This window comes from Perognathus longimembris, chromosome 18, assembly GCF_023159225.1.
Source record: "Perognathus longimembris pacificus isolate PPM17 chromosome 18, ASM2315922v1, whole genome shotgun sequence".
In the NCBI taxonomy this organism is placed as follows: domain Eukaryota; kingdom Metazoa; phylum Chordata; class Mammalia; order Rodentia; family Heteromyidae; genus Perognathus; species Perognathus longimembris.
The window spans coordinates 42,695-154,191 of NC_063178.1; the positions used below are offsets into that span (position 1 = coordinate 42,695).

The window sequence follows — 111,497 nt, forward strand, 5'->3', positions numbered from 1 at the left end:
GCGAGGGGAGGGCAGATCTCCCCGGGTCCGGGTGGCGATGGGGGCGGGGGTCGCCCCTTCCAGACCCGGGTCCCCGCGCCCCGCCCGGCGGCGCCCGCAGTGCAAAAGAAGCCAGGCCGGCGAGGCTGCCGGTGAACACCCGTGGACTCCGCGGGAGAAGCCGCGGCGGCTCCGTGTGGGCTTCCCACCTGGAGTCCAGAGCCTCTGGTTAAACTAAGTGTACTCCACCTCCCCCAGACACGAACCGCCCGGAAGTTCCAAAACCTCTAAGGAGGATGAGAACCTCCGCATTCGCTCACGGTGCATTCGTTACCTGATGGCTGCTGGGTGTGTGGAGCGGAGCAGGGAGCCGGGAAAGGAGGACGCCACGCGGTCTCGGGCAGGAGAGGAGAGCTCGTTCTGCTGACCGGCGCCCACGCTCACAGCGCACGGCGAGCCAGAGAGCGAGCCGCCCCCGGGCCAGGCCTTCTGTAGGGCCCGGATGGGGAGGTGGGGCCCGGATGTGACCTCAGGGGCGGGGAGGCAACCGCCCCCAGGTGTGCGGGTCACCTAGGTAACCGGGCGGAGACAGCCAGGTGGGGCAACTATCAGCACGTAGCCCTCTGGAGGAAGACCTAACGACTGTGAACTGTGCTTTGATTACCCCATAGTACTTTGTCCTACCTTTTATGCAAAACAGGTGAAAACAAATATTAATGCCCGTGGTGAAGAAGATGGGTTTGTAAAAGAGAAAAAAATAAGAATCCCCGTGGAGAGCCAAGTCTCTTTCCATGTTCAGTGCCAGCCGAGAAAGCGTGGGGCAGGCATTGCTCTTCCAACTATAGGAAGGCTTGGCCTTCAGAAGACATTTCAAGTTTAGAAACACATCCACAGCGTCTCTCCATGCTTCTCAGTACATTTGTGGTGGGAAATCGTAGGGGGAGGGGTGTGCGTGTTAGTTCTGAACTATTAATGGCTTCAAATGATCTTTTCAAGTCTTTCCACAAAACCATCTGAGCTGTAGAAATCCTTTTTCATTGGTAATGTGTATAAGAAGGAAAGACAATTAGGTCACTTCTGTTTAAGAGCTGTCAGCTGAACCTTGCCGTTTTCTACAGTTGTTTACCCAACTCCAGACCCTTCAAGACAGCTGCTACCACATAAAATAACATATCACCAGGCACACAACTACATTCCCAAGGACAATCCTCTTGCACTGAGAGATTCTGTTTCAGGAAAATTCCAAGAAGCAGTACTAGAAATTCATTCACAGAACAACTGTGGTAAAGCTGGGAAGGATCTTTCCTTTAAATTATCAAGACCCTACTGCAACAATTTATTCGTATTTTTAATTTTTTAAATGTCTAATGTCAAAAATATTCAAACTTGATAGGCAGTACAGGTTTCAGAACCAAAACATAAACCTATCGGAATAAACCAGTGCAAAAGAATGCTTACACTGAGAGGACACTTAGTATTACAATGAAAAGCTACAAATAACTACTCCCTTATGCTATATGTACCAATGGAAACTGTATTGTTATTATAAAAGTGATGTGTAGAGGGGTTCCATTTGCATAAGTCATGTAAAGAGTACATTAAGTGATTTCTTTTTAACAGTACACACAACTCTTTTTGTTTGGGCATTGCATTGTTTTGCGTTACTGACTTTATTGTTTAATATTTTCAAAAACACTTCTTTAAAACTTGACTCGGCTTTTATGAAACTCTTATCTACAATTAACTATTAGAAAACTGGAAGTAGTGATATGGCTCATGTGGTAGAACACTAGCCTTAAGTGAAAAAGCTCAGGGACAGTGCCAAGGCCCTGAGTTCAAGACCCATGACCACCACCAACAACAATAAAAAGTCATGTTTGTCTCTCTGTACCTGACTTATTTAACTTACCATAATTTTTCTAGGTCTATCTGTTTCCCTGCAAATGATATAACATTTTTCTTTCTAGCAGATGAGTAAAATTTGTATCGATGTATCTATCTATCTATATCCAAATATCTTATTTTCTTGACTCATTGCTCCATTGTAGGGCATCTGGCCTAGTTTCATGCCTTGGCTGTCATGAATAGTGCCATAAGGACTATGCATGTTCAAGTGTCTTTACCATATCCTGACTTGCAATGTTCTAGGTATATGCCCCAAAGTGCTATCATTAGGTCATAGGGAAGTTCTATAGTTAGTGTTTTGAGGAATCTTCAAAGTGCCTTCCAGTGTGATTTCACTAGTTTATATTCCCTCCAACAGTGCACCAGGGTTCCTTTTCCCCCCAGAATCCACACCAAGATTTTTTAGTGCTCGTTTTCTCTATACTGCCCAATCTAAGTAGGGTGAGATGAAATCTAAATATAGTTTTTTTGTTTAATTAAATTTTATTGTAAAGGTGATTACAGAGGGGTTACAGTTACACAAGGTAATGATTACATTTCTTGTCAAACAGTGCTACTCCCTCTTCATTTTTTCCCACTAAATACAGTTTTGATTTGCATTTTCTTTATGGATAGGAATGTTGAACATTTTCTCATGTATTAAGAGGCCATTCTTACTTTTTCTTCTGGTAAGTCTCTATTTAGCCCTTTTTCCCATTATTCTTGGGTAATTAATGGGGGGACTAGATCCTTGTATATTCTGGATATTAGGCTCTTATCAAAAGGTAAAGATCTCCCATGCTGTAGGCTGCCTTTTTAGCTTAGTAACTATGTCTTTTGCTGCACAGAAACTTTTTAGTTTGATGCAATCTCATTTTCATGTTTCATTGCCAATTTGTTGAGCCCCAAAACTCTGCCCATGAAAGTTCCTGTCGTGTGTGTGTGTGTGTGTGTGTGTGTGTGTGTGTGTGTGCCAGTCCTGAGGCTTATACTCAGGTCCTAGGCACTGTCTTTGAGCTTCTCTGCTCAAGGCTAGCACTCTACCAGTTGAGCCGCAGCTCCCTCCCCACCTTTTGGTAATTAATTGGAGCTAAGATTCTCATTGGCTTTCCTGCTGGGGCTGGCTTTGAACCACAATCCTCAGATCCCAGTCTCCTGAGTAGCTAGGATTAAAGGCCCCTCCCTCATCAGGGCACCAGCTCTGTCATGGCTTACTTTTAAAATTGTTTTCCAAAACTTTCATACTTTCCTTGTAAAACATGCCTTGTAAGTTATCCACAAGTTTTTGGCAATTGCATTAAAGACACCAGTGGCCTTGGACTATAGAAAATTAATAGAAAAAATGAGAATTCTATTTTATTTTTACATTTTTAAAGGGTAACTTTTCTGGATATCCATTCTTAATTACATATGTATATATATTCTTTGTTGCAAATATGTTTTTAACTTTGTAAAGCATTAAATTTCTGTACTTTTGAAAGAGATCCTTCAGTCAAAATGAAGTTGGTGTACAGTTACAAATATTTCTGTATATACATTTTAACTTTAAAATGTTAATACTAAAATGACACTTTATCAGCAAAAGCAAAAAACAGACAAAAAAGTGCTGAGGTCTGTTTCAGGCCAAAATTTTCTGTATTGCATTTCTAAGTTGCTTTTTCTTAAACACTTTTGTGTCATTTTAATTATAAAAAGTAATCATTATAGCAAAACTATCTTAGAACCTGATGCACGCAGTTACTGCAATGTCACCCTTCCCTCTGAATCTTGTAGTACATGACTCTTATGACTCAGAAACATTTTTAACTTCTGTACATTTCCCTATGCTTTTTTTATATGATAATACAGATCTCACATAGTAGGAATTCCAGTGTTTGATGACATAGAAGTGTTTTTATATAAACTACAGTTTTGTTAACTATAAGTAATTATGTTAACAATCCTGTACTAAAACTACATACACTATGATAGTGAGCCTAAGAAATGCTGAGAAGACTCAGTTGAGTGATTTTGTTGAAGGCCTGCTGGGTAATAAAAAGCCCTGGTCTGGGACAAAGTGCTAATTACTTTTTGACACCTACATTTAATTCCAGTTTGCTAAAAGAAATTCCCTGAAAATGTTTGAGGATATAAATTTCATACTCTTCCCCACAGTAAAATTTAACATATTCCAGTACTTCAAATATTATCTAGAACTTTCAGCAAAAGTATACCAGATTAAGTAACAATATGATTAATGGGAGTATAAAATAGCTCTTTAAACTCTAAAAGTACAAATAAATCAAAACAAAAACATTTTGATAATATAGCATGAAGCATACACCCCCCACCCCCTCCAGGTCCTTGGGCTTTGTTTTTTGTTAGTTGTGGGGCTCAAACTCAGGGTCTGGTCACAGTCCCTGAGCCTCTTTGTGCTCAAGGCTAGCCTTCTACACTTGAGCCACAGCACTGGATTTTTCTGAGTAGTTTATTGGAGATAAGAATATCAGGGGCGGGGCTGGGGATATGGCCTAGTGGCAAGAGTGCTTGCCTTGTATACATGAGGCCCTGGGTTCAATTCCCCAGCACCACATATATGGAAAACGGCCAGAAGGGGCGCTGTGGCTCAAGTGGCAGAGTGCTAGCCTTGAGTGGGAAGAAGCCAGGGACAGTGCTCAGGCCCTGAGTCCAAGGCCCAGGACTGGCAAAAAAAAAAAAAAAAAGAATATCAGGGTCTATTCTTCACCAAGCTGGCTTCTAACCAGGATCCTCAGATCTGAGCCTATTGAGTAACTAAGATTACAGGAATGAGCCACCAGCACTAGACTTACACTGGAAGTGCAGTGTAAGGCATTACATACAAGAGTAATTGCATTTCAGCAGCCCTGTACAGTGAGCAGAGAGATTATTATTTCTGTTTTCAGCTGAGGAAACTAGCTCACTGTTAAATGAGACATTAGTCACTCTGATCCTCTTTCTGGGGAATTCATTGCTCTTATGGATTATCTATCAGGCACTGTAACTATTATTGTCAAATTATTATTTGATTTGACAGTGATTCCAATTTTTCTTTTTCTTTTCCTTTTCTTTTTCTTTTTGGTCACTGCACTTGAACACTTGCCTTGGGTGCTGTCCCTAAACTCTTCAACTCAAGGCTAGTGCTCTACCACTTAAGCCACAGCGACACTTACGGCTATCTGGTGGTTAATTGGAGATAACGGTCTCCAGGACTTTCCGACCAGAGCTGGCTTTGAACTGTGAAGTGTGGTCCTCAGATCTCAGCTTCCTGAATAGCTAGGATTACAGGTGGGAACCACCAGCCACAGCTCCAGTTTTTCTTAATCCTTTTGTTTACACTTTGTTCCCCACTATTCCTCCTCCTCCTGCTCCTCCTCCTCCTCCTCCAAGCCTGTCCTTTGGCTTGAACTCAAGGCTTGGATTCTGTCCCTGAGATTCTTTAGCTCAAGGCTATTGACCACTTGAACCACAGCTCCACATCTGGAGTTTTGTGAGTAGTTTATTGGAGAAGAGACTCATGGGCTTTCCTGACCTGGCTGGCCTCAAACCACAATCCTCGGATCTCATTTTCCTGAGTAGCTACGATTACAGGTGAGTCACCAGCCCCCCCAGCTTCTACTTGCCTCTTTATCAGCAGAGTATGAGCCATCAACAACAGTTTGAGGTTGTTATTGTTACGGGGTTGGAGGAAGAAGATTCCACGTCTCCCCAAGAGTTTGTCTAATCAAGATGGAGTCAGCTACTCCCTACAACAGTTATCTCTTGCTTTAAGGGAATATCTTTCCTCCCAACAACTAATGTCAGTAGAATGAGTCACTGAATTTGTTATAATATGAAAATGAAGAACTACAATGAAAACTGTAGGCTACTTACATGTGTGTCCATTTCTGGATCTTCATCTATAGTCCACTACTGTTCAAATGTAGATTTCATGGTGTTATAATAGTTAAGTCCCCTACATTTTAACAAGTGATTCCATATTTGTATACAAATATTAGAATTTTAGGGCACAATTTAGCTATATAAATTTATGACTATACTAAATTAGAAACAAATCTACATTATAAAGTTGTAGGTTTGGGGGCTGGGAATATGGCCTAGTGGCAAGAGTGCTTGCCTCGTATACATGAAGCCCTGGGCTCAATTACTCAGCACCACATATACATAGAAAATGGCCAGAAGTGGTTCTGTGGATCAAGACGCAGAGAGCTAGCCTTGAGCAAAAAGAAGCAGAAGACAGTGCTCAAACCCTGAGTCAAAGGCACAGGACTAGCAATAAATAAAATATAAAGTCGCAGGTTTTGTGTGTGTGTGTGTGTGTGTGTGTGTGTGTGTGTGTGTGTGTGTTACCAGTTCTGGGACTTGATCCCAGGCCCTGATCAACTATCCTTGACCTTTTGTGCTAAAGGCTAGCACTCTACCACCTGAATCACAGCTCTACATCCAGTTTTTTGGTAGTTTATTGGAGATAAAAGTCTCACAGACTTTCCTGTTCTGGCTGACTTTGAACCAGGATACTCAGATCTCAGCTTCCTAGGAAGGTAGGATCACAGGCATAAGGCACTGGCACCTGGCTTAAAATTGTAGTTTTAAAAAGATATTTTGCTGTTTTACAAAGTCATTTATTCGGGCTGGGAATATGGCCTAGTGGCAAGATTGCTTGCCTCTTATACATGAAGCCCTGGGTTCAATTCCCCAGCACCACATATACAGAAAACGGCCAGAAGTGGCACTGTGGCTCAAGTGGCAGAGTGCTAGCCTTGAGCAAGAAGAAGCCAGGGACAGTGCTCAGGCCCTGAGTCCAAGGCCCAGGACTGGCAAAAAAAAAAAAAAATCTCTAACAAAATCATTTATTCACAATTTTTTTTAATTGTAGTTGTCATACTACATAGTTCATAAAGTACTAGTTCTGTGTTTATAGTTAAAGCACTGTTAACTAGAGTCTAATGAAACTGGATTTTATGAAGTTTTTGCCATGTGGGTTAAAGCTTTAAATGAACACAACTTCCTGTGGCACAGTTTATTGCTCATCCCTGGCTTCTGTTGCTACTAAAGAGCTCTTGAATCTGCTATAGATGGTTAATATTTATGTCTTATCTCTGGTATATTTTATGTCCGAATTCTATTGTTTCCCTGAGATTACAATCTATGGAAGTGAGGACCTTATGTCTCTTTTGAGCTAAGTGAAACATATAGACTTCAGAAAGATGGTGGTGGCTCATGTGTGTAGTGAAAAATAGAAAATAAGACTATATCCCAGTCTAAATATTTTAAGTCTTAACGTAATTACTAGTTAAGAAATGGAGTATTTTATAAAGGCTCTAAGGGTCTCTGCTTCCCCTAGAACTGTTGAACCCACTGGCACAAGCAGGCCTGGAGCTTCACGGACCCTTGTTAGGGAAGGCGACTAGAGGCATCACATGGCTACTTCCATGCATCCGGATTACTGTCACTGTCAGGCTTGGCAGATGAAGGGGCGAGGGGAGGGAGAACAGGGAGGAGGACAGACAAGATCAGAGAGCAAAACAAAACAAGAATAAACAGGCTGGGTTTTATTGATGCTTATTCATTATTCCGTTTTTCAGGTAGAAGGGGGAAATACCTTTGTTATCACATGGGTCTCTGTTAGACCTTTATAGCAACCTAGTTGATGAAAGATGAATTTAAATTAAAACATCTAATCTTCTCCTGACTTCATCAACCAATATTTCTTTCAAAAATTTAAAACGGGGAGGCAGGCAAACAGCCATGGAATATAATGGCCAGGAATTCATAGACAACAAGTGCTATCTTCACAAAAAGCTTCCATCCAAGATTAGTTTATTTGCACCTTCATGCTCCCTCATACACTGCAAAAATGAATGAAAAACCTGTACTTTCCCTCTCCCTCCCTGCCTCCTTCCTTCCCTCACTCTGACCTCATTCCTGCTAGCCCAAATAATACTCTAAAAACAGAGTAAGGAGATCTTAAGAGATTAAATTCATGCTGGAAAACACGGAGACAAAATACAAAATACACACACACACACACTTGGACAAAATGAAGCCAGAAGACGGGCTGTGGCTCAAGCAGTGCAGCACAATCTTAAGTAGAAAAGCTAAAGAACAGCACCCAAGTCCTAAATTCAATCCCTATCAACAGCACCCACACACAGAATTAAGAAAGAAAAAAAACAAAAAACAAACACAGTTCCACACAGGTTCACATGTCACACCTGTCATTTCCTAAGAAAACGACAGAGGGCGCACTAGCACTTGGGACAGCACCATAGAGCCCCACTATATGTATGGACAATTTCCACAGGTTCCTACTGATATTCTCTTGGGTGCCTTCTCATTGAAACACTGAAGGAGTCACTGAGCACAGGGCAGAGTCCAACTATTGAGGAAATACCTAAAGATAGAGTGAATGGGTCACAGCATAATACATCTGTTTTAACTCTACAATGGCTTCCCAAATTTTAGACTGAGAAGGTAGAAATGAACTAAATGTAAAAGTCATTCAAGAAGACTTGGCTAGCATGTGTGAGTGGCCAGGATTCACTAGCCAACCCTAAAATGTAGTTTAGAATGTAGAAATGGTGGATGAACTCAGAACTACTCTGCACTTTCCTTACTAATATATAGAATAAACTATGGAGCTTCAACAAGTAGTTACATTTCTTTCCTTGTTCACATCTTTGGACTGTGTGTCTCTTAGGTCATTCAGTGGTTTATTATAAACTTATTGAATCTCCATTCTTAGGAATTAATGAGCGCTTTGTCTCTGGAGAGTTTGGCAGCCTATCTTGGGTGCTTTTTCTCTGGAGAATTTGGCAGCTTATATTGGAAATCTTAGGAGATTTGTATTGATTTCCTTTGAAGCAGTTCAATTTACTGAACTCTTCTTTGATGGCTAGTGGATTTTTCTGTCACCCACCATAGCACCTACTAATCTCCAGGCTTCAGCTTTGTCCAGCCCATACATCACAGTGACCTTTCCTGACCTCTTCTGTTTAGCCTCTGAAGCTTCAGTGCTCGGTGAGTACCGGAAGAGGCTAGACACTCATGGGTGCCCTTGCACCGGCGGACCAGCGGGAAACAACACAAAACCAAACCAGAGAAGCCACCCACAGATCCCCAGATGCGCAAATCACAAAGAAATATAACACAGCTCATCAAAGAGCAAGCCAACTCGCCAGTTCCAAAAAGCAGCACTGAAGAGGAGATGGAGAATAAAAAAGCAAATGAGGCCATGTTAACAGAAATAAGGGAAATCGTCAGAATCGAAATCAGAAAACAATTCCAGGAGTTTAGAGGGGAAGTCTTGAAGGACATCCAGGAAGCCAAGAAAGAAATGGAAGCAAAAATGGATACAATGCAAGCCTCCTTTAAAGAAGACCTTAACATCCTGAGAAGTGAAATGCATGAAAAAATAGATTTAAAATACAACTCTTTAAAGGAAGAAAATTCCACGATCAGAGCTGATCTGACAACCATAAATAGCTCTCTGACATCCATAAACTCCACAATTGAATCCACAGCAAAAAGAATCAACCATATGGAATCCAGAATCTCTCACTTGGACAATGAAGCAGCTGACAACAACCAGAAAATTACCACACTCCAAGAAACGGTGAAGCTTCATGGAAGACTAATCCAGGAACTAATGAACAAAGACAAGAGATATAATCTGCGCATAATTGGAATAGAAGAAGGAGCCGAATACCAGAGCAGAGGGCTTCATCATATGTTCAATAAAGTTATTACAGAAAACTTCCCCAATATCACAAGGGACCCCATCCAGGTAACCGAAGCCTATAGGACACCTGGCAGGCCAGACCCCAGAAAAGCCACCCCAAGGCACATAATATTCAAGACTTCAGATCTCAAGAATAAAGAGGAAATTCTGAATTCAGACAAAGCGAAGAAAGAAATTTTCTACAATGGGAACAGGATTCGAATAACAGCAAACCTCTCCACACAAACCTACCAAGCGCGAAGTGAGTGGGAGAACACCATCCAAGTACTACAGGCTAACAATATGCAACCTTGGATCAAATATCCAGTGAAATTGGAGTTCACATTCGAAGGGAAAACCAGATCTTTCCATACCAAAGAGGATCTAAAGGAGTATGTGAATAAAAACCCAGCCATACAGCGAATTCTAAGAGGGGAAACCCACCTAACAGAGATCGTACAAGAGCCACAGACAGAAACAGAAAGAAACTACAATAGCCAAAGCCCAACAGAAAGAACAACTCACTAAAGACAAGGGGGAAAAAAAAGAGGAAAAAGAGTGCAACAAAAAAATGGAAGGAGAAAAAACACTCTTATTCTTGATCTCTTTGAATATAAATGGTTTGAACTCTCCGATAAAGAGGAGCAGACTGGCAGAATGGATTCGCAAACAAAAAGTTGACATCTGTTGTCTACAAGAGACACACCTTACAGCAACGGACAAAAACAGGCTCCGAATGAAAGGATGGAGCAAGATCTTCCAAGCAAACGCACCCACCAAAACGGCAGGTGTAGCCATTCTGATCTCAGACAAGCTGGAATTTCATTAAAATCAACACAAAAAGACAAAGAAGGACACTACATTTTAATACAAGGAAAAATCCAGAATCAAGACATCACAGTGATAAATGTATACTCACCAAACAAAAGAGGCCCTACATATGTCAAGCAAATTCTCACAGAATTACAGAACAAGATAGACACAAACACAATTATACTGGGTGACTTTAATACCCCACTCTCTCCAAGAGACAGATCCAACACCCAGAGGATCAGCAAGGGAGCTGAGGACCTAAGTAACACAATATCCCAAATGGATATGACAGACCTATACAGAATCTTCCACCCTACAGAGACCCAATACACCTTCTTCTCAGCAGCCCATGGATCATACTCCAAAATAGACCATGTCATAGCCCACACAAAGAACCTCAGCAAATACAAAAGTACTGACATCATCCCATGTATTATATCTGATCACAGTGGAGTAAAGGTAACCCTCAATAACAACAGTTACCACAGAGGCTATACACATTCTTGGAGGCTGAACCCCACACTGTTATCCAACACTTGGGCCACAGACCAAATTAAAGATGAAACCAACGAATTCATAAGCCACAATGACAATGAAAATACATCACAAAGAAACCTATGGGACTCAGCTAAGGCAGTACTGAGGGGCAAGATCATTGCCCTCGGCACTCATATTAAAAAAATGGAAGCAGAGCAGGTGAATAACCTCACGATGAAACTAAAACAACTGGAGAAACAAGAAATGACTGAATCTAAATCGACTAGGAGGAGAGAGATCACAAAGATTAAAGAAGAGATAAATCTGATTGAAAATAGAAAGACCATTCAACAAATAAATAAGACTAAAAGCTGGTTCTTTGAGAAAATAAATAAAATTGACAGACCCCTCGCAAGACTTACAAAAAAAAAGAAGAGAAGAGACTCATATACTTAAAATCAGGGGCTCCACCAGAAAAATTACAACAAGTACACACGATATTCAAACAATCATAAGGAGCTATTTCCAGAACCTCTACTCAGTAAAAAACAATAATTTTACAGAAATGGATCAATTCTTAGAGAAGTATAAACAGTCCAAACTGAACCAAGAAGAAATAAATCAACTAAATAAACCAATAACTTACGGTGAGATACAGGAGGTAATCAAGAACCTCCCAACAGGGCTGGGGATATAGCCTAGTGGCAAGAGTGCCTGCCTCGGATACACGAGGCCCTAGGTTCGATTCCCCAGCACCACATATACAGAAAATGGCCAGAAGCGGCGCTGTGGCTCAAGTGGCAGAGTGCTAGCCTTGAGCGGGAAGAAGCCAGGGACAGTGCTCAGGCCCTGAGTCCAAGGCCCAGGACTGGCCAAAAAAAAAAAAAAAAAAAGAACCTCCCAACAAAGAAAAGCCCAGGCCCAGATGGATTCACCAAGGAATTCTACAAAACCTTTAGTGAGGAGCTAATACCAACACTCCTCAAACTCTTCCGCGAAATAGAAACAGAGGGAGAAATCCCAAACTCATTCTATGAAGCTAATATCATACTCATTCCCAAACCAGGCAAAGACCCAACAAAAATAGAGAACTACAGACCAATATCACTAATGAACACAGACGCAAAGCTCCTCAATAAAATATTAGCTAACAGGATCCAGAAACTGATCAAGAAAATCATACATCATGACCAAGTAGGCTTCATCCCACAGTCATAAGGATGGTTCAACATCCGTAAATCAATCAACGTAATTCACCACATAAACAGAACTAAAATCAAGAATCACATGGTTATCTCAGTTGATGCCAAAAAAGCCTTTGACAAAAATACAACATCCATACTTATTAAAAGCTTTGGAGAGGGCTGGGGATATGGCCTAGTGGCAAGAGCGCTTGCCTCGTATACTTGAAGCCCTGGGTTCGATTCCCCAGCACCACATATACAGAAAATGGCCAGAGGGCTGGGGATATAGCCTAGTGGCAAGAGTGCCTGCCTCGGATACACAAGGCCCTAGGTTCGAGTCCCCAGCACCACATATACAGAAAACAGCCAGAAGCGGCACTGTGGCTCAAGTGGCAGAGTGCTAGCCTTGAGCGGGAAGAAGCCAGTGACAGTGCTCAGGCCCTGAGTCCAAGGCCCAGGACTGGCCAAAAAAAAAAAAAATGGCCAGAAGTGGCGCTGTGACTCAAGTGGCAGAGTGCTAGCCTTGAGCAAAAAGAAGACAGGGACAGTGCTCAGGCCCGAGTCCAAGGCCCAGGACTGGCAAAAAAAAAGCTTTGGAGAGAACAGGAATAGATGGAACATTCCTCAAAACAATAAAAGCCATATACAACAGACCAACTGCTAATATCATATTAAATGGAGAGAAACTTAAATCATTCCCCCTAAATTCAGGAACAAGACAAGGATGCCCACTCTCCCCACTTCTTTTCAACATAGTGCTGGAATCCCTAGCCATAGCAATAAGGCAAGAGGAGGACATCAAAGGGATCCACATCAGCAAGGAAGAACTCAAGTTATCCCTATTCGCAGACGACATGATCTTATATCTGAAGAACCCAAAAAACTCAGTCCCCAAACTCCTACACCTAATAAACCATTTTGGCAAAGTAGCAGGATACAAAATCAGTCCACAAAAGTCAGCAGCTTTTCTGTACACCACCAATATACAAACAGAAAAGGAAATAATGCAAACAATTCCATTTACAGTAGCCAAAAAAAGAATAAAGTACCTAGGGATCAACTTAACCAAGGACGTGACGGACCTATTTAATGAAAACTATAAAAATCTAATAAGGGAAATCAAAGAAGGCACAAGGAGATGGAAAGACCTCCCATGCTCATGAGTAGGCAGAATTAATATAGTGAAAATGGCCATATTGCCCAAATTGTTATACAAATTCAATGCAATCCCTATCCACAATCCCAGCCACATTCTTCACTGAAATAGAGAAAGCAATCCATAAATTCATATGGAACAGCAAAAGACCTAGAATAGCCAAAGCAATTCTAGGCAAAAAAAGCATGGCAGGGGGTATCACAATACCAGACTTCAAGCTCTACTACAGGGCCATCATAACAAAAACAGCCTGGTATTGGTATAAAAACAGATCGGAAGACCAATGGATTAGAATTGAAGATCCAGAAATAAAACCGCACTCTTACAGTCAACTAATATTCGACATACAATGGAATAAGCATAGCCTCTTCAACTACTGGTGCTGGGAGAACTGGGCAGCCATATGCAGAAAACTCAAAGTAGACCCAAGCCTATCACCATGCACCAAGAGCAACTCAAAATGGATCAAGGACCTCAATATCAGACCTGAAACCCTGAAACTACTGAAGAACAGAATAGGAAAGACGCTAGAACTTAAAGGCACAGGAAGGAACTTCCTGAATAGAGTCCCAGGGGCACAACAAATAGGGGAAAAACTCGACACATGGGACTACTACAAATTAAAAAGTTTCTGCACAGCTAAGGACATAGCCACCAAAACAGAAAGACAGCCAACGATGTGGGAAAGTACATTTACCAGCACAGCAACAAAGGCCTAATATCTGTCATCTACAGAGAACTCAAAAAACTAAGCCCCTCCAAGCCCAATAAACCAATTAGGAAATGGGCAAAGGAGCTACAGAGAGACTTCACAGGAGAAGAAATAAAAATGGCAAAGAAACATATGAGGAAATGTTCAACATCCCTGGTAGTAAAGGAAATGCAAATAAAAACAACCCTGAGATACCACCTCACCCCAGTTAGAATGGCCTATACTCTGAACTCAGGCAACAACAAATGCTGGAGGGGGTGCGGGGAAAGAGGAACCCTTCTCCATTGTTGGTAGGAGTGCAAATTAGTACAACCACTTTGGAGAACAATATGGAAGTTACTCAAAAAGCTCAATATAGACCTACCCTATGACCCAGCCATACCACTCCTAGGCATCTATCCTAAACAGCAAACCCCAAGATATCAAAAAGACATTTGTACTTCCATGTTTATCGCGGCACAATTCACAATAGCCAAAATTTGGAAACAACCCAGATGCCCCTCCACAGACGAATGGATCCAAAAAATATGGTACCAATACACAATGGAATACTAAATAGCGATTAGGAATGGTGAAATACTGTTATTCGCAGGGAAATGGTCAGAACTCGAACAAATAATGCGGAGCGATACAAGCCTAGAACACAGAAAACAAAGGTGCATGATCTCCCTGATATATGACTGTTAAGAAAGGGAGATGGAGAGACAGTAGAGACCAAGTCTGTGAAACCAAAAACTGCTTGTCAAATAGTATTTCACACAGGATTGGGGCAGCGACCCAACAGTATGTAACTAAACCCAAACAATTACTCAACACATAAAGGTCAAAAATTGACCTCTCAGTGGAATACAATAGCTCAAAATCTATGTATGTGCGTTCATATAAGACTACTGTCGACATACTGTCTAATATCGACTGTGCATTCAAAGCCCTAGGCGAATTTTCTTGGGCGCGGCCACGTGGCTACTGTATATGTTCTTGATACATTGTATATTGTATATATGCCTACCTGACCTAGAGAAGGGAAAGAAAAACAGGGCGTAAGATATCACAAAAAATGTACACACTGCCCTACTATGTAACTGTTCCCTTTCTGCACAACACCCTGTCCAAAAAATTTGTGTTCAATTAATTAATAAATTAAATTAAAAAAAGAAAGAAGTCATTTGCCTGGTGACACCATGGTCCCTCCTCAGCATAGCTTACAAGTCCCTCCACAGCCCAGTGCTACCTGGAGCATGGCCAGCCAGAGTCGGCATTTTTGTGTCCCAGAGACCTTGTTTACTCAGCTCCTAACATAAACCCAGTGACCATCTTTTCATATCAGGTCTTGCCACCTTCTCCCTGATGCCTACTCAGATGACTATGATTACAGTGCTCAGTGTCCCTGACCTACAGTATTGCCAACTTCAGAATGGTTTCTGATGGTTGTCATCTCGCAATAAATGGAAATGGTTGTTCTCTCAGCACCAACCATGGGCAAATGTCCTCCTCAAAAAAGTGAAAACCTCACAACAACCCGCTATGTGCGTTTAATCGCACGTGTAGAAGGGAAGATGAAGTCCAGGTGAAGTGATCCCTGATCCTGTCATTTCATAGCCTCTTAGTGCTTCACACTCAGATTCCCACGCAGGGTCAGAACCCAAAGAACTACTCAGGGCATCTAACAGTCCAGTGAACATAAGCCCAGGCCACCTGAGGGGTGGACACTCCAGGTGTGGGGGGTCACGTGTGTCTGCCCCTGAAGTGGCACAAAATTTGTGTGAAGCATCAGGAGCCTCACTAGCCAGAGGCTCCCAGAGGCTGGGCCCTGGAAGTGGATCCAGACTGGTGTCTTACACTTAGTTACACATGAGGATGCCTGCTCCTCTCTTCTGCCCATACTCTCCCACTCTGGATGCTAAAGACATATTCTGGGTATGCCTTGCTCCCACTGACCAGGATCTGGCCACCGAGGTTTACCAGGAAACTCTGTTGTCTCTGCAGATCACAAGAGCAATGCCTACCTTATCTAGGGAAGGCTTTGGCCTTAGGGAGCCTGTAGCTGCAACTACTTTCTGCCCACGTCACAGAGAAACTTGAAGCCCCAATGAGGTATTCCAATGTCTCAGTGTCCAGAGACAGACTAGGATCTGTCTGATCCTGCTCCAAACTTTAGTGTCCCCAGAAGTTACAATTCCGTAATTCAGGTTATGAGTACAATGATTCTTGGACAATGTCATCCCTTCCTTCATTATCTCCCATTCTCCCTGCCCCCCACGCATACCCACAGATCACATAGTTCATTTTTACAGGGTGTACACTGAATACACTTGCTCACCCTACCTCCCCCCATTCCTGTGACCCTCCTTTGTCTTCCCACACGATAAAAACAAAAATAAATAAAACATGTTTCCACTTCCTGTTATTCGTTTTGAGAAGCAGTACTGTACCTGTTCCGAGGAGTTGAGCCTTTGGATTCTTCCCCATGCACACCCTCCCTTAGTCGGTCTGTTCCTGCGAGAATGTACTGAACCCTGTATCTGTAGTAATATGGAGATCAGATCTGGCCGGCGAAAGAGGGCAGAAGCTCTTTCTCCACTATCTCCCCAGCACCCCTGCTCAGAGGCCCGGGAAGATTCCCTCACCTTTTAAACAATAGTGCACACCCCACCCCACCCCAATCCGCGTGCCAGCTCTTGATGGGTGTGCCTGGATTCCCAGAGGAAGGGAAGCCCCATTCCCAGGTAATGGGAGTTCCTGAAACCCGAGAGACAGGGGTGGGCACGTGGCCTACAGGGTACCGAACCTGTCAAGTGCTTGGGACTGGGAGCTTCCTGTGACCCTGCCCCCTGACCTGACCCTATTTAGGGGTAGGCCAACTCAGGCGCCATGACGCCATGCCCCATGTTCAAGTCTTGTGTCTGTCGTCCCAATTCAGCTCTCGTTTGGAGCTGAATTGGTTTGCTGGTACTTGGAAATCCTTGGGAAGTAAGTCTCTGTGCCACTGTCCTGTCTGTATTACATGTTTTCTGACACCTGGGACCGGCCCATCCGAAACTTCCCCAATAAATTCCTCTTTTTGCTTGGGACTGTCTGACTGGTAGACTCCTGGAGCGATGGGGACCCGCCCCCCCCCCATGCCATTACACTGTCATGCCTGGTTTTTATAATACTAGACTGATAGAAGGCCGTAAGATGTGATTTTAATGCAAGTCAGAGCAGGCAGTCAGGGCTCGGTGTCCCAGCCGTAGTTCCTGCTCTTTGGCCCGGTCAGTAGGGAGAGGGGGAGCGGAGCAGAGCTCAGCCTGGTCCCGGGCACACGGTCACATGACTGCAGTGGTAGCCAACACAAGAAATGTCGTCAGCCCTACTAAGAACACCCGCGGGTGGGCGGGCGGGCGGCCCGGGCTGAGGCTCGGGGAGTGGTCACTCGGACGGCCAGGGCATGCGGCAGGCAGGGGACGCGGTGGCCCGGCTGAGAGGCCTCCCAGCCCGAGGGCAGAGCGCAAACTGGAGTCTCCAGGAAGGACTGGGGTTCCGGGCACCCGGCGGCTGCTGATGCTATGGCGACAACTGAGCTACCCGCAGGTAAGGGGGTGGGGATCGCCTGGATCCTCAGGGTATGCGGGACAGGGGAAGGAGGAGTGAAGCTCCTAGGGGTCCACGAACCAAGGAATGAGGAGAGCTGGCTTGTAAGAGACCACCACCACCCAGCTGGACCTGAGAGGCTGGGGAGGAGTGGGGCAGTTGGGACTGTTTGCTCTCCTAACAGCCTGTGGACTCAGGCTGAGCCCAGGAACACAGGCCCACAGGAACTGTCTGTTCTTTGCCCAGGGCAGTAGCATGGAGACCAAGAGCAGCCCGCTGACCACACATGTGCTAGACACAGCCTCTGGGGCTCCTGGCTCAGGGCCTCTGCCTCACCCAGCAGTGGACAGAATTGAGGAAGAGGTAAAAGGCAGGCCCTGGCGTCATAGGAGGTATCTGGAGAAGTGACCCTCAGTGCAGGACCCTACCTTACAGCCAGGAGCACAGATGCTAAGGGCTGGAGGGCAGAGCTGGCTGCTGTACCCCACTGTCCTCTTAGCCATGGAAGCACATTGCCTGGGCTCAAGGTCTGGCTTCACAGCCTAGGCCTAATGACTTTCTGAGCCTCTGTTTTTTCATCTGAGATAAGGCAGATAGTAACAAAAGCTATAGTGTGCAATGAGGATGCTATGAAGTGCCTGAGAAATCTTCTCTGTTCAGCAGTCTCACAGGCCCTTGGGCCTACTAAGCAGGAAGCCAGGTGTGTGCACCTCTTTCAAGAGCTGTTGGAGAGAACTGCTGAGTTGCAGGCAGAGGTGGCATTTGAACACTAATTACATAGCCATGATTAACATCTTCCCCACCCGACCCCACACCAGTCCTGAGGCTTGGACTCAGGGCCTGAACACTGTCCCTGGCTTCTTTTTGCTCAAGGCTAGCACTCTGCCATTTGAGCCACAGCGCCACTTCTGGCCATTTCTACATATATGGTGCTTAGGAATCAAACCCTGGGCTTCATGAGGCAAGCACTTTGCCAAAAGGCCATATTCCCAGCCCCGCCAGATAACATCTGAGCAGTTAAACTGAGCCAAGAAGTCCCACAGGGTCATTTACAACTCCCTCATCCCATGTACTACTCTGTTCTTTCTTTCTTTTCTTTGTCAGTTCTGGGGCTTGAACTCAGGGCCTGGGTACTGTCCCTGAGCTTCTGCTTTTTTTTTTTTTTTTTTTTTTGGACAGTCCTGGGGCTTGGAATCAGGGCCTGAGTGCTGTCCCTGGCTTCTTTTTGTTCAAGGCTAGCACTCTACCACTTGAGCCACAGTGCCACTTCTGGCTTTTTCTGTATATGTGGTGCTGAGGAACCGAACGCAGGGCTTCATGCATACAAGGCAAGCACTCGAACACTAAGCCACATTCCCACCCCCAATCTCCGCATTTTTAATGTGTGTTATTTAGGTTATTTTTGAAGTAATTAGTTGCATATAGGTTGAGGTTTGTGTGTATCATCAAGGCACTTATTTTCTAGTAGCTATGTCTGGCCCTGGCCCTGGCCCTCACCCTAACCAAACCCTCGTCCTTGCCCTCCCAGACTGTCTCTATGGAAGGATGAAAGAATGAGGCAAGATGGGAAATCCATCAATCCAGCAGCAAGCCTAAAACTCTTCAGTTCTCTATGATATGACACTAAACATACCTATGGTTTCTAATAATAGACTATAGAAATGAATATCATTCATAACAGGTGGAAATAAGCAGAATACATTGAACTATATGGTAGGAAGAGAGTTAGTATCCTGGTCACACTTAAGACAAACAGTGGCTTATTAGTTACCTCTACTCATAACCAAAAGGTGAGGGCTGGGAATATGGCCTAGTGGCAAGAGTGCTTGCCTCATATACATGAAGCCCTGGGTTCGATTCCCCAGCACCACATATATAGAAAATGGCCAGAAGTGGCGCTGTGGCTCAAGTGGCAGAGTGCTAGCCTTAAACGAGGCCAGGGACAGTGCTCAGGCCCTGAGACCAAGGCCCAGGACTGGCAAAAAAAAATTTTAATTAATTAATTTAAAAAAATAATCAAAAGGTGAAAGGTATTGTAAACTATGTAAGTCTGCACTGAGATTTCTCTTTACACCAATGGGAGCATGTGACAGGTATGTTCAAATAATTCTGTCAGCTAGCAGTGAACTGAAATAAATTAAATAATATTACAGATTGACAAGTCTGTGCTATTGTAATTATGTAAATTTAATTACATAAATATAAACCAGTTATATAGAGCATATGCTTATACACAAACCATGCTATATACTACATATTAAATATATGTGCTTGTATTAGACACGCACACAACACCATTATATACACTAGATAATACATGCTATAAGGTATAAAAACCTTTTGAGCACAGTTCAAGCACAGTACTGCCAAAAAAAAATCCCTTTAATACATACACAAAGAGCCTCACAATATTAGAAAAGCAAATGTAGAAATTCTTATACGTCATATCAGAAGAGGTGGTACATATAAAAGCCATGTTTTCATATTTGAAAGGTAATACATTTTAGAAAAAGAAAGATCATCCCAAGAGAAAATCATTTAAGAAATCTCAACACCAGTTCATGCTCTTTCATGCACTTGAAGTGAACCGTGGTCTCGGAAGGCTTTAGTGAACTGTTTACATTCATAGGACTTTTCTCCAGTATAAGTATTTGTCTTCAAGGCAAACTGTGGCCTCTGAAGGCCTTCACATATTGCTTACATTCATAGAACTCTTCTCCAGTATAAGTTCTTTCCTCTCATTGAAGGGAACAGTGAGGACTAAAGGCTTTACCATAGTTTATAAGCATAGAATTTTATTCTAGGCATATATTTTCTCATGTCTTCAAAATGACTTGGATGGGCTAAGAACTTTACCACATCATTTGCTCACATGTTATTTCTTCAATGAGTTCCTTTATGTAATTGTAATTCAAGGTTCTAGTACTAAGAGCTTTACCATGTTATGTATATACGTATGTATATACATACATACATTTCCTTCACTACACGTTCACGTACTCACAGGTAATAGATTTCTGAAGGCTTTTCCATGCTGTTTACAGTGATATTTGGTTTTACTCCTGTATGAGTTCTTTCATGTACCTGAAGGTAGTTGAGATATCGGAAGGCTTTTCCACACTGTTTACATTTGTAGGGTTTTTCTCCAGTATGAATTCTTTCATGTACTTGAAGGGAGCTGTGGTATCTGAAGGCTTTACCACAGTATTTACATTCATAAGGTTTTTCTCCAGTATGAGTTCTTTCATGTCTTCGAACAGATAGGTGATATTTGAAGACTTTAAAACATTGTTTACATTGGTAGGGTTTTTCTCCAGTATGAGTGTTTTCATGTACTCGAAGGTAGCCAAGACACATGAAAGCTTTGCCACACTGTTTACATTCATAGGGTTTTTCTCCAGTATGAGTTCTTTCATGTACTTGAAGGTAGTTGAGATATCGGAAGGCTTTTCCACACTGTTTACATTCATAGGGTTTTTCTCCAGTATGAACCCTTTCATGTACTTGAAGGGAGCTGTGGTCTCTGAAGGCTTTACCACACTCTTTGCATTCATATGGTTTTTCTCCAGTATGAGTTCTTTCATGTCTTCGAAGGGAAAGGTGGTATTTGAAGACTTTAAAACATTGCTCACATTGGTAGGGTTTTTCTACAGTATGTGTTTTTTCATGTCTTCGGAAACAACTATGATCACTGAAGGCTTTGCCACATTGTTTACATACATAGGGTTTTTCTCCAGTATGACGTCTTTGATGTACTCGAAAGTGACCAAGATATCTAAAATGTTTTCCACACTGTTTACATTCATAGGGTTTTTCTCCAGTATGAATTCTTTCATGCACTTGAAGGGAGCTATGGTCTCTGAAGGCTTTATGGCATTGTTTACATTCATGGGGTCTATCCCTAGTATGAATTTTTTCATGTCTCTGAAGGGACTTGGAAGAACTAAGAATTTTACCACACTGTTTACACTCACATGGTTTTTCTCTGGTATGAGTTCTTTCATGTAATTTAAGAGAACTGGTACTACTGAGCATTTTACCACATTGTTTACATTCATAAGGTTTTCCTTCAGTGTGCATTCGTTCGTGTATTTGAAGGTAGCTAAGATGTTTAATGGCCTTTCCACATTGCTTACATTCATAGAATTTTTCTCCAGTGTGACGTCTTTGATGTGCTTGAAAGTGACCAACAAATCTAAAGTTTTTTCCACACTGTTTACATTCATAGGGTTTTTCTCCACTATGACTTCTTTCATGTACATGAAGAGAACTGTGATCTTTGAAGGCTTTACGACACTGCTTACATTTGTAGGGCTTTTCCTCATTATGGGTTCTTTTATGTACTTGAAGGTAGCTGAAGTGTCTGAAGGCTTTTCCACATTGTTTACATTCATAAGATTTTTCTACAGTGTAAATTCTTCCGTGTATTTGAAAAGAACTACAACAAACAAAGGTCTCTGCACTTTGCTTGCAGTCATAGGGATTTTTTATACTGTGAAACTTCGCACTGTGAGTCTGCTGATGTACTCTAAACGGTCTGAGAAAATCGAAGGCTTTGAAACATACTTTACACTCATATGGTCCGTTTACATTGTGAGATGCCTCAAGCCCTTGTACACTTGTGAGAGACATGAGGGTTTTCTCACATTTTTCACACTTATACAGCTTCTCTCCATATTCTTCATGCACATATGGTTTGTATCCAGAGTGAGAGATGGTGTGGCTATTAAAGAATGAATGACACATGAAAACCTTTCCACACACATTGCATATTTTTATTCTAGTACAACTGTTCTTGCTCACATTAAGACTGGAATCTGAATGCAGATATCTGCACTGATTACCTTCTTTACTTTCACTGAGTCTTTCTACCATGTAACTTGAGAAAAAAATAACACAACATTAGGAAGAGGTACTTTACTAATGAAAATTTATTAGTAGGGCTTGAACTTATACTACTTGACAAAAGCTGTGTATATTCTGCCATGGATGAATAATTTGAAAATAAATGGGTATTGATTACTCTGCAAAATAGACATACTATCAAAACAACAACTTTCATGTGTGTGATTTCTTAGTGCTGTTTCCAAAATGAAGTACTTTACAAACACTGAATAGCTTTGTGACAAGCATATATTTTTGGTGAAATTTTTCTAATAATATTTAAAAGTGCTTTTTATTTTTACATGTTTTTAAACTTTCATGACATGCAAGATATACTCAAGAGATGCTGCTTCCTCTTGTGCATGCAAATTACCTTAGACTTCTCCCAGGGTTTTTGGGCTGATCGCTAATGTTCTGCACTCTCCATTTGTTCCCTAAAATGCAGACCCAGAAAAAAATTATGAACTGTTAGAAATTATAGAAAAAATATTTCCTAGGCTAAACAAACCTTGTATCCATGCATGCCTAAATTTTTCCTTAAATTCTTCCCTTTCCACATTCCAAATCATAGAACAATTTGTTCTCTAATTGACCGAGTAAAGGAGTGTCATTCATACCTACAGAAGCAAGATTGCTGAAGGTTTCCAGCATTACATCTCTGTAGAAATTCTTCTGGGAGGGATCCAGCAAAGCCCATTCCTCCTGGGTAAAGTTCACAGCCACATCCTCAAAGGTCACAGAGTCCTAGAACAATCCACATATGTGGACAGAAGAATGGGTGAAACTGACAGCTCTGTGACTCTACAAAGATGTTCTCATGTTTCTGTTGTCACCCAGCATGTATTCTATAACTTGGTCATGATCCATAATCTTGCCTATAGAGTTCTAATGCTATAATTGAGCTATTCCAAAAGGAAAACAGTAGAATAAGAATTCTCTCACTAGGGAACCAAGGAACTAAGATATGTTGATGAGACACTCTGTGTACAGTGTATATCCAGAATGGTCATAACAAATTTTTGCCACCTGATATGCAGAAGACAGTTCACATTAGCAGTCTTGAAACAGCGTTTCCTTAGAAACTCCAGCTGACCAAACTGACCCTCATTCTTATCAAGGAATTTAAGGTTTTGAGCAATCTCACAAGCATATAAAACAGCGGGTCACTCTTCCTTGAATTTATGCAAATAAATTTGCTCTCTCTCTCTCTCTCTTTCTCTCTCTCTCTCTCTCTCTCTCTCTCTCTCTCTCTGTGCTGGGCCTGGGTCTTGATCTCAGGGCATGGGTACTGTTGTAACTTTCTTACTCAAGCCCAGCACTCTACCACTTGAGCCACAGCTCCACTGTGAGCTTTTCTTGGTGTTTAATTGGAGATAAGAGTATCACGGACTTTCCTGCCCAGGCTGGCTTTGAAACATGATCCTCAGATATCTGCATCCTGACCAAGTAGGATTATGGGTGTGAGCCACTGAACCCAGCTTTCCCCCCCCCCCCCTTTTGGTGGTACTAGACTTTGAACTCGGGGCTTCACATTGATTTGACTTCATTAATTGGCTGGCACTCTACCACCTAAGACATGCCTCCAACCCTGCTTTTTCCTGGTTATTTTGGAGACAGAGTCTCATAGACATTTCTGTACAGGCTGGCTTGGAACACTGCAATACTCAGATCTCAGACTTCTGAGTAGTAGGGTTAAGTATGAGCAAACACCACCTGGTTCAGTATAGCATTTTCTGAGCTGTCCTTCTGAAAGTCTATTAATTTGTTTCATGCTCACAGTAATGCTAGAGGATCAATCTGCCTCCACCTTATCCCTAACCCTACTACACGGTTTGTTTTTTTTTAAGAAAAAGACTACTCGGCACAAAATCTCTAATTAATTCATGGGGCACACTTGTTATTTGTGAAATTAAGCCTATCCTGTGGGAATACATAAAGAGAGAACATATTTAGAGGCCACGAACAACTGATTCCAGGCCAAATTTAATCAAGTAGTAATTATGATACATGATCAGTGTTTAATTATCATAACAGAAATAAAATTAAATTCCCATTGAGTAATATCAAAGGAGAACAGGGGCTAGAAAAAGTGACTCATACTTGTTAATCCCAACTACTCAGGAGGGGGAGATCTACAGAACCCCAGTTCAAGGCCAACCCAGGCAAAAAATTGGAAACACCCCATTACAATAAGCTAGGCATAGTTTGACACACCTGTGATCCCAGCTATACGGGAAGCTGTAAGCAAGACAGGCAAAGTCTGAGGCCAGCCCCCACCAAAAACATGAGACCCTACCTGAAAAATAAAGTAAAAAAGGACTAGAGGCATGACTCAAGTGGTAAAGTGTCTACCTAGCAAGGATGAGGCCCTGAGTTCAAACCCAAGTACCACCATCACATATACAAAGAAAAGAAAAAAAAAAGATGACACATGTCCTTAGAAAAATTAAATGTAGCCAGGTACAGTGGCAAGCTACTTAAAAGAAACTAAGGCAGAAGATTCATTTGAACCCATGAGTTCAAGGTAGCCTTTCTGTGTTGAGGCCCTAGCTCAAAACAAAATGGCAACAAAGAAAAACTCAGGCCAGGCACCAGTGGCTCACACCTCTAATCCATGAAATCACTGGTGGCTCATACCTGTAATCCTAGCCACTCACAAGAGGCTGAGATTTGAGAATCCTAGTTTGAAGCCAGCCAAGGAAGGAAAGTCTGTACAACTCTTATCACCAATAAACTACCAAAAAGCTGAAAGCAGAGCTATGGCTCAAGTGATAGAACACTAGCCTTGAGCAGAGAAGCTCAAGGACAGCACCCAGGCCCTGAGTTCAAGACATAGAACAGGCACACAAATGCATACACACACACACACACACACACACACACACACACACACACTCCATGAATCTGCAAAACAAACTTTTATTAGTCCTAGGAATAGCAATTGTGTAAAAAGTGAACTTTATTACACAATGAAGCACAGGATAACTGCTTGCCTTCTTTTGAATTCAAGGATTGTCTAATTATATTATACAGAGCAACCTAGTATTAGTGGAGAAATAAACACACAAAAGGAAAAGAAAAGAGTACTCAATGAGCTGGTATTTGTACAGAAAGTTGATTATTAATATGCCATGTACTATAGAGTACTGGAAGAAATCACACGCACATTAAGCCATGGGATAAGAGCCAATCATGATGATACATGCCTTCATTCCAAGATCTCCAGATAAGGAGGATCATGAGTTTCAAGATAACCTGGGCTACATATTGAGTTCAAAACCTCCTTCTTAAAAAGGGGGAAAAACACATTAGTCTCTAAAAATGTACTGTATTTTTCCCTTTTCATGGACAAAATTAGAGTGAAATGTAAAAGATAAACCTGAAATATTTTCTGAAGTCACAGGCAATATTTTCATTTCTATAGAGAAAGTCATAAAGAATGGAACTGGTAAATTCAAATATTAAAATTAAGAGAATTAAAAGACAAAAAAAGAATGGAAGAAAAGGAAACTCTGCAAAAGAATGGAGAGTCAAATGAATAAACTAGCCAGAGGGGGTGATGGGTACTTGTAATCCAAACATGTGGAGACAGGAAGAGTCATAAATTTAAAGGCAGCCTGGACGAAGTTAATGAGACCTTGTCTCACAACAAAATTTTAAAAATGAATGACATCAGGTACCAGTAACTCAAGCCTGAAATCCTAGCTACCCAGGAGGATAAGATCAAAGCTAGCTAGGGCAGAAAAGTCCAAGAGACTCTTTATATTCAATAAATCAACAAAAAGCTGGAGGGGGGGGCAGAGTGAGCACCTTATTTTTTGGGCTTGAACTAAGGGCCTGTGCACTGTCCCTAAGCTTTCTTGCTCAAGACTAAGGTTCTGCCACTTGAGCCACAGCTCCACTTCCAGCTTTTTAGTGGTTTAACTAGTGATAGTCTCACAGAATTTCCTGCCTGGGCTAGCCTGAACCACAGTCCTCAGACCTGAGCCTCCTAAGTAGCTAAGATTACAGGCATGAGCCACTTACACATTTTTTATAATAGGAAAGTAACAAAAACATTTCAATGGAAAATCTATATGAAAACAGATCTATCTTATTGGTAATGCAGAAATAGCCTAGTATTTGTCAAGTACATGATTTCTGATATTGATTAGATAGGCAAAAATTAGTCAGGAAATCCCAAATGTCAGTGGCTATAGGAAACAAAAAAAACATTGTGAGCCCTGTCATACACTTACTCCCCTATTATTTCCTGTAATTGGAACTTTAAAAGTCACCATCAGGCTAACTAAGTGTGGTGGCACAGACATGCAATCCCAGCACCTGAGAGACTGAAGCAGAATCTAGCTTGGGCTAGATAGCAGGACCCAGCCTCAAATGAGATATCCACATAGGACTCACATTCATTTGATTTCCACAGAGTGAAAAGAAAAAAAAAATTGAGTGCCAGTCCTGGAGCTTGTGGGCACTGTCCGTGAGCTTCTTTTGCTCAAGGCTAGCACTCTACCACTTGAGCCACAACATCACTTCTGGCTTTTTTTTTTTTTGAATAGTTTATTGGAGGTACAAGTCTCAGGACTTTCCTGCCCTGCCTGGCTTTGAACTGAGATCCTCAAATCTCAGCATTCCTGAGTAGCTAGGATTACTGGCGTGAGCCACCAGTGCCCTGTCACAAGCTGATTCTACACAAATGAGTTAAAAATGTAGGCCCCAAAAAAACTACCATACAAACATTATTAATATTAATGCTTAATGTATACATAATTTTAAAGGCTTAAAAGCACACAGGAAAGATAAAGATGTTCAATTCTTAAATGGCCATATATCTCAGTACCCCAAAAATGTACATTTAAACTAGCAACAAAATAAATACACAGAGCAGGGAGCTGGTGGCTTACACCAGTAATCCTAGCTACTCAGGAAGCTGAGATCTGAGGATGGCAGTTTGAAGCCAGCACAAGCAGAAAAGTCCGTGAGACTCTTATCTCCAATAAACCACTCAGCAAAAGCCAGAAGTGGTACTGTGGCTCAAGTGATAGAGTGCCAGCCTTGAGCACTGTCGGTGACAGTGCCCAGGCCATGAGTTCAAACCCCAGGACTAGCACCAAAAACTAACTACAAAAAATCACAGGAATAAATCTGACCAAAAATACAAAATACTCTGAAAATAATGTAAAGCAAATAATGTTTTTTTAAACTAAAGCCATGTTGAAGGCTTGTCTCAAGTAGTAGAGCCTAAGAAGTGTGAAGCCCTGCATTCAAACACTAATGCTACCATTTTTTTTTCCAAAATGGTGAATGAAGAGGATTCAGAATGCTCCAATACAAAGAAATGACAAATATGTGACTTAACAGATACACCAATCTCCCAAATCCACCAAATTACACATTGCATACATGTATTAAAGTATCACAGCCAGGAGTAATAGTACATACTCTAGGGACTAAGACAGAAGGATCTAGACTTCCGGGACCATCTGAATAAATAATAAGACCTTATGTCAAAAAAACAACAAAAAAAACAAAACAAATAAAAAGACATATTTTCCATATTCAACAAATATATACAATTACTTCATATCATTTAGCATCTAATTTTTCAAAAAAAATACAATGAATGCTGACTCTTCTATATCCTCTACCATTTAAAACTGTTAAAGAATTCCTGTCAATAAAAGTGATAAAGACTTAGCATGAAGAAAAACTAAAGCAAAAAGTATAGGACTCTTCAAACCTCAGTACAGAGGAAGAGAGAAAGGAAGGAGGGAAGGAGGGAGGGAGGGAGGGAGGAAGGGAGGGAGGGAGGAAGGGAGGGAGGGAGGGAGGAAGGAGGGAGGAAGAGAGGAAGGAGGGAGGGAGGGAGGGAGGAAGGAAGGAAGGAAAGAATGGAGGGAGGGAGGGAGGGAGGGAGGGAGGGAATGTCTTTAAAAAGGTAAAATTCATGTACACAGTTAAATAATTCAGCTGGGCACTGGTAGCTCATATATAATAAAATGTAATACAATATAATATATACTAGTTATTCAAGATGCTCGTATCTTTTGGATCACAACCTGAAGCCAGTACAGGCTTTTGTACCTTTACACCCTTAAAATTGCTTAAGTCCCAAACCATTCAGGTCTGTGCTATGTCGGGCCCCTTTCCTCCTTTGAAAGGTAAACACTGTCTTTGCTTTCCACAGCAGCCCATGTAAAATTCGTCATGCCCAGCACACTAGTTCACAAAAGTAGACTTGACACAACTTCACAGCGCTAACACGAAATGGGTCATCTACCTAGCTGTAAAATGCAGAGCTCAGAACTCCCAGAGAAGGCACAGGGGGAACGGGTTTGCCGTGAGATTTCGGAGCGCTCACCCTAAACGTGGCCGGCGCAGGACGCGACAGACCACAGGCACCAAGCTTTCCAGGCCGTCAGAGCCTGCGCCTCGGCAGCCCTCCGGGCCGTCGGAGCCCCGCCTCCGGGAACCCTCCGGGCAGTCAGAGCCATCGCCCGCCAGGGCCCCGGGGAGCCCTTCGGGCCTTCAGAGCTCGCTTCCCGGGAACCCTCCTTCGGAGCCAGTGCCCCGGGAGCCCTCCGGGCAGTCAGAGCCTGCTTCCCGGGAACCCTCCGGGCCCTTGGAGCCAACGCCCTCGGGAGCCCTCCGGGCGGTCAGAGCCAGCGCTCGGGTCCTCACCACAGGCGGGGGCAGCGCGCCGACTCCCCGGGCGGACCCGGGGGAGTAGGGCCCGCTTGCGCCGCGGCAAGGCCCGGGCCGGCCAAGGCCAAGGATGGAGGGTTCCACCAACCTCGTCCTCCCCGCACGGGGCACCCGGACACTCACCATTCCCGGCTTCCGGGGTCCCCCGAATTCTCCTCACACACCTGTTCTCACCGCGGGTCACAGTGCAACAAAGGCTGGCCGCTACGCAGCCCCCTCCCCCGGCCTCGGCCGGCCACTCCCGCCCCGACCGAGCTCCGCGGAACCCGGAAGGAAGCTCTGCAGAGAGCATCTCCCGCCCCCTCCTTCGCGGCCGAAGATTGGCTAGAGGTGCACTCGCCCCACCCCACCCCACCCCTTTCTCATGAATGATAGGACCAGCTATCTCTCCGCCCCCTCCTTCCGTGGAGGATGATTGGATAGCGGTACGCGCCGTCTCCTGAGTGACAGGACCAGCCAATCCTTTGGTGCGGGAGTGGAACCGAAATCAGACCTTCCGGGTCGTTCAAATGCTGGTACTGGATCTAGGCCTCCGGCTTCGGCTTAGCAGGACTGGGAAGATGTGTCTCAGTGATAGAATCTTTCCTTAATTTGCATGAGGCAAGTTTCCAAGTCGCTCATTTGCTCACTGAGTAAAGATGTTTTCTGCTATCTGATTAATAAATCTTTTAAGTCGTAGACGCCAAAGAAATGTGCTCAGAAAAAGTAAGCTTATTGAAGAAAGCCTTCTTGCTAGGTGAAAATGATGTTGGGATGAAATTGTCAGTTTGGAGAAATAAGCCAGGCTGTCCACTAGAGGGCAGAACTGTCCCATGCAACAAACATTTATACAGATGGCATTTTTATCTAGGAAAAACCCTTTAAATTTTTGTCTTTATTCTAAAAATGTGAAAGCTGGTGTCAGAATTCTCGGAAGCTTTCACAAAATGGAAGTTGGCACCAGCCACTCGAATCTAGGATGGCCATTTTGTTTAAGCAACATAATATTCTTGCCATGTGCCAGGCATGGTCTGAGCACCTTGAAATTCCTTCATTCTAAATGCTGCCATTACCATCGCCAGTAAACTCTCTGACAAAAGGAAGTCTTTGAGATGGCCTCACTACAAGTAGTTTTCTAGCCAGGCACAGTTGTACCTGCCTGTAATCCCAGAAATTAGAAGTCTGAGGAAGGGGGATCATGAATTCAAGTCAGCCTGAGCTATATAATATCACAAAATCAAAAGCTGGAGTAGACCACCTTCTTAGCATATGCAAGGCCCTTGTCTCAGTCCCAAGCAATAGAAAAGGAAAAGAAGTAGCAAGACAAGTTTAGAGACAAACTTGATGTCATCTATAGCTCCAGAAGAGGTCCAATCACCAGCCTCTATTATCCCCTCTTCCATTGGCTCTGTTCTCAATGCAGACTGACCAACTCCTTCCAAGAATCATCTGGCCACACTAAGGGATATAGAAAGTCAACACAAAATGGCAAAACAAGTCCATAGATGTTTGTATGAACTGTGGAAGACCAGAAATGGGATCGGTGACTGCCTGGAGGGCTCAGGACACATTGTTTGGGAATCTGAAGGGCAGAGGCATGAGGAGGCTGACCTGGGATGGTAGATGGAGACCACCAGGGAGGCAGAACGGTGCAATATTGTGCTTGCTGTGACATTCTGGTCTAAGACAGCCCTCAACCTTGTTATAACTCTGAGCCCTTCCTAACTCCCTTCAAGTTTGACTACACTGTGGAAAATCAACCCACATTTTCACTTGCAATATGTGATGCTTTCTTCATTGATCCTTGCTTTCTTCTTTCATTCCTTTCCTTCTTTTCTTTCTTTCCTTTCTATATATTGTCTCCTTCCACCTTTATAATGTAATCTTCATGAGACCATGGATTATATTTCATGTTTGTTGTTGCTTATCAGTGGATCCCCAAGGATCCAGAGCTGGATCTAACAGTTATGATTCAATGAATACGAGCTGCTATGACTAAATTTCTGATACTAAAGCTGAAACAAGCCTTTACACACAGAGTAAATCTCTCCACCCTCAGGCCTCCCATAGCTTCTACAGAAGTTGTCATTGCAAAACTGCTGTCTTGGAAGTGGACAGTTTTTCTCTGTAGCAGTAAGAGATTCCCTGAGCCCTTCCACTGCCTCTTTCCCGTAGGAAAAGATGCAGAACATTGTGAATGGGCAGCCCATGGCCTCAGAAATGCTTCCATGAAGGGAGCTGTACCCTAGGCAATTAGGGCTGCAAAGCTTCTCTTTAGCCTCCTTAAGATTGGGTTCTTGTCTTCTTCCTTCCAATTCAGATTGTAAAGTAGCACGAGACACCTCTAAGAATCTCAGACTCACAAATCCTGATGTGATAGCTGTGCTGAGCATGGCTGTGTGCACTGCTGCCCAGAGTTATTTCCTAAACACTTGGAGATCCCAAGGTTGGCATTTCCTTTGCATAATTGTCCAAATAGCTCATTTTCTCTGTTTCCTGGTCACTAGAACAGGCTAGTGCTGGTCTTGCACATTTGCTGGATGGTCAGCTTAGCAGAGATGGCCAAAGATTTTAGCCTGCCCTTTCAGTTTTCAACAGAAAGCCCAAAGGGATGTGTTAGAGGATTGAGCTGCAGCAAAGACTGCACTTTTAAGAGGTTCTGCAGAGACCGGAGTAGGATGTGGCTTAGAAACCATGCTGTCACTGCGGCTACATTGTTCCCCCTCTTCTTCCTGAGCAGCCTTTGAGCTTGTTTTCTCTGCCATTCCCTCTCCCTCCCCCCCAAGCTCCTGAATGTTTGGGGCACATCTCCAGGCCGCCCTCTGGTTCTTGGAGCATATCTTCAAGCCACCTTCTACATCTTGATAGTTGGTTCCCCCTTAGCCCAACAGGAGCTTCCAAGGTCACTCAGTTTTCTCAACCAAACTTTACAAGATGCCACACGTGCTCTGTAGTCCATAACACCTAAGAAACTAACAGTGAATTTGAAAGCTGCAGCAATCTCTCCTGTGTTCACATGAGTCCAGCAATGTTCAGTGAAGACTACAACAAGGTATAAGTGAAGGAGACAGCAAGTCTTGTGGCAAAGCAGTTGTGATCAGGCCAAGTTTGCAGGCTCTCCCTTGAGACCTACTAACTGGAATACCACTCTGCCCTGCCGTTGTTGGCTCAGATCTACCTGTGAGTGTGCAAGCACGTGACTACACTATGATAAGCCATCAGTGTAGCTTGAGAATAAGGCTTCTGGATTTCCATGACAATCTCCTCTCTCTTCCAACCTCTCCTAACATGCACAAAACCAGGTTGGTTTTAATTGTGAGCCTGAACACACAAAACCAATTCTTAGTTCTGTTTGAATGTGTCCTTTCCCTGTAACAATACACTTAAGATGTTCATTAACTATCTAAGACCTACATTTCTGTTGTATTTGTTGTGACTTTTTGTTCATACTGATTTTTGATCAGTTTTATTTTTGTTCTTAAAGATTGTTTAAGAGGGAATATCAGTGGCACTGTGGCTCAGGGGTTAGAGTGCTAGCCTTGAGCACAGAGAGGCTCAGAGATAGTACCCAGGCCCTGAGTTCAAGCCCCAGGACTGGGAAAAAAAAAAGGGAATATCACATAGTATTTAAGTGAGAAGACATACTATGATTCAGGCCTTTATCTTATAATTTAGGAATGTTCCCTGGATTGCAGAAGACAGGATATAAAAGTTCGGTTGTGAAAGGAAGTAAACTAACAAGATTTAGCCTGTAACTTTAAAAGTTTATTTATTAGAGCTGTTTAGGATGCCTGTAAAATGGAACAGAAAGCATAGAGATTTTTGCATAAACCCCTTTCCACTCCTCTTCTCCCATATTGTTTACATTTGCCCTGTAATGTTTACCTTAATGGTTACAAACTTTCACTGACTCCTTGTCACCACTCAGAACCAAAAGCTCACACAAAGTGTTATTCTTGGTGTTAAACTTTGACAAATGCACAGTGCTGTGACTACACCATTGCACTATCCTAGTTTTACTTGTCCCAGAACACTCTATCACCCACCTGTTTAGTCCCCCTCCCCCTAGTAATCATGATTCTAGACTGTTACACATTTGGAATCACAGTTTCTTTGACCATTGCAGATGGGTTTCTTTCATTTAGTCATATACGTTTAAGGTTCTCCATATCTTTTTGTGACTCCATAGCTCATTTTCTTTTAGCATTGAGATAATGTATCATTGTCTCTTGAATAACATATCATTGTGGGTTAATAATCCATGTCTTAATCCATTGTCTGGATGTGCCGTTCGCCCACTGAAGAGCATCTTTGGTTGGTCCCAAGTTTTTGCAGTGATGAATAGAAATATTAATACACAGGCATTTCTGTGTACTTAAATTTTGCAATTTATACTTTTTATTCTTGTCATCAATATCCAAGAACAGTGACTGTTAAAATCTGACCCCAGCAGCAGAGCGATAAATGCAGTTTCTGCTATGCCTTCTCCCAAGGCAACAGTCCAAACTTTACTAAAGTAAATAAGAAGGTTGAAGGAGCATGGCGGAAGTTTTTAATCCTATTATCCACAGTTTATTGTTCTTGACAATGATTAGACTGGGCATCCAATAAGTATGGAATAAATGTAATCGCAAACTCCCTTTGATTACAGGAGACCTTCAGAACTGCTGTGGTTGCTTTAAACCATAAATAGTTTCAGTGTAATTATGACGAAACAACAAGTAAATGGCCCGTACAGCACTTTCATAAAGGGTGGGAGAACTGGACTGCCATGGTGCTCAAGATACTTTAAATTCAGATCCTAGATGCAAGTAAGCATTAAAGCCCACAGTGAACCCCACTGTGTGTTTCAATGACACATATACATAGTTAAAATACTCTTTCTTCCATGATCATTGGTAGGAAATACACATTTTAAAAATTTAGGAAATCTTTCATTTTTCTGTTATTCATATGTTATGGGTTTTTTTTTTTTCCGTTGTGAGTTAGTTTTGGAGATAGAGTCTCACTGTGTCACTATGGAGCCTAGACTAGCCTCAAACTCTAGATCCTCCTGCCTTGGCCTCCTGAGTGCTGGAATCATAGATACTCATTGTAATCCACGTGTTATTCTTATTTGCTCCCATACCCTTCTCCCCTCCCACCACACCCCAGTCAAAATGTCATGGAAGTCACTGCCCCTAGCACATGATGAAGAATGTTCATGGGAACAGATCTTTGGTTTCCTGTGCTATTGTTGTTTCCCTGACTTCTGTTTTGTGTATTTCCACTTTCTAGTTGATTCTGAAATCACCAGTTTGGTATGTTTCTATTTTCTAAATATTCTGATAATTGTTTTTAAAGTGTTTATGCATGCATCCTGATTTAATAATGTCAAAACAAAACAATTAGTACCTAGGTATTTTCATTTCTATTAATGTAACAACAAGACTGTTGTTCAATTTTTTTACAAGAGTTCCTTTAAAATATCAAGTTTGCATACTATCTCCTTAAATAAAATTTATAGAAGTCAGCTTTACTCCAAGGAACACCTTTTCAGTAGATACTCTGGAACCCTATGTAGTCTCCCATTAAAAGGGTCTGGCCTACAGCTGTAATAGGAGCTTAAAAGCTACTTGACTTGGACCCACAAAGTAACTAAAAGCAGAAGAAAAGCTTGGCATCCCTGCTATCATTTCATAATTTCATCTCTGCTCTAATTCATTCTCTCTGCAGTCCCTTTGCAATCACCCTGGAGTCCAGGAAGGACAGAATTGATGGACAACATCTTTATGACAAAGGACCAAAACCAATGAGTGATAGAGTCTCCGTGGGAGAGACCTTCCTCCAGACAACTTATTCATTCCCCTCAAGTCCTCTGGAAACAGGGACTGAAATAATGATCAAGAGGCAGGAGAGTTTAATACTTACACATATCTCTCACTCTCTTGTCTATAAAATCTATAGCTCATATAAAATCCTAAAAGATGGTCAAAGACTGGCTGAATTGCTTTCATCTCACTACAGCTGCTCATGCCCTGTAATAAAACCTCCTTTCTCTGCCCTTTACCATGTATTTTTATTTGGTAACCTATAAAACTCCTGGGATTTGAGCCTTGGCTCTAAAACCTTGGTTTCAAAGCTTCTGAAATAGGGGATGTTCAATAAGAGAAATAATTATTCTATGTAGTGATGAATTCATGGGTTAATATGTAATGATAAATTCATGGATTAATATTTATGACTTAAAAAAGAAAGAAAACAAGGCTTTTCTAAAAGAATAACTGTTAGGGCACACCTGAAATCCCGGCTACCTGGAGGCAGAGATTGGGAGCATCATGGTTTGAAGCCAAGCCAGGAAAAAAATAAAATTAGAGAGATAATAGATGTAAGCAAAGGTAAGTTTAATAACAATTTAAGTTTCAAAACCTAACTGCAGGAACATGGGAAGTGCAGCACTGAGTAGCACCCAGAACACCCTATGTTACCACAAAAGGGAATGATCAGATAGTGAGATCCTTCCTCTGGTCTGTGTGAGGGTCCTCAGGGTTGAACCTCCTGCTCTGTCATGGGAGACTGTCCTCTGAGGTCCACCTGCCTCACTGTAGTCACCTGCTGTGATCTCCATGTCTCACAGTGGGAGACTCTCCTTTGTCATGGGAGACTCCTCTGAGGTCCACCTGCTGACTGTGAGTTTCCAGGAAGCATTCTGCCTTTGGTCCTCAGGGTTCAGTTGCCTCTTAGTGTGGTAAAGAAAGACAGTAACACACACTCAAGGGAAATGATGTTGACAGCTCAGATGCTGAGGGTACATCATTACTTCATGTTAATCTTTAATTTTAAGCTAATTGACAAGTGAGAAGCTTCGTACAGCTTATTTATGAAGTTACTATTAAGTACTACGAAGCTACATTTTTTAATTAATTTTTATTAACATACACTAATTATATAGAGTGGGCTTCACTTGACATTTTCATACATGTGTATAATGTAATTTGATCATATTCATTCTCTATCACCCTCTTGTAAGAAAGAATTTACCCTGCAGGCACACTCCTTTTTCCCCTTAGTGATTAGTAGTGAATGAAATTATAGCATTAGAACTATAGGAGTATGGTGCTGAAAGGTACATACTTTTCTACCAAAGTTCAAAGATTTGGTCTAGGTGGTTTATGATGTGAAAATTGGGCTAGGTAAAATCAAAATTCTAGGTAGTACCAGAACCAGATCTCAAAATTCACAATGTGTTTTTTTCCCATTACTCCACACCCATTTTGAACTGCCGGAGACAGTCTGAATTTTCCCCCTATGTATATAATCAGTTACTGTTTCAGCAGCTAGAGTTCAATTATGCAAGTAAGTCAGCCTGGGCCACATGGAGACATAGAGACCTTTGCTTCTGATCTGTTATGATTAGAATGGTGTTCTGCATTTTATCTTGCTCAGTAACTGTACTATTACAAAAATTATTTTATACTTCATTTCCAAGACATATAAAGAGAAAACAGGACGAATTATAACTTGGAATTAAAAACAAAGATTAGCATTAAAAAATTAAGATTAGGGGCTGGGAATATGGCCTAGTGGCAAGAGTGCCTGCCTTGTATACATGAAGCTCTGGGTTCGATTCCCCAGCACCACATATACAGAAAATGACCAGAAGTGGCGCTGTGGCTCAGGTGGCAGAGTGCTAGCCTTGAGCAAAAAAAAAAGCCAGGGACAGTGCTCAGGCCCTGAGTCCAAGGCCCAGGACTGGCCAAAAAAATAAAAATAAAAAAATAATAATAATAAATAATAAATAAAATAAAAAATTAAGATTAGACAATAGTCAGAGAAAACCTTTTGCTACTACACTAATAGTGGTTTTTTTTTGGGGGGGGGTTGAGGTTTGGATTGTTTTCCCTATTTATTCTTGGCACTCCTGCCTCAGGCCTGAAAGGAGCTGAAATCATAGGCTTATACCATTGGTTCTCTCTCTGTTCCTTCCATTTTTAATGTCTTCTGCATCTGAAGAAGATCAGTCCTTTAACTGTAAAGATCACAATATTTTCCCCTAGTTTGCTAGTTGTGTTTTAACTTCATTCATGGTATTTTCAGTGTTTTAATTCTATATTCAGATTTTACTAATTAATTAGTTAATTAATTTGGGGTATGCAAATTAAACATTCTCTTTTTGTTGTACTTGGATTTTGAATCATAGTCCATTTTAATGCTTTTCAGAAGTTTAAAAAGCTTTTCTTAGAGAACTTTTGTTTATTTATTAGATTAACCCATTCCTGGGTTTTTTTTAAATATCCTCTTTGTTATTATCATAAGTAGGCTTTTGCTATTCTTATCAGCTAATGTGTCTGTGTGTGTATTGTGAAAACAAATACTTTCAATGTTGTAGCTGTCTACAGTTTAATGAATTTTATTGTTTGAGTTAGTTTTATTATTGATTGCTTGGAAATTTATGTGTTAAATCATATCTGCAAATACAAATGGGTTAGCTTCTTTGCAGCTCCTATCTATGAAATCTATCATTTCTTCCTGTTGCCTAATTTCATTGCTTATTGAAATGATGCAAGCTCTGGCAATACTAGACTGGAACTTGTTTCTAATCCTGGAAGAGATGTTTTAATGCCTTTCCATTACAGTAGTCAGGATGCTGACTTGGGACCTTATGACTAAGATATATATATATATATACATATATATATACACATATATATACATATATACATATATACATATATATACATATATATACATATATACATATATACATATATATTATATATATACATATATATATAATATATATATAGGGGCTGGGGATATGGCCTAGTGGTAAGAGTGCTTGCCTTGTATACATGAGGCCCTGGGTTCAATTCCCCAGCACCACATATACAGAAAACGGCCAGAAGTGGCACTGTGGCTCAAGTGGCAGAGTGCTAGCCTTGAGCAAAAAGAAGCCAGGGACAGTTCTCAGGCCCTGAGAGTTCAAGGCCCAGGACTGGCAAAAAAAAAAAATAAAAATTAAGATATATATGTATTTGTTTCTAATTAGCTAGCATGATTACTTAATTCATCTTATCAATTATTTCTGTTTTTATAAATCAGGAATGCATATCAAATATTAGAAAAGGTCTTACAACATCTATATGGGAAATTGTAAGATTTTTTCCCTTTTATCTAATATCATGATGCATTACATTAATGAGTTTTCTAATACAAAACCAATTTTAATTTGTGGGAATAATTCCCACTTCATGTTGTATTACTTTTTTAGCATTATGTCTTAATTCTGTTTACTAACATAGCTATGAGATTCATAATAATCATCAGTCAACAAGATGATGTATATAAGATGGTTATATCATAAGATTATATTACAGTCTAAGTGTGTGGTGATACCATGTAGGTTTGTGTAAGTTAACTGCAATGTTAGGTGGCATAGAAGATGGTGGTTTCACAATGTATTTTGCAATGTTTTTTAGGTGCCTAGTAAGCAATAACATCTAGCTTGTATGAGTAATTGTGTTGATAAGACAGTGATAAAATTGCCTGACAATGCATTTTACAGAATGAATTGTGTTGGTAGGTGCTTTTCATTGTGAAATTTTGCCACAAAGTTCACTAATTATTTTGGTTTGTAATTTTAGTTTTTACTGTGCTGTCTGTAGCAAATCCTGGAAATTACTTGTCCTAGCTTCAAAAAAAGAATTAGGAAAGTTGCCTGCCTGTGGTGTGAAAAAACCTTAGATATTACCTGATGTGTGAAGTTTGATAGTGTGCCAGCTGCATTGTGAGGAGTCATCCCTTGATTACTTGTTCCATGTACTCTGTAGATATTAGTCTGTTTAAGCTTTGTACTTCTCAGGACCTCAGTTGTGACTAATATAGCTTGAAGACAGACAAGTCTACAAGATTCCATCTCCAATTAACCAGAAAAAAAGATGAGTTGGAGGTATGGCTCAAGTGGTACAGCCAGTAGGCCATGTTAGAGGGAGCTAGCTCCCATAAGTCTTTTTGGTGACTCAGCCAGGTCAATGTCCAGGTTCCATGAATATGGGGACAAAAAAACCCTGAGTTCTTTACTCTCACTGGGTGTTTACCCACAACTGCCCACACTTGTGTTTCTACTGCTGTTGATTTGACTGTCTCTGAATCCAGACCAGGTTTCTATGTTCAAGAGGTCGTATGGTCAATCACCACTAGCAGTTCTTGCTCTTGGTCTGACTCTTGTCAGATATTCCTTCATAGACATACCAGACTTACTTATTCCCTTTTTCATTACAAGTATTTGCCTGAATGCAGCCAGTGTAAAGCCTTCCTTGACCACACTCTATGTTTTCCTTCTCCATGACATTCATCATTACTGTATGTTATGATTTACTTGCATCAAGTGTTGCTGAAACTCTGGCCCCACGAAGGAATGACTGTGTCTGTGTGCTTGCAGATGTATCCACAGTGCTACAGTAGTACCTGACAGATGCTTAAAGGGAGAGGGACCTGGCACAGTGCCTGCTGCATAATGGACAAGTCCCACTGCCTGAAAAGAAAGGTAAGTCCATGAGGACTTGGAAAAGTTCTCCTCTAGCTTTCTTAAGATGTGATTGACAGGATGGGAGAGAAAAACTGAGAGAGAGTGAGGGAACAGGTAACACTGTCCAAAAAGAAATGTACTCTTTACCTTACTTGCATAACTGTAAGCTTGACCTTTATATGACCTATATGTGACCTTTATAATAACAGTTGTTATTGATGTGATTAACAAATAGAAATGTTTATGTGTTTGTATATGTATGCATACAAAATGACTACCACACTGAAGCAAAACTAACATATCTATCACCTCACATACTTAGCTGCCTCTCCCTTTGGTGAAAATATATTAGAAACAACAGCTATAAAATAGCTGACTGGGACTCACTCCTGCCAGTGAGGCATGGTATCCTAGATACCTTATTTTATTTTATTTTTTTTGCCATTCCTGGGCCTTGGACTCAGGGCCTGAGCACTGTCCTGGCTTCTTTTTGCTCAAGGCTAGCACTCTGCCACTTGAGCCACAGTACCACTTCTGGCCATTTTCTATATATGTGGTACTGGGGAATCGAACTCAGGGCTTCATGTGTACGAGGCAAGCACTCTTGCCACTAGGCCATATTCCCAGCCCCCTAGATATCTTATTATAAAGGACAGTAGCCATGCAATAGCGTAGCGGGATAGAACTCACTCCTGCCAGTCGAAGCATGGCATCCTAGAACTATATTATAAAGGAAGTAGTCATGCTATAGAACAGCTAGCTGGAACTCACTCCTGCCAGTGAGGCATGGTATCCTAGAAACTCTGTGTCCAGCAAGTGCTGACAGAAAGGTTTCCTCTTAGAGTGAGACAAAGTTCCTATGCACATCCAATGCACCTTCATGGACACACACACACACACACACACACACACACACACACACACTCCACATCATTCTCCACCCTTTGAGACATTCATTACACACACTCTTAGCCTGAGGCACTCACTGGTCTAGGCCAAGGTGAGCCAAAGCATTTCATACAATGCAGGCACCAATGTTCTGTTCCCCTCATTCAAAGCTGGCCCTCACATGCTATACATCTCATATTACACTCATGATTACAGTTGCTACTTGGTTCTAGTCTGTGTCCATGCTGTGAAAGGCTTAAGAAAGTACTGTTGTTGAAACAACTGTGTTGTTCTATTGTCCAGTGTAGGTTGTCGAAGTTGCAGAGTATGGTGAGACCTCTGGCTCTGGCATCGAGTCCTGACCCTGACACTTCACTGGGCAATCTCAAACTCAAACTGCCTGAGTTATCATCTTCGAATGTGTGACACTGGAAATAATAGTATCGGTTTAGATTCTGTGAGGATGAGATATAGAAAATGTTCAGGACATAATGGCCTTGGTCAGTGTGGCTATAAAATGCTAGATTTGTGATCTCCTATCTCTGTCTAGAGCACATCATCAAGGATTTCTGACTTCATCGGCCCTTCATCTGACTTCATCATGCACCCCACTTCCTCAACCCTCTCCAGGCTTTCTGGTACTAGCTCTCTATGGGCCTCTTCTTTCCTCTTAGAATCTAGAACTCCTAAAAGCCCATGCTTACTCAAGGTGTGTGTGTGCTCACTATCCTGCTCACATGTTCTGAGTTCACAATTAGGCTTTTCTATTCAATAATGTAGCAGAAGATGTCTCTGCTGGTCTACATTCAGATCCTGTCCATGATGTATGTCAGTGTAAAGAGGATTACCTTCTAATGCATTCTTCTAAGACCTGTACAAACGCCAAAGCAGGCTCCTGGTACAGCAGAATTGCTTCCTTCTTTTTTTTATTTTTTATTTTTTGCCAGTCCTGGGACTTGAACCCAGGGCCTGAGCACTGCCCCTGGATTCTTTTTGCTCAAGGCTAGCACTCTGCCACTTGAGCCACAGTGCCACTTCCGGCTTTTTCTACATATGTGGTGCTGAGGAATCGAACCCAGGTCTTCATGTATACAAGACAAGTACTTTACCACTAGGTCATATTCCCATCCCATTGCTTCCTTCTTAAAGGCTGCTGTAGGCAAATCCAGATGGCATTTGGTCATTCATACATTCTCTTTCCAGTGCTCTACCTGAATACTCAGCTTGCATTTGGCTACCACTGAGATGCCATTAGAGAGCCCAGGCCTGCTCCTTTCATTGTGAGAAGATGGGTGTGTCCGTGCTCCACTGAGGAATGCCAGGAAAGAAGACTACAGCTCTGAGAGAGGCCAAGCAATCCATACTTTAAAATTGTTGGCTGGCAATTACGGCTGCTGGGAAATGGAACAGTGTCCACTCTTATCTTCAGGGCGGCTGCAAAATTAGGGCAGTCAAGGTTTTGCAACAGCTAAGAGAAGTTTCTAAAGAGTTCTTATCATCCACAGGGACTTGGCAACTGAGAAGTATTTGCCTGGGAGTTTTCTGTGGTGCCTTTGGGAGAGTTGATCTTGTTATCCACTGCCAGGAAGGTCAGGGAGAGAGGCTTTTCTCTGTAGGAGTCAGATAGCCCAGGCAGTCCTATAGACAGGAACTGTAGCAGCTCTGAGGGGTTGGAACAGGCTCTTCCCATCAAGGGAAAAGTCAGGTTGCAACATCTGGGAATATCCAGAATACAGATTTTTAAAGAGGAAAATGAACTAAAGCTGAAGAAGGAAAAGTGTTGCCCTAGTGGCTTGGCCTGCCTCATACAGCTGGCTTTTCATGGGAGCAGTGAGCTGAGCCTTCATGCTCCAAGCCATTGTACCTGCTGTGCCTCCAAGCCCTCCTTGGTGCTTTCATCCTTCTCCCAGAGATCATGTATAAAAATTGCCACTTACTTCTTTTGTAAGTTGGCAGAACTAGTTCAGTTGGTTAAAAAATACTAAACCACCTACAAACAGTACTCTTGGAACATAATGCTTACATTAAGAATAAGTATTGGGGGGGGGGGCTGGGGATATGGCCTAGTGGCAAGAGAGCTTGCCTCGTATACATGAGGCCCTGGGTTCGATTCCCCAGCACCACATATACAGAAAACGGCCAGAAGTGGCACTGTGGCTCAAGTGGCAGAGTGCTAGCCTTGAGCAAAAGGAAGCCAGGGACAGTGCTCAGGCCCTGAGTCCAAGGCCCAGGACTGGCCAAAAAAAAAAAAAAAAAAAAAGAATAAGTATTAGGGGCTGGGAATATGGCCTAGTGGTAAAGTGCTCGCCTCGTATACATGAAGACCTGAGTTCGATTCCTCAGCACCACATATATAGAAAAAAGCTGGAAGTAGCGCTGTGGCTCAAGAGGTAGAGTGCCAACCTTGAGCAAAAAGAAGCCAGGGACAGTGCTCAGGCCCTGAGTCCATGCCCCAGGACTGGCAACAAAAACAAAACAAATAAGCAAAGAGTAAGTATTAGAGATGTAAATAACACACAGTAGTACTTTGCAATACGTGTTCCTGGGAAAGTGTTAAATCCATAGGGTTTAGGTCAACTTTTATGATAAGAGTTTATTTAATTCAGGACTGTACAATATATGATACATGCTATGCTGGGCTAAAAGCAAATAGTTCCTTGAAGTGTAAATAACTATGAGTCCTATTTACTCTGACTTGAAGGTTTACACCTGTCTAACCATTATAGTTTTGAAATACAATGTTGTCTAAAAGGTGAATAAAGCAAATGGCACAACTAATTACCATAAAGACTGACATGAAATCACCACCCACATGAAGAAATAAACATCATCAGAATATTGGAAGCCTCAGCCCCTCTCCTTTCTGAAGATGATAATCTTCCTAGGACTCTTTTTACCTCATCAATATGTTGATGAGATTCATTCTGATAAGTTTACTTATTTTCTCACCTGACTACTGTCACATATTTGGCAGCTAACATCCATTTACTGCTTCAGACATTTTCATTGTTTGCTGTATTAGGTTTCTAAAAGACTGCTAGTGCATGCATTGAAAAAAGCACTAAAGTGCACGCCTCTCTGTTGCATAATTACAAGATGCAGGCAGTCTGGGTCCCTGATTCCCATGTGGAAGGGGGCCACTTTTGACAGCCACTGGATGTGCCACAGATTTCTTGACCAAAAAATTAACTCCTAGGTTTCTTGACATTGAACTTTTGAGTTTATTACTACAGCACATCATAGCTTAATCTGACTAGTGAAAATGACATAAAGTTTATTTTCAGAACTACTTTGAAAAATAAAAATGAATCATTTTACCCTTTACAAATTCATGATTTAGCTAGGTGTAATGGGCTCACACATATGCCCTAGTTTGAGGCCAACCCATATAAAATGTTAGTTGAGACCCCCACCCTCATCTCAACCAATAAAAGTACATGCCTGTCATCTCAGATGCTTCATGTATAAACAGGAAGATCAAAGTCCAGGACATGCAGGGAAAAAAAATCTAAGACTTTATCTAAAAAAAAAAAAAAAACACCCAAAGCAAAAAGAGCTGGAGGCATTACTCAGGTGGCAGAGTACCTGCACTACTGGGGTGGGTAAATTCCAGTACACCAAAAACTTACTATTTCAACATGAATGTATTAATTTACTCATTCTAATGACCAAGCCATTGATAGCAGGTGACAAAGGACATCTGGAGGAGAGGAGTCATGAACTCAGAACCATTACCACAATTCTGGCTGATATTTGTGATTTTGGCTGCTGTGTTGGCAATTTGATGCCATTAATGTTTTTCTCAAGTTCTCTTATAAAAAGTGTTAAGACTATTTTCCTTGTCACTTTTTTCTTATAATATCACCACAGTAGAAAAAAGACTAAGGATGGGTATTGGTGGAAACTCATTAGGAAAGCTGAGCCACTTCTAGGTCCAGGGACCAGAAGGAATGTTTTTCCTAAGAGGAGCTATAGGGAAGCTGTGTCACAGCAAAACAGCCTCTGACCTGGTGCATGGAAACCCTGATGCATGCACTAGCCACAGCTCAGAGAAAACTGTCAGCCCACAGACACCACTGCAGACCAGAACAGTTCACAGAGCTTATAATGTGCCTGTGGTGCCAGGAGGAGCTGTTGAAGAAGTTGAGACCTTTAGGGACCTCAGCACAGCATTCCCCAATTTACTAGACCCATTCCTGGAGAGAAATAAATGGGGACACACAACATACAGACTTGCTATTTAAAAAACAGCAATGATGTGACCTCATGTTAATAGCTGTAAAGAGTGGTTACACTCAATTCATGAACTCTAAAACTATTTTACCAAAGCACAGAAAATAGAAAACAGTCATTCTGGTGATGGGGGGGGGGCTTTATAATGCTAGGGATGGGATCCAGGGCCCCACACATACTAAACATACACTCTGCTGCTGAGCTGCACCCCAATAGGCAATGTTTACTCTTGCCTTCCATAGTACGTATGGAGCACCTGCTGAATGTAGTCTGTAGAGATGAATAAAATCAATTTCTAGTCTCACAGAGCTTGTGGAAAGAGACTACAATACATAAGGAGAAAGGTCATACAGTTTGGGACCACACCACCTGAGGGGGCCACTTCTCACAGTCCCAGCCTCCATTGCTCCCATTCAACTCTTGCAGCAAGTACCATAAATTACAACAAAACTTGCAAGGTAATATAATATTTTGATAAGCTGCATGGCACAACTTTATAGTACTCTTTTTCCTGTAATTTTTAGCCAGTCACTTTTGCAATATGTTTCTTATAGAAAGCACAGAAAGATACACAAAGACGAACTTGGTCACTTTCTGAGACTACAGATTTTTTTGCCTTACACTACATGGAAATTTGAATGAATTCTATAGCATAGGATGGTGCATTTTTAATTACATCTGCTCCATTCAGATTCTCTTTTTGCCCAGAAAGAACATCTGCTTTGTCTAGGTGTCGCTGAGAGCACCATGTATTTTTTTTTTTTTTTTTTTTTTTTGGCCAGTCCTGGGCCTTGGACTCAGGGCCTGAGCACTGTCCCTGGCTTCCTTTTGCTCACGGCTGGCACTCTGCCACTTGAGCCACAGTGCCACTTCTGGCCGTTTCCTGTATATGTGGTGCTGGGGAATCGAACCCAGGGCCTCATGTATACGAGGCAAGCTCTCTTGCCACTAGGCCATATCCCCAGCCCCTCACCATGTATTTTTTTTTTTTTTTTTGCCAGTCCTGGGCCTTGGACTCTGGGCCTGAGCACTGTCCCTGGCTTCTTCCCGCTCAAGGCTAGCACTCTGCCACTTGAGCCACAGCGCCGCTTCTGGCCGTTTTCTGTATACGTGGTGCTGGGGAATCAAACCTAGGGCCTCGTGTATCCGAGGCAGGCACTCTTGCCACTAGGCTATATCCCCAGCCCTCACCATGTATTTTTAAAAAATTTTTATCGTGAAGGTGATGTAGAGTGGTTACAGTTACGTAAGGTAGTGAGTACATTGCTTGTCAAACTTGTTACCGCCTCCCTCAGTTTTCTTCCACCTTCCCTCCTCCCCAATCCCTACCCCACGTTGTACAGTCGGTTTACAATTTATTGTCTTATAAGTATTGCTGTTGCATTGGTTCTCCTTTTACCCTTTGTCTCACCATTTTGATGTTCTCCTTCCCTTCTCTCATTCAGATAAACATGTATACAATATCCAGTGTACCAAAATCAAATACAGTGACAACAGGGGTTAACCCATAGGGAAGAAAAGCAAAAGAAAAAGGGATAATTTCACATGGTACATTGAAAATAAGTCTCTGGCCCCTGTTCCTGAACCTTCGTGGCTAGCAGTATACAAGTAGAAAGGAGAAGTGTGACGCATGAATATACATCCCAGCAGAGCCAGGGCAGGCAGGTACAGAGTCTGGGCTTTCAGCTCACCTTGCCTATAAGAGCTCTCTTGGTACCTTCTTCACCTCCCTCTTCCTAGCTCTGTGTTCCCTTAAACACAAACAAAATCTCTACCCAGACTTACTTTCCTTGGCTTGATCCCTAAAATGTCCATGGCCACTTTAAGGGCCAATAGGAGGGATAATTACAGTGAAAAGAAACAATGACCTCTGACCATATAAAATAATATTTATTGAAATGAACTCCAGGAAATGGAAACCAGGAAAAAGAAACAATGGACTTAACTTGTGATGTATGTAACTCATATTAAAATATATTTATACAATTTACAGACACATATTGTTGTGCCAAGACGCAAGACCACCCCCAAGAAGACCACCGAGATTCAGACACTCCGAAATGCAAAAGCAAGGCAAGGGTTTATTTAACGAGCTGCCAACTCGGGCCTCGTCCTACCCACCGACACAGCGGAGGTTGGGAGGAAGCCCCGAGCTGTGATTACACAGGGCTTATAAAGGCAAAGAACAGGGTTACAACAATCAGCTGTGCAAGCAAGATTAGAACACAGGTACAAATCTGATTGGCTCAGGGTTCGATTCTAAAATGGGGTTCACGTGGTGGGGCCTGACTTCAAAGTCTGGCACCTCATTTCCCCCTTTTTCTTTTTGGTACCTTGGGAGCCAATCATGGCTCCATTCTGTCCATTTCAATGGCTTGCATGTCTAGGGGATGATATAGAGGCAAGGCATGGGCCAGTAGGGCCCAATGTAGTAATCAAAGGGCCTGTCACCATTTCTTACAAGAATATTCTCTGTACCTCTGTTCTGCATGTCTCTAGTTTATCCTGCCTCATCTTCCCAAAAACAACTCTGGTCCCTTGATTTTAAAGGGGGGCTGATGGGTGAAGATCATCCATCTTCTGTAACTTCTTCAGGCTGACTCAGGGGCGTAGACCTTACCTAGCCAGGAACCTATAACCTTAGTCTCAGTCTTGAGACGAAGGCAAAGCGGCTGAGTTGGGTGCTTGGAGACCTCCCATGTTCCATCACGGTAGTTGTCATCCAGGGCAAAGGGGTCAGCTGGCCTGGCGTGGAAGCAATGAACCCAAGTGGCGATGCCGTCTAGGGTCCCTTCAACCGTGGTTCTTAGGATTTCAGTCCCCTGGTCTGAATAAATGGGGGGGGGGGTAGGGACAGAAGCAGAATTATATACATTATTTCAAAAGGAGTAAAGCCAAGCTGATAGGGAGAATTTCTTACTCTAAGCAGAGCAAAAGGAAGGAGTGACACCCAGTCTGCGCCAGTCTCTAAGGCCAGTTTAGTTAAGGTCTCTTGTAGAGTCCGATTCATTCTTTACCTGTCCTGACCTCTGGGGTCTATAAGCACAATGCAATTTCCAATCTGTCCCCAGTGCTATCCTCTCATTTGACAAACTTACCCTTACTAACCATTATCACAGATGACTGGCAAATTCCTGCCCAGTAGACAGACATGGGCATTGGAAAGGCATGCTTATGAACTATTCTTCTAGGACTTCCCGGCTTTAACTTTTGAAAGGCCAACAGTAGTGACTCTAGGATCTGACACCATCTCTGCCATCCAAGCAGCGGCTTACTGCCTCTGGATGCTCCATCACTTTTGTCCCAGGAGGAGTGACTTTCGACTTGGACTCAGGGACTGAGTGCTGTCCCTCAGCTCTCCAGCTCAAGACTAGCACCCTACCACTTTTGAGCTCCACACTACTCCGTTCCCAGCACTCTGCTGGCTGATTAGAGACAAGTCTCTCACAGGGACCTTTCTTTGCCCGGGCTGGCTTCGAACCGCAGATTCAGATCAATGAGTCTTATAAGGGGCCACTTTACTCCAATTATAAGCAACAAGGTGGTCCACACAGTTTTTAAGCATGCTCTTACCTGGAACTTATTAAGGGTCAGTATTAGATCTTGACAAACTTGTAGGAATCACCTGTGCTTCTCTGTGGGCCTGCTGGAAACTGTTACAAAAAAACCTACAAAGAAGCTGGAATGGCAATTAAACATTTTGGTAGCCATAATTCTCCTTTTCTCACTTTGCAATAATTATTTAGGACAATTTTACTTCCAAATTTCTTCCAAAAGGCTACAAAAACAAAACAATTAATACAAAAGGAGGAAAACACACAGGCCTAAGAAAAGTTACGAGTTGGAGATCTCCCAAGCTGGCCCACAACCTCCTACAAGGGTGCAGAAGGAATGGACCCGAGTTGGCCCACAACCTCCTGTAAGAAGGAGTGGACCCGAGTTGGCCCACAACCTCCTGCAAGGGTGCAGAAGGAGTGGACCCGAGTTACGAGTTGGAGATCTCCCAAGTTGGCCCACAACCTCCTGCCAGGGTACGGGAGGAGTGGACCCAAGTTGGCCCACAACCTCCTGCCAGATAAGCAGAAGGAGCAGACCCAAGTACAAGGTGGGCGGGTTGAGTCTCGTTTAGGAGGTCCTCCTGGTCAGTTCCGGCCAAAAACCAAACTGACTCGCGCCCTACAAGCAAAAGCAAAACAGACAAATTACAGGACAAGACAAATGAACAGTGCTGTTTTCTTACCTTCGGAGTCTGGGATCTCGGGGTCTCTGGGGCTATCCCGGACGAAACCCCAAATGTTGTGCCAAGACGCAAGACCACCCCCAAGAAGACCACCGAGATTCAGACACTCCGAAATGCAAAAGCAAGGCAAGGGTTTATTTAACGAGCTGCCAACTCGGGCCTCGTCCTACCCACCGACACAGCGGAGGTTGGGAGGAAGCCCCGAGCTGTGATTACACAGGGCTTATAAAGGCAAAGAACAGGGTTACAACAATCAGCTGTGCAAGCAAGATTAGAACACAGGTACAAATCTGATTGGCTCAGGGTTCGATTCTAAAATGGGGTTCACGTGGTGGGGCCTGACTTCAAAGTCTGGCACCTCATATTACTATTTGGCCACACTGCTAAGTCTCTCAGTGACACCAAGCAAGGGGAGAAGCATGGGGAGCAGGGGCAGGGCAAGGGGAAACGGGGCAGGGGGGCAGGCGGAACAAGGATGGACAGTTGGGTCAGGAGTGAAAGGGGCAACAGGAGGTGTAAGGGGGGACGTGGGGGAGCAGGGTGGCAGGGGGCAGGGGATGCAGGAAGCTGGGAGACAGGGGAGCAAGGGGCTGGGGAAGCAGAGGGCATGGGGAGCTGGGCACAGGAGGAGCAGGGAGCTGGGGGAGCAGGGGGCTGGGGAAGCAGAGAGCATGGGGAGCTGGGCACAGGAGGAGCAGGGAGCTGGGGGAGCAGGGCGCAGGGGGAGCAGAGGGCAGAGGGAGCGGAAGGCTGAGTGAGCAGGGGGACGGGGGAAAGGGAACACGGGAGCAGGGCGCAGGGGGAGCAGAGGGCAGGGAGAAAGGGGGCGGGGGGGGGGCAAAGCAGGGATGTTACTAGGGGAGCAGCGCATGCCAGATCCCCAAGTGCTCGCGGGCGAGGGCCGGCACGGCCCTGCCAGCGGCCCGGAGGCCCCGGGAGCGGCGCCAGGGCGCAGGGGCGGCTCCGGACGCGCGGGGGCGCTGTGACCGCGCCGCGGTTCGGCGGCTCCGCCGGGCGCCGCCTCTTTCCCCGCCCGCCCGAGTCGCCGCGGAGCCGGGCGGCGCGGGCTCGGCCACCTCGCGGCCGCGCGGGCAGAACCGCCCCTCGCCGCGGCGACCTCGCGCCGCCTTTGTCCGCCGGGGGCAGCGGGTCCCGCGGCCACCGCCGGCTATGGCCCCGCAGCAGGGGCGGCCCTCGCTGCGGGCCCGCGGCGAGCCGCCGCCCGCGCCGCCGGTGCCGCCTCGCCGGGCGCGCGGGGGGCGCGGGGCGGCCGGGGGCCGGGGGCGCGCGGGCGGGGCCGAGGCTCGCGGCGTCAAGTGCGTGCTGGTGGGCGACGGCGCGGTGGGCAAGACCAGCCTGGTGGTCAGCTACACCACCAATGGCTACCCGACCGAGTACATCCCCACCGCCTTCGACAACTTCTCGGGTGAGCGCGGGGAGGCCGCGGGGCGCGGGGAGGCCGCGGGGTTCCGGGCCTTGGGACCGAGCGTCCGGGGGCCCGGCCCGGGCAGCGGCCCCTGCGAGTGGGCGTGGGGCCGGCGAGCCGGGGCCGCCGCGGTTCGGGAGGGCGGACGCGCAGGTGTCCTCACCTGTGGCCGGCGCCGGGCCCCCGCCGCGGGCGGGCCGGAGGAGCTCGGGCCCCGGTGCCGGCGCGGGGGTTTGCCCCGCGCCCTCCTTTCTTCGGATCCAGCTCATGACCTGGCCCGCGCCACTCCCGTGGGGTCGCCTTCCCCTTTATCTTGATTTCTGAGAGTCTTAGGGAGATTTAAGAAAAAAGTTAAAATTCACGTGTTAGTATAAAACATTGTCTTGTTCTTTAAAAGCAAAAATGTTGCCCTTCCCACCATCTCCACGGACCCAATGGCCAGTCCCTGGTTTCTGCATTTCACAGGCCCCGTGGGTGAAATCCAGCAGTGGGTGCATTCTCCCTGTTGACTAGTATAAACACTTACAAACTAGAAAGTTGGGCAGAGAGGCCGATGGAGAAGCCCACACAGCTAGCTAGGAGTTGACCATGCCCCAACCTGTACACAGACCCTCATGGAAAGATGGGTGGCTTTCTTCCCTCTTTTTAATCCTTTTGAACTGACAGACAGAGGAGTGGGTATCTTTTTCTATTCCCAAGGCCACAGGGCAGCCTGTGTTTGCATAAGTTCTCAAAGCAGCAAGCTTTTTGTGATAAACCCTGAGGTCAGGGGACTTTTCCCAAGGGAAAACATAATTATCACTAATGTTTTCCACTGATTTAAAACTTCAGGGTTGGTCCCCACTTACCCATCCTCCCCAACCCCTGTGTTGCTTTCAGATCCTTTGAAAGGAGTGTGACAGGAAAATAAATCTTCCAGAGTACAGGCCCTTCCAGGGTAACTTCTAAGGGCTCAGGGCATTACTGCCTTATTCCTGGGGATGAGGGATGTGGCGACCTGGAAGGTTTATACACAAAAACACCTCCAGAGCATCATGATTTTAGCCAGGTTTTTAGTTCATTAGAGGACCTAGAACAGGAACCCAGGGTTTGGAGTGAGTGTGGTAGTGCAAACTGAAACGGCCAGTCCACTAAGAGAGGTTAAGAGACACCCCCTGATAATCATCTTGCTCTTGTTTTCAAGCTGTGGTGTCAGTGGATGGGCGGCCTGTGAGACTACAGCTCTGTGACACTGCAGGACAGGTCAGTATCACATTACCCTGAATGCTGGGAAAGGAAACAGCCTTTTAAAGGTTTCCAAACAACCTTTGACGTGATTCCCTTAGTAACTGGGTCATTCCAAAGACTGGTGAAGTAGACTCACCCAGCTGTGGTCCCTCTGAGGACAGAGGGAGGAGGCAGAAAAGGGCAGCTTAGCTTGATCAGAAACAGCCTTTGTCTTAAGTTGTTTCTGATACCTTTCACTTTCTCGTTTTTTACTGAAAGAAAATGTAACAATATTTTTAATTGTTTCTCACCATTTTACTTAATGCCAACAAGTCATATGTTTAAGAAAGTTGCTCAAGGGAAAGCTGGAGCCTGTATCTACGAGCAATGTCTCCCTTCCTCAGCTGTGGGTGGCCTTGCCAGGACCAGCCCCCAGCTCTGAAGTAGCACAGCCCTAAGCTGGAGGGAGGGAGGAATGAACAGCGATACTCCCTTCAGTTGTGGGGCATTTGTTCTCATCTTGAGGTCAGGCATTGGAGTAAAAAGCCAGGGAGTAAGGCGACATGGGTGTGGGATCCCTCAGGGGTCCCCTGAAGAGCTCTAGGGCTGAGCATCGTCCCCCTCCCCACAGGGGCACTAGCCATCAATATCATGTGGTGTTGTAATTAAGTGTGCTCAAGGGACAGTCAATGAACTGAAAATTCTCCAGCCTTTTGACCTATGAGGTCCTGGGGAAATCTTTACACTACAGTAATAATAGTAGTAGTAATAATCTGACTATAGGGATGCTGCAGTTTTGTCTCCAGTCCCTGCTGGTATTGCCCTGATGGAATTCTTTGTGGCATCTACACTGCAGGCCTAGTGTGCACAGGGTAGCTTGGCCTTGGAACCCCGTCCTCCAGGGTACTCCAGGTGGCCCTGTGCCCAGGCATGCACTGCCTTATTGTAGTGCACATCTCAGGCTCTGGCCACAGGTTTCTGTGCAGGTATGCTCAGTTTCTGTTTTTATCTTCTAGTCCCCGTGGCAATAATCTCAGGAGTTCTGAGGAGCAGCCCTCCACACCGAGCTACCAGGTTCCAAGGCCACTGAAGGTTCCAGGGTTTAGCCAAGTGACAGCCTTCCCCTGCAGGAGCTGCTCCCAGGCACACATGAGAAATCAGAGTCCTTAAAGCAGGGAAGCAACTCATGGAAAGGGTTTCAGAGTGAGGTGCAGCCACCTGGCTGGGTTTCTGCACTTGTTCTTTCAGTACAAAGTTGGCTTTTTTTTTTTTTTTCACGTTTCACTTACAGGAGTCTCACCAGTGGCAGGGACTACCAAGCTCGCCCCAGCCTGTTGACTGTCAACCTGTAGTGTAGTTAGTAGTTTGTTGATCCACACTAGAAACAGGGAGTTAAAGATTTTAAAAAAAGACATTTGCATAAGACTGATACAGATCCCTTCAGATCCTTAGAAACTGTCATGAACAGAGATTAATGCACCTGTAAGTAGGACTCTGCAAATCACCAGACCACACCGATTGAGTAATGGAAAACATAATATTTAACTTTTCCTTGCCAATGAGGAGAGAGTCATCAACAAAGTCTGAAGACAGTGGCACCTACAGATTATTTATTCATTTGTTTATTGATGGATTGATTGTGGACTGGAATTTGAACTCAGCCTCACACGTGCTTGGCAGGTGTTCTGCCTCTTCAGCCTCACTTCTAGCCCTTTTTGCTTTGATTATTTTTTAGATAAGGTCTCAAGTTTTGCCTATGTCAGTGAACTGTGCCTCCTTCTGGTCCCTTCCTGCTACACCCAGATTTTTTTCTTGCAATGGGGGTCTTGTAAACTTTTTGCCCAGGCTGTCACAATCCTGATCACACACACACACACACACACCAAGGAACGAGGGTTACATGTATGAGCCACTGCACCCAGCTTACTTCTTTGTTTATTTTTTAGGCAGATTCTTGCTCTGTAGCTCAAGCTGACCTCAGACTCATAGTCCTCCTGCTTCAGTGCTTTGTCCTGTCACCACACTGGGCTTGGATATACATTTAGCCAGAAATGAGACAATGTGAGCACTTGGCACCATGTTGGGTAGGAGTTGAGCACAGTGTTGCAGGGCACTGCCTGATGTTCCATAGGAGGACATGCTGGCTTGAATGAAGACTGAATCTGTCCTTCCACAAACAAAACACCCTACCGTGGCATGTTCCTGGCTTTGAATGGTGCTTAGTTTCTCAGTAGTAGCAAGACTGCTTGGTTTACTTATAATCCACTCTCCCTTATATGTCTTGTTCTCTATAAACTGTAGGGCAAGCACGTCCATTCTGTGGCACACTGTCTGTCCACAGCACAGTATAAAAGCTTTGGATGTTGGCAGAGATGAGGGAAGAAGCAAGGAACAAGAGAAAATGGAGTGTGAAAGACATGACAGAATAAGAATGTGTTCATTGGTGCCTCTGGATGACATTGAGGGACACAAGGTCTCTGAGTTGCCAGTGACAGTACCCTAACAGGGCTCCCCAACTCCACAGGCAGAGTGCTTGTGTCTGATTAACATCATTCTGTACTGTCTGTGCTCAGGGAAGTGGGAGGACCCAGCACTGTTCATCGTGCTCACGGGAAAGAGCAGAACTGGGGTTGTAAGAGCTGTGTTAATAGATGTGGTTTGCTAAGATAAGATGGGAGTTTTAGGATCAGCATGGGGACGCACTCTGAGTTTCAAAAGAGTAACACGAGTCCCAGCAATTGAGACTGATTCTGGGGTTACTGTGGGCTAACGTCCAGATCAAGCAAACTGTCTTCAGATTCCATGTACTGCATGCAGCATGTTAATCATGAGAAGATTCAGAATTATTTTTGGTGTTAGAGCCATGCTGGATTTGGGAGCAGATGGCAGTTGCCACTATATCCTCTGATCAGGCAGTTGGATCTGAGGTTGTGGCTCTTCCTTATAGAACATTGGGCTTCCTGTGACTAGGCTGGCCTTGAAGGATACATATTAAGATGGTCTTTTGGTGGTGAGAGCTGATTTGAGGGTAATTGTATGTGTTTGGTTTACAGGATGAGTTTGACAGGCTAAGGCCTCTCTGCTACACCAATGCAGACATCTTCCTGCTTTGCTTCAGTGTGGTAAGCCCTGCATCTTTCCAGAATGTCAGTGAGAAATGGGTGCCTGAGATTCGGTGCCACTGCCCCAAAGCCCCCATCATCCTGGTTGGGACACAGTCGGATCTCAGAGAAGATGTCAAAGTACTCATTGAACTAGACAAATGCAAAGAGAAGCCAGTGCCTGAAGAGGCAGCAAAGCTTTGTGCTGAGGAAATCAAAGCTGCCTCCTACATCGAGTGCTCAGCCTTGACTCAAAAAAACCTCAAGGAGGTCTTTGACGCCGCCATTGTCGCTGGCATCCAGCACTCGGACTCCCAGCAGCAGCCAAAGAAATGTAAGAGCCGAACCCCAGACAAAGTGCGGGACCTGTCCAAGTCCTGGTGGAGGAAATACTGCTGCCTGGCGTGACTCTCGGGAAGCTGCTGTCAAAAGCTGTGTGAGCTACAATGACTCCTGTAGCATGTGTGTGGTCATTGGAAGAGCCTTTAACACATGACTCCTTCATCCTTTAGTTTCCTTGTTTGTGTAAGCTTAGGGATGAAATTTTTATGCAAGATAAGTTAAAGAAGTTTTGAAGTAAGTTAAAATGTTGTTTTCAATAATTCTGGAAATTTATGCTGTAGACCTCTGGATTCATTTATATCTGTTGTGAAAAGGGCTCCTCAAAGCTAGATGTCAGGATTGAAGTTTTGCTGCATTAGAATGTACAGAAGGACGAGGAGGACAATTGTGCCTAACAACCTCTCTTGTTTAAGAGTTGCTGAATGCCTATACATTACGTGCACAGACCAGTTATGGGAAAACAACTCCCCACTTGGAAACCACACAAACCATGCCTGTTTCCCTGGGAGCAACTGTCTGAGAAAACAATGAGAGCAATTCCTGCAAACCTCATACCTGTCCTTTTTGTCATCTACTGATATACCTAGTAGCTTAAGATTTTAAAACAAAAAATATCGCACTTCTGGCACTGTATAGACCAAAAAACAAACTTGCTTATTGGGTTTTTTCATCCTTAGACCAGTGGTGTTGACACTACTTGAAATTACTAAAAATGCCCCGCAGGAGGCAGGCACTGGTACAGATCCATTTTCTTTAAGGAGCAACAAGAGCATCTCAGAGATCGTAGTGTAGTGTTTGCTCTCAGTGCATGGTTTGTGTGCCAGACTGCCTCTCTCCTGGTGAGTGGAGCACAGGGAGCCTCCTGGACAGGCATTTTAAGCTTCCACACTCACATCATGCCATCTGCAGTGAGAATCAAACCCAACCACACTTGTGAGGCACACACACCTTTTCTTCTAAGTTGGCCAAAATACTCTTGTGTGTAAACACACACAGACATATGCACATGCACACACATATGCACGTATAGATGGCTGGCGTCCTGCTGCTCAGGCTGTAGGCAGCAGGGAAAGCAGAACATATGGGAACAGCACAGCTTCTACCTGTTGCTTCTTTAAAGTACCCAAGGTATGATTTTTATTCATTTACTTTTTTTTCCTGCTGGGCCTGGGGCTTGAACTCAGGGCCTGAGCCTCTCTGTGCTCAAGGCTAGCACTCTACCACTTGAGCCACAGCACCACTTCCAGCCTTTTCTTTTTTTTTTTTGGCCAGTCCTGGGCCTTGGACTCAGGGCCTGAGCACTGTCCCTGGCTTCTTCTTGCTCAAGGCTAGCACTCTGCCACTTGAGCCACAGCGCCACTTCTGGCCGTTTTCTGTATATGTGGTGCTGGGGAATCGAACCCAGGGCCTCATGTATACAAGGCAAGCACTCTTGCCACTAGGCCATATCCCCAGCCCCCCAAGGTATGATTTTTAACATATCTTCATCCACATGTTTTTGAGGCCATCTTAGTGAAATGAATATCTCTTGAGACCTCTTAAAGCCACCAGTTCAGTTTCCAGTGCCATTGAGTCCCAGTTCCTCTGCATTACTGTCCCCATAGCAGAGACAATGTGTCTGGGTGAGGAGGCCAGGTGAGTGGGCCAGGTATGTGTAGAGGTAATGGCTCAGCAGTACCTTTCTTGCCATGGGATAGTCAAAAGAACTACACTCAAACAAGACCAAAAAAGAACTATACTCATGGCACATGTCATTTAAGGTAGGGTTCATGTCATTAAGGTAGGCTGACTGTTCTGAGGACAGACCTGTGCCAACAGAGCCCCTTCGTACTCCAATGGGCACTTTCAGGATGATGTAAGTGGCCAGACATTGAAGAACGGTGTCTGTATTGCCGTGGTTGGGACAGTTACCAGCCAGTGGGTAATAGTCTTCCCACTCTGTGGATTCCATATTATCTTTTTCATATTTAAAGATAAAGCTTTTGTTTTTCTATAGAAAAAAGTAAAATACCAAGCTATACTTCAGGTTAGGAGCTGCTTTTCATGCTATTTTGTAAAAAGGGCTAACGATTTCTTTAACAAAGGTTAATCATCAAGCCACTAAAGTCCATGTACTATTTGCTGTTGATTTCTTAGCACATTGAAACTAATATCAGTCTTAGTTTCCTGAGGTGTTTAGTTACAACCTGAGCAAATAGCATTACTTCATTTAGGGAAATGATTTTAATGGGTCATGTTACTACAGTCATCTCTGGGAAGGCAGCCTCCCAGTTGGAGTTCTGCCTGCCCTGTGTGCAGAGGCATGGAGAGGACCGAATTATCTCCCTGGTAAACAATTTGTATTAAAACAGATCTGGTGGAGTACAAGATGTGTACTAAATGTATTAAAACAGATCTGGTGGAGTATGAGACATTTAGTTTTTAAGACAGAACAAACACTTGTTAAGAAGTTGAGCTGCACTCCCTGCCTCTGCAACTCTGTGGTGTGAAGGATGCTACATGGCCTGACTCTGAAAGCTCCAATCCTGGGTTCAATATACCTGAACCATTTGTGCCACAAATTGAGTGGTGGCAGTTTGTAACATGCATTTTATAAGTTATAGTGTATAGGGATTTGGACTGGCAAATCATTCAAAGTATGTGGTTGAATTTAATATAAAGGTGCTTTGCTTCCGAGCTGAAAAGTGGCTGAATATGCAGCTTGGTGTCTTGTCTAAGAGAGGGTCCTAGAAGACATGTGTAGATAATGCCTCGAGCCTAATCCTCACAGTCTAAACCAACATCATAACAACACACTGTGCTGGGCTTCAGAACTGTCATCTCTTTTCACCACTTGTACACAAGTGGGCCTTTTAGAACCTTGTTCTTTGCTTGACAAATTTTCAAGCAGCTACCCAGGAATCTCACAAGCCAAAAGAAGGACCCGGGCCTCCTCTGTAGACTGTTGTAACCTGGTGCCTTACCAAGTTGTGCTTTTCTGTTTCATGTGTCAGTGACATCAAGCAAAATCTTGTACTTGAAAATGCTATGAATGAGATAGTATGAAATAAATTCTGACCTGTGGACACAGTTACTTTTGCCTGTTCTAACAAGAGCAGAAGCCTTGGCATGTGCCTTGGCTTGGGTTGGAAAGCATTGTGGCATTTGGGGCATACATCCCACTGATGGCACACTTACTCAACAGAGGAGACTTGTGAGTTCTCAGGCTGATAAACAGCTCTGTGCCTTCGTTCCTGGCAGGTAAGAACTGGTCTTCCCATGTGTTAAACTCCAGGCTCCATGGATGTTTAGTGTTGAAAGGATCAGAGAGCCTTAAGAGCCTCATGTGAATACCATGATTTTATTTACAGGCTGAGCCCTGAGGATGCTAGGTAATTATCCAGGATCCATAGGCACAGAGTGGAGGGAGGTGGAAGCTGAAGGCCTGGGACACTCAGTGATGTAGCCAAAACCCTCGATATCTGTGTTTTCTGGCTGGTCCCAGGTTCCCTTTTAGGCCTAGGCTCATAAAACCCCAACTTTCTACTGGCCTCCTAATCATGTTCTATTTCAAGATACCTGACCCTTAAGTATTTTCAAGATACCCTTAGGTGTGTCATTTCTTTTCTGCTAGGAGGCTGGTTGATTAGAAGCATTGCTATACCTCCTATGGTTGCTGTTTACAGGCCCATAAAATCTGATGGAAAAAATCTGAGAAAGGAAAAAGCAGAAACAGAAGCACTGGGTACAACAGAAGAAAGTACAACTATGGGAATCTGCATACTGATATCCAAAGAGAAAAGAGACACACCCCAGGAAAACTGCCTGTGTGTGGAGCTACATGGTTCACAGTCCCTGAAACAGTGTTTCATTGGCACACACAGATTACTAGTGTGTGATGTATAAAAAAGAGCTAAAGGAGTCGACAAGGGCTGTGAGAAAAGGATAGATTTGGACCATTTGCTTCTGTGTTCACTCAGAGGCTCTTAGGATCAAAGTTGTTCCATGGCCCCGAGAACAGAGAAGGCTGCTGTGGGGGAGAGGACTGTGCTTCAAGCAGGGAACCATTGTAAGAACGTGAGGTCCAAAAAGAACATTACAGTTACAGTCATTGAAAGAAAAACCTTAGACTAATTACCAGCATTTGACTGAATTGAGAATGCTTTGCTGATTACAGCCCTTAAAACCAAAAGATATCTCTAAGTGGTGCTGTGGCTCAAGTGGTAGAACGCTAGCCTTGAGCTGAAGAGCCCAGGGATAGCACCAAGGCCCAGAGTTCAAGCCCCACTACCAAACAAAACAAACAAACAAAAAAAAACAAACAAAAGATATCCCTACAACTAGTTGCTACCTCATCAGGCAACATTTCAGGCCAGAAATTGGACGTTCACTACAAGGACAATCTAGTGGGTTTCAGACTGGGGGTTTCTTGTGTCAGTCTGTGGCCCTATGGAATCTATCAAGGCTTAGCTGCAGTATTTGAGATGAATGGACCCTAAATCAGTCCTCCTGTGAATGAACCTGCCTAGTTACTCCACATGGAGACTCCAGCAACCTGAGGGGGAACCCAAGGCATGGCCCTGTGGTTCGGGCCCATACCCCGAAAATGTTGGTTTAATGCTCTCATGCAGCTATTCACCTGCCCTCCTTAGTCCACAGGGTGTTGCTCAAAGACAAAGACCATGTTCTTCATTGTTCTTTCATTTTACTCAAAGTTCAGGGGTCAACTTATGTTTTCATAGGAAAGGGAGGAGGAAATGGGAGGATCGATAAAGGAAATGATAAAACATGACATTGTGTTTAAAAACTTTAATAAACTTATTTTCTCTTTTTTGTGGTAGAAGTGATCGAGGCTTTGCACTTGCTAGACAGGTACTCTACCACTTAAGCTTGAAATTTATATTTTGCCTTGAAATTTATATTTTGTTAAAGTCTAAACCCTTGGTGATTCAAAATGTGAAGACAGGGCCTTTTAAGGCACTAATAAATGAAGTTAGGTCATATGGGTAGATCCAAATCCCATCACACTGGTGTTCCAATAGGAAGAGGAGACTATGCCACAGACATGAAAGAATGACCATGTCAGGGCCTGACGAAAAGGCCATCCTGCTTGCTTCTTGATCTTGAACTTCCACCTCAAGAACTATGAGAAATAAATTTCTGTGTTTAAACCACTCAGATATTTTCCATGGCAGCGTCAGCAAGTTAATAATGAAATAAGAAAAAAAGGTGATTCTTGAGTCAGACATTCAATGATGAATATGATTTTCTAAGTTGGAAAGAAGGAGGCAATGATTCTTCTTCCTGGAATGGAAAAATAATTAGAAAATATTTCACTAAAGAAATAACATTTGAACAGAACCTGGCAGGGCTATCCAAATTCACCACAAGGAGGAGAAAAGCAGGCACAGCAAGGAGACTGCCTCTTACAGAGAACTGTAAGAAGGTAGAAAGCAGTTCCAGCACATGCATCTAGGGTGAATTCAAGGGAGGTGACATTGGTTGTGTTATTGCGACCACACAGGGGAAGACTCAAGGCAGACTAAGTAGGTAAGTCAGAGTGGGAGGATCCATTTGGCCTTGGTTAGAGACAGACACCTGTGAGGCAAGAAGGAGGAAAAGGCATCAGGAGGTCAGTTAGGACCTGTCACTGTGTTCAAGGAAGATGGCAAGGTCTGAACTGGAGACAAGGCAGTGGGAGCGGAAGAGGATCAGTATAACGCTGTGGGTACAGTCTCCAGGACTGGTTAGCCCTGGCAGGAGCTGCAACCCACAGGACTGCTGAGACACTGAGCTCAGGAAGTAAGATGAGGCACCAGAGCAGAAGCACATTGACACAAGGACCGGTGTGTGACTTGAGATTTGAAGTGTGCAGACATGCTGTATGTTGCAGTGATCAGGAGGTTGTGGAGAGAGCTGTACCCTGTGGCATGGACTAGTGCCATCCCAGCCCAGATAGAGGGATTACCCCACTTCTAGGCAAGCAGTATCAGTAGATTTCCTGCATTTGACCTATCTAGCATCAGTCCTTGCTCTCTGTCTGTTGTAGGGTGACCAGAGATGTGTCCTTGTGGGAGGCTCTGCTCCCAGCAAGGGACTTCCCTGGCTCTGAGAGAGTAGACCCAAGCAAGCTTCAGACAAAATTCATTGTGCCTCTGGAGACCCTGATGAATTGCAATAAACTGAGGAACCCAAGTCTCTTACCACTTATTTTCCATAAAAGAAAATTTTCATATCCATTACATGACATACATTTAAAAGACACGTACTCTTTGTTCCTGCTGGTAGCTTTTAAGACAAGTGGGAAAAAATGATCATTTGAAATGGAATTTAAATTGTATAGCTAAAACCTAATTTGTGCTACTGCTTTACAGTTTCAAAATATTCATAATGATAGCTCTGGGTATCTCACAAATACAACTTTAAGCAAAAGAATCTATATCCAAAAGACATATACTATGTTATTTCATTTGCAAAATAATTATCTAACTAAACAACTAGTCTGCATCTTAGAAGATAGATGATGGGGTAGAGATGTCTGTTCCCTTCAAATAATCAGAGCAGTTGTGCACCTATTTTTGCAAATTACTTGTATTTAAATGCAAAATTAAAGAAATAAGGAAATAAACTCCCACACACAAAAGGAACATATTTATGTAAATTGTTTCAGTTAATGCTATAAAACTCTTGGACAGGAGGCATGCAAGTATAAGGTCCCACTCTGGGGTGTTATAGGCCTTACAGAGTCACTGCCTGTGGCCACTAGGCTCTGGAGGCAAGTCCAGTACTCCTGTCCTCTGCACACTGTCCTGTACCCTCACGCCTGTCCTCTGCACCCCGCCCTCTCCCCTCACCTCTATTCTCTGTGCCCTGCCCTCTTCCCTCTCCCCTCACTCCTGCCCTCTGTACCCTGCCCTCTCTCCTCACTCCTTTCCTCTGCACTTGGCAGAGTATCCCTTGGTCTCACTATGTGTGAATGCCTAAGTTCTTAATCTGTGCTGGCCCATGCCTTTTGTAGTTAAGCATCTGGAAACATTGCCTCTAGTAGAGAGGTGTCAGCAGCCAACTGGAGGCTGGTGCAGGTGTGGCACTGAGATCCCAGCCCACCATGACAAACCCAGATGTTGACAGGATGTGCTGTCCACCCAGGCGCTCAAGGGGCCTGTCTCCTTGAGCATCCCGGTGGTTGGCAGAATTCTGGTCCTTGGGGCTGGGAATATGGCCTAGTGGCAAGAGCGCTTGCCTCCTACACATGAAGCTCTCAGTTCGATTCCCCAGCACCACATATATGGAAAATGGCCAGAAGGGGCTCTGTGGCTCAGGTGGCAGAGTGCTAGCCTTGAGCAGGAAGAAGCCAGGGACGGTGCTCAGGCCCTGAGTCCAAGGCCCAGGACTGGCCAAAAAAAAAAAAAAAAAAAAAAAAGAATTCTGGTCCTTTGAATTGTAGAACCACCGCACTGTTTATGTGCTGCCTGTCAGTGCCCAGCATCTGTGCACACCTCAACTTTGCATGCCTCATCCCAGACCCTTTGTCCCTGTGAGTTTTAGAAACAGGAGGTCCTACCCAGGGGCACAACAAATAGGGGAAAGACTCAACAAATGGGACTACTACAAATTAAAAAATTTCTGCACAGCTAAAGTCATAGCCACCAAAATAGAAAGACAGCCAACGATATGGGAAAGGATATTTACCAGCACAGCAACAGACAAAGGCCTGATATCTATCATCTACAGAGAACTCAAAAAACTAAGCCCCTCCAAGCCCAATAAACCTATTAGGAAATGGGCAAAAGAGCTAAAGAGAGACTTCACAAGAGAAGATATAAAAATGGCAAAGAAACACATGAGGAAATGCTCAACATCCCTGCTAGTAAAGGAAATGCAAATAAAAACAACCCTGAGATACCACCTCACCCCAGTCAGAATGGCCTATACTCTGAACTCAGGAAACAACAAATGCTGGAGGGGCTGTGGGGAAAGAGGAACCCTTCTCCATTGTTGGTGGGAGTGCAAATTAGTACAACCACTTTGGAGAACAGTATGGAGGTTTCTCAAAAAGCTCAATATAGGTGCTTGATACATTGTAAATTGCATATGGGTCTACCTGACCTAGACAAGGGATGGAAAAACAGGTTGTAAGATATCACAAGAAATGTACACACTGCCCTACTATGTAACTGTACCCTCGTTGCACAACACCTTGTAAAAAAATTTTTTTTGCTTAATTAATAATAAAAAAATTAAAAAAAAAAAAAGCTCAATATAGTCCTACCCTATGACCCAGCCATACCACTCCTAGGCATCTATCCTAAACAGCAAAACCCAAGATATCAAAAGGACATTTGTACTTCCATGTTTATCGCGGCACAATTCACAATAGCCAAAATTTGGAAACAACCCAGATGCCCCTCCACAGATGAATGGATCCAAAAAATATGGTACTTATACACAATGGAATACTACATAGCGATTAGGAATGGTGAAATATTGTTATTCGCAGGGAAATGGTCAGAACTCGAACAAATAATGTTGAGTGAGACAAGCCTAGAACACAGAAAACAAAGGGGCATGATCTCCCTGATATATGACTGTTAACAAAGGGAGACGGAGAGACAGTAGAGACCAAGTCTGTGAACACTGTATATGTGCTTGATACATTGTATATTGCATATGGGTCTACCTGACCTAGACAAGGGATGGAAAAACAGGTTGTAAGATATCACAAGAAATGTACACACTGCCCTACTATGTAACTGCACCCTCTTTGCACAACACCTTGTAAAAAAAATTTATGTTCAATTAATAATAAAAAAAATTAAAAAAAAAAAGAAACAGGAGGTCCTAGATTTGATGCTAACTTCATAATTCACCAGTTGTTGGACCCTGGACAAGCCATTTGGCATCTCTCAGCTTTAGATCATGTGGTCAGAATTAGATTCAACATGTTAAGAGCCCAGATTTTTCTCAGAAATGTATCCTCTCCAATATAATATTGAAGCCACTCCCTCTAAAGTCTGTTTAGTGGTTCTTGTCTGTGTACCTGAAAGGTTATGAGACACTGATTCTTTCAACTTCATGGCCAGAAGCTCTGACTCAGGAATTCTGGAGCCCCAAATCTGTACTTCCACAAGTACTCAGACAGCCTGGAGCTTTGTCCTATCGTCCTTTCTACAGATTCTGACCTGAAAAGTTCATTACTAGATTAAGCATGTATTTTGAGAGCACCTATCCCTGCCTGACCCATTGATGGCAGTGGTTAATGTCCAAGGGAATGAATCCCAGGGTAGATGGCCAATTCTAAAGGGGCAACATAAAGGTAGGCACCAAGATCACAGGGAAGCAGACAAATTAAGCAATAAAGGTAAACTGGGTAATAAAGATGGCAGTTAAGACAGAAAATGCCAGGCGCTGGTGGTTCATGCCTGTAATAATAGCAACTCAGAAGGCTGAGATCTGAGGATTTCAGTTCGAAGCCAGTCTGACCAGAAAAGTCCCCACGAGACTCTTATCTCCAATTAACCACGTAAAAACCAGAAGTGGTGCTGTGGCTCAAATGGTAGAGCACTAGCCTTGAGCACAAAGAGGCTCAAGGACAGCACCCAGGTCCTAAGTTCAAGCCCCACAACCAACAACAACAAAGGAAAGACAGAAACCAAGCATAAGGAAGCAAGTTTTTCCACATGTGTGAGAGTGCTAGATGCACACGGAGCACCAAGCGGAGTAAGTAGTTTAATAAACAACACAGGAGATGCAATGGGGATGTTCCAGGTCCAGGGCAGTGTTCTGGGCAGAGGTCAAATAAGAAGGAAGAGGGGAGCCATGCTAGCACACGAGGCATGAGCGGACAACCCATCTAAGGATGCAGAACTTGCACATGGAGCCCCACAACAATGTAGTGGAGAAGGCAAGGAATCTGTCTTGTAGTCTCTGTAGGTGGCAGCCAGGCAGGCAAGTGTGTGATTAGCAGGATGAACTCCTTAGACATCAGTTCTCAGACATTGCAGAATGAAAGGAAATTAACCTAATACAAAGCCAAATTACAGAAACAAAAAGCTCCCCGCTTCCCTGCCTCCTCTGTACCAGTGACCTGTTGCAGATGAGTGTCATTACTTGTCATCATCAGCTCTTCCATGACAGGCGATACCTGGCAAGGACAGTGGTGCTAGGTGGAGCCTTGTATGACAACCATAATCACCAGTTGGGGTGTGAGTGATAGTGTATGATTGTGAGTATGCAGTGAGTGCAGTACAATGTGGCACGTGTGAGTGGTGTATCTGTGTACTCTGTGTGTGTTTGTGTGCGTGTGTGTGCACATCGGTATGTGCTCTGGGTGTGGCACAAGTGAAATATGTGCTGTAACTGTACAGAACTCTGCACTGTGGACTCTGTCCTCAGAGTGCCGTGAGTCACCCGAGATGAAACCTTGGTCACTGTGTCCACATTTCTGCTTCTTGAGGGTCTCCTTCCTCATAGGTGCGGTGACTCATTCATCTGGTCTATAAAAGGTAGGGGTGGGGACATGGGGGAATTCCAAGAACTGTATTTTCTCCCTCTCCCCTTACTCCACATGCAGAGGGGACCAGGAAGCAAATGAGCCAGACTTTGGGTCTCTGTCATTGTCTGGTCCAGAGCAGACAGGTTTCTGCTGTACCTCCTAAGGTCTACCTTGCCTGAACTCCATAGCTATGCCACATACTCAACAGACCCCAACCCAGAACATTATAATCTCCTGATCCCACTAGTCCTGACCCCTTATTCATCACCAATACCTCCACTGTCACAGCCACTAGGCTCAGAGTGGCCCACTCCCATGTTGTCCCACCTTCTGCACTATAGAAATTCAGCCTCTGACAAGGCTTATCTGTTGCTACTTCTTGCTGGTCTGGGGAGGGGAGGGGACTTGCACTCTTCCCCACCCCCCACCCCGCTCCCCAGGTGAGCCTGATGTGAAATGGCTTTTCGTGCACCCTGCCCACCAGCCTTCAGGGCCACAACACAGTCACCACCCAATCTCAGACATCCTCCATGGACCATGATGAGTTGAGGCTTTCTCCTCCAACTCTACTCCGCACGTCCTTCTCCTGTTCCTGAGGCCTTAGTCTTCTCTAAATTTGTTTCCCATCTGAGCCTTGACCATCTCACTTTCATGGAACAGGATCACAAGGCCTCTACTGGATCGTAACAGTGGGGGCTCAAGCAATTCTTCCATGCTGAGTCTGGTGGCCTATTCTGTGCCTTCCATGGGAGCCCTGCCCTCCTCCAAGGCGCTTCTGCCTCACAAGTCAGGCCAAAACACCCAGGCTGTGGTTAACGACCTAAGGTTTTATTGGGTGAAAGATATGGAGCCTTGACTCCCTCCATGATCCACTGGAGTTGAGAGGCTTCCTCAGGCCAGACTGGCTACCCTGCTGGGAGGATTAGGGAAAGATTGTGGCCCACTTCACTGACCTTCGATGTCCTCAACACACTCATATCTCTCTTCCTGACTCCAGTCTTCCTGTGCTAAGAAGAGCTTTTATCTCGTTTGGTTTAATAAACTGTGGCACTTGCTTGTGCTCCCAACACCCAAAAGGTTGAGGTGAAGGGAGCACAGTTAGAGGCCAGAATACAATACTTAGTGAGACTCTGTCTCAAAACACATATGTGTGATATGGTTCACTAGCTCAAGATGCTTCACGCTGCCAGGCAGCTCCTGAGCAGATAGAAAACCCTGTACACCAAAGTCGGCTCCTTATTTCTTTACATTCTTCTCAATTGTTTCATTATTTTGTCAATAATGCACACAGGAGGAAAGACAGAGAGATGTTACTGCCATCTCCACTGCCTGCTGGCATTGAACAGAGCATTTGCCCATAATTCACCAGGATTGGAGCTGAGAGCTGAAAGACGCTCACTTTCTGTAAAAAAAATAAAATAAAAAATTAAAAAGTGTAGGTGTACCAAAAACTTAGGTACCCAGATAAATAGTATTTTAATGTAATGTAAGATTTTTTCTCTCTCTGTGTGTGTGTGTGTGTGTGTGTGTGTGTGTGTGTGTGTGTGTGTGTGTGTACAGGGGCTGGGCCTCCCGAGGCTGTGTGTACCTCATAGAACGCTGAGCCGAACCACTACAAACAACAAGGCACCCTGCACCCAAATGCCAAACACTCATCTGTGAGTTCATTTTTCTCATTTGAAGAGCCATCAGTACTTCTGTAGAAAGAGGAAGGATCAAGAAGAGAAGGGTACATGAAAACAAGGCACTATTATCCCCACCATATAATACTGAAAATCTTTGAGTACTTACCTTGAGTTCCCCTTGCTGAGGGCCCAGAAACCATGAAAACAAACCTGTCTCCTCCCTCCTGCACATGGCTGCCAGGAGCCATATAATAGCCAAGACTAGTGAGCTGTGGGCTATTGGGTGGCAAGGGACAGGCGGTGGGTGGGGTGGTGAAACCCCACCAGGCAGCTTCCCCGTCCGCCTGCAGAGGGAGGGAACAGGCCTGGCAGATGTCATAGAGGCTAGCACCCAGAAAGGAGGGTGAGGGTCCTAGCTGGGGACTGGAGGCCAGAGTAGAGGGCTTGCAAGGGCAGAGAAGCCTGCATGTGAGCCTCCAGGGTAAACACTCACCATGAACCTCACACAAGGTGGAGCAACAGACTTGTGAGCCCAGCATTTGCCACATCTGTGCCCTAAGGTGATCACTCAGTCCTCTTGGCTCAGGTTACACAGGTTCAGGTGACAAGAAGGGAGTGTGCTCACTAGGGAAGATTTGGAAAGCAGAATCTGAGACAGAACAGAGGTCCACAGTGCAGACCCAGGTGTGGCCAAGGCCAGGAGAGGAACGGCTGTCCAGAAATGCAGATGGTAAGCACCCACCTTCCTCTGCAACCCAGCAGCAGGTGTGTGGCTTTTCTTTGACCTCTGACCCACTGTATGTGAGACTTCACTTAAAAGAGAAGTGCTGTCAGTGGGCCACAGGGGTTCCTGAAGTGAAGGGCTTATCTTTAAAGGATCCTAAACCTGGGGCCCTGGTGCTGCTGGGGCACACTTTGGGGGGTCAAGGAAGGGGCAGGAATGGGGAAGGATTTGTCACCTTCCAACAGAGGGTCTGTTTTCACTCAGAGTGTGTGAGGTCATTATCTAGCAGCATGGTCAGGCTCCTGACATGATAGACATGATCCCGAGCAAGCTACAATTCCAGCTGGATGTGATGAGCTACACAGGAAGTATCCAAGTGAGCCAAGAAGCATTCTGCTAGGCTAACAGGTAGCCCAGAGACTGTCCTCACCAATGCCATGTGCTGTCCCTGCCTGTGACTTTGCCCTGTGACATTCAGTGTAGGTTACAGTCACACGTCATTTAACACTTAGGAGAATTTCTGAGATATACATTTCTGGGCAAGCAGCCTATAATAATCCACATGAACCTGTGGGGTACAGGGGCTTGCTGGTCAGCCTCTTTGCCTCAAGAGATGAAGCAAAGAGGAGGCTGCGGCTAGCAGAAATCATTTGGCTACCCAACATTACTTAGTTTTTAAAATTAGCTATTTTTAATCTACATATTCTCATTACAGTTCTTCCATGTCTCACTTAACAGTTGATAACACAGCATCATTGGAGGACATTGTTTTGGAACAGGCTTCTGAGTCCCCACAGACCAGAATAAAAGTCAAAATGGGGCCGCCCATGCTAAAGTTCCACATCACTGAACAAAGTGCACTGTTATCTGACCTGCCAACGCATGAAGACAAATGAGAGGTAAAAGCCAACTTCTCCAAACTTCAGTTGGCAAGAGAATGAAGTTTCTTCTGCCTAGTCCTTCGGTAGAACAGCAGCCCAAAATAGCGCTAGGCTAACCAGTCCATTTTCTATCATCCTCCTTCCAAGTCCCCATCATGGAAGGAAACTCACTGTGAAGTGACTGCTTTGCTTTTTGTGCTTTGTTTTTGCTTTCTTCAGCCCTTCTCTGGCTGTAAAACCAACCTCTCTGCTTGGCCATCAGAACGGTTCTTTTGTTCTGTGGAACACACTGTTACCATAGTCCAGAAGCACAAATAAAGTCACTAAGATCTTTAAGTCACTTATGTTTGTCCCTTGGGGCCCTCCTTTCTTACCCAGCCTGCCTAGCACAGAGACTGTCACCCTAGCAAAGCCATGTGCCCATGCCAAACTCTGCTTAAAACCTGCAGTGATTCCCATCAGCCTGCAGGGTTTGCTAAGTCCTCGGCTAGAAGACTCAAGAAGATTGTCCCTTCCCTCCCAAGGCTGCCGGACATTGCCTACCTCATATCTGCTCCTGCCCCCTGAACTTGGAAATGAAAGCCATTACCTGGCAGGTTTCAGCCCCACTGAGGAGCCTACAGGCCAGACCTTACCCACTGCCCAGGTCAGGAGACCAGGGCTCAGGGATACAACCCCACGGGCTGGGAGATGTCTAGTCTGGAGCTCGTGAGCACACACTAGATGATGTGGATTCTGGAAACATAACTCCTTTAAGATTAGCTTATGAAAAACATTATCCAAACAGAAAAATGCTGCTGGCACTGCATAAATAATGCAGATGATGTAATATATTTTTAATTCCAATCAAACCGCTTTTTTTCTCATCTGTTTTAAATTATCTGTCTTATCCATAGAGTGACCTGCTCTGGTCATGAAGCAGAGCTGGGCTGACAGGAGGTAGGGGGTGGGAGATCTGCCTCCTGCATCCATCATTGCAACCAGCTGGACCCAGAGGGCACCAGGAAGCCAGAGTCAGAAGGTGCTAAGCCACTGTGACGGGTGGGGTGGAGCCATTTTCCTCTGCTCCCTCAAGGGGCAAGAGCACAGGCACTCAGAGATGGCATGAAGAGGAAGGAAAGAAGAAAATGTGAGGCCATGAGCCTGCTGTGTAGGTAGACCTCTGTGCATAAATTAAGGTGAAGAGAATGTGTGGAGCTCGGGCTCAGATGGACACTCAGGACTGCCCCACCGCAGCCTTGCACCATGCTGCAAGACACCCCAGCCCCACAAAATCACTGTATCTGTGGGAGAAACCAGTGTACAGCTACAGGTGAACTTTGTCTGCTAGGATAGTGCTGTGTGCTGGTGTCCATGAACAGAATCCTCAGACCAGAATTCAAGAAAGAACTCTTGCAAGAAGTGACTTGTGAATTGACTCTCAACAGACTAGCAAAGCTGAAAGAGACAGGCAAAGGATTGCAGGGGTCCCTGCACCCCGGGTGCTCTCCCAACCAGTGGGAGAGGCAAGGAAGCGCACCCTGCTGAGTGTGAACACAGAATAGGTAACAAGCCGCGAGTCGCCTGCACCCAGCCCAACCCAACCTTTCGCCCGCAGTTGGACAATCAGACAACTCGGGAGAGGTTCAAGACTGCTCTCAGTTTTAGTGGGGCAGACCCGATCTTAAGTATGGGCAATGGCAGCAGGAAGAGGAGGGTGTAACATACCTAGCCATGGGCGATGATTGGCAGTCCAAGCTGTCAGTCAAGGGTGGAAGGCCATGGGACCTCCCTAAGGGGCGGCCTAAGTACTAGCAGGACCGCCCCCAGGTTACTGCCGGCAGCCATCTTGCTGCACATGGTCTTAAGGCTGGGAGGCGTGGCCAGCTAGAGCCGCCTTTCCAGTTCTGGACCCAGAAGGCAGGTGGGGCTAACCGGGATCCCTCTTCCGGAGGGGTGCAAGCAAGCACGCCCCCAGGGACTGAGGCAGGCGGGGCTCTTCAGGGCCTCACTCCCGAGGCGCAACAACCACACACCTCCTGGGCGCGGACAGGCGGGGCCAGTCGGTGTGCCCCAAAAAGGATGACAGTAAGAAAAGCCCAGCGGTCAGGATGGCACAAACAGAGGTTCTGAAGACAGCATCTTCTCACTGCCACAACAAAGGCCACAGAAAGGGCTTAACACAGGCATCCTATCTCACAATTTTGAGGATGAGGTCTGAGATGGAGGTATCAGAGGGCTGGCTCCTCCTGAATCCTCTCCCCTTCGTTTGCAGATACCACTTCTCCTGTGTCCTCATATGATCATGCCTCTGTCTGTCTGTGTCCTAGCAGCCCTTGTCTAACTTGATTACCTCTTTGGAGAGCCTGGTGCAGTCACATTCTAAGGCCTGGGGGCTCAGGCGTCTGGAGACACAGGTTGCACAGGTGCTTAGGCCTCATAAGGGTGCATGGAGCCCAGGTTTCCCTGTGGACAGCAGTGGCTTAAAGAGCCCAGGGCTCACATTTGGATCCACATCTGACCACTGTTCAGACCTGGGTCAGCCACTGAACAGTGTCCTCAGGGGGTTGTTATGAATGCAAACTGGGAATGATTCTAAAGCAAATAGGATCCTAGTAATTGACAGCCCTCCAGGTATGTGCCAGGGCCCAGGGTAGAGGCAGCAGTTAAGCACAGGCCAGGTACCAGCTGCTGCCCAAGACAAGCAGCACATGGACTAAAGTCAAGATCCCAGCCAGCATTGGGCACCTCTCAGGAATTGCCATACAAAGCTCATGTTCCTCCTGCTCTGTACATTCCAACATGATGAGTAGGGAACCTTCCACCTTGATGGGCAGACAGCAGAACGCCTGCACCATTGTGAGCTATACTGTGCACTCCAGTGGGCCAGACTTGTGGGGAATTTGCTAACTGCTTGTCTGCTTGTAGATGTTGAGTTTGCTCTAAGTTCAACTAATGCCACCAAAAGAAGAAAGGAGGAGGAGGAAAAGGAAAAACAGAAGGAAGAGGAAGGAAGGAAGGAAGGAAGGAAGGAAGGAAGGAAGGAAGGAAGGAAGGAAGGAAGGAAAGAAGGAAGGAAGGAAGGGAGCAAAATCTCTGTGTCAAAGCCAACTCTTCCAGATCCCTCCTGAGTGTTTTCTAACTGCTCACCACTTCTGAGTCTGCCTGACTATAAGAGGCTTCATGCTGTCTGAGAAGAGATCATGTGGGCAGCCTCATATCACCCAGCAGAGTGCCCAGACAGGGTCCCAGGGCAGAAGACAGCAGTGGACTATGCATAGGGGACAGCCAGAATGCTCCCCTCTCTACAAGAAGTTGGCTGAGACTCCCTTACACAGATGAGACTGAAATGTCTCAATGATCCAAACTAATTTAAAGACCATCGATGCACCCACCATCCCTATGAAATACGCAAATGAGTCTAGTTTCCAATCCTCAGCAGAGGCACACATGCCAGACAGGGAGTGTGGGAAAAGCCCACAGACCTGTCCACAAACCACCATGCTGGGCTGGCTGGGCACCCAGTGCATACATAGTAGACACTGTCTGGGACAGAGGAGTATAAGATTTTCCTGGAGGGGCCAGGTAGTAAATATTTTAAGCCACTTGGTCTTGGTTCCAATTACTGGACTCAGCACGTTTGAAGGCATGTTTGAATTCCAATAACACTACAAAAGAAACAGTGGTGGCTGCTTAGCCTTATGACAAGCAGGTCATTTATACGGCTCATTAGGAATTCCTCCTGAGGTCCCTCAGAAGGGGGGTCTGAAGAGTCAATAGGAACGCAGGGGCTGCACAAACATCCAGGCAGACCCAAAAGGCACCTGGCAAGGCCAGGTTTCAGTGGCCAGTCAGTTGGGAGCCCTGTGTACTACAACAGACAGGCTTAAACCAAGATCAAGAGTCAAGGAGGTAGAAAGGCCTCCAATCCGAGGAAAGCAGTCCACACTCTATTCACAGTGTGGGAAGCGACTGGGTTGCCACTTGCACAGTCAGACTCAGTTTGCACCAACTGTGGGGAGAAGAGAGAAAGCACCTGGGCTCTTGCAGTGCAGAGTTCTAGTGGTGAGAGAGGAAGGGAAGGAAAACAAAGCTCATAGAAATAGAAAGAGGAGGAGTCAGCAAGCTGGGGAGATAACATTGTGGGTGCTGGGAACCTGTGAGTCGGGATGTGATCCATCCCTATGGACCTGCAGTGTATCAGGAGGATCACATAGGACCTGATCTGTCCCTATGCACCTGTGGAGTATTGGGAGGGTCACATAGGACAGCTGCAAGAGAATCCATTTGAGCTGACCAATGGAGCAGTCTGTGAGATTTTTCCTTTTTCTTTTCCCATTGCTCTTTCTCTTTGATTTTTTTTATTGCCCTTAAGTAGTTATACAGAGGAGTACCCATTTAACAAAGCAGTTTATAAATACAATATGTCTTGATCAACATCACCTCTTTCAACTTTCTATTTTTAATTTATGCACATGACCCTATTAATCCTCACTGGACTTAACCTGATGAAAAGAATAGGTTTAGTAATAAGCAGCAGAATTAATTTGAAGGAAATATTTTCCTTGCATCTTTTACAACATGACTACAATGAACCTTCCAGAAATCATCTGCATTAACGATCTTTGACCTGGCATCTTAACCACCATCATTTTCTCTTTTCTGCACAGCATTCCTGCTCATCTGAGCATGGAGAAGTTGGGTCTTGCCAATATACTCACACTCCACACAAGTCAGTGACAAGTATGACTGTGTTCCATTCTTGGACCAAAATGTTGGAATGTTATTGATTATGATACAGCACACTCCTGTGCTCAAATTCATTGGCTACAAAAGATCCTTTGCTGTCCACAGCAATAGCTACTTAAAAAAACACCATGATACAAACCTCATTTTCCAGTTTCTTTAGCCCTTTCACATGCAATGATCGGCCAGAGGTACCATGGAAGAGGGTAGTTCTCATCTAACTGTGAATGCTGCTGCCCATCCTGTGGAATGCAGAGCCTCTGAGCCCCAGGTGGGGAGAGTAGACTACTGATACTATGCCTAGCAGGCCAGGGTGGAGATACACCTGTGGGCACCCAAGTGGGTCACAAAGAGCCGCATGGCCTCTGCCTCCTCTTAGCCCTCTCTGTGGGAACCCTCACTTGCTCAGTGTAGGGAAAACTTCCTAGAGGCCACAAAACGGTGAGGAACAGCCAACTCATGGAGGACCATATGAAACAAGCCAGTCAACCAGCCCAGCTCAAGCTCCATTTGTGTGTGGGTCAGAGGTTCCAGAGTCCTGGCTTCCAGTCAGTTGAGTTTTCAGCTGAGATCCAAACATCCTGGGTCAGAGACCAGCCAGCTCATCTCTGGCCTTCCAAATTCCTGAGCTGCAGAATGTGTGAGGACAACAAAGGGCTATTGTATTAGGCAATAACTTGTGGCGTGAGCTCACTGGAAAGCAATAGGTGGTTTGAGGCATTTAGGAAAGGATGTCTCCATTTCAGCACCACACAGATGATGTGGCTGACCTTGTTAGCTGGCCAGTAACTGCCCTGGGGGAGGCCATGGAGGCGCCAGCAAAGAAGGCTACCTTAAGAGAATTTGGAACCATTTACTACAAGGAAAGAATCTAGAGTCCTGTTATTTATACTTTGATATTGCTTTTAATTTATAGAGCAGTCTTGTTATTATAGACGACACTTCAATTTTTCCAACTAGATTTTAAGTGCCCAGAATCCAAGGATGTCTTGCTCTCTACAGCCCACCCTGGTACCCTTGGCCCCTCCCAGGCCCCTCAGGAAGACAGTGAAGGCAGTTGCTTGTCTCAGCCTCTGCCCACTGCTGCTGACCTAGGAAGCAACTGGCTGTTTAGATCAGGAAGTGGGAAAAGCCAAGATGTGGTCAAGGGGCCTAGGTTCAAATCAGGCTCCTAGCATTTACCACCTCCTGGTCCTGTCAAGTATCAACTTCTTCAAGCCTCTTTACAACCTGAAAAAGGTGAATTGTTTTGAAGTTCAAATGAAGAGATAGAAGCAAGAAGGCTTTACAAGTTGAAATTACTATGCAAATAAAAATGAAGTGTTATTATTACCTGTTGGGTACATTGGAATAAATCACATTGTCTCTGGCCTCTCTGAAATGGGGATAATAACATTGATTACCTCTTGCCAGGATTATTGCAATAGCTTCCTAGCTTGTCTTTCAATCTCTATTTTTGTGCTGTTAAAAAACATTCTTCACAGAGCAGCTGGGCAATCTTTTCAATATGTAAATCAGGCCATGTCCTTCTGTTTAAAATCCTGCAGAAACGTTATGCTGTGCTTAAAGCAAATTCTAAATTCCAGCTCCTCAGAACCTGTGCAGCCCCTTACCATATGGCCAGCCCACTACTCTGACCTCTGCCCTTTGGTCTCTGCCCTGACCTCCCTATGACCTTAACACACTGCAAAGTTGTCTGTGTGCTGCCACTTAGGTTATGGACTGGGGAAGTGCAGGGTGAGAGGGACTGTAGATTAAAAAGCACTATGTGGTCAACTGGTGTTTCTAAGGTGGAAGCAGCAAAGAATGGTGATCTGACCTTTGACCAGCCCTTACTTCAACTCATGCATAGTAACAATCCATGAGAAAATAGAGTCATCTACAGAAGAGGTACTAGGGGACCAACTCCTTTTGTCCCTGAACACAGGGACAAAAGTTTGGTTAGTGGGATAGGCCATAGTCCAAAGGGGAGAAACTAAAATGGCACCCCTCCCACTGTGCAATCCTCACATGCATACTGAAAACACTTTGAATGCAAGGCCACTCAATTAAGACTTCCAGCCAATAATAAACTGGCCTTACATGCGGAAACATGAAATGTAGAATGTAGAAACATGAAAAAGGCAATGTGACACCTCCATAGCTCAACCACCCCACAGTAACAGACACTAAAGATAGTGAAAGGAAGGAAATCCAGACAAAGAACTCAAAAGCATGATTATTAGAATGATAGACTAAATAAAAGGAAGAATGTCTAAAATGCTGAATATAAATCAAGAGCCAAATGAAGTAAGAAAACAATGCAGAATATGAAAAAAAGAATTCAGAAAAGATACAGAAATGCTGAAAGAGTCAAACTGAAATTCTGGAAATGAAAATTTCAATTAGTCAAATAAAAAAGTCAATGGAGCCAGGGGCTGGTGTCTCACACCTGTAATCCTAGCTATTTGGGAGGCTGAGATATAAGGATCACAATTCAAATCCAGCCAGAGCAGGAAAGGCTGTGAGACTCTTATCTCTAATTACCAACAGAAAACCAGAGTAGAGCTGTGGCTCAAAATGGTAGAGTGCTAGCCTTGAGCAAAAAGAGCTCCAGGACAGTCCCCAGGCCTTGAGTTCAAGCCCCACAGCCCACAAAAAAAAAAATGTCAGTAGGAAATCTCTTCAGTAGAGTATATCAAATTGAGGACAGAATATCAGGGCTCAAGGACAAAATAAATATGTTAGACCATTTAAATGAAGAAACACAAAAAGATTAAAAGATACACATGGAACATTCAAGACCTCTGGATACTATTAAAAGAATAAACTTGTGAAGCATGGGCATGGGAGGGGAAGGGGTTTGAATTAAAGAAATAGAAAACATTCAATAACATAATAGGAGAAATGTTCTCCAGAGTTCCAAATCTTGAGAAAGGAATAGCCATTTGGGTATGAGAGGCTTTTAGGTCATTCCACAGACCATACCAGAACAGAATCACTCAAAGTTGCTTCAGAGGCCCTTAGAGGCCAGGGTGCTGCTTGGAAATGCCCTGATCTAAAAGGATCAGGCCTTCCACAGAAGAGAACAAAGGTCTGAGCACTGGTCCTGAGGTTTCAGTAGCTGTCTCAGGAGGCCTATCTGGATAGACATGGTCACAGGTGTTGTCTAGCCTCTAGGCCCATGCAGTTCCAAGGAGAGCCATTTATAACCCATCACTCATCTAATCCCCAAACCATGCACTATCCCTCAAGGCTGCTGTGTCCTTACAAGGAAACTATTTATGCAGTCTCAGCCTGGCATGTGCCTGAGCACAAGGGAAAATGGCACACTTTCCCTCTCGACAGTCATCAGTGAATGTGAGAGGACAAGAGAGTTGTCCACACAAGTATGAGTGTGGACTCACAAACAGACATCGCATAGGGATGCCACTGAGCCCCACAGACTTTGGTATTAGGTGAGCAAATGCTCCCATCCATTCCTGCCACCCACTCTCTAGGTAATGCTGGACAAAAGTCTTGTCTCTTTATCAGAAAAACAGAGCGAGTCAGTCATAAAAAAAAAAAAAGATATTCTGACACGTGTTCCAGTGAGGAGAGACTTGAGGACAGGGCACCCAGTGAAATAACAGAGATACAAGGACACACTGCAGAACTCCCTCCTGGGAACTCCATAGAGGCATTAGGGCCACAGAAACAGGAAGGAGGATGAGGTGATATGGGGGCTTGCAGGGGAGTTGGTACTGAATGGGGACAGAACTTCAAGGATGGGCTGGATGCCACTGAACTGTGCAGTTAAACACGGTTAAGGAAGTAAATGTTGCATTATGTATATTTTCCTACAATAATAAATGTCGAAAAAGGGAAAATGGAGATATTCGTTTGCCTTTTTGGTTATTGTAAACACTAGAGAAAACAAGTATGTGGTGCCTCATGATAAACTTAGGTGTCTCTGTGCCTTGGTCTTCATAGGGCCTCATGCTTCAGAACATGCCCAGGCCTCCTTATGGGCCTGGGCAGAATCTGGTATGAGCATAATGGGGCCTGCTCAACACACTGAGCTCCTCAGGGGCAAGAGGTGCTGGCCTTCCTGGGGAAACTTCCCCATCTCTTCCTAGACCCACCTCAGCTAAAAGGGTTCAGTATTCAGTGTGTGTTGGCTCTCCCCACTGAGAGATGACCCAGAGGAGGGCAGGATACTTCCTGCTCCCTTGTGGTGACCATCTGGTCTCCAATTACAGGCAGTGGTTATAAGGATGCTCAGCAGAAAGGAGTTAAAAGAAGATGTCTGTCTGGTTCTCTCTGAACCAGTACTGCCCAGATGACCTGTAATGTGGGAACACTTATCATCTTACACTTTCTGGTAGCTATGAGGGAAGGAGGGGAGAGAGAGAAAAAAGAAAAAAGAGAAATTATCCTTCATGATATATTTTATTTATTTTTTATGTTGAACAAATCCAGGAAATTTTATTCATGATCCACATTTTAAACATGATCCACAGGCCTAGGAGCACATGATTGCAAGAGAAAGGAACTAGCCATGCCATCCAATTTTTTAACTTTCCACCCTGAATGGATAGCTGCCCTTTTCTGTGTTTGTGTGTCCTCTAAATAATGTTTTGTCTTATTTCTCAACCCCTTAATACTTTTTTCAGGTTTCATCTGAGGACAGATTCATGTGTTCAACACCCAGGAAATGTTATTGTTGCCCTCTCCTGGACCGAATCACATCTATGCATTCTACCCCTAATGTGCATCCCCTGGCCAGCAGGGAGTAGCCACAGAGCATCGTATCCCTTTGTATGTGAAGTCTGCTGGGGTGAGGTGGGAATGAATGGCCCCTGATCTCCTTTCCTCTCCATGGGAACTGTATGCAGATGCTGTCCCTTTGTTCTCCCTGAAGGACAACCGATGGCCCTCCCCAGCACCTTTAACCCAGGTAACTGGTGCACATGGGGGCACCCCAGGTTGAGGTCACTTCCACATCATGTGCAGCTACACCTCCTCCCCACTCTGCCCTCTAAAATCAATCTCGCTGTTCCAGTTGGTGACCAGACCTCTGGCTCTCCCAAAGGAACTCGCTTCTGCCTGACCGTGTTGCTGTCTGAGAAACCTTTACACTTTGGCACTGAGAAATTACATCCTGCTACTAATTCTTTCCATTTCTTCTTTTACAAATGACTTTAATGATTGACTGATATAGTAAGTAATAGATCGTCAGGGACTTCCTCAAGATTTCGGTTCTTTCCAAGCTTAATTCCCTCTATGCTCCTGATGGTGAGTGCTTGGGACATATGCACCCCCAAACTGCCAGGAATCTCCTAGGGCACTGTAGCTATGACTGAACTGTAAAGCTCAAGACAAGAGGCCCTGAATCCTCTACCCACATTGAATGCTGGGGTCTGTACCCCTGGAGAATGCTGTTATGTCCCAGTTTTCATTTATTTTTCTTTTTTCCTTTTTTTGCAAGTCCTGGGGCTTGAACTCACTGCTTGGGCACTGTCATTGAGCTTCTTTTGCTTTGCTAGAGGCTAGCACTCTGCCACTTATGCCACAGCACCACTTCAGGGTTTTTCTGTGGATGTAGTGCTGAGGAATCAAACCCAGGGTTTCATGCATGCTAGTTAAGCACTCGACTGCTAAGCCACCTTCCCAGCCTGCAGCTTTCACTTCTGAGTGCAAAGAATAGTGCTCAGGAGAATGTGTCCAATTGTCCAGGCAAAGCAGAAGGGCCATGGAGACCCTCTAGTGTGACCACTGGAGCCAAGGGCCAAAGGCTATAGAACTGGCACTTTTTGTGGCACTGACAGAAATCAGTACAAATCTGGGCTTTGTGACTTGGCCCTGTGGCTCTCAATGCCAGCATCAACCGAGCCCAACACTGGGCAAATCTCACAGGGTCCGAGCCCAACACTGGGCAAATCTCACAGGGTCCATGATCCCTAGGCACTAATCTGGAGGGTGGTAGCTCTCCAGGGGGCAGGATGGATCCCTCAGCTTAAATGGCCCATCTGGGCCTTGTGGCTCAGGAGGTTCTTCAGAACAGCCATGGAGATGGGGTTTCCATAGACACTGAAGAAGCTGAGCTGGGAGCACTGGCTCTGGGCAGGCAGGATGGCAAAGCGCTGGGCATTGGTGGTGATGTCTCAGTCCCGCAGGGCCAGGGTTCCCAGGATGCCAGCCACTTGCTCCAGCAGAGCTTGCAAGGGCTCAGCACTGAAGCAGCCCAGGAACACATTCCTCAGATATGGGTAATTGAGCTGCCTGGTGCAGGGACACTAGGACAAAGATCTCATTTGGGCTTGCTTCAGAGGACATGAACTAAAAGACAACGTCTTCAAAGGCATCAGGCTCCTGAGGAGGGTGGGCAGCTGTTCATGAAGAATGAAGACATCATGCACATGGAGTTCCTAGAGATTCTGCAGCTGCCCCAGATGTGCCCCAAATAGGCAAGAATAACAGAAATCCTTTAGACTGGAAGTGAAGAAGTCAGCGCACATGTTGGCAATATTGAGGAGGTTCTTTGTCTGGCCCAGGTAAGCAGAAAATCATTTCAGGGTTTCTTTACATGAGAAATCAGTTGACACCAGTTCCTGGATGGAGTCCAGCCTCACCACAAACTTTCTGGATTTCAATGATGGAGTCAGACAAAAGCTGCAGCTTCCTTGAGCACAGTTGGATTCATTCCTTCCTCTCCCTGGCCCACTGGAACAGGGGGAGGCTTGGAGATCATCCTCAGCACTTTCTTTGATAGCCAGGTCCACTGTGATCATCAAAGACTGTGGATTAGTCATTCCTGAACAGAAACTCACTGTTGGTTTGTCATGCAAGATATCTGAATAGGAGATTTGGGCCATGGAGTTATAGCCCCCACGAGCAGAACTCCATCCTGGTGTTCCTTCTGCGCTCCTTCCCAGATCAAGTACTTGCAGTTTACCACAACTGGGGTGCTCCTTCTTGGCAAGTAGCAGATCAAGCCCATCCAGGGCAGCCTTGAAGGTTTCCAGGTATGGTGATTCTGCCAGGTTCCCTACCTCTCTGTGGTCCACAGTATAGGCTTCCATAGAGTGCAGGGAACAGCAGCACTGGCAGATCCACCAGGGCAGAGATGGCCAGGGCCTGGTTGCTCAGCAGAATCTCCATGGTGAGACACTGGAGCTAGAGCGTGGTCCCAGTGCTCATCTTGCTGGATGAGATGTAGATCAGGGTTCAGGGCTCACTGAATCCCAGCAGGGCAGACACTGACTGCAGGCTCCAGAATTCTACTCATGATATATTTTATTTAACTACATTTCAAAAACATTCCAACATAATATGACTAAGTTTTAAATTCCCTTCTTGGTAATGAGTGTTTAGAATCTAGCCATCCCTGAGGTTGTTGGTATTACCAGTTGAAAAGTACTCAGTGGTCATGTGACCATCATTAGGACAGCCACTCCAGGTTCTCACTGACCTCAGGATGATAGAGCCAGCCTGGGACTGGGCTTAGAAGGAGCCACCCCCTGCTACAGCCCTCTTTTCCCATCCCCACAAGCAAAGTACCTTATGAGGGGAGACAAGTATTGACAGATTGATTATTAGGAACAAACCAGTACTGAACATGTAAGCAGCAATCAGACTGTGTGGATGCACCAGTGGGTCCATGTGGACCTTGTGCCAGGCCTGATCTCATGCATCAAGTCACAACACATCTCTGGTGGGCCAGTGGGCCAGTAAAAGCTGAGTTAAATCACACTGGCTGTGGTTTACAGTGTAGCTGGGAATATTTGCAGCCTTGAAGCAGTCCAGCATCCTTCCTAGGAAAACAAACACATGGATTAGCAATTCAGCACAAGTATTTTTCATTAGAAGCAATCAACCATCTGGCAATTTGTAACAGGCAGACATGTTCAGCCCACTCTGCTCTCCCTTAAAATAATCTACGTGCCTCCTGCAAACAAATCATCTTTCCTGTCAGGAACTCCTGTGAGCAAAGCACCAGACTGGCTGTCATTGTAACCTCAACCCACCTCTTGAATCTGAAAAGCTGGGTAGGTCTTGGTTCTTGGCCTGAGGTTTCAAACACTTGCTTCCCAGAGCAAACTTGTCAAAGGAAAGCTGACGAAAGTCCTGGTGAGGTCAGGTTTTTCCGCGGGAGCTGAAAGGGTTTGGCCGTTTTCATCCTCTCCTGCTCCTCTATAGTTATGTTCCTGGAGAGCCTTGACTGGAGGCAGCCACTGTGCGCATTAAAGGCCCAGTCCAGAGCAGCTGTACCAGCTGCAGGCACTGCTGTATCTGGAAGGATCCAGGGCTGGTGCCCTGGCCTCAGCTGCAAAGTCTGTCTTCCAGGACCATGTTGTCACAGGGCCCATCTTGCAGGACCAGAGTTTTCCAGAGTTTGATGGAAGCCCTCTGTAGACTCATGAGTGATTCAAGTCATCTTGAGATCACTGAGACTTGTCCTCTGATCTTCATGATGACTTGGTTACTTGGCTGGCTTTATTTCCAGATACTGGCTTGAAGCTCAGCCTGCAGCCCTGCAAGTTTGTAGATAGCTGGTGAGAGTGGTTGGGATTGAGCTCCCCTTACCTAAGCCTGAGCCTGACAGCTCTGCTGCTGCCTCCCTCATTCCTGAATGCAAATTGGATGAACAAAGGACAATACATTTTCTCACAGGAATGCATTGTTAGTGTACCTAGATTCCATAACAGCCCACAAAATTCAAAATGCAGCCAGAATAGTGTTAGAGCCCAGCCCAAACATGCTTGTCTGCAGGTGCCCTTAGAACCAGGAGCTGCTTGAAGCTCTAAGCCCCTCCATAAACCCCAGAAGCCTAGGTCCCAGGAGCTCCCAAATTGAGCCTAGACATGTGGAGCCTGGTCATCCAGGGGAGTCAGGTGATGCCTCCGTGACTGGGCTGGGGATTTCTCAGTGAGAACGAGGAATGGAACCCACGGCCTGCAGCAGAGGGTTCTGGACAGACTCTGCATGCCAGGAAAGACATCAGCTAGTACGAGGGCAGAAACCAAGAGATCTGATGGTCACTGCTCATTGCTAAATAGGGATTTCAGCTTCAGAAGAGAAGCAGGGCATGACAAAGCCCTAGTTATGGCCATGAAATCTGTGTGGAGAGAATTTTGGAGACTTCTTTACTCCTCAACCTGCCTCTTGTCTGCTCAGATCATCTCTAACCAGCCGCTACTCTGTTGTGGTTGAGCAGAAAAGCAGAAGCTGATATCGAAGAGCAAGAGATGTCAACTAGGGCCAGCTCAGGGCTGACAGGCTTCGCTGTACTCCCCCCTGAGAGAGCTACCCAAGCCCCAGGCCAGCTGGACAAGTCTCTGACAAAAGTGTGGGATGGGGCCCTGCTTCCCCTCTAATCTCCCACCCTGGCTGAGTTAAGCAATGGAGCCAAGACAAGCACTACATATGAGCTCACTGGCCTCAGGGTGCAGCTCAGATACACAGTCTAAAATGTAGGTTTAGAACCAGAATCCTAACTGAAAAAAATAAGCATGAAGCATTGAAAGAAAAGAAATGTTAACTCAAACCATTTCCACTGTTAACTTAAAGCTAGCTGCTCAGCCCCAAATGTTACTAATGGAGAAGCCAAGATTAAAATAGACCCTTGGGGAACAAAGTAGAAGAGAGGGATTCCCAGGAGTGGATGGAGGTTGCAGGCTGCAGCACATTAACATTTTGAGGAGGTAGAAGGAAAAGCCCTTCTGTGGTTTCTGTGACCTCTTGACAAAAGGGGCTTGGAGCGCACAGTCCCTCATCTCTTGATTCTAGACTCCTTGGATTCCATTTCACTCCCCCTGACGCTCTTTTTCCTTTCTTTCTTGGTAGCATGGGACAGTGTGGAAGGTGGGATGAACATGCTAGAGAGGAAGGGCTGGAGAAAGAGGGAAGAGTGTATGGTACGCAAGGGGCAGCCACATACCCTGAGGAGGATGGGCTCAGAGCCAGTCGGTGAAGCCAGGGCACCACCATCTTGGGTCTTTCGGGGCAGTGACTACATTCTTGCTGCGGTACATATCTTTCCCAGTCTGGAAAGATAGAAGCCATTGGTACAGATGCCCAGACAGGTCAGTTAAGCTGGAAAGCTTGCAAAGCTGTGAGAGTTTGGACCTGAAAGTGAACTCTCGGGGAGTTCATATATGGACAACTGTCTAAATAACTGTCCTTACCCACAATCCAGCCCTAGCAGGACAGATGTGAGCTGCTTAATGCACTTAGCAGGACAAACTGCCCTTGCGGAGACAGGAGAGAACCTCGATTTGGAGAGAAGGAGCATACACTTTGTCCTGAAAACACTGAGCTTGAGGGGAACCTGTGAACACTGATGGCCAAGTGCATCAGGTAGTTATGACCTCATAAACTGTGGTGTCCAGAGCTCAGAAAGGAGGCAAGAGCCATGAAGCCCAGATGCAGATAGACCAAATCACACAAAGAAGAGACATGGAATGTGCTTCCAGGAAGAGCAGAGAGCATCCGTAGAGAAGCCAAGGGTGCTTGTGTCTGATGCACTGACCTTGAAGCACCAGAGCACCCCAGCCCAAACATATAAAGTGGTCCATTTCCCTCTGGGATTTGGGCCATTTGGGATTTCAGATCACTGATTCATATTCAAAATCTGAAAGATTCAGATCTGCGACACTTGAGTCCCAAGCATCTTGAGTGTTCTGTGGCCCACCCATTCACTGAGGGTGAATCTCACCTCAGACAGGAAGGGTGCCAGGAGGACCCATAGGTCCTGAGAGGGGCTCGATCCACCAGTTACAAATGCCTCCCAGAAGGGTCTGCTGCCAGCTAGTCTAGGCCTTGCTCAAGAGATCCTCTCAAGTCAGAAATAAAGTTCTGCAGGCAGACAGCTTTTCCAAGTAAGTCTTTTCCAGACTGCTTTGAGCTAGACCTTGAGATGAAAGGGCACTAATGATCATCACAGCTTCCCTTCTGGTTGGCAGGCTTCTTTGTGAGTTTGTGTGAAGATGGAGAGTTAATGTGGGATGCCTGGAGGGAGAAGGCTACTGCACAACCCAAATGGAGCACAATTGTCTCTGAGCAAAGGGCAAATAGCAAACTCACACGAGGCCTTCTGCTTGCTGGCCTGTCATGCTAGCAAGTATCTAACATGTATCTAACAGTGTCAGGCCCACCTGGACAATCCTCAGTAGTAGACACCCCACCTGGAGTTCCACAAACTCCCATCAAGGATTTGAAATACACCTGTGGGCATATGGATTCTGAAAGAGACCTTCGCATGCTGGTGGCCACTTGGTGCTGACAAGGCAGTGCTGTCACAGTGGGGCCCACTGGGTGCAGCCCCTGGGCAGAACATGCCCTCCAGTGGACGTGCTACCATGGACACGAGCAGAGGTCTTCCATCTTCCTCCTGTTCTGCCCCCTTTTCTCCTTTTCTATCCACTGAAAACCTTTAAAGGTCTTTCTGAATGTATCCTCTTTGTGTCTAGCAAGGGTGTTTGTTTACACTCTTTTCTGAAAAGTCAGGACATGAAGCTGCCCAGTGTTCCTCTACACTCTTAAATGTTTCTGAGTACTCATGTGTATTTCTCAGTCTGCAATGCTCCAGAAACTCCTCCCTGCTTCTCCTGTTCTCTGGTCCTCATCTCTCCACAGGGTGGCCCAACTCTCAGACACAGCTGGTCCAACATTGGACACCCCTTAGGCTCATACCTGAACCTTGTGCCCCACAGCGTTCACACAGCATGACCCCATTTGGGAGTGTGCTTCCTACATGTGACTTCATATCATTAACACTTCCCATCTTACCAGGAAAGCCTCATGAAAGTCACTAACCTGAAAAATTGCCCAACTGTGTCTTCATTCTGTATCATTCCCCACTGCCAGACATTAGGGCAGGGGAGGGGTGATCAATGGAACCCACAGCTCTCCACCCTCCTGATGGTCTCTGATGCTGCACAGATGTCCCTCATACCTGCAGCAGTGGTTTCAGGACTCTCAGATCCCACAACCCAAGGATACTCAAGCCTCATATAAAACATCAGAGTATATGCATATAACCTATGCACCTCTTGAGTAACACATGGAAGTGCTATGCAAATCGCTGTTCAACAGTATTTTTATGTATATAACTATCTATTACTGTATTATCACCTCGTTGTTTTTGTATACTTTTTGATCTATGGTTGGTTGCATGCAGAAATGCCAATGCCATGGAGTGCTGAGAGTAGACACATCTAATGTAGCAGGATTCAGAGCCAGCTGCTAAAGATGGCAGTAAGCCAATAAAATTTCATTTGCAAAAGTAGATTTGGCCACTTTTCAGAGCTTGTGGCCCCCCATGAGCTATAACACTAAATAAAACCAGTGAGGTTGCTCTGCAAGCACAGCCAAGTTCCTAATCCAAGCCGTCTTTGTAAACAATTGGGATGCTCCTCATCCTGCAGAGCAAGGCCAGCACCAGCTGAGGCCTCTGTGCCTCACTCAGGGAATCCCCATGGCCAGGGCAGGAGGGGCCCAGCACTCAAAGCCAGTCCTGAAGACAACCAGAGAGCAGAGGGCAGTGAAGCCCTGGCAGCTGCTCAGAGAGGAAATTGGTTTTCTGGTCTTTCTCCAGAGAAGTGTATGGATAATAAACAGATCAAAGCCAATTAAAACAGGAAGAAAGAGCTGGCTCTGTCCCAGCAATAAACTGGGCAAGACATTCTAACTGGAAACCCCTGCTAGCAGTGAGGGGGCACCAGGCCACTGGGACCCTGGGCTGGGGGAAGAAGGCACAACCCACTGGGACCCTGGGCTGGGGGAAGAAGGCACAACCCACTGGGACCCTGGGCTGGGGGAAGAAGGCACAACCCACTGGGACCCTGGCCAGGGCTGTCCTTGACAGGAAGGCAACAGAGGGAAGCCCCCACAGGACTCCTTATTTCTGGGAAGGACTCCACAGTCTTGTTTCCTTGAAACTTTCTGGAAAATCAAAGTTTCCACTGAGTAAGAGAATGACAGGAACAGAGGCTCTGAAGACCCCAAGGGCAAATTCCCCTGTGATTTCTCCCAGTGCTATTGTGACCATCATTAAGACCTAATGGAGGCTATTTTTTTTTTTTTTTTGGCCAGTCCTGGGCCTTGGACTCAGGGCCTGAGCACTGTCCCTGGCTTCTTCCCGCTCAAGGCTAGCACTCTGCCTCTTGAGCCACAGCGCCACTTCTGGCCGTTTTCTGTATATGTGGTGCTGGGGAATCGAACCTAGGGCCTCGGGTATACCAAGGCAGGCACTCTTGCCACTAGGCTATATCCCCAGCCCTATTTATTTTTATTATGAATTTGGATCAAATATATGATCTCAAAGTAACTGAGAAGGAAACAAAGATTTGAGATGGCTTGTCTAAATCTTACAGTATGGTGAAGGCAGGAGTTGACCCCAAAAATTCAGGTTGTTAATGATGTGAAATATACTCTAGCCACACAGCAACATATTGCATATTTAACACACACACACACACACACACACACACACACACAAATGTGGACACCTGGAAATCTGTATGGCAGGCCCATAGCCTGGAGACAAGAAGAGATGATGTTGCAGTGAGAGTGCAAAAGCTATCTGCTGGCAGAATTCCTTCTTCCTTGAGAGACATTCAGGTTTTCATCTGCATCAACCTAATTGTATTGATTTAAATGGCAGTCTTATCTGAAACACCTTCACAGAAGCATCTAGATGGTCACTGGCCCATCATCTGCATTCTGAGGCTCACGAATGGACACATAAATTGTTAGTCTTGTTTCCCAAACCGCAACAGCATTGCCCAGAGCCCACTGGAATCTCAGCCCTCAGACCTGCTGAGTCTGAATCCTGAGTCTTGCTCAGGATGAAGAGGGCTAGCAGCACCAACAGGACTAAGAGATCAGAACTCCTGAGGCTGAGTACATACCCCAGCCACCACTCTGCCCTGAGTATCATACACCACACATATCCATTTTCATTAGTATCAAATTCACAGTATTTTTCTTGTCCCCTAGGTACTAAAAAAAAAGAAAGAAAGAAACCAGAAAAGGATCCTTAGGATTAGAACTTCATTCTCACTTTTCTAGAGCACATGCACCTAATGTGTGTGCAAATGTGCTTTTGTGAATGATTCAATTGAGAGCCGTTTGTCAGTGGCTCTGTGACTTTGAGGGAAATCTCCAGGTGTGAGATTAGCCTGAAGAGGACCAGGGTGGAGTCCTGAGTGGAAAGTGAAGCCATCCTGGAGAAGAGCATGGCCTAGATACCTCCTGCAGCCCAGGAAACAAGGAAGCTCCCACCAAAGTCTTCTAGAATGACTGGTCATGAATGGCTGGTCATTGGGGACACACCACACAAGTTTTGAGAGCACAGAGGGCCACAGCTTCTGAGAGCTGCGAGGAGTTCCTTTAATTGGACTGTCAGGGAACAGGCTAGAGGTAAATGGTCCTGATCACGGGAGGCCATGGAAGAAATGTGGGTGTTGAGAAACAAGTGCATGACTTAGAAAAAGTAATGCAAGCTGTATTCTAGAAAGCCCATGACTCCTGGGTGTGTTGTGGGTCAGCACAAGGTGGGCACAGGGAAAGTCTTTAAGTGGTGCTGTGGAGCTCACCTGCACAGACACCAACGAAACAGGTCCTCTCTCTGTGAGCAGTAGCGGGGGAAGAGAGCACACCTGCCTCTAGCCAAGTTCTCACAGTCTGTGGAGAGAGAAAACACACTTACAGGTGAGGCCAGGGCACCTGAGTGGAGCAGTCCCTCCACTGTCTGGAGATAACAATGGCTGTGACTCCCAGGAGTCTTTCTGTTTACTTGATTCATCCTTGTTGGCCCCCAGATCAGAGTCCTGGATGAAAGATACTATATTCCATATTCATGGCTTGGAGCCCTTTTGACACCTTGTTTAAATGAGCACTGTGAACTGTGAGATTAGAATGCTGACTTGATCTGGACAGCGTGGGAATGCCCAAGCAGACTAAGGAAAGGGGGCTAAGGGCCATAGAAGTGGGAGGGCAGGACCCTGTCCCCAGTCTTCTTGCAATCACGCCCACAGGCATGGCCCTGTCTCATGAAAAGGAAAGGCATTGTAGAAACCAAGCTTTCAGAAGAAAATTCAATGTAATTTGAAAAGTCAGAAAGGACAAGAGCACATGGCAATTGCTGGTAGTACATTCTAGCACAGTCCTGGCCCAGTCCTGGTCCTTCTCTCTCAACACCCAGGCCTAGGCTGAGGGCTTCTCCTACCCCAATCAACCTGTTCTGGATGCTACCCAGGTCTCTCTCTCATTGACTATCAAAGATACCTCAGAATCCATTTCTAGAATGGTGACATGTTCCTTGGGGTAGGCAGGACCCACAGACTTTCTTTCCTAACCATCAAAAATGGGGCAAGAGAATCTGAGCCTGCTGAGCCCCAGATTCACAGGTGCCAAGGAAGCCACATCTCTCTACATGTCACAGGAACCAGCCAGGAGAGCAAAGAACCTCATCCCAGGCCCACTGATGAGGCCAGCACAGCACATCCTAGTGAAGCACCCCAAAGGACCAGGACTCCAGGCAGGACTTCCCCATCATTAACCACAGGACATAGAGTTCTCCAGCTCTGCTCCCTCAGGAAACCCCATGTATGCATCTAGATTCCATGTGGGCAGGAGTCATTCCCTTCCATTTCCCAAAACACAGGAAGGAGTCTCTTGTAACTCACTGCTTTGCAAAGCAACAACATAAGGTAAGTAGCAATAAATTCATACCTGGTATAAAACATCAGACTGGGAAAGGATCTTTATGCTATACATCTGACAAGTGCCTAATGTCCTAAATATACAAGGAGTTCAAGAAGCTAAGCCTCTGGAAAATTAGTAACTCAATCAATAAGCTGGGCACTGGTGACTCATGCCTGGAATCTTAGCTATTCAGGAGCTTAGGTCTGAGGATCCAAGTTCAAAGCCAGCCCAGGCAAGAAAGTCTGTAAGACTCTTATCTCCGATTAACCACCAAAAACACCAAGTGGCTCTGTGGCTCAAAGTGTAGAGTGCTAGCCTTGAGCAAAAGAGCTCAGCACTTAGGCCCTGAGTTCAAGCCCCATAACCAACAAAAAAAGAAAGAAAGAAATCAATAAATGGGTAAAGGAGCTCACTAGGCACAATAGAAAAGAAGAAGGAGGAGGAGGCCCACTAAACACATGAGAAAATACTCAACATCCCTGGCCATAAAGGAAATGCATATCAAAATAGCATTGAAATTCCATCGTTCTCTGGTTAGACTGGCCAGCACTGAGAATTTGAACAAATTCTCAAATAACAAATTCTGGTAGGGATGCAGGGGAGGGGGTGTGGAAGGGAAAGAGCTCTATTATACTTTTGGTAGGAATGTAAGCTAGTACAACCACTCTGTAAGGAAGTTTCCTCAAAAAACTAAGCGTGGAAGTGATGCTGTGGCTCAAAGCGGTAGAGTGCTAGCCTTGAGCAAAAGGGTTCAGGGACAGCAGCTTGGCCCTGAGTTCAAGCCCCATGACCAACCAAAGAACAAACAAACAAAAAAAAAAAAAACTAAACATAAGCCAGGTGCCTGTGGCTCACACCTATAATCCTAGTTACTCAGGAGGCTGAGATCTAAGGACCACAGTTTGAAGCCAGCCCAAGCAGGAAAGTCTGTGAGACTCTTATCTCCAATAAACTACTCAGAAAAAGCAACAAATAGTGCTGTGGTTCAAGTGGTAAAGCACTAGCTTTGAACAAAAAGAAGCTCAGGGACAGAGCCCAGGCCCAGAGTTCAAGCCCTTGGACTGGCAAAAAACAAACAAACAAACAAACAAAAATACTAAGTACAGAACTTCTCTATGACCTGGGCATCTACCCAGAGCATCACAAATTAAGATACCATAAAGGGACACTTGTATATCCATGTCCATTGCTGCAGTGTTCACAACAGCCGAAATATGGAAACAGCCTAGATGCCCTACAATGGATAAATGGATAAAAAATGTGAGATACATATGTGTGTGTGTGTGTGTGTGTGTATACACACATACGCAATATACTCACTCATTAGGAAGAACAATATGCCATTTGCTGGGAAATAGATGAACCTAGAAATAATTATATTAAGTGAAATGAGTCAGATTGAAAGAGACGAGTGGCACATTTTCTCTCATACATGGATGCTAGATCTAAAATACAAACATGTACAACACTCTATGCATATACACACCAACTGACTAAAGGAGAATACACTTAAGGGAGAAATCCAAAGGTACAACTCCTCTGAATAACTAATGTACTGTTTACCAGAAGAATACCAGGAAGTAGAAACAGGTTTGAGAAGAAGGATGGGGGGAGGGAATCACAGGAGGGTGAGCCAATGCAGACATTGTAGTCAATGTCATCATGTAAAAAATGAACTATTTAACATGAAGGTAGGGATGGGAAGGGGAAAATGGGGGAGAATGATGGAAGGGGTGACATTGATCAAGAAGCATTGCACTTATAACCTGACTTATGGAATTGTAACCTCTTTTTGCAACTACTTAATAATATTTTTTAAAGAAAACAAATACAGTTAGGCATATATCGACAATAACAGGCACGCATCAGCCTCAGTTCCCACAGGTACAAGATTGTGTTATGAGCTTATTGCCAACTTCTGGCCTCCTGAGCCTCAAGCAGAGGCCCTGGTCTGTCCTGGCATGTCCCTGTGTCCCCAGGCATCGTCACCCTGTGTGCCCTGAACTGGTTCAGACTCGTTTGGGTCAGCCTCATTTCCTCCCAGCCCTCAGCTCAGCCTCATCTCCTCCCCATGACTTGAGGACAGACTGGCGTCGGAGGCTGTTCAGATCTTTGTTGTCTGAGCTCAAAGTTCAGCTGTGGCAGTACCGAATCTTCCACGAGCATACTGAATGGCAAGCTGGTGGGGCCTGCAGGGAGACATGCCTGTGCCACTGTGTGTGTATTTCTGGGAGCCTCTTAGGACCACCCACCACCAGAAGAGACCACCCTTACCCTGTCAGCCTTGGGAGGCCCCATAGCACACAGTCAGGAGTCATTCCCTCCTATGTCCAAAGCACAGGAAGGGATTTGTTTGTAAAATAACTGTCTACCCATGGCAAGGGCAGCTGGCAGCCCATAAATCTAGGAGCAACCTTAGAAACCTTAGAAAAGGGTTCGATTTCATGTCACCAAGGAGCTAGTTTCCTCTCTGACCACAGGTAAGTAGTGAGAGGCCTTTCATTTCCCAGGCCAAGTTCTGCAGGCTGAGCAGGTGGACTGAGTGCTACTTTTCCATAGCCCAGCCTCCACAGTAATTCTAGGAGCTGCATTACAGCACAGCCCAACAGGGGCTACAGTCAGCAAAAGACAGAGGTCTGTCGGAGCAACTTGTTTAATCTCTAATTTCTGTGCCTCAGTTCACTCAGGAAAACATACCAAGCAGATCCATGAGACTGTTCAGGGGAAGTGCCTGCACAGTGTTTGAGGAAAACTATCAACCAGTGAAACACAGCACACTTCCTGGAGAGGAGACAGCCCTTGGGAGCCTCCAGGTCTTTGACAAGAATTCAGGCTCCCTGATAAGCATTTTGTTGACAAAGATTGGTCTTTACACTCATCTGCCAAAATTAGAAGCTACTCTTTGTTCTCTGTCACAATAACCCTGGTGCTTAATCACCAACCCTGCAGAGGGGAGAAACTGTCCTCTAAGTGTGGAGGGTCACTGTACAAAGGAGGAAACACTCATTCCCTTCTGTCCAGGAACTAGTTTCCAGACTTGAGTGGAAGATGGGCTGTCAAAGGAAGAAGAGACCCCATGGAAAAGATGAGCACGCTTGGCCTAGGAGGTCACTCCAAGGCGATGGCAGGAAAATAGAGGGGGAGCGGGGAGGGGGAAGGAGAGAAACAGCTGTAAGGAGAAGGATAGAAGGAGGAAAGGAACTGCTGTTAGGCAGAGTGGCAGGGAGACAGGTCAAAGGGCTCCTGGGGCTCCCCACACAGAGGAACTCTCACCACTGGGCTCACTCAGTAACAGCTATAGTAAAGGCAGCTTCCTTCCCCGCTGTAGAACTGGATCCTATAGGGCCCTGCTGTTTGTGGCCTGGGTACTGTGGGGGCCCGGCTGTTTGTAGACTGGGTACTGGGGCCCTGCTGTTTGTGGATTCAGTCCTGTGAGGCCCTGGTGTTTGTACACTGGGTACTGTGGGGCCCTGCTGCTTGTAGACTGGATAGGGTGGTCCAGCAACTCCTGGAAGAGCCACACAACTTCTGTGGGCAGAAATTTCTGCCTTTGGACTCCTGTTGCTCAGGGCTGTCTCTTCATGAAATAAGTGGTGGCTGTCCTCTGGAGGCTTGGCTGATGCCTGCCCCCTGCTGGCTGCTCACCAGTGATGGGACCACAGTGCTGACCATGCTGGCCATGAGGCACGCTGTGCTGCACATGCTAGAGGCGAGCTCAGGGGAGCACAGTGCTTGGAGTACACAGTACTGGAGGTGTGAGAGGACAAACAAGGAGCAACTCAAAGCTGCCTCAAGTCTTCTGAGATGCACATTGTCTCAGTCTGAAGCAGCAGGGCAGAGTGGTTCACACAACCTAAGCTCAAAAAGCAAAGAAGCAAGAGATCCTTGGCTACTGTGAGAATAACAAGAAAACTTTTCATGAATACATAGAGAAATTGTTAACAAAATAACATTCGCAACTCATGAAGTGTCAGGCACTGTGAGGCACTTTGCTAATTCACACACTCCTCACAGCAAGCTGGGGGACTATTGTTCATCAGCTGGGGAAAACATGGCATATAGATCCAAAGTAGCAGAGCTGGAAAGCAGCAGAGCTGAGATAGATAGTGATGAGGGAAGGCATGTAGGAGAGAGATTACATTGCCCCAAGAGCAAGGAGGTGCCTGGTTGTCTAGGGCCCTCTTTATCCCTCCTGCTTGGGAACCAAAACAAAGAGTATGAAGTCCAACTGTTAAAGCTGTATGTCCACTGTGGTGAAGAGGAAACCCAGACTCTGGAGTGGAATTTCCACTGCCTGCACCCGGAGGACATGATCTCACCCTGACCAGGCAGTGCAGAGACATGGCGCATCAAGGAATGGACCATGGGGGCCATTTCACTGTAATTCACTTGTCTGGGTCTTAAAGGAAATTTGATTTGTCCATGAAGAACAACAAGGGATGGTGGCAGAATTTCAGACACCTGAATTTTACTCCAGGTCAGTGGAGAGGAGGCATTCCCACTCGACTCACTCCTGCAAGAGGCTCTGTGGCTGCCTACCCGGCTGAGGCTAGGAAGCTCTGGGCAGACTGGGCAGAAGTCATTGTCCCCCACCCCCAACCACTGTCAGGCAGGCACTGGAGCTCTTTGCCAGGCCCCAAGGTCGCCAGGACCAGATCCCCATCCAGCCAGAAGGAGATGGAGACACAGCTGTCCTAGAGCAGAGTGGGAATGGTCTAGGGGAATGAACTTTGACTTTGAAACCGAAAATGCCCTGGGGATTGGGGCAGGTCCAGCCACAGAGGACCAAGCTTCTGCCTTCAGAGGACGGAGCTGCTCTTTGGCAGTGCCCAGTGTTGGGCCAAGCTGAGCTAAGGCCTGGAACAGGCAGGGATACAGTGTGCCAGGCACCTTCCATAACAAAGCACAGGGGCAGAAGGAAGAACAAGGCAGCCTTGTCCTTCATCACACTGAGCCCCATTGTTTCACCTGGCACAATAGCATTTACTTTGTTGAAAGTTCCTTGTCACCTCTGCTGTCAAGTCAAGTTCCTCCACAGTCCAGACATGGAGCCCCAAGTATCCTGTGGGTCCCTAAGTGCTTTGTGGAACCCCAAGCGTTCTGTGGGGCCCGGAGTTTCCTGTGGAGCCGGAACAGCTCTGTGGCAATCCCAGAGCTCTAGGAGAATTGCAGCAACTCATATCACAAGCAAGGCAGGGTGGCCACAACATTCACCCACCCTGCAAGGGAGACTCCTTCCACTCCTCTAAGCAGTATGGGAAGAGGTCCCAAAAACCAGCGAGCAGGGAGTCTGCTAGGGCTCCACTGAGGCTGGCTTTTGGAGGCCTGTGCAGGCCCAATGACAGCAGGTCCTTCCCTCCTGCCAATGCATGTCCCCAGGGGACTTCAGTGGTGACAACCCCCCTGCCCCCACCAGCCAGACACTCTCCAGCCCTGGGCAGCCACTCTCCACAGCTCACACCACACCTTCCTGGACACAGCCAGCCACTGCTCAGACAATATACCATCTTAGAAAGCACCCCAATGGAAATAGAGACTTAGGAAAAGACAAGTGGAAAAATAACTCAAGAGGCCTTATCCTATTGCTACACTCCAAAGTCAACACCTGCTACTCCAAGCAGAATAAACACTAAATAACTTTAAGACACAAATCCTTCTTCAAACAAATTCTACCACCACTTGAAACCTGCTGGACAAGAGGAATTTTCCAGCTACTCAGGGCTCTGAGTACCCATTATTTTTCTCTCTGTTTTACATGTTAGACCAAACATTTCAAGTCTGTCCTTTGTAAAAGAAGAAAAAGGAAGAGGAAGAAGAGCAAGAGAAGGAGCAGCAGGAACAGTCACTATCATACCAGAAAGCCTAACTTTATTTAGGAATGCAACTAGCTCTCCATAGTGTAGCTATAGTCAAAGGCACAGAAAAACAAAAAAGAGACCCCTAATCAGCCAGGAAATTAAAGCTAGGCTGGCTAGAAACTCAGAAGTCTGGAAGGAAGTAGTGTGTGAGCAAAAAGAAGCTCAAGGGTGATTTCTGCTTTTATCAGAACTACATTATCCTACAGTGTAAGTCAAGGTGAGCATACAGCAGTCAGATGGTCAGTAAGCATTTAACATGTTCCTACTCTAAGCCTGGCATTGTTTGGACCCAAGAGCTTACCTTTGTATTATCTTGGCTTTCCTAGCCACAGATCCCCTTAGCAATCTGATCTTATGTGACTTTTTCTTTTCATTTCTTGGGATATAAAAGATTCCTGAGCAGGAAGAATACAAACATACCATGACCCACAGACTCAGCAGAACCAGGAGCTCAGTGCTTCAACCCAATTGCTCAACCAGAACCAGGAACTCAACAATTCTATCCACTAGGAGCACAGCACGGAGACCCAAACAAATTCTGCTTACTTGGAGTCCAGTTTTGAGGAGAGTAAAAAGAATTGTGCAGGGGAATGGTGACCTCCCTAACAGAAATAGAAGAGATGGGCACCAGAGGCAGATGATTCACCACTTTGGAATGTGTTCTGCGATCCAAGGAGCATAGGCCTGGAGCCATTTGGAGACCTGACATCGTGAGAGGCAGTGCTTCGCCTGGACTGTCCAGGGGCATCAAGCTCAGTCTCCATTGTGTTCCTACACTTTACAAAAAAAAAAAAAAGAGTGCAAATCCCAGGGCTGAGGATATGGCCTAGTGGCAAGAGAGCTTGCCTCGTATGCATGAGGCCCTGGGTTCGATTCCCCAGCACCACATATACAGAAAACGGCCAGAAGTGGCGCTGTGGCTCAAGTGGCAGAGTGCTAGCCTTGAGCAAAAGGAAGCCAGGGACAGTGCTCAGGCCCTGAGTCCCAGGACTGGCCAAAAAAAAAAAAAAAAAAAAGAGTACAAATCCTGTGCCCCATAGGTGCCCTTTTTTCTAGCACTAGGGACGAACCCCAACTAAGTGCTCCTTTTCCTCCTGAGTTTGCATTTCAGAAATGACTAGCACTTCCCAATGCAAAGCCCTTCCTCTGTCTAAAAGACAAAGCTGGCTGGGAGAGCAGCCCACATAAGAATGGCAGGGCTGGGCCACAGCCCCCTCTGCCAGCATGAGCTGCTCTTTCTTTGGCAGTCATGAAAATTTGGGGGCATTTTGAATTTTCATCCCCATGCTCAGAAACCATCTTTAATGTGGTTGCATCAATATGTAAGATCCTAAGTCAGATGGACTGGTCTTTAGCACTTTGGCCATGGTAAGTGTTAGGTCCACCCAGAAAAATGGCCCCTTCTCTTTGTTTTCTCTCCATGCAAAAACTACACGTACCCCTCCCCCAGAAGTCCCTGCCCAGCACCTGTAACTGCCAGGAAACTGGTCATTGAATATTGCCGGTCAGTGGGGAGGGTCCCCCAGGCTCTGAGGTCACTTCCTCATCCGGTCCAACCACACCTCCTTCTCACCCTTCCCTGTATAATCTCTCTCCACCATTAGTTTGAGCTGCTACACCTTACTCTAGAGTGCAGCCCAGCAGCCTGGCTTTCCCAATAAACCCTTTTCTGTCTGAACCACATTGTGGTCACCTTAAAGTAAGCAAAACTGGTCTCACAGCACAACATGTACCCCACCCCAACATCACTTAGTAAGGCCTGACTAAAGTGGGGAACAGCAGCCCCTGTAAGACAGATCTAAGTGTCAAGTGCTGAATGAGGGGCACTGCTACCTCATGAATGTGAAACTTGCCCCACCTTGCCTGACCCACGGCCATGGGCTCAAATATTGAATGCTTGCTCCCCAGCTGCATTGGTAGCTGCTCCCCAGGAGCCACCAGGGAGATGCTGAACACTTCAGGAAGTAAAGACTAGCTAGAGGAGACACATTACTGGAGGCTTGCCTTGGACTTACCTTGTTCCTGGCTCTCCTCCCTCCTTCCCTTCCTCCTCCTCACTCTTTTCCTTCCTTTTCCTTCTCTTCCTCCTTTCTCTCTCCCTTCCTCCTCTGAAGGGGGGAATGAAGAGTTAAAAGTAAACCCCATATTCAGGCAGCCCCCGTTTTGTTGTCTGAGCAAACCCAGGGCAAGCTTATTAGGGCCCAGCCGGTCAGGAACTCTAACCGCACCTAGAATGCCTCAAACCCTGAGCCAATCAGATTTGTACCCGTAATCTTGCTTGCTTGAACACCTGATTGCTGAAACTTTGTTTTTTGGCCTTTATAAACTCTGTGTAATCGCAGCTCGGGGCTGCCTCCTAACCTCCGCTGTGTAGGTGGGTAGGACAAAGCCCCGCTTGAATAAAGTCTTGCCTTGCTATAGCATTTCGGAATGTCTGAGTCTCGGTGGTCTTCTTGGTGGTGGTTTCGCGACTTGGCATAACACCTCCTTCCCTTCCTCCTCCTCCTCCTTCTCTCCCCTCTCCCCACCCGCTTCCTGCCTGCCATGACATCTACAGCAGATCCCTCCACCACATGCTCCCACCACCATAATGTTCTGCCAAGCACACAGAGCTGAGCACACACCTCACTCTGGTTAGCATTTCCCTAGCCTCAGGTCCTCAGCTCCTCCCACTAGACCCCAGATCCACCCATACCTAATGAGCCACTCCTACTCACTACCTAACTACTTCCCCTTTACCCCCAGAGAGAAGCTGCCACCCCGATAAGGTGCAGACACCATGTAGCTCCCTCTCCTGTGGTAACTATGGCCCCACTAATAAACCTCCTTATGAACCTTCTTCTTCTGTCTGTGATTATCTCCGCATGGTCCTCTGGGATGGCCGGGACCTATGCTTTCAACTCTGACCACAGAATTCCATTTATGGGTAAATACTCAGAACATGGCAGATATGCATTCACCAAAGACACAACCATGCACATTCACAGCAAGACCAAACACAGGAAACAGCACAAATAACCATTAAGGTGGCTGGACATGTCCATCTCTGTCTTTCAGGCCATCTGTGATTTCCTGTTCCTTTTCTGATTCAGTTTTACTCCTGCTCCTATTAAAGCCACAAGCAGGTAAGAAAGACTCCAACATCCTTCCTCCTATCTGCTGTGTGTGGCAGGATGTTGGTCATTCTGCTCTTTCAGCCCCACTGGGAATGGCAGGCAGCCTTGGGAATTAGAGAATTGATTGCCCTGGGAAGGTCTAAAGGTTTATCTGCTGGGCACAGTGTTTACATTTCACTGTATCCCTTCTCTTCCAAAGGGCTGTAGCCATTCAGGGACACCAGTGCTGCTGTTTAAAAGAGCAAACAAACACATTAAAATGCCCAAGCTCACCAACAGAGGGGAGGAGAGGGCGGTGGGGGGAAAGGAGGAGGAGGAGGAAAAAAAGGAGAGAGGGAAAGGGAGAGAGAGGGGGAAGGAAGGAAGAAAACAAAACTCAATACTGTTTTTAATCCAGGCCAGGCAGAAAATACTAATAGAAAAAAAAATCATATTACCAAATTGTGGGAATGAGGATATTTAAATTTTCTTCTCTCTGTTTATGTATATTTTCTAAACATTATAAAACAAATATCCATCCATGCTGAAGTAAGAAAAACCACAACATTCATTGTATTTAATAATGTAAAGAAGTCAGCTGAGAAATGAATGGAGCCAGGCCGTCACTGGGAAGGAAGGCTGTGATTCAGCTTCTCAACCCTTGGAGCTGGTCCATCCTCCTCCTTAGTCCCTTGCTCCAGTCCTTGCCTAGTCCTTGCCTCGAAAGTCCCCCTGAGGGAAACAGGCCAGGAAGAAATGCTCTGATGCTCATGTAGATGGCTGGGATGAGATCCTACCTCTATCGGGGACCGGATGCTGGCACCATCACTTCATTATACAGTGCTCTGGAACCTCCTGCTCCAAGTCCTGCTATGTTGGTATAATGATAATATTTATGATTATATTGTTCAGTTGATGTAATTATTGAAAGAGAGCTTAGGAAAGTGATTCCTGACAGAGACAGAAATAGATGATAGATAGATAGATAGATAGATAGATAGATAGATAGATAGATATTAGAGATAGCATACTTAGAAAGCCTGTCTCACTATAAATATTATATAAGTAAATATGATGGTGATGATAGTAGTAGTAGAGGTGATAGTGATGGAGGTGACAGTGGTGTGGTGGTAGATGGGGTGGTGGTCATGGTAGTAGTGGAGGGGATGATGGTGGAAGTGATGTTAGTGATGGTTGTGCTGGTCATGGTAGTAGTAAAGGAGATGATGGTAATGTTGATATTAGAGACAACTTTAAAAATGCTTTTGGTAGGCCCTGTGAATTAACTAGAAGTCTTTAACTGTATCTATGCCCTTTGATCTGACTTATTCTTTACTGCAGTCTCTTTGCCTTCACCTGTTTGCAAGAAAAAGGAGAACATTTGGTGATAACCAACTTGTATGGAAGGTTAGCTCTCCCTTTCCTTTGTATCTTAAACAGCTAAAACCTCAGGAGACAACCTTGTTCCTGTCTTCTCCCATAATAAAGTAATAACAACCCTAGAAGTCATTCAAAGACAAAGACTGAGCTAATGGTCAGCCATCCCACACCTCTGACCTGGACTGTTCTAACTATACATATCTTTATGCATACCATTCCTTTTCCCTACCTAACCGGAAGCCCATGTCTGTACCTCTGAAGATGACTGAAGATTTATTGAAATGCAGTCTTCACCTGGTTGCAACATGATAAATCTCCTTTCACTGCCTTTCACCAATCTCTTTATTTAGCACATGGGGGTGAGTGACTGCCCCTAACTTGAAACTCCTGGACTGTAGGCCAGCAGTCTAAAACCAGTTTCAAAGGTAGAGATGGTGATGGTAGAGTTTTGATAAAACTCAAGCATCACATTATCATTGGGTGAGGGGTGAGAGACTCCCCCAACTTCTACTCTTTGTCCCAAATCACAGCAACTTGAGATCCACACATGGAAATAATTTGAAGGTGGATCATAGAAAAGGTAGTCCTACAAGGTAGAAATTTTAGCAAACATTCATTTAAGAATAACAAGGTAAAGTAGGAGAAGTGAAGGAAAGAGTGAAGAGAGAAACATTTCCTGATCCCCATGAAGGAAGCAGGCATAAAGATTCAAAATGGTGGCTCTTGGCCAGCTCTTCCTACTTTCTGAGCCAGGAAGTGGGTACACTGGGTGTGACAATGGCTCTGGATGGCTAAGATAAATGCTGTTTATTATTCTAGAACATGGAGATGTGATCTAGGCCTTCCCAAAACTCAGGGATAGCAAGTGAGTTTTAGAACTTTCAGATGTGTCTGATTCTGTCACTTTACCCATTTGAGAAGAGCTTACAGCTTAGCATCACAGAGGAGAAGGCTGATGTTCATAGCCCCATTCTGCACCCAATTCTTGTTACTTACCATCTAAAACCAGGTGGAAGGAGGGCACTAACTGCTCTGGAGTTTTTCTGGTTTTTACTTCCTGGTTCTAATTTCTGATCTGGCCCTTTTAATATATTGCTTTTTAATTTTCCTGTCTCCTCATCTATCTAAACTGTTTCAATAGAACAATTTCAAACCCCCTGTAGTTGGAGTCCCAAAAGAAAAAAAAGGAAATAATAGAAATGATCTAAGCCCTAATGCTCAAGAATTTTTGAAGCTTATAAAAAACCCACAAATACCCAAAGTTCAGAGAACCCTGGACATCGCCTATCTGAGTGTGGTCAGACTGCTGAAAACTCAAAGATGCTGAGAGGAATCACAGTCAGAAAGAAGAAGAGTTATACAGGGCTAGCTAGCTTCTACAGAGAAGCCTTGGGAGCCAGCCAGAAGCAGAATAACACCTTCACAATAATACCTTCACTGGAAGGAAAATCTTCTGACCTAGAATTACAGGCCAAGAAAATTTCAAAATTAAAGCAACAAAAAAAAATTAAGCTTGCAAAAGCTTAGAAATGTATTTCTTGCATTCTTTCTCTATAGAAATGTGCAACAACGTTCTTCAGGGAAAAGGAAAATGCCAAAGGGAAGAAGAAAAGTGCCAGATATGGGAAGTATGTGAGTAAATGTTTTCACATCAGGTGCCCTCAGATGAGAGGGATAAATCCTGCCTGCTATCTGCCTTTGCACACAGGAAGCTTTATTTATGTGTTATTTTCATTGTTTTGCACTCCTGATAGGCTTGAACATTACAACAGAGATTTTGTGGTCTTCAAAACCTGGACTGAATGTCAGTCCTGGATAAAGCAAAGACCTCTGTTCTAAAGCAAAGACCCACCATATGTGTTTATCATGTGGCAGACACAGGTTGTGTGGACACAACAACACAAGGATGGATGTGAGGCAGAAATGAACTATACAGCATGCAGCTTTATCCTGTACCTAAAGATTGGCAGTGATGGATTAAAGAGGTACATTATAGATCATAGAGCTACCTGTAACAATAACAACAGAATAAAGAGACGTGTCCAGTGAGCCAAGAAAAGCACTAAAATACAGCTATACAACTGCTCAAACCAAGAGAAAAAGAGAGACAAAAGATAGCAGAAACTGGAGCGAAAATGTGAAATCTTACACTGAACCTTGCGGCATCACCAACTGTGGTAAAATACATGGTCTAAATGCTATGACAAAACAGTGAAATTGTCAGGTTAGGTTTTAGGAGCTTTATGAGGTTGTTCTTTTTTAACCACAACAATCCCCAAATAGACCATATCTAGCTATATACTCTCTATAAGAATTTTACTCTAGGGGCTGGGGATATGGCCTAGTGGCAAGAGCACTTGCCTCATATACATGAAGCCCTGGGTTCAATTCCCCAGCACCACATATATAGAAAATGGCCAGAAGTGGCGCTGTGGCTCAAATGGCAGAGTGCTAGCCTTGAGCAAAAAGAAGCCAGGGACAGTGCTCAGGCCCTGAGTCCAAGCCCCAGGACTGGCAAAAAAAAAAAAAAAGAATTTTACTCTAAATGTAAGGACATAAGTAGAAGGCTAGGGAAAGATAAATCATACAGACAAGTCAATAAAAACACAGTGAAGAAGCAGTATTTGTGGCAACCATAGCAGATATTAGGACAACCAAGAGTGTTGGGGATGAGAATATGTATTGCATTTTAACAGCAAGTCAGTGCTCCAATAATCGAGGACAAAGTAAAATGTGTGTGCCACCACCAACAGCCTTGAGATGCAGAAAGCAAATATGGAAAGGGAAATGCAGCCATGGTTCTCACTGGACACTTTGTTGAAAATGAACTATACAACTTGTAGGTAGGGACAGGAGGGGAAAGCTGGGAGAGAATGAAGGAAGGGGTGATGTTGTCCAAAACAAAATACATCCATTGCCTGACTTACACAACCTCTAACCCCTCGATACAACACCTTTACAATAACAAGAAAAATATTTTTTAAAAGCTGAAAGGGAGGGCTGGGACTATGGCCTGGTGGTAGAGTGCTTGCCTCCTATACACAAAGCCCTGGGTTTGATTCCTCAGCACCACATATATAGAAAAAGCCCACAAAGCCCAAAGTGGTGCTGTGGCTCAAGTAGTAGAGTGCTATCCTTGAGCAAAAGGAAGCCAGGGACAGTGCTTAGACCCTGAGTTCAAGCCGCAGGAGTGGCAAAAAAAAAAAAAAAGCTAGATATATAAGTAGCTGATAAGTGCACAGAATAGGTGACATTGGTGAGGATGAAGAAGTCTTCATCATAGTGATGAGGCCCTGCCATCCCACAACTTCCAAATCCATGTTCTCCACAGGTGTACTGTCTTGGGGAAGTCTCCATGCTACCCATAAACAGCCACCAATAGATGCAAAAGGAAGGACTTCACATGAACTGTGTTCTGATCAGAGCAGAATTAAATTAAAAGTCAGGAGCAGAAATAAATGATGCTGGCCTGTGTCATATGGAGTGGAAAAAACAGTATTTCATACTCTGCAGGTGGACGGTCAGTCAGCATGACCTTCTGAAGATCAGCAGCTCCATGTGCCAGGAGTGCAAGATGTGCATTCATTCTTATTTAGCCATCCCATGTGGAGGAGTTCATGCTGGGGAAGTAGTCATGAGGTAGTTAAAGATTTAGGTACCAGAATGTTTAGCCCTATTCTCTTATTATGAACAAAACATATTTTTGAAATATCTTAAATATTTGATAGTAGATTAAATCAATTTTGACATGTTCATATAATAGACATTTGAAATATGTAGTAATTAAAATGTGTTACTGAAAAAAAAATACTTACCATGGGTACAGTGGCTCACATATGACATCCTGGCTACTTGAGAGGCTGAGATCGCTAGAGTTGTGGTTTGAGGACAGCCTGGCAGAGTTAAAAATTCACAAGATTCTTCCTCCATGAACACTGGCTGTGGCCGTACATTCCAGTTAAATACCAGGGTGACTAACAGCAGTGGACGACATCCAGGCCTACCTACATGGGGCAGGAAGTCAGACTCTGTCTCAAGAATAACAAGCAAAGATCAGGGATGGATGTGTGACTCCATGGTAGGAGTGCCAGCTTAAACAAGAAGGGGGGAAAACATGGATTAGCATTTATTTCACATATACCTCCTCCACATTTCTTTGCCAGTAGCTAACACTGTCCTGCTTGAGGCTCTGCTGTTAGCAAAATGCCTGCATGTATTACTATTACCAGAGCTCGAGGGTAGCAGAACACTTGCTATTTCTCTGCGGTACAGTTCATAAACTGAGGCTCAAAGAGAAGGAGATTGAAATGATTTGTGCAAGGTGGGTGGAGGCGGCAGCCAGAAACCAAACCAATCCTCTCTCCACTTCAGAATCTCAGACCCTCTGCGCATTGGTCTGCTGGGACTATCAGAGCAAAGCAGCTTCAACAACAGAAACACTGCCTGGCTGCTCTGAAGGCTGAAGTCCAAAGTCCAAGCCTGGGCAGAGCTGGCTGCTGTGAGGGATGGACTGCTCCAGCTCCTTCTCCAGGCTCTTGCAGCTGCCAGCCACCCTGCATACTCCATGAGTGACATGCCTACACTCCTGTCCTAATGCAATATCTCCCCTTCTTTGGGTCTTCTCACCCTAATGATCACATATTCCCTTCTTAATTGCATCTGCAAATACCCTCTCTCCAGATAATGTCATTCTTTGGGAGGTTCGCAATCCAACCCACAGCACCGTTATAAATTACATCCCCTTTTCCCCTGGTGGGCAGGTCCCTGCTAGCCCTAGATGGTTCTGGATAAATCACAGCCTGGAAAAAGATTCTGGAAGAGCATAACACTGGGCCAGCAGAGGGGGCCACATGACCAGAAAAACACCCGTTTTTTAACCACATTCCCTGGATAAATTCTCTCCCTAACTCTGTCTTTGAAATGAGGATCTTCAGTTTTGATAATAAAGAAAGATTTGAAGATTTCCTAACTTCTGAATCACAATGACTTTTGTTGTTGTTGTTGTTTTGGGTTTTTATTATAACTGGGGTTTGTTTTTTTTCTTAATCTTTTCAGTTTTGAACGGGGAATCAAACCCAGGACTTTGCATTTGCTAGACAAGCTCTTTGCCACTGAGCCACATCCCAGCCCCTAAATGACTTTTAAATCCATTTTTCCAGAAGACTTTCTGCAGACTACAGGGATATTGCCTCACTAATGGGTCTGAGCGCCACTCTCAGCCTGGGATTACAGAGAGGTCTTACATCCACCTGGTAACAAGTTGAAGAGTGAACAGTGGGCCCAGAACAAAGGTCTAGCCCCATCCCTGGAAGTCCATTTCTCACTGAGGCTGGGGAAGGGACTTACACAAACCATATTCCAGGTCCCTTATACAGACTAGCTTCCTCTCCCTCAGACAGGCCTTCCTATGTCACCTGAGGCCTTCCTTGGCCTTCATAAACCTAGGAGGAGCCCCAGTCCTCCTGTCCCCTTCTCCAAGTTCTTAGGACTGAAGACCTGCCCTTTCACTCATTCACTTCACAAATACTGCTTGTAGTTAATATGTGTCTGACACTGGGAAGGTACTAGAGGAGGAAAAAGAGCAACAAAGACCAGATCTCTGCCCTCAGAGCATTAATCTAGAGTCCGAGGCCATGTACTCCTCACCTGGCCAGGTAACTGTAATAGAGGAAGGTCAAGGGTAGAAGGAGTAAAGAAAGTGTGAGGGTGGGGGCTGGGAATATGGCCTAGTGGCAAGGGTGCTTGCCTCCTACACATGAAGCTCTCAGTTCGATCCCCCAGCACCACATATATGGAAAATGGCCAGAAGCGGCGCTGTGGCTCAGGTGGCAGAGTGCTAGCCTTGAGCGGGAAGAAGCCAGGGATGGTGCTCAGGCCCTGAGTCCAAGGCCCAGGACTGGCAAAAAATAAAAAGAAAAAGAAAGTGTGAGGGTGAGCTCTAGGACGGAAAGAAAACGTTCCAATGGGGCAAGGGGATCCAAGAAGAGCCCTAAGCTAAGATCTTCTGTAGGAAGGCAATGTCCCTCTGCATAAGGGACACATAGCCCTTCCCACAAGTTCCCAGAGCAGGTTCCTGCCACCAAGTACTTCCCAGGTGAGAGATGAGGATTACAAGGTGACAGTTATGGTTGTCTGACCACAAACACTTGTCAGGATATATGCAGCATTTCTGTCATTAGTATCGGCCCTTCCTCTAAACCATGAGAACCACCTATATGAAGAAGTTCTAGGTGCTGGGGAGAACAGAGAAGAACAAAGCCGGAGACATGGGCAGTGCTGGGAAGGACAGGAGTTGCTGTTTAATGCAGATGATGAGACAAACACAGAGCCAAAACACCAAGGCTACAGGTGAATACCAGGAACAGGAGGATTCAAGAAGAAGAAGGAGCATGTGCCAAAGTTCTAAGGCCAGAGACAGCTTGAAAGAACAATCTCCATGAAACAAGTTTTGAAAAGCTGCTTTTTCAAAAAGCACTGACTAGGTAGATGGTCCACGAATTCACGCAAAGCACTGACCACATATGTAGCAAATGACTTAATTCATCAGGAGAAAAACTTGACATCTCTGCCTTCATTTTGCATGTGTCCTTTAATCATTCTCTGTACAGTTGGTCTGCATTCGCCTTAGAATCTGGGATGGATACTGCTTTTATGATGAGGGGCCAAAAGCACCCTTAAGAAACATTAAAGCCTTCCCTCAACAGACTGCCCACCATGCAACATGAGTTTATTTGCTCCCTTCAAGTAATAGCCACTTCTCTGGAACCTCTCCCCAAACAAGGTCTGAAATAGAGATCCAGTCAACTACACTTTGACCCAGACTGTTTAATCAGTATGCATACCTCTCTTGCTCTGCCTACAACTCTTTTTCTTTGAAACCTAAAGCTCATGTCTGTACTTTAAAGATGGCTGATGGTGGACTGATGCTTCCTTTGCCTCTTCCCACAGCTGCCTGTGCTGTATAAGGCATCTCCTTTCTCTTCACCATTTCTCTTTATTCAGCACATGGAAGTGAGAGGTCAGAATGGACATATGGAACCCCAGGAGCTTTGGGCCAGGGGTCTAACTGGCATAAGTGTGGGAGACATAGTAGCATATGCCAAGGCACGGAGGCAAAGTCAGCTTGAAAGATGAATCCCTGACTCCTGCAGGCCCAGTGCCTTCAGCAGGTGCTTGCCTTCCTGTGGTGCCTGTTACCTACAGGCTAAAGCAGAAGGGTCTCATGAACAAGGCCAGTGCCAGCAGTGCAAAACGCCTCAAAACAAACAAAAACAAAACCAACTTCTGATGTTAGAGTGCCCACTTAGCACCTGCCTGGACCTGTTTTCAATTCCAGCACCAAAGAAAATTGTTCCAAGCCCCACTATTTACAGTGACATACCAAGGAACTGTATTGAAAAGACTGCTTTTGAGGGCCACCAAAATAGATCTTCAAAATAAAACCTGCACGCACCAGGCACCTTCTGAGCAACTTACCTGCATTTCAGAATAAAGTTCAAACATAATTTACATATCTCAAAGTAAATGTCTCCATGTCTGGCCTTCCCCAAACTATCAGCCAGCCAGCTTGTAAAGCAGGACTTTCTTCCACAGTTAGGAGAGAAGGCAGCCTGGAGAAACTAGAGAACCATGTTGCATACCCTGAAAGCTACCTGGGAGAACAAGAACCAAGAAGCACACGCTGAAGACACAGTCACAACAAGGCAAGCCCAGAAAATGTGAGCAGAGTGCCTGGAAGAAAAATGCACACGGGGAACAGAAAAACTTAAAGACATAACAACAGGAAATACACATAATTGAAGGATGAAGAAAAATAAGACTGACAAGTGAGGAACACATCAGTTTTCTAGGAAACAAAGTCAAGTGACCTAATATAATATGTAGTAAAGTTGCTAGGAAAAGCGAAGAGGAGTGAAAAAATTTGAAGAAATGAATGCTGGTTGACAAAAATTCCAAATCAGATGAAAACTATAAACTTGAAGATGGACATTTAATGAAAATTAAGGACAAGAAGCATGAAGAAAAGCACTCTATGGTACAAGACTATCACACCGCTTAAAGTCAGTGAGAAAAAGACAAAATCTTAAAAGCAGACAGAGAAAAAAGCCAAACAATAGTAAACACTAGCTTTTTATTGAAACTGAGCAAAGAAAGTCATTTAAAAAGTTGGGATCATGACCTTTTCAGACATAGAAAGCTGAGGGAATTCAACACATTCAGCTTCAATATTGGTTAAAGGAAGCCCTTTAGGCAGAATAAAATAATATCAGGAGCCCTGGTGTGGATAAATATAGTATTTTCCCCTTATTGCTTAAATCGACTTAAATGAACTGGCAGTAAATATGGCACATACATACAACACACTGAATATCATTCAATCTTAAAGAGATACCCTGGCATGTGTTACAATACAGTTGAACCTTAAGGACATCGTTCTACGTGATATAAATGCATCATACAATAGGAATGTCTGACTCCACTTAGAGCAGTTGGATTCAAAGGGAGAAAGGAGGCGGAGTTTACAGGGACTGGGAAGAGGGGTGGGAGTCAGTGTCAATGAAGTAGATTCAGTTTCGGAAGATGCAAGTTCTGGACATGGGTGGTTGCGATGAAGCTGCGACGATGCTGAGGTGCCATAGCTAGAGTAAGTGACAGGCATATCAAAATAATAATAATGGGGAAAAACTGAGAGAAAATGAGGGAAGATGTGACACTGTTCAGAAAGAAATGTACTCACAGGCCCACATATGCAAGAATCTGGGAGGAGGGCACAGAATGAATGGAAAATAGGGGGAAGGAGGGAATACAGTAGAAAGGGCCCAACAGCTGCAATGGGCATGGATGAGAACAAACTAAGAAACTCAAGGGCAGCAGGGAGGGGGGGAAATTAGATAAAAAGATGGAACAGATTATACTAAGCAAAAGAAAAGAGATGTATATGTATATATCACCTGATTTGGAAGGAATTGTTTTACAGTTAATAATCATAGAAGACATAAGCCTTGTAGACTAGAGTGACAATGTACATTAAGGATAAGATTTCTTTTTTGGTCTTTGAAAAAATAATGAAGAAAGCAAGGGGATGGGGTGAGTGGCCAGGGGAAGGGAAGGAGGAAGAAAAATGAGGAAGGGGATAACAGGTATGACAAGAAATGTATATGTATTCATTAGCTTAAGCATGCAACTGTAACCCCTCTGTACACCATCTTGACAATAAAAAAGAAATTACCTGACCTCTGTAACTGTAACCCCTCTGTGCATCACCTTTAGAATAAAAATAAATGTAAAAATCAAAATAATAGTAACAATGAAGGGGGAGGGGGATAAGGAGGAAAGGAAAAAGATGAAGATGAAGAAGGAGGGGAAGGAAGGAGAAGGAGAAGAAGGGGGAAGGGTGTAGAATTTGAGGGGCAAAAGGTGAAAAGTGCAGCCATGGAGCTTACTGGACACTGATGAAAGTGAACAATACAACTCGTGTGTGGAGATGGAAGGAGGGGACTGGAAGAAGTTAAGGGAACAGAAGTCACTGTACAAAAGGAAATGTACTCATTACCTAACTCGTGTCATTGTAATCCCTCTGTACACCATCTCTATAAGAAGAATAAAATTAATTATAAAAGGAGGATGAAGAGGAAGAGGAGGAGACGATGATGACCATGACAACAATGACGACGATGGAGGAGGAGGAGGAGGAAGAATAAGAAGAAGGAGAAGGAGAAGAAGAGGCCACTGCCACTACTGCTACTGCCACTTCCAGGCCCAGAAAACTGGACCTCAGACCAGGAAATAAGGCTGAAAATTTACCAATAAATATGCTCTCGGTGACGATGCAAATGTACCTAATACCACTGAACTCTGCTCTTTAAGATGGTTGACAAGATACATTTTGTTATGTGCATTTTACCACAATCAGAAAGAGGAAATTAGCTGGGCTCTGGTGGCTCACATCCTAGCTTCTCAGGAAACTGAGATCTGAAGATCACAGTTTGAAGCCAGCCTGGGCAGCAAAGTCCATGAGACCTTTATTTCCAATTAACCATAAAAGAAAGAAACAGCAAGAGTGAAGCTGAGGCAGAGGTGGCATAGCACCAGCCTTGAATAAGAAAGCTAAAGGACAACAAACACCCAGGCCTGAGTTCAAGCCCCAGTACTATTATACACACACACACACACACACACACACACACACACACACAAGCACTGGGTGCCAGTGGCTCATACCCACACACAAGCACTGGGTGCCAGTGACTCATACCTATAATCCTCACTACTCAGGAAGCTGAGATCTGAGAATCGAGGTTCAACGCCAGCCTGGGAAGAAAAGTCTGTGAGACTATTATCTTCAATTAACCACCAAAAAGCCAGAAATGTAGCTATGGCTTAAGTGTTTGAGCACTAACCTTGAGCAAAAAAGCTCAAGAATAGCACCCAAGTCCTGACTTCAAGCCCCAGGACCAGCACAACAGAAAAAATAAAAAAAAGAACTTACCTGCCTAGCAGAGAAATAATAATAAAATATGACTGTACTCAACACAGAAAAGTTCAATGTCCACTGCTGACAGAGGAGCGAGGTACCTGCCTGCACTTCTTTTTCTTTGTGTGAATGTGTCACACTCCTTGCAGGTTCATTAGGATGAGGTGACATGAATGCCTCATTTACTATGGACCCTAAAGCCATCACCACATTACTCATGAGAAGCAAGATCTCAAGACATGCCTGTGTCCCCCAAAAAAGGCCTACAGGCAATGGTACCATGGCAACAAACCTAGGTTTCTATGCCAGCAAAAATGCTCCGAGTGTGTTCGAGTGTGTTCTTTAAATAGTCGTGGTTATAGCCACCCATGCTTTAGTAAAGTTGTTTCAAGCAAAAGCATAATGAACTTCCTGGACAGGCAGAAGCTCCTGCATAGTCACATGTCTACATACAAACATTCTTCTCTCCTTTCCTGAGGACAGAGTTTCTCAACTCTTGCCTGTCCTTTGTGGAATTGGCTGTGGCGCCATGGCTCACTCTGCTCATGGAATGTGGGTGGAAGTAACGCCATCCGTTTCTGGGCTGATCCTTTCTGGGTGGCAGAGGAACACCCAGGCCCTCCCCGACAGAGTGACTGGGAGATGAGCTCCTATGATCTGCTCTGCCTGGGTGGGTGAGAGTCACTGTGAGCCACATCTCTCCACAGCAGTGAACCTCACTGAGCTAGCTACAGACCCATTTGGACAGCTTGTTCCTGCACCTTATCCAGCAGAGCAGGTACAGGTTCATCTCATCACCAACACCAATTTGCCTGGTGGCAAGCAGTAAGTGTGCCAGAGGCTTCTGAAGTCTCTGACATGAACACTTGAATTTCTGTCATAGGTTCCACCCGCCTGAGTACTCACAGAGCTCAGGTTTTCAAGTGTCCACCCGCATGTGCAGAACCTAGCTCCTCAGGGCAATCCCGGGGTGTCCACTCATAGTCCCCAACTGTGGCAATCAAGCAATGTCACATGGCACTGAAGCTGTGACCAGGGCTCTCCACCACGTCTGGCCCAAGGATCTGCACACTGAACGTTAAGCACCTGGCCACCACTATGAGGTCCTGCCCCATCCTCAGGCACTACCTGGGAAGCAAAGCACCCGTGCATGGAGGATCCACTGATCTGGGAAGAAACCCTTCTCCCTCCATTGTCCCCAAGTCCCGTCACACACAGGCTTTGCGGGCCGGTGTCCATGTGCCACAACCCCTTGAAGAGAAAAGGGAAAACTAGACAAAGGCAGTAAGTCTTCCCTCGACCCTCACCGCCTCAGAATCACAGCAGTCTCGAGAGAGATTTGCGTCCTCTGCCCCCAGGGGTGGAGGTTCCGCACTCCCGGAAGCCTGGCTCTGTCACACCCGAGCTCATCCTAGGAACAGCCCTCCCGGGACGACAGCTTCGGGGACCGCAGGATCCCTCGGGCGGCGCCTTTTCCACAGAGCAGACGCTCGTCTCCTCCGGTTCAGGGACCGTTATCTTTCCTCTGGAGTGCTTCAATCAGAAGCAGTTGGCTCTGTTCGGGAGCCTCAGTCAAACCAAACGAAGACAAA

At 45.0% G+C, this 111,497-nt stretch overlaps 2 protein-coding genes across 2 annotated transcripts; one reads left to right on the forward strand and one right to left on the reverse strand.

The window, feature by feature from the left end:
- Window positions 1-19,555: 19,555 nt before the first annotated feature.
- LOC125367162 (zinc finger protein 709-like) lies at window positions 19,556-29,335 on the reverse strand. Its single transcript, XM_048367789.1, has 4 exons — window positions 29,199-29,335; window positions 22,994-23,120; window positions 22,750-22,810; window positions 19,556-22,215 (listed from the first exon to the last, which is right to left on the reverse strand). The coding sequence occupies exons 1-4, from the start codon at window positions 29,199-29,201 to the stop codon at window positions 20,493-20,495; spliced, it is 1,914 nt and encodes a 637-aa protein (XP_048223746.1). The 5' UTR covers window positions 29,202-29,335; the 3' UTR covers window positions 19,556-20,492.
- A 20,757-nt stretch (window positions 29,336-50,092) lies between these two features.
- On the forward strand, window positions 50,093-58,066 carry Rhou (ras homolog family member U). Its single transcript, XM_048367798.1, has 4 exons — window positions 50,093-50,348; window positions 51,532-51,590; window positions 54,608-56,125; window positions 56,462-58,066. The coding sequence occupies exons 1-3, from the start codon at window positions 50,093-50,095 to the stop codon at window positions 55,061-55,063; spliced, it is 771 nt and encodes a 256-aa protein (XP_048223755.1). The 3' UTR covers window positions 55,064-56,125; window positions 56,462-58,066.
- Window positions 58,067-111,497: the final 53,431 nt, after the last annotated feature.

Coding starts and splice junctions, on each gene's coding strand:
- Rhou (XM_048367798.1), top strand. CDS start 50,093: ATGGCCCCGCAGCAGGGGCGGCCCTCGCTGCGGGCCCGCGGCGAGCCG. Junction 50,349..51,531: donor CGCCTTCGACAACTTCTCGG/GTGAGCGCGGGG, acceptor CTTGTTTTCAAG/CTGTGGTGTCAGTGGATGGG. Junction 51,591..54,607: donor TCTGTGACACTGCAGGACAG/GTCAGTATCACA, acceptor TTTGGTTTACAG/GATGAGTTTGACAGGCTAAG.
- LOC125367162 (XM_048367789.1), bottom strand. Junction 22,811..22,993: donor CAGCAATCTTGCTTCTGTAG/GTATGAATGACA, acceptor TCTGCATTTTAG/GGAACAAATGGAGAGTGCAG. Junction 22,216..22,749: donor AACCCTGGGAGAAGTCTAAG/GTAATTTGCATG, acceptor ATTCTTTAATAG/CCACACCATCTCTCACTCTG.